Source organism: Labrus mixtus, chromosome 18 (assembly GCF_963584025.1).
Source record: "Labrus mixtus chromosome 18, fLabMix1.1, whole genome shotgun sequence".
In the NCBI taxonomy this organism is placed as follows: domain Eukaryota; kingdom Metazoa; phylum Chordata; class Actinopteri; order Labriformes; family Labridae; genus Labrus; species Labrus mixtus.
In genome coordinates, this window is record NC_083629.1 from 24,721,542 (window position 1) to 24,864,413 (window position 142,872).

The window sequence follows — 142,872 nt, forward strand, 5'->3', positions numbered from 1 at the left end:
TTATTATCGGGGTAACTAAAGGTCACAGCGCCCTGACGGAAACGAGATTTGTACTTAGTGATAAAGAATGACCTCATCACGTTAAATCAAATCAACCTGAACTCGCTCCGTCTTTGGGGAAGCTGCTTTCAGTGTGTTTAATGCATCATCTCGTCTGAGCTGCAGAGTCACCTTTAAGTAGAGCGTTTAGTCGGATTGGAAGATTTTAAACATAAAGGATCATTCAAGATTCAAGATTCTTATTTGTCACATGCTCATACAGATGTGCAGTGAAATGTAAAGACTGTTCCACAAGGCCATGCAATAACACTCAAATTACTAATACACATATATACAGTAAAATAGAAATATAATGTAAAAATAAAAAATTATTATTTGAATATACAAAATATAGAATAATGTAAAGAGTGTAAAGTGTCAGTGTGTAAATGTGCAGATTGGAATGTGTGGTGTGTGTGCATCATGTAGTCACAGTTCTGTTTTTTATTCATGCATGAGGTGCTGTGTCTTTAACTGAGGAGAGTGGAATGACGACTGTTTGAACGCGTTTCTCTGCTGAACGCTTTCTTTTGTTCTCTGTGTGAAACTTTGAGGCTGCCGTCTTGGCCAGGACTCCCCTGAAGAAGAACATTAAATGTGACAAGGACACTTGACAGAGTAGAAAATCAGAAGAGAGAGAGTGGGGGAGTGACATGTAGGAAAGGAGCCACAGGTCGGACTTGAACACAGACCGCCCGCTTTGAAGATAATAACCTGTGTGCATAGTGTGCGAACTAAACGCCATACCATCAGCGTAAAGAAACTCTGTGGTGTTCTGTTTTTATTGACCTGTTTATATTTAGATATATATATATATTGTTTTAATAAGAACTGTCCTCTTGTCTTTCCACAAGTCAAAGTGTTTATACTATACGCCTAGTATTATTTTATCTCTATTGTAATTTCTTGCTTTATTTAATCAATGTAAATATGTTTGTTTTTTAACTTTTTGCTTTTTTTTTTTAATAATTCTACTTCTGTTTTTGAGCTGTTGTAACAAAGAAATTTCCCCCAATGGGAGATCAGTAAAGTTTATCTTTATCTTTTACATCATGTCTTGCCTCCTGAGACCCCCCCCCCCCCCTCCCCTCAGACAGGGACAGTCTCCCGCTGTGAGGTACAAGTCAGGAAGATTTCAGGTTCAGTCTGTAGACATTTTTCAGGTGTGCATGTGTGAACAAAGCTTTAGAGACAGCACTGATCTGACACACCTGTAATGTAGCATGTTAGCATGCTAACTTTTGCCACTTACTCCCAAACAGGTATCTGGACAAACAAACAAAAAAGATTTAACACAAACTGATGATTTCAAAGTGCAGCGCCACTTTTCCTTGAGGCATGCTGAAAGTTAGGTAAATAAAAAAAGAGTTTTTAGTTTGTTTCTAAAGACTAAAGAGTGCTCATAAGCTCGGTCTCTGCTGCAGGTTTCCTCCTCGGCTCTGAGGTGCAGCGGCCTGTGTGGAGTGTCAGACAGGTCCAATACACACACCTCTGTTCCCAGGACGGGACCGTCATGTCAGTCAACAGATACCGTTCAGAGAGAAAGAAAGTTAATCCCTCATTAAGTCGATAATGACATGGACGCTCTTTTTTCTGAGAGTGGATGGAGGGACTTAGCGGTCTAAATGGCCGCTGTTAGCTCAGAGGAGAGCAGCTCGTACAGCAGCTCGTACAGTAGCACGTCGTGGTGTCGATGCTAATGGTGGGCTCAGAATGCAGCTGACGGGAGGTCCTCCCCTCGGCCACACGTGTAAATCAAAAACACACAGAATCTGCATAGTGACATGCAAAAGAGGCGGCATCAAGATCTGGAATTAGTCACTTCATTTCACTTTTAAGCATTTAGCTGATTGTGTGCTAATGCAGCTGCTCAGAGAGAGAGAGAGAGAGAGAGAGAGAGAGAGAGAGAGAGAGAGAGCAGGGGGGAAACTTTCAGCTTTGACATCATGTAAAGACAGAGACACTAATTCTCCTGTTCAGCACTCGATCTGATTCTCTGAATGTCACACACTTAAAGACAGGATTCATTAAGTTCACCTGCAGTCAGATTTGATTCTATCCGGTTTTATGAAGTTCTGTAAATCGTTGGTTTGTAGGCTGATTTTAAGAGAGCTGGGCATCAGACGCGTGCTGGTTAGTGTACGGAGGATGCACTTGTTGTAGTCAAGACCACACTAACAGAGACCAAGACAAACTCGAGACCAGAGAGCTCCAAGACTGAGAGATTCAGGGATCGAGACCGAGTCAAAATCAAGACCAAGACAAGACAATCTGATTCAGAGATGATTTCTTACAATTCAATTTGATCGGAACTGATACAAATTGATAATTGAATCCAAAGAGTTTTTCTTTCTGTGAATGAGAGAAATATTACAGCCAGTTTGTCATTTCAACATGTGGTTGTGTTTATAACTTTTTCAAGAGACAAGAGAATTCCCCGACTGTGCAAATATTCTGTCATAATGTGATGTGAAGTCACACACACATATCTGACCAGCTACATCAGTATCTTCTTTTAAATCACTTTTAAAAACACATTTTTATTGTAAGGCCTTCTTATAATCCTCGTTTCATCCAGGATTTGTTTTTCTGTTAACTTCAACCAATGTTTCTCTTTTCTCTGTTCGTTGGATGATTGCTGCACTGTTGTTTTATTTTACATGTTTTTTTAATAGGATTTTATTGTTGTGTATTTGACTGTTGGGATTTTTCTTTTTTTCTGTAAAGCACTTTGTGACGTTGGTTTTGCTTTGTCATTAAACGTTATTATTATTACATGAGCAGGTGTCCCACTATCAGGGCGCTCTCACACTGCTCTGTACCGGGCTAAAGCATGATAAGACCCCCCCCCCCCCCCCCCCCCCCCAGAGGACATGACGGCTACTTTACTGACTTTGTGTCTTATTTTGAGTCGTTTTAGTCGGACACAGTCGGGACACTGCAGGATTTATATCTATGTTGTTTACATGTTTACTCGTGCATGAACTGTGACCGTGACGAAACACATCTCTTCAATCTGTGCCGAGGAAGTAAGCACTAACACGAGTCACACAAACTGGACTTTGAGGGTCAAACATGCTTGGGCATGATGCTGGTTGCCGGCTTCGTGTGTGAAAAATATTATATTTCATCGGTTTCCCGTCACAGATCACATTTTAAAAATGAGCCCAAAAGGTCGACGCTTGCTTTGACGATGAGGCTCAGCTCGGCTTTGAATCGATTTATCCTCAACTGGAAAACATAGAACAATAGATAAAGATGTTAAGTTACACACTGTGACTTAACATCTTAATATTTAAATGAATAATTTAGCTGCTTTTAAAACAGTTTTCACCACAGCCAGCTTCAAACATGAAGCATGAAACCAAAGAAGAAGACAAGTACAGAGAAAAAGTTTGTTTTCTCATCGGCTTCAGAGCAGGTGTGTCACGCTGCTGAAACACACACACACACACACACACACACACACACACACACACACACACACACACACACACACACACACACACACACACACACACACACACACACACACACACACACACACACACACACACACACACACACACACACACACACACACACACACACACACACACACACACACACACACACACACACACACACACACACACACACACAGACACACACACACACACACACACACACACACACACACACACACACACACACACACACACACACACACACACACAGAGGGTCTGGATGTGTATTGGATCCAGACGCAGCGTACCTGGCCTCTTCAGTCAAGGTGAGGGCCAAGTCCCGGCACGTCCCAGTAATGACCCTCAGAGGTCGTTGGGGGTCGTTCTGTAAACGGCTTCATAATAAAGTCATTAGCGGGGTGGATGTGCGTGGACAGGAAAGACTCGGGCTCACAGAGCGTGTTAAATGTGTCGGGCAGGTGAGAAAACGCTCCCCCTTTCAGCTCAGGACTCATAATGATGACAGTGTTTCTTCATGCTTTTGTTTCGTTCAATCATGTGTGAACTGAGCCCAGAGGTGGCACAGCGGTTTCTCCTCGCCGTCGCTCTCATGTTCTGCACGTCATAAACCTCCATCGACCCACTTTGTTTCACTTCTGATCCGATCCCGACACACATGTACCGATACCGATGTTTTTATTATCATAACTAATAAAGTTGTTGTTGTTGTTGTTGTTGTTGTTGTTGTTATGTGTGAGGCTTCACAATGCTGAGCTGGCTTCAAATACAAACAGGAAGCAGTAAAAACTCTCAGGTTTTTCAAATGAAATCTTTTAAACTGAAGTGTAAGAATTTGATCACATAAGGATCTGTTTTTATCTCGTCTGAACGTTGTCATGGAGACGATTTGTGGACACTTCTTACAGTCTCATTCTGAACGTCTCAGAGTGAGACTGAGTGAGCTGAGAATGCTCAAAGAGCCCAACGATCTGTCTCGACCTGTGAGGTTGATCGGCGCCGTCTGAGTCCGATATCCGATGTGTAAATAACGTCAATATCCAACCCGATAACGATATCAGATCGATTACATCTCTCATTTTTTTCTCAAACTCGGTTTTAAAAAACAACTTTACTTTGGGCCCATTTAGAGAAAAATCTAAAATGCTTTCATTAATTTGGGAAGTTCTAGAAGTAGAAGTGATTTTAAAAACACAGTTTCTTGAACGTGTTTTGGCGTCCAGCCTTCTTCAGGAAGTGACTTCTGTATTATAACTTCCTGCAGAAGGCTGGACGCTGAAACGTGGAGAAGAAAAAAGACAAGTGCCTCGTTTTTTTTCTTAAAGATTTGCTCTTTACCTCCTCCAAAAGAGAGCTGTCTTTTTTGTCACAAGTTCTTGTCCCGAGGTTTTTAATTTGTGTCCTGAATATAAAACATATTTCAGTGTGTTATAAACAGTCAACAGTGAGTGATGTGATTTATCTCTGCAGTGTTTAAACTGTATTTGTTTTGTACTCTAACTCGCCTCAGGAAGAGTCACAGCGGGGTCGTCACAGGTGAAAAGAAGAAAATGAGTCCCCGCTTTGCATGTCAGCAGCCGCAGATACTGAAGTGCTGATGAGGAGTTTCAAGGTGTCTTTGGTGAGAGGCTCATTTAGAGCCATTAGAGAGAGAGAGAGAGAGAGAGAGAGAGAGAGAGAGAGAGAGAGCAGCTCTTTCTCCTCTCAGGACATGACTATGAAAGGAGCGCTCCTCTGGGACCAGAGAGCTCCGCGTATTCCTTGTCTGGCTCCAATACACAAGCGGGACATGTTGCCTTCAGCGCTGCAGCTCTGACATCAGAGGACGCAGAGGGTTCACTTCTCTAGAAGCACAAAATAAAAGAGACACACTTTCTGAGGACGTCAGGGTTAAAAATGGCAACAAGCTTTCCTCTCTTGTGTCCTCGCCTTGGGAGAAGGATTCAGAGAAACTAGACGAGAGGAGGAGGATTTGATTTCTATTTCTGAGAAGAAAGATGAATTCAAGTTTTAAGTTTAAGAAATAAAATAAATGAGGAGAAATATTTTTAATGCATTTTAAGAATTCTGCCCAGATCTCTGACTTCCTTCTTGACATTTTGAACGTCTCATTTCTGTTACTCTTCCCTGCGTCCAACATCTAACAGAAAGGGTTACAACACAAGCTTCATTATATTAGTAATTCATATTAAAGCCTTAAAAAATAAAACTTTGAACGTTCAAGGTGACGCCTTCAAACATCTTCAGTTAAAGCTGCTGCTCCAAACACCAAAAACATGAACCTTAAGTTACCAAAAAAGCAGAAAATATTCAGATTTCACAAACTGGAACTGATTTTTTAGATTTAATATGATTAATTTATATTAAAAAATATGTGTGGATTAATGTTTTGTAGAAAATTGTAACAGGTATCAAAAACTGGACCAATTAAGGTCTGCAAATTGAAACTACTGAGTGAGTAAATGTGTTCAAACTTGAGATAAATCCTGTTCTTTCATTTATTTTATGTTTAACTCGACTCTCGCTTATTTTTAATTAGAGATTATTAAAGTAGCTGGTTTGACTTTGAAACGTTTGTTATCTTGACACAGTGAGGATCAAATGAGCTGTCAGCAGAGAGGTTTTCATCATTGCACCGGCAGTAAACAGAGGGGGGGGGGGGGGGTGGGTGGTCCCCTCAGTACAGAGGCATCAGAAGAGACCGGGAGGAGAAAGTCTGTGTTTGCGCTCTTCATTAGACATTCTAGTGTCAGAGAAGGAGAATCAATAAAAGGCCTGTGAGGTCAAAGGGAAAGCAGCGCTTCACTCCTGAGCTTCAATGTGTTTTAACAGTTACTTAAAGCTCCGCACTAACTCCGCGCCACCTTCACATGATGGAAATGAGGCTGGCGGAGTTTGCAGAGCTGGCCCATAATCCAAGTTGAAAGAGAGAGGGAAGGTCTTTGTGGTCTCTGTAAGAAAAGCAAATCACTTCCTTTTAAAGACGCCGCAGAGCGCTTCATCTTCAGACCTCTTAATCGATCAAACAAAACCAGGTTAAGTTAAAGGCCCAAAATCCTGCGCTGCCTTTTTTAATTCAAGCACATCTGGAGTCATATAATAAACCCACTCTCACGTTTAAGGCTTTAGATCCACTTTGTATTGTTGCAGGAAGCGTTGCCTTTCCAAGTGTGGCGCTGCAACAATCAAAGTGAGGATCAACCTGTGGATTAACGCAGCGGCGCAGATTAGTGCAGTTGCAGTTTTTGGTTAAACCAGCAGCCACCCTCTCTTGTCACCACCAGAAACACCCGAGCCGCTGAATCTGACGCCTCGGTTACGCACAGCACTCATTCCATTTAAAGAGCGACACCGCTGCTGTTAAAAGAGACACGTTGGGGAATAGAGTGCATTCATTTCATACAGGAAAAAGATGATGGACTGTTTGCATAGAGGAGTGATCACAGTTTGCAACTGGTTGAGGAAAAATACAACCTTCTCTTTTGTGAATTTGGAGGGTTATAAAATGTGCGTTAGAAAGTTTATAGGATCAAAGATAAAACGCAAAGCAGATTGTGTTTGAATAAGTCAACATCCAATCATCATGAAGCGACTTGTTACGCAGCTTAAAGCATCTGTCGGACTTAAAAGGCTCCAAATAAGATGATTTGGTAACATCAAGGCTCTCCCAGCGGTAATGATTACATTCGGACTTAAGATCCATGCAAGAATTTGTAGGCCAGTAAATCTGTGGAGCTCCCTCCCCCCTCCCCGGCCTCTTCAAAAGCCTTGTCATTCAAAGGGTGAGGATGTTTGACAATCCCAGCTTGTACTACTCCACCAATTAATTGGATACGTTGTCGGGATGTTCGTTTCTCTCATCTGCTACTTAGAAAGACAAAGGATCGATGGGGGGCTGTTGACACCTCCGTGTCCGGGTGAGGTATAAATGAGGGCTCTCCTCGGAGCAGAGGCACTCACTCTCCTGCTGCACTTTGGAGCAACAACCACGAACAAGACCGACAAGATATCTTATTTTCGACTTTATTATCAAACAGGATGCAGGTGCCGAACAGACCAGTGGGAGCTTATGGATACTCCGTGCGTAATTACGCACCAGCGTCGCTCTATCCGCAGTATCAGGGCAGCCGGTGCGCGTCTTCACCGAAGCCTCAAAGTGGGAAATCTTTCACCATCGATGCTCTGCTCGCCAAGCCGGAGGAGACGCCGAGCTGCCGGACGAGTCCCACTCACCGCGGGGAGAAATATCATCAGCCAGCAGCAGCCCCGGTTCTGTCTCTCAATGGACACGTAGGCCTACCGATACCGACAGCACCTTACGTCTACTCCCCGAGCATGTTGCACTCAGCGATGCACACACAGCCTGGATACTCAGTCTACTGCTGTCCGCCCTTCACCTACCAGACATCGTGTCGTGGAGCATTTTACGCACAAGGTAAATAAAGAAGCTTTCAGTGGAACAGCAGAGTGAAATAAAAGTGTTTAAAGTTGATCAAAGCTCACGTGGCAATCTCGTTTAATTTCGTTTTTTTTTTTTTGCAGCTTCCATGTCCAAAGTGAACGCAGGACTTCATTCCTTCAAAACCAAAGGTGGAAAATCGAAACGCATGCGCACTAGCTTCACCAGCGAGCAGCTCTCCCGGCTGGAGAAGGAGTTCGCACGGCAGCAGTACATGGTCGGGTCAGAGAGGTTCCTCCTGGCCTCATCTCTGCAGCTCACAGAAGCTCAGGTAAGAAATCCTACTCTCCAAAAAAAAAACCTCTGAAATACTTTCTCAGAAACATCCAAATATTTGTTCTGCTTCCATATTTCTAAAATGTTCGTTTTGTCTCCAGGTCAAAGTGTGGTTCCAGAACAGACGCATCAAGTGGCGCAAACAGAGTCTGGAGCAGCAGCAGGCCAAGCTGGCCAAACTGGGCCTGGCTGCTCCACCAAAGAGTCCCGGATCTCAGGGCCACGGGGATGAAGGAGACGAGGATGAGGAGTTCTCTGACCTGGATGTGGACATCGATGTGTCCGATGACTGCATTGATCACTGCTGATCAAACTAACCTGGACTTCTTTACAAAAAAAAAAAAAAAAAATACTTTTTGTACATAGTGCTGAGAAAGGAGGCCACTGTCTCCGACTATGAATATTTAATAGATGTATACTTATATATTTAATTTTCTACATTTATTGCTCTTTGATGAGTCACTTCATGTTTTTTGTACATTTGAGTGAAATATTCAGAAATATATTTTATGACATTAATGCCGACTGTGTCCTGGTCATTCTTATCAAGAGGTTCAATCTGGCGATCTGTTTTGCGCTCTAACAAAGTTTAACTGACAGATTTTAAAGGTCCTAAACGCCTCATGCGTTCAGCTGAGATGAGAGATCCCGTTTAACAAACAGATGTGGTTGTTACAAAAAAGATGTTTCAGTTTCAACATTTTGTTATCAGTTTGAAGTGAGGCATGGCTAAGTTAGGACAAAAATGAAGCCTAAGCTTAAGTAAAAAAAATCCTGCAGTTCCTTGAGTGTCCACTAGAGGCTGGCTGCAGCCGCACAGGAAGTCACATACACACCCATTCTAAAAAGCCTGTTTTTACAGCAGAGATTAACATGTTTACAGCCTGGTTCAAAAAACCAAATAGGTGTGATTAGCTCATGTCTCGATCGGCACACGTCCGTTTTGATTTGATGAAGGATAAGAGTTCTTCAAAATAAGGCGTGTAGCTGACTAATTGACAGGCGGGCGCGGTGTAACGGTTTGTTAATAGGGTTAAAACCCGCCTCAGCTCTCAGCCTGTCGTTAGGTTGACTGAGAAGCTATAGGGTTGTAGCTGGAAAACAAAGCTACCTAAAGGGAAACCCAAAATTATTTATAGAAGATCGTACAAAAGCTTCTGTCAGCACTCGTTTTGTACTGATGTGAATAATGCAGTATTTATGGTACAAATATGATCAAAAAAAGATGATTTGGTAGCGTGCTGTCTGACAGCTACCTGCTGTTTGTGGTCATGAGGATTAAAAATGACTGTATATAAAATGTTCACTCTTGTCGCTGATGGTCTCATTTGCTCTTTTAGCTCCGTGAGAGTCGTCTGTTTTAATATCAGTCTGTTTCATAACCAGCTTAAAACTCCTCACAGGAGCTTTAAGTTGGACATATTTAAGAATAACTTTATTCTTGTTAAAGATTTTGATGATGATGATCAGAAATGGGCTGTAGATAAGAGGTGTGACCTCCACACAACTTCAATGCTTCCTGTACCTGGTGATGCTCTCTCTAGAAACTCTCCTGTGCTCTTCTCATATGTGCAAAAAACTCCTGATAACTTCCTGAAAATGTTCACGATGAGCTGCATGTGCAAACAAAAACAGCCAATATTTTCACTCTGATTTCACTGAGTAAATTTTCTGAACTGATGTGCGATAGAGAGAGTAGTAAATATTCAGGAAAATAGATGATTTTTACTTCAGTATGCACGGGCGAGCTCTGTGCACGTCATGAAACTTCTTCTTTATGTTTTCTCTCTGTCAGAATGTTCCTCTCCACCTTTTTGTTTGTATTATGAATATGTTAGACTACACCTAGCCCTGATATGAAAGCAAAAAAACATTCATTATAAGCGTTGGACTCTTTGCTTCGCTTGCCATCTCTGCGTCGATCTTTTTCTGCCCCCTCCTCCCGTTAGTCAGGAGTAGCCTCCCGCTGTGAGGTGCATGTGTGAACAACAAACGCTGGAGGATTTCAGCGGCAGCCTGCCTCAAATTTTCTAGACATTTTCAGGAATGCGTTTGTGAAAACAGCTGCAAAGTGTTTAGTCTGAGAGCTGATGGAGCTCGTTTAACGGCTAACGTTTTGCTATTTATTTATTTAAGTCATTTTGGGCCTTTTTGCCTTTAGTGGAATCGGACAGCTGAAGACAGACAGGAAATGTTGGGAGGAGAGAGAGAGGGGATGACAGTACTGCACGGGCGCTGTGAAGATAGCCTCTGTACATGGGGCGCGCAAAATAACTGCAAGGCTATCAGCGCTCCCCAGACCTTTCTGCAGAACAATTTGATTATCAAAGTTGACCAAAATCAAAGAAATAACTGAAGACATTCTGCTCACCAGACGACTAAATCAGACTTGATTTAAAAATGAACTTAATGTTTGACGGCTTGTGAAGGAGGATCAAACATGAAACCTTCCTCCTCTGTAATAAAATCATCCTTCTACCCTTTTGGTCTCTCGTCTCAGTTTGAGGATGATGGAGACATTTCTTCTCAGGTCTGAAGTCTGAGACGAGCTCGGGTTCCCCCTCCGATTTAAGCTAAGCAAATAAATAACCCGGCTCTGGGATTAGCTGGGATCTGTGTAACCCGGGGTGGTAGGGGTCAGTCTGTCTCGGGGAATAGAGAGCTTTGGGGGTCTCTGTCTTTAATCTGGTTAAACGGTCACTACGCCTGTTTCTCACTGCTTCTCAAAAGGGGACCGGGCTCACACATGCACCCTCCGCTGGCAGGTGTCCCGTCCCTGCTCCATTCAGACTCCACGGCTCTCCTCCCAGGTGGGGCGGGACTCATGCTGTCTGCTGAAGCCTGCATGGCAGACATGAGGGATGAGACAGGAGGGAGGACAGAGGACTGGGATGTAGCAAATGAGTCCATCAGAGCAGCTAATTAGAGGAGGGGGGAAGAAACACAGAACTCTGGATTCTTTCTTTTTGTTTAAAGAATGCTGAGTGTTCATTTTTGGCCGTCACCTTTTTCTAGCCTTCACAAACATCTTTACAGGAAGTCAGAATTAACTGAACGACTGACGATTATTCATGAGTGCATCGAGGCGTGACGCTGGCTTAATGTGTGATTTAAATGTCTGTGTTGAAAGAAACAGAACAGATCCTTCCACAAAGTGATATCTTAAATATGACGAGCTATATTCAGTCATACGACTGAAGGGGGATGGCATCAATTTTTTGAATTAAGCTAACTGCTAGCGCTGTAAGAAGCTACATCCAACATGGACAAGAAAACTTTAAGATTAGCTGCTCATAAAAATATTTGCCCCCCTCTAATAAAAGAAAAAAGCAGAGTTTGAATTTGTTGTTTCATTCTATATTAAGTCAACATCGGGCGCTGGTTTGGCTCAGTTGGTAGAACAGACACATGGGCTGATGCACTAAAATGATTGACGCACTGGTCGCAGGTTTGACTCCCAATCTGTCGCCCCAACCCCCCCCCCCCCCCCCCCCCCCCCGACTCTCTCTTTCTAAGTTTTCTATCACTCCACAGATCTTCTATCCTCATTAAGGCAAATCCCCAAAATAATCTTTGTAAAATGAAATTAACCAAAGAGGTATTTTCCCACTGAATGACTGCTCTCTGTTCACCTACTTCCTCTGCAAAATAAATATTTTAGAGTAAGGGTCTCCAGGCTCAAGTTCAAAGTGCAACTGACACTCAGCTCAACAAATCCAGCAACACAAAGGTTCAAATAGATTAAAAAAGATGCAATGCAAGCTCTTATCGAGTGAGACTTTCAAATGATTCGATCAGATCTTCCTTTAGAGTTTGGACATCTTCATCAAACTCTTCTATTCCTCAAACTGCATCAGCAGCAGAGGTGCTTTCAGACGGCCTGAGACAGTATCAAAGAGAGAGCTTAATAAACAGTAACAGAGTTGATCTCTCTCTCTCTCTCCTGGTGTCTCTGCTCGGCCTGATTAGAGCTGCAGCGACGCTGAAGGAGCAGAATATGTGTAAAAACCCCGGAGAGCCGTTTCTGATGTGATCAGAGCTCTCTCCACAGCCCCAACGTAATCCCATTGAGGGGAAGAAAGAAGCAGTCAGAGGCCTGGGAAAAACCTGGAGAGTCCTGGAGAGGAGGGGGGTGGGGGTGGGGGGGTTGAGGGCCAGCAGGATCGACGTCTCAATTAGCACAGGGCACCTTAACGGCTGGAAACATGCCAACAGAGGCCGGGTTTTCTTAAGACTCTCTACAGGGTCTGAAGTGAAGCTGCTTATCAAAGAACAACTGTTACGTCTTCATCAGTACAGAGAGACAATCTGTCTGTGTTCATCTGCAGCGTCCACTCAGACGTCACCGTGTCTGAGTCTCATACAGACGAGGTTCTACAGAAAGTGACCTCAGGAGAAGGAGACGTCGGCCTATACAGGAGTTTGTATTTTATGCTTTTAAAAGTCCAGTCAGTAAAATATGTAGTGACTGTAATGTAATGATCTTACTATCCTCAGACATTAAAGGAAGAATGTTCCACATGTTCCACATAAATAAATCATAAAGTCTGTCCTGTGTAAATGTGTCTCTGAGTCATGACTGTCTACAATGAGGGAGAAGCTCGAGTCCCGCTGGCTGTGTTGTTGTCAGAGCCGTGTTTACATGGACGGGACGGCCGGCTCCTCCCCTTGTGTATAAAAGCTGTTTTAGTCAAGAACTAGAGAGAAGAAGAAGAACATACTCACTGATTATTTGGATGTTAGTAAGAGTTTTTAGATCACGCTCATTCTGTGTCAGTTTACATGAAATGTGAAGCTACGAGCTAACTAAAGAGCGCTAACATTAGCATGCTAACACAACAATGTGAAGCTACGAGCTAACTAAAGAGCGCTAACATTAGCATGCTAACACAACAATGTGAAGCTACGAGCTAACTAAAGAGCGCTAACATTAGCATGCTAACACAACAATGTGAAGCTACGAGCTAACTAAAGAGTGCTAACATTAGCATGCTAACACAACAATGTGAAGCTACGAGCTAACTAAAGAGTGCTAACATTAGCATGCTAACGCAACAATGCAGGACACAGGCGATTGCAGCTCGAGCAAAGGACAATTTTTTCCGCCCCTTGCGCTTCATGGTGCTTCATTATGGTGCATTCCAACTGATAACTCCTGCATGTGAATGCGAATGGAGGGGGGATGGAGGTGTGTCTCTGGAGGAGAGCGGAGTTTGTTTTGGTTTCATGCTGGAGCTCAAGGGCGACATCTACTGGATCAAAATGCCGCACATTCTTCAAGTAAAATAAGTTTTTTAACTTTAACACCGCACTGTAACTTTAACTCTTATTTTGAAACTGTCTTATTACATTTTAGCTCCAGTTTTTGCTCTTTTTATTTAGTCATCTCTTTGATTTTTAAATACCGTCTTTCTAATGTTTCTTTCTCCCTTTGTCGTGATTCTCTGAGTCGCCTTGTTGCTGAAATGTTCTCTATAAATAAATAAATATGCATTACCTAAAGTGTTGCCTTATCCCCTAACTTTATCTGTCTTTTCTCTTCAAAGTCCTCACTCCTTAAAGTTCATTTACTGAAAGTGATTTTTGGATACTCGTGACACATCTTTATTTATTTATTCATCTTGTTCTCATTGTTGGACTTTTCTTCATTGTGTCTCCATGTTTCTATCCTTTAACATCTAGAAACACGTCTCGTGCTGCTCCTTATATTTTAATGAGTCTGCTCAGCTGTAGCGCAGCTCGGAGGTGTGAAAGTTCTCATGGAGAGCAATAACCTCCACCTACAATAAGAGAGTGCACTTCATTTGACCAACGCGCGTTTTAGGGTCGAAGATTGTAAAAAGAAAAAAAAAAAAAATCCTCCTTTGCATTTTATTTGCAAAGACGAGGGCCCTTCTACTCCATCTAATAGTCATTAGCTTTCATTACAAGCGTTTGAAGTCGGAGCTGCCCTTTGTCTCGCGCTGAAAGGGAGGCACAATGTCTTCTGACACGGGCACTGACGACAGGAGAGCTCTCCTGAGGAGAAGCGCTGTTTGGACGGCTCCCTCTCAGGAAACAGCAGTTCCTGTTCAGCCGAGCAGAGGACACCGTGAAGCCGGTGAGGAAATTAAAAAAAAACGCTCTTGGAGGGCGACACAGGAAAACAAACACCGGGTCCCAAATAACGCGTAATTATCCACCGCGCGTATTTTACGCACAGCGCAAAAAAATGGAAGAAAAACAAACATGGAAATGTTGAATCAATTCGATTAAATATTCAAGCCTGGACGTGTGAATGTCCACAGTAGCTACCCATATGCTAATTTCCCACAATTAAGATCCTCAAAAACTGCGGATTTTTTCCATTTAGAGTCATTTTCACAGGTTTCTTTAAGTAAGTTTGTGATTTTTAACGGGGCTTCCCCTCATATATGTTAAACTGTGTGTGTGAGACTGCTTACAGAGGCTTCAAAATTTACTTTTTACACATACAAGGTAATTTAAGACATTGATTTTGTAATAAAATATACTTTTTAACACGAAAAACTGCAGATAAAGCTGATTAGATGGAGATGAATAACGTGTTAATCGTGGTGTGTTTGTTTATGCAGAGGGGGGAGCCGGCGGGAGGAGCGGGGTCTCAGTAGTACAGGTGGCTAAAACGACAGCACTTCTCACGCAGGTGGCACAAACGCAGCGACGTGCTACTTTTCCCGTCTCGTTATAATGGGGTGAAATTTTCCAAGTATTTAAGTGGGACAGATTAGCTGAACACACAGAGCTAATGCGAAACAAAATGGCCAATTAGTTTATTAATGAAGGCGGGAGGTGAGGGAGAGAGAGAGAGAGTGAGAGAGAGAGAGAGAGAGGAACCCGGAGCTGCAGCTGGTCTGACTGGATCTGATGGTCCAATCAACAACTGGAGACCACAGCTGGATCACTGGCAGGACATCAATAAAGACACATCTGTGTCCAATCAAAGTCTATCAAATACCTCATTAAGAGTATAATTAGAAGACATGTTGGTGTGGACTGATTTACTCAACACTTTAGGAGGTTATATTTGAATAAAACAGAAAAGAGTGATTTTATTTTCATCAAATGTCTGTTTTTCATTTTTGGTAGACATGTGAGTTGATCTTTCCTCGAGTCAAAGGAAACCTGACTGACTATAAAAGCTGCTTTTTGTCTGCAGGAACACATCTTCTTGCCACCTTCTTTAGTGAACACATTATTCTGTGACATGAACTATGGACAGAGGCAAGGCAGGTACCATGCAGTTGCCTGCCTTGCCTCTGTCCATAGTTCATGTCACAGAATAATGTGTACAACATCCAGAAATCCAAAGCAGTGGCCCAAAAATTACATTTTGCCATTTTTATTTTTATTTAACCAGGAAAAAGTCTCATTGAGATTAAAAATCTATTTTACAAGAGCGTCCCGGTCAAGACAGGCAGCAGCACAGTTACAGGGTTTCAGACATAAAACACTTAACAACAATGAACATAAATACAGGAATCACAAAAAGAACCATTCATCAGAATCTGTCATAAGTCATCAGCAACAAAGCGATCAAAAAGGGCAATACGAGTTAGTTAAAACATCTACAGTCAGATGTTTCTGCCTCCAGATCATTAAGACAACCTTTACAAAACATTCAAGGAAACCAGCTCCCGAAGATTTAAAGTATCTTGCAACCGATTAAAAGAAGAGGGAGCAGCATACTTGAACGCCCTTTTTCCTAATTCAGTACGGGCTTTAGGGACGGCAATGACAGTAGGAAACCTCCATCTGACAGCATTGAGTCTTGTTGCCCCGCTAAGCGTTGCAAACATTAAAAAAGGAAGATGATGGCGATGAACTCTGGTTGGAGAGCCCCCAAGTCATTTTTGCCTCGAGCACCAACAGACTCAAGAATCACCACTGACTATGGAGCATCTTCATCGACAGGTACTTCTATCAGACTCTCAGTTTAATATTGTGAGAGAGTGACATCTCATCGACCTGTGAAAAACACGCTGAGGTCAAAGACACCAAAAACTCTGACATCAAATAAACATGCTCTTTGTACAGCATGTGCAGGGGTCTTCAATGTGACGGCAGTGCCCCCTTGAATGTCTTGATTATATATTTTATATTTGACTTAGTTGTTACTGTTGTCCTTAAACTGCACTTCTCATTCAAAAAAAATAAAAGATTCCCCTTGCGGGATCAATAAAGTATAAATTACTTATCTGGCCCTTCTGGGTGTCATTACTCAAAGAGATCACACGAGGCGGTATCAGCGTACCAGTGCTCATCTTTGTCAAGTCCTGATTTGTTTGTTGTCTCTGATAAACTCTTTCTGTTTGTTTGTTAATGTATGCATGGTCTGGGTGGATTGTGGCCTCTGAGATAAATACAGTTTTCTAAGTCTTCCTCAGCTCAGCCACTAGATGGCAGCATTGCTCTAAAAACTGTCTTCACATGCAAAGCATTATCATGTTTGTGAGACTTTTCTTCAGTTCTTTGAAGCTGTTTTTGTGTTTAGTTTTCTTTGTAAACACCAGGGGGCAAAAAACACCTTCATAATCAGAAGGGAAGCTTTTAAAGGTTAAAGGTGGCAGGTGTGTGACTGTGTGAGGGGATGGAGGAGGAAGGGGACGCAGGGTTTGTTTTTTTTAGATTTTTTTTAGCCTTTATTTAACAGGACAGTGGATAGAGTAGGAAATCTAGAGAGAGAGAGAGAGAGAGAGAGAGAGAGGGAGAGAGAGAGAGAGAGAGGGAGAGAGAGAGACAGAGAGAGAGAGAGAGAGAGGGAGAGAGAGAGAGGGAGAGAGAGAGAGAGAGAGAGAGGGAGAGAGAGAGAGAGAGAGAGAGAGAGAGAGAGAGAGACAGAGAGAGAGAGAGAGAGAGAGAGAGAGAGAGAGAGAGAGAGAGGGAGAGAGAGAGAGAGAGACAGAGAGAGAGGGAGAGAGAGGGAGAGAGAGAGAGAGAGACAGAGAGAGAGAGACAGAGGGAGAGAGAGAGAGAGAGAGAGAGACAGAGAGAGAGAGGGAGAGAGAGGGAGAGAGAGAGAGAGAGAGAGAGAGTGGGGAATACATGCAGGAAAGGAGTCAGAGGTCAGACCCGAAGCCGGGCCGCCCGCCTGGAGGGCCACAGCTTCTGCTCTGCGCCCCATAAAAAGTGATTCTGGACTGGATAGTGGACTCTCTTATTGCCTGAGTAAGAATCAGCTGGGTCGTGCTCCAGTGGCCTTTTTTTGTAGAACCCCTTTTTTTATTCCAGAGACAGGACAGCGGATAGAGTTGGAAATCGGGAAGCGACAGAAGAAGAGTGGGGAAAGGAGCCACAGGTCGGATTGGAACCTGGGCCCCCCTGCTTAGATGACAACACCCTCTGTACATTGGGCGCTTGATCTAACCACTAGGCTACAGCCACCCCAACAACCTCACTTATCTTTAAACTGTTCAAATGTCTTTTTAACCATCATATATTTTTACTTAAATTTGTATTTTAATGTTTCAACATGGCTTCACTTCCTGGTGCATCTCGTGACCCCCGCTCTTGATCGCTCAGGACCCCAAAGAGATGGGCACCACAGGGGTCAGTAATGATGTCACTGACTATGACGAGCCTGTTAGTTAAATTTTGATTTAAAGGCACTTAAACTATAATTATGTTTTTTTATTTTACTCTTCATTAAGTCAAACATCTCCCAGTAAAAACCGCATGTCAATCTTTTTATTTTCAATTAAGAGGTAATTAATTAAAGCATCTCATTCGGCCACTAGAGGGCAGCACGTGTATTACACTGAACATCAGTCTACATGTTCCTCTTTTCCTCCGTGCCTCATAAACCACAAACTGTGTTTTCAGTTCTATCAGACAGGAAGAAAAACAAACGCGAATTATTTTCATGACTTTGTGACAGAAGAGCAGGAATAATAAAGATCAGCCAATCAGGTTAAAGCCCTCACTGTCGGTGAGCTTGGGTCAAAACATCTTTTTAAACATTTTCAAAACTAGAGACAAATTTAGATTTTTTTTTGATGACGTCATTTAGGGTCTGTTTCACCTGTTTCGTTTTAATTAAACATGACTCACACTGAGGGCTGCAACAAAACATAACATGACATCATTTAATTTAAAGCTTTTTTTACACACACGCATTTCCTGTTTGAATGGTTTTTTTTTTAGTTCTTTATTTTTGATGCCTTGGTGTGCATGTGCCCTGTAACCTTTCGCTTCAGCTGCCACCATTGACCCCCCAAACCCCCCCCCCCCCCCCAAATCTAAGGATAGAATTCGGCCACCAGGCTCACCCTCCTTCAGCCTTAAAGCTTCACACGTCATATAGAAAGTGTGCATTGTTGCATTACAGAAAGGGGACTTTGTTTTTCAACGACATGGATGACATGTTTGTATTTTTTCTCAAACTAATTAAAACAGTGTACGTGAGAAAACGTGCAACAACAATTCGGGTTAATTCACTCTTTAACTTTTCGTTTTAAAAGGAAACTATGGAATTACACTATGTCCCTACATTGTGCTCTCTGTGTCTTCTTTTTTCGTTAACTATTCTCCCATCGGGTCAATGTGTAACACTTTGCAACAGGCCCATTATCCTCCTCCAGGTTATTAATTTATAATCTGGAAACATTATTATGACTTTGGAACAAATTGATTGTAACACCGGGAAAAAAAGAAGTCCCTTGAATATCTCAGGGAAAATCAAAGCCGTACAAAGGAATTTAAGAAGAAGGACATTTCCGCTGGAGACCGGGAGGCACCGCTCGGTTCTGGTCCCCGGAGCCTCAAGGAGGAGGAGGGGGGGGTCAACCTCAGGTATACGGAACAACGGTAGACTGCCCTGCTTTGTTTTTGTTAATGCAAAGCGATTTGGCCATCTATTAACCAGGAGCGATCAGGGTCAGTGCGTAAAGGCCTCGCAGGGTTTCATCATTAAACTAGAGCGAGAGAGAGAGAGAGAGAGAGAGAGAGAGCGTTATGACTGTGCGCAGGTTGAAACGTTATTAAAGATTCTGCTCTCTTTGTTGGATTAATAATCTCACCTTGTAAACAAACACAACACCTTTTAATAGAAAATGTAGTTTCAAACATTTAAACACAGCTACTTCCGGTTGTTATATTTTTGCAAAAATCTCAATTCGGCGTCACAAACAATATAACTTTTAGAAGACTTTCAATGATTCATAGGCCTGTTTCAGATTCAACAGAGGCCATGGTGAGTCATATACAACAGCGGAAATATAATTCCAGTTAAAAGAGCTCAGGGCTCACCCTCTGAATAAACGCAGATTTCTATCTGTTTCCACAACATTCACACAGACTTTTTTTTTTTTTACATTTTGAAAGCGCAGAGAGGATTCTGTGTTATTTCTCAGGGAGCTCACTTTAGGAGCCTTTAGCTCTAAACGACTAATCAACAACTTGTTTCAGCTCATAATTTCCATCGGTAATGATTTTCTAATGCAGCCTGCTCACAAACGAGCTTATTAAGAAGGTAATTATTCTCTTGGTTAGTGCACCGTGCAGGCGGAGCGCAGAGGAGAGACCGACCCGCAGTCTGCTCTGGTCCAGCTCCTGGAGGAATGTGTCCTTGTCCCCTCATGGTCGGAGGTTCAGGCTGCAGATACACATGTTCACATGTTCCTCCTGCAATTAATGCTCTTAATTTTCTTTAATCATTGACTGCACTTTATTTGTATTTATTTATACCAGTCCAGTGAAACTTTTAACGAACAGTCTTATTTTGTATATTTCTTGGTTGTATTCCATCAGGTTGTGTTGCTGTCCTGTCTGTTTATCTGATTCTCTCCTGCTCTCGTTTTTCTTGCTGTCCTGCATTGTTGTGAAATTATGTCTTATCATGTCTGCTTTACATCCATCTTTAATAATCACGTATCACCTGCTGCTTTTTATTGTTTTGTATTCAAGCTGACGTCATTTGAAAAGAAGCCTGAAGGAACGTTTTTTCTTTCGTCCTTCACACACACTCGATCCTACAGGTCGTCATTTCAATCCATCTTTTTTAATTAAGAGTATAAAATGAATAACAAATACAGATTATTATGGGATAGTGTTTGTTATGGATCAACCTGCTGATGACCTGTTTACATTTAAATCACATAAATGCTTCACCAGGCAACGAAAAAACGAATTAAACATGTAGTGCACACTGATAAATAAGATTACATATTAAGTGTGAGATAGTCAACACATTTGACTGAATATGGAGGTTTTTTTAGGGAACAAATTGTTTGTGTTTGTGGACAAAAGAAGATAAAAAAATAAGCACGTTAACCTGATTTGAGTCAATTGTTGTTTTTGAATATTATCAATATTAATAACAAGCAAATGATGATAATGTGGGCAGAAATAGTCACTAAAAACCGAGTGAATAACGCATAATGACCTATCAGTAAATTAATATATATACTTTAAAAGGCCGGGAAGAATACACATTTTATTTTAAATCAGTGTTGTCATGAGGGAGTAAAAACGTCATTTAAACACTAAAAATTGCACGACTGAAGTAGATGTTCTCGACCTAATTACTTCCACGTTTTAGATATCGTTGCTTCAGTTGACCTCCTGAAGGAGTGACCCGGCTCTGGAGCCAGTTTCTCCCCCTCCGGGAGATCGTTTCCCAACAGAAAAGCGAGATATCAGGGCCGAGCAGGACGCACAATGAGCCATTAATTGGCGCACACACATGTTTTCTCAGCGTGCCTCTGTGACTAAAGCTGCTGCGCTCCCGTGTGATCTATGAAGCAGGTACTTGAGGAGACCTATTGGCAGGTGCTCTGGTCCAATCAGCTCCCTCCCCCCTGCGCAGCGTCGCGCGCTCTGAAGGTTGGAGGCGCTTTTTCTTCGGTGCGCACTTGTGCACAGAATCCATCCGAGTGCGCACGGAGTCCATGGATCAGAGCAATTTGCAGCACTGTTGAGTTTTGTAGCAGCGAAACACCCCTCAAAGAAAACCCCTTCATCTTTAGTCATGACGCTTCTCTGAGAGGGAGGCTTTAACTTTTCCAACTTATTTTTAAGGTTTTTTGGTTTCTTCTTCTTCAGTCCAAAGATGATGTTCTCGTCTGCAGGAAAGCGCTGCTTCACTATCGAGTCTCTGGTCGCCAAAGAGAACCCTCTAACTCCGGAGGATCCCATCCGTCCCACCGCGCTGAGCTACTCCAACCCGGCGACAGATGTTTTAATGAACAGTTACCAGGCTCCACAGGCCCGCTCCCTGTACCAGACCCCGGACCTGGTGTTCCCAGAGAGCCACCCCTCCCTCACCGTGGCCCCTCACCAGCTCGGAGGATCACACCTCCAGCATCCGCACTTCTTCGGGACGCAACACCGAGACCCGCTCAACTTCTACCCCTGGGTGCTACGGAACAGGTTTTTTGGACACAGATTTCAAGGTAAGAGGAGAGGAGATGATAAACATGACATTTAAAAAACGACGAAAATTAGTTCTAACATCTTACAAAACTTTAATCATTGTGGATAATTGTGTCGGATTGATCTGCCTTAAGATTAATAATAGGTTACATTTTGCACATTAAATACAGAATAAATGTAATTTAAGTGCACGCGTTTGCTCTATCTTAAAGTATGTCTGGGGTTAAAAGCATGCGTCCACCATTGCTTTGGAGAGGTTTCCATATTTCACTGAGATGGTGACTTTAGAGCATGGTAAAAGTGTTGATATTGAACAATACATTGCAGCCACAGATAGAATAAACGACAAGTCCACCGGGTGTTCAGCAGGCTGCTCTCATATTCCCACTCTCATTCACCCCGCAGCTATACTCTCCCTCTCTCTCTCTCTCTCTCTCTCTCTCACGGCCGCAGCCAGGAGAAGATAAGCTCTGATGTTTTCCACACAAGAATACTCGGCCCTTGAGGCTACACAGCCTTTTTCATTTCATTCTTTATATAAAAAAACCCGAGCACATAGCGAGGCTGTAAGGACAGCACAGATAAAATCCAGGAGGATAATTTTGAGTATAATGGAAGAGGAAATCCTGCTCAGGTTTTACAGCAGGACGCGGAGGATTTAAACACAGCCTGCAGTGATTTATTTACCTCACACACCTCCGCGCGAAGTCAAACCATATTATAAGATATTCACAAAGCATTTAGAAAACTGCGACTTCATCTTCATTATGACTTTAATTTCGGAAAATTATTTTACAAAAGAGACAAAATGGTGCAAAAATAAGATGACCATCATACAGCTAATTCATTCATTAATACCTCATTATGTAGCTTACACCCTGTGGCTGGACTTCATAATACAAAAGGACCGACATTGATAAATAGTATAAATATTTATTATATATTACAAATTAAAAACGGTTCTGAATAAAAGTTTTTTTTATAACAAAGTAAATACAATTTATTTTACATTTTTGCACCTTCGTGAAAAAACAACAGGAAGTGTTTCTGGCTGAGTGTTTATCAAATTGTCAGTTAATTATTCATGGCATAGATATAAATATTAATCTGTATTTGTTGTATTTCTAAGTTAAAGGTTGTGCCATGGTGGTCCTATATGTTTTTGTATTTTCTTACCTTTGCTATCTCATCTCTCACGCTGTGTTTTTGCAGATCTTGTGCAGTATGTTTTGTGTTGTTTTGAATTGGTGTGTGCCTTTCTGTTTACATGTGTTTGTGCTTTTCTATTGTTTTCTTATTTATTGATTCTAAAGGAAGCAGCTGAATGCTTGGCAGCACTTTGAGTCCAAGACAAATATCTCCAAGAGGACAATAAAGAGTATCACATCATAAAATAAATATGATGGTTTATTAAATGTTATGCATTTTTAATTAAAGTTGCAATAATTATAACCACTGTTTGCTAGAATTGTAATATTCGGCAAAGAGTATATGTGCATGACTAAATCTTAAATTAGCCTGTAACGTTCAAATACACAAATAATGAAATTACAAAATAATAATAATAATAAAATGCACACACTGATGCTCTGAATTGATGCTGAATTGTCTTGTAGTTTGAGGACCCCTATTTTATTAAATATGAATTTTAATTTAAAACTAAATTAATTTCAAATACTTTGTTTTCCTTATTCAAACAAATCAGCTATTTTATTTAAAAAATGAAAAAATCTTTCAATAGAGAATTATTAAACCGGAAATATTGGTCTAATAAACGGTGTAATTGTGTCATCATTATGTCGCCTCACTAATGAAAAACACTCACTGGTATCATTAAACATGCAGCAAAAATCACCGGCAACACCACCCAGATCCACCTAGCAGAACTTTACATGCGAGCAGCAGAAAGGGAAGCAGTCTGCATCACTCAGGACCCTCAAACATCCCCCTTAACCGCTCATTTCAGCCTTATTTTTTCACATATTTATTTATTATTATTTATTAGGCTATTTAATTGTTGTTGTTATGTATGAAAAATTAAGTTTAACCATTTAGAAAATGAATACTACAGAATAATTCTGCTTTGTTGAGTTGTAATTTCGCTATTGTGTAAAAAGTAAAGTGTCGACCCCCCGCAGTGTTCAGTCTCAGGTGTTATAATAATCTTTACCTTCCTCCCGCTGTCAGGTAACGATGTGTCCCAGGACAGCCTGCTCCTCCACGGTCCGTTCGCCAGGAAACCCAAACGCATCCGGACGGCCTTCTCGCCCTCGCAGCTCCTCCGCCTGGAGAGAGCCTTCGAGAAGAACCACTACGTCGTCGGAGCCGAGCGGAAGCAGCTGGCGAACGGCTTGAGTTTGTCTGAAACACAGGTAGCCTTCGTTCATTTCATGGTAGCTAGCTACATAATGTATTGTTTTTTTATTGTTTTTTTTATTTTACCTTGTTTGTAATTTATCTACAATACACAACTTACCCCGAAGTACTTAAATAATTCCAAAAACTGTCATTTCTAATCGTTGACTTTTAATTTAAACTCGTTTAGAAGTTTAACTGAAACCACCGTTTCCATGGCGACAACATTTTTTACCGTTACATTCCAGAATTAAACTGTTGAAATTCTCTCTGCCGTCAAATATCGCGAGACTTTCATAAAATTATTCATTATTTGTTGACGAATTCAAGAACGGTGCAAGTATTTTCAGCATGTTAAATTTGCCATTACAGCGTAATTTAATTGGCTGAATGAAAATAACGCGCCAGTGTGTCGTCAATTAACCTACCGGTTTTAAACACAATAATTTTAGATAAAAAAAATAAATAATAATTAAACAAAAAGTAAGTAAGTAACAAAAACTGTTTAAAGTTTTTGATAAGTCTATTGGTAATTACCTATTTTTAAAATGATTTAGGTGTGAAAACAAACTGCAGTTAATTTGATTATCACTAATTCATCTACATTGTAGAGCATATCAGCAATAAAATATTGCAACAAAAAATATGAGTGTGTACCACAATTAGATAGGAAAATATAAATTTACAGGGTCCAATTCTTTTGCATTAGCTTTAGTGAAAAGAAAAAGGAGGTAGATATACACACATCATGTAGGTGCAGGGAAGAGCAGACTGTAGAAGAAGACCAGCCCGCACACTTACTCACAGGCCACAAAAATATTTTAATCCACAATCACAACATTTCAACTTGAGGAATTCAAACTTTTTGTGGCATTTGATCAAGTGTGCGGGCCTGCCTTCTTCCTCAGACATATTTTATATTAATGATCAGAATTATCAGATCCACTGATTGCAGCATAGTTGATGAGAGTTGCTGTTAAAGCATGTTTTATTATAAACACATAGTGCATTCTTATTTCAGTAATTCCCTTAGCCACAACACCTTGGGATGCAACTCAGTCAGTATCATTGTTTACTGGAAGATAATAAACTCCTGCTTCAGGATAAAGTAGTGTAAATATTATTGACGGTTAAATGTGATGAGTGCACAATATCTGGGAGTCAATTAGGCCTAAAAGGCAATATTAAAGATGTTTCCTAAGTCAGCGTAAATGTTAAATGTTGCGTCAATAAGGTGCTTACCATGAAGCATTGCATGATGTTAATAATGATGACATCGAGCTGGGTTTTAATTCAAAGTGAATCCTGTTTCAGTGCTAAGATAAGATAAGATAATCCTTTATTTATCCCACAATGGGGAAATTTACATTGTTACAGCAGCAAAGAGCAAAGATTGCTGCTTTGTATCATAAAAACAAAAAGGACTGATAGATACCAGGAGTCACATATCTCATGCTCCTGTAAAAATATTTGGAGGGAGTCATGGTTTATGTAAAGAGCATTATTCCTACACTCAGCAGGTAAAGAGGAGATGTCAAACTGTGAAGGAAGTAAATGCTGTGTAATTAATTCTACATCTTCTCTGTGGTTACTTTCACATTTCAGTTCTGTTGTTAAAAATCTTCCTTTAGTAGCACCGACCAAAATACTAAAAGAAGGTTTTGGAAATTCTGTGAAAAGAGTTTATTCTTTGTGAAAAAACCCCAAAGCTTCAAGACGCAACAGGAAGCTAAAACAAGTGTTGCTTTTTCAAAGAGGCAGCCTGACAGTATATATAAATATACAGTGTATATATACATGAGCCAGGCTGATACTCCAAGGTCAAACTGGAGACGCTAGTTAGTCAGGAAGCTCTTTCGCATGTTGTCCCTTCCTGTGCATACATGTTTTGCACCTTTAATGCTGAGAGAGGTTGTGTGTGACCTTTTATTGATTGAATACTTTATCGTTTACAAAGGAGATGCTTGGGTGATATAAAAAGCAGGGGGACAAACTTCAGTGTGAACCTGTGCGGTTTAAGAGACTGAAGAATGTTTTAGGGGTCAGTGCATTGGAGTTTTTAAAGACAGTAAAAAAAGAGGATTTAAGCGTGCACTTTTAGAGGGTATACTGTATATATTGAACTACAGGGAGTCATGAGGTGTGAAAGTCATTTTTCTTTGTACTGTGACGTCTGGTAAAGGCTCCTCATGAAGTGAGAAGACACTTTGACATTGTCAGAGAATTTATGCTGAAACCAACCGGCCAAAAGGTCCTGTAATCAGCTCGGGTCACAATCATTTTAATTTCTTTTTTTGTGGCAGCTTCTTGCATGCAAAGATGTGCTGCAGTTGTCTGTTTTGAAATATTTTTAACTCAATATATTTGGGTTTTGTTTAGTCAGAAATAAACCCAAAATCATTTAAAGATTCAACCTAAACATTTATGGAAATTTAGCTTTTTTATGCCATTTTGCAGTTTAAAAAAGAGGCTATTCATTGATTATTTGAGGAAATATTCAGAAGATAATAATCAGTAGTCGTGGTGTTGATAACAGATGTTTTAAAAGTACATTTTCCAACTGGAGAAATGTCTTCAGCGTGTTGACTTTGAACCTGAGAACACTTTGACCTCCAGGGGCCTCTCAACAGTCTGTGACAGAGATCATCATCCTTTACCTGTTTGTTTTTCCTCACCAGGTGAAGGTGTGGTTCCAGAACAGGCGGACCAAGTACAAGCGCCAGAAGCTGGAGGAGGAGGGACCGGAGAGCCAGCAGAAGAAGAAGGGAAACCACCACATCAACAGATGGCGGCTCGCCACCAAGCAGGCCAGCTCCGAGGACATCGACGTGACCTCAGAGGACTAAAAAAAAAACACCCCACAGACCCTTCAAAGGACCAACACTATTTATTATGTAATATTATTATTAAGTATAATTAGACGCATTAGAGGAAGAGACTACACATGATCACTGCACATCTTTTCATGGAGGTGCTGGACTCTAAAACTGAGAAACAAACATCTTATTTAAATATCCGTTGTCAGGATGAGGAGACATCCTTCCATTATTTAAGATCTTTGGTGTGTGTGACCAAGGACGAAGAGAAACCACATCACCCTCCATCGTTGTGCTTGTTAGTTGTTGTTTTTTTTATTGTACATAAGCCACTTTAAAAAGGTTGTTTTTGAAAGAGGCTATTTGTTTCATTAGAGCTGTTTTTTTTTTTTGGTTTTTTTTTACCACCTGCTTCGGTCATTAACACCTCATTGCTCACAACACCCTCCTCGCCACCTGTGTACCGTGTTAATTTAAATTTCTCCTCAATGACGGGAACATGTCGCACACTTTGAATCCGCCCAGCGAGCGTGGGGAACAGGGCCAGAAGAACAAAGCAGGAAGTGGACTGTCTGTGTTCTGTTACAGCTCCTAATGAAGAGGCGATTCACGAGCAGCTGTGCATGACTCCGGGACAGATGAGGAGCGGCAGAGACCCTCTGCTGTTCAGGGCGACTTCACAGCTTTGTGCTTCTTCTTCTGCCACATTCTTACAGAGTGGACGTGTGATGGATGACGTGGTCATTTTGTTGAATTTCTGCAGATTTCATCAAGCGCTGTGTGTGCAAACAAAACATGAGAACATACTTTTCAAGCAGAACGTGTAATTACAAGAAGATGCTTTAGAAATAAAAACAAAAAACTATTCCCCTCGTGAAAACGTTAGCATTATTGTGTGACTCGGGCGCTCACTTTGAACACCATGTCCTCCAGAGTCTGCAGGATTGTCATTGAGCCAGCTGTTACACCTGCACATTTTCTCCCATTAGTTCATTCATGCATGTGCAGATCAGTGTGAAACATGCTGCTGTGGTGTTTGATTGAAGGAAATTCTGCAGACTCTTGAAACCCCCACACAGCACATGAAGAAGAATTTCACCTTAAGCAGGTTTTGTTTGCTTTAAAATGAGTCAAAAACTGCTTAATTTCCCCAAAAAATGTGAGGAGAAAAACGACAGTTTGTATCAAGACACTACAAAAAATATTCTTACAACCTTTTAGACGGCTCTCTGAATGTTGCAGGACAGTTGCACAGGTGCCAGGTGTGTTACCCATCAGCCTGTGTGTCCTTTGAATTCCAGTAAAAGGGGGGGAGCACAGAACTAATTCCCATCAGAGGGTCGCAACCTGTGGAAAAAAAAGGGGAAAGTAGTGATTATTGTGTAGCAGTTCTCTCAACAAATGACTCAGTAATCACCTGTCAAAAGAAACGGAAAGAATCCCCCCTCTCCTGACCTCGAGGCTGATGTCTGACCCTCATGTTGTGTTTTGTTGTAAGCTCAGAAACGCACTGCAGGAGGCTCACCGTCTACAAAGAATACGTCAGACATTAGCAGTTGCAAAAAGGGGCCACATGCCTTGTTTTGAGTTTCCAGGATACCCTATACTCACTGCAGGTGCAAAATGCATGTTAAAGAGAGTTTGGACATTCCTTTTCCTCCAGATAAACACCCTCAAAAGGTGTGGAGAGCAGCTCTCTCTGACAGTCACAGCACTGGAAATGTGAAGCTCGGTGAGGTAAAAGGTCAGCCTGATTATCTAGAGCTGCACACTTCATTTGTCTTTCAGGAAAATAATGAAGAGTAAAAAATCACGGCCGTCTCCCTCCGCCTGAGTCAGCAGAGAGGAGACTTCAGGGTGAGAGCAGGAATTCAACACAAGTCCACCCAGAGGAGCACATTGTCCCCGGCCGCAGCGGCAGGGAATGTGGTCATTGTCGTTTGATTTCTGTATTTATGTAGAATGACTAAAGTCTACTTCTCTCAGCTCACACTCCAAACGACGCACGCTTTGTTGTTCGATTTGAGTGATAAATAATGCAGCGTGGTCACAGTTGTCACTTTGCATAAGTGATGGCGCACAGATTTAAAAAAATGACTGAAGAATAAAGAAGGTTGTTTTACCTCTTTTCAAGATGACTGACAATTAAGCTGTGTTATTTAAAAATGTGTTTTCCTTTAAAAGTTTTGACACAGGAAGCAAACATGAAATCCATGAATCTCAAAATGCAAAAAAAAACATCTTCACCAAATGTGTTGATGATTAAACCAAACTCAAATGGATATTTATCTGATGATAGACGCTGAATTGTTCGGGGATGAAACTAGTGAGTAATGCCGACACTTATTAATCTGCTGATGATTTCTCAAGTACACAATTTGATTAATTAAAAGCTGTAAAAAGTCACAGAGTTGTTTCCTCAGAGCCAGAGGTGAGAGCTTCAACGGAAGAAGTTTGTGTCCCAGGTAATCTTAAAAACACTGAACAAAAGGTGTAATCCTCAAACTGGAAAAGTTGGAATCATCTCATTTTGAACATTTCTTCTTCAGAGTTTACTCAAACAAAAAGTACTAAAACCGAGGACGTATTTCCAAAACACTTAAGCAGATTTAAAATATCCCAGGACATGGGAAACATGTGACATTGTCCAACACAAAACAGATGATGTAGATGTCCGATAACATGAGATAGAACTGCAGGAGAAAAAATAAAACAGAACCTGATGTTTTTCTTGGGATGACTTTAAGTTTAGTTTATTTGTCTCACCTCGTTCATGTGTCACAACTTCCACCAGCATCCTCCGTCGATCCTGCATGTGGCTTCTTGTCGGATTACCTGCCTGCAGTGTTGCGTTCCCCGGGCAACCGTGCAACAAACATACTAATGACAAAGATCATGACAAAAGATAACACTTGAAGACAGAAAGTTTAAATAAATCAAGTTCCAAAAAACAAACACAAAGACAAGGGGAGGTATTTTTACAGATTTATCCTGACAGTGATGAATTCAGCAGTTTATTTATTCATTTATCACAACTTCAGATACAGAAGAAGTTAATCCAGAAGATAAACATATTCTGCCTGATTAAAGGAGCAGTATGTAACTCTGACCCCTGTGTTTAAAATGGGTACTGCAGTCTAAATTCTAAACATCATAGAGAGCTGTCTCCCCCCCCCCCCCCCCCCCCCCCCCCCCCCCTCTCTAGAGTCCATGCTCACTCAGGTCACCATGTGGTGGACTCTGAAGCTTCAGTGTTTATCCAGCTCTGCATGGGTCTGTAAACCTTTCTGTGTTCTAACCTCTCTCCATTTTTCAAAAGCATCTCCAATATTGATCCTAGTTTGAGCACGTTTCTGCTCGTGGAGCTTATTAGAAACATGCAGAGGCTTTTTAGGTCGGGTACAATCACTTCTATCTGAACCACTTCTCTTGCCCGCTTCCATCGCTGCAACACCTGTTGACCTGATAACTGCTCTCATATCTGGCAAACCGAGGGGTGTCCAAAACGGCCGTGTGGGGGTTCGCCTTAAAACCACCTACCTTCTCTGGTCCAAACAAATCCAGAGCATTCAGGAGCAGAATCTAAAGTTAGAAGGAGGACATACTGACTGCTGCATTGTTGTCAGAGAAGCCAGCACTTCAACATGTTTCCTTAATGATCAGATAGTAAGATACCTTTATCATCTCACTCTCTACACAGCTCACTGATTGGACCTTAAAACTAAACATGTTTACATCATGTGAGTGTCTCAACCTTCAGTTTCCAGTTAGAGAGTTAGAGCCAAAGCAAATACAGGGACTAACATTTAAAACAGCTTTAGTGGTATTAAAAACAAAAAACCATGTTGATGAAAGAGGAGATACTCTTCAGTGAAAGACCACAGATGAGTTTCAATGGATTCTTTTTTTAGTAAAAGGAACGACGAGGTGGTTGACATAAGAGTAAGGTTTTGTTTACACACGCTCAGATTGTGAAACAGATTACAACAACAATCCAGATTAAGAAAAGTATGAGAATGTGCCTGACTCTTCTTTAGCCTCTTTCTAATAAAACCTAATAATAATAACTAATTCAATCTATGCATTATATCACATATAGAAAAAAAGTTCAGTTTAATTATTTAAACTGAATTCACATTATCAACACATTCAATCCTAATCACATTCATTCAGGTACTTCCTGCTTCGTCTTGGCCGAACTTCAGCCCGACGGTAACATCGTCAGCGGTGCAATGTACACTGAGGCATGACAGCCAAATTATGGTCCAATCAGCTGGTCCCGCCAGGTAGTATGATTTTCTGGCATGATTGATATTTTGGTTGTATTGGCACAAGCAGATTCACAGACTGCAGGACTTTTCTCCTGACTATCTGCACAAAAAGTCAGAAATCACCGTGACAACAGTCTGTGCATCAGTGCAAATTTAACGGTCCCTGATACACAATAAAATAAAACCTGTATCAGTATTCAGCTTAAAATAAAAAGCTGAAGATCATGGAGTATAATATGTGAACTACAATCATGAATTGATTTTATGCCATTGTCCAGAAGGGCTGTGAACACAAACAATCAACCTGCAGACTTGAACCTGTCATCCTCCTAAAAAAAAGTCAGTGAGGTCGAGATGAGCTGATGTGTGAACGCAGCAGGTTTTAAACTAGAAAGTAAACAGAGTCACACTTTCTTTTTAAAGCGGTCTCTGTACAGTTGTTTGGTCCACACCAGAGTTTGATTGACAGCTTTCACACCAGCGCAAACGAGCGGCACTAACTTGGCAAACGGACTCAAGTTCCCTTTAACCGAACCGAACAGGTCGGCCTTAGTCCTCCAGCTGTTAGCATCTTTAGCACACAAGCAAGATGGAACAAACAAAGTCATTTATAAATCTTTTTTTTGAGGGCCGCAGGTATTTGGTTTTCATTCTTTGTCAGGTGTCAGTTTTATATCTACAGCTCTATATACAGCATGTCATCCTGTGTGATGATTTCTAAGTAAACAAAATGTACTGTCATGATGAACCCTTTCCTGTAAACATATGCTAACTGCTCACAGACACATTTATCATCCTTCATCCTCTGGCAGCCGCAGCGGGGGTCTGCACAGCGACGAGCAGCGGGGTCCCGTCTTCATGTGTCGGCCGGGCAGAGATCACTCACAGACCTTTGTTGTATGTCACAATCTTACAGTCGGTTGCCATGGCGATCTCTGGCTCCAGATCGTTCACACTGATCTGTGGGGAATCGAAAAAAGGTCAATCGTTGCAAAATGGAGATATTTGGCGTGAAGATGGAACGTAAACATGGTCGTCATATAGAGGAGCGACTACTCAAAGATTTCATTTCTAACTAAGTATTTCTTAAAAGCTTCAAATGTTCCTATTTACTTCTAATGTGCAAAGAGCCAATTTGGCAGATTAAAGTCTAATTTGAGGTTTGCATCTCCTAATATTTGAACTAGAGACAGATGGCGTTCGGCGTCGGAGGCAGAATCTTAATCAGACATCTTGGTAGGTGTGAAACGGGGAAGTGGGACAAATTGAGTAGGCGGGGGGGTCCGGGGGAACAGGGCATTCATGTTGCTTTTTTGGGGAGATGTTGTTTTTTTTTCTGTCTGCTTTTCTTGCGAAAGTGCAAAAAAAGGACTTGTGAGAAGAAAACAGGCCCGCTTTTCACAGGACTGTTGGCGGCACATATGTCTGAAGTTTTCTGCCATATGGCTGTCTGAGATATTTCAGCGGTAATTAAATCCTAAACATTGTAAAGCCAGAGCTGGTTGGCTGGTGTCAGAGAGTCAGTTGGCAGAGAGGAGACAAAGAAAGAAATAGAGTGAAAATAAATTACTGGAGGTAATAAGTTATCCTCGGCCTGTTAGCATGGATGGCAGCGATGAATGGAGGCAATAGAAGCTGTGGGCAGATCACAACAGAGCAGGTTAAGTCTCAGAGGGCTACGCCTCATTAGGAGAGGGAGAGAGAGAGAGAGAGAGAGAGAGAGAGCGAGAGAGACTCTCACATAAAAGAGGTCAAACGACCCTGGTCATCAAAATCAGTCATTAGACATGAGCGAGGCAGAGTCCGACAGAAAGTTAATGTAAAGTCAAAGCTAATGCATCAATGACATTTAACCCTCATGCATCATTATGGACATTTTTGTCCATTTGGGCAAATGTTTCCTCTTTATCTGGCCATCATTTTGGCTGTGTTAGTGCATATGGCACACATTTTTGTGAGATGTGACACATTTATGATCAAATATTGAATAATTATCAGGAATTGAACCCTTTAAAAGCCAGAATCATGTAATCAAACTGGGATTTAAAGGGTTAAATTCCTGATAATTATTCAATATCTGATAGTTCTGAGCAGGGCTGAAGTTGTGTAAGAGATTAATGCAAAAAAAAAGAAGAAAAAAATATTTTTATAGCAGTTTTTGTAAAAAAAAAAAAAGGCTGGTAAATTAAACTGATGCCTGAGGGTTATAAAAAAGATTGGTCTATAGACAAATTCCTACGGCCAGTTTTTGGGCGCTGCCATATCGCGATAGCCGCCTTTATTGCGGTGGCACGAGCAAGTGTACCGTACCAAATCCCGCCTCTGCCATCTGTGCTAGAGCAAACAAGTGTACAGCACAGAGCACTCACACATAAGTCAAACAAACTGGACTGACTTTGGCGGTCAAAGGTGTTTGAGTAAGGTGCAGATTGCCCGGTGTGAATGCACCCTAACTTAACATCTCTTAACTGACGATGGATCTTTTTTACCTAAAATTGTTTAGTAAAATAGATAATGTCTCAGAAGTTAAAATTACCGCGATCATGATGCTAAATCAGTTAGCCGTTAATGGAAATATCTATTATACGAAAGCATCAAGCTATCAAACTAAGAGCTACATCCTGGTCCATCACTTCAGTTCATAATCTTCAGCCCACGTGTGTGTGTGTGTGTGTGTGTGTGTGTGTATGTGTGTGTGTGTGTGTGTGTGTGTGTGTGTGTGTGTGTACAGGCTCAGTGACTGCAAGTTGTTGATTGTTGAGGAACATATATACACAAATACAAAGACTTGTCCTATTGGTGTTTCCATAGTTACTACACACAACTTTTGGAGGGTAACACAAAAATAACACTTTTTATGTGTTACAGTCTGAACTGAACTGATTCTGCTGGAAAAGCGGCTGAAGAAGAAACACATATTCTGCAGTAGAGTAGAGAGTTATTGGGATGACTTACCTGGGACATCTGTGGGAAGAGACTGATGGCGAGGGGCAGAGCCAGGCCGAAGGCAGCGAGGACCACCAGGCTGTGGATGGGCAGGACGAGCCTCCGTTGTCTCTGCAGGAGAGGAAGCCTGGGGGGAGGAGCAATATGTAACTCTGTCGATGCTCACTCAGGTCACCATGTGGTGGACTCTGAAGCTTCAGTGTTTATCCAGCTCTGCATGGGTCTGTAAACCTTTCTGTGTTCTAACCTCTCTCCATTTTTCAAAAGCATCTCCAATATTGATCCTAGTTTGAGCACGTTTCTGCTCGTGGAGCTTATTAGAAACATGCAGAGGCTTTTTAGGTCGGGTACAATCACTTCTATCTGAACCACTTCTCTTGCCCGCTTCCATCACTGCAACACCTGTTGACCTGATAACTGCTCTCATATCTGGAAAACTGAGGGGCGTCCAAAACGGGGGCCGTGTGAAGGGGTGTCTTAAAAGCGCCTACCTTCTCTGGTCCAAACAAATCCAGAGCATTCAGGAGCAGAATCTAAAGTTAGAAGGAGGACATACTGGCTGCTGCATTGTTGTCAGAGAAGCCAGCACTTCAACATAGCATGTTTCCTTAATGTCTGATGGCATAGTAACTTACACTAGTCAAATTCACTGGACTTTGGGGGTCATAGATTGCCTAGTGTGAGTGTGCCCTTAAATGCAAAGTTATTTACAAATGTAGAGCAACACTTTCAAATATATTGCCATCAACTGCAGCTTCTCGATCTGACTATTGGAGGAAAATGTTGAGCCTCTTATCTCCAGAAATATATTTCCTGGTCTCAGCCCATGTCTCCCCTCCCTCCCGGCTGCCCTCTGTAGGATAATCCCCTCTTGAGTGTGCGGGACAGTGAACTCAGCGGGAGCTGGAGAAAGAGCCGTTCCATATCTCCTCCTCCAGCAACGCCTCTCCCCCTAACGAGGAGAGCTACTGCCTAATGAGGGAGCTCATTAACACATATGGCTGCCATGGTTTAATTAGGCTACACACACACACACACACACGCACACGCACATGCACACACATAAACGTGCAGATTTGAGATCTTAAAACTGGATTATAAAGAGTAAAGTCTATGAGAGAAAAGTTGTAAGAGAGTGAAAAAAGGAAGGTTTGTTCATACTTTAAAACCTTTAAATCAGATACAAATATTTGATATTACACAAACCTAATGACAAGTGCAGCATGTGTTAACATGCACTGAGCAAACTGGCGAGCGGCCACATCCTGGTCGAGGTCTTAGCCAGGTTTAGCTGTTTACATGAACCTCTGACACCCCGACTGAGCCTCCCTGAGCACAGAGAAAGACCAATTAATTTAATCTCCCCGCTGACTCGTGTTGTGTCTGACAGAAACGCTCAGCCAATGAACGACTCTGACACAACACTGCATTTGGTAATTTCCCAAAAGAAATAACAGCTGTAGTGTTTCCAGCTGCACAAATACATTTTTCTAGAGTCGCTAAATGTGAGTTTATCAAACATGAAGGCAGCAAGACAACTGTAGAACACAATCAACTAACTATGTTGCTTTAGGACATTTGTTTTTTACAATTTGCAGGTTTTTTTGTTGTCTTGCAGAGCCGGCTGCTGTGTGTTTGGAGCTATGTGAGCAGGGACAATTAAACTGTGAAGCAGGTTTCTAATTTCTACACTAATCAAACACCTCGTGAAGGAGGTGGGGGTGATTATGAGCATGAAAATGTGACAAAAAGTGGTTGTTTGTCGGCAGCAGATGAAGCCATGATTTAGATAGATACTGTGTTTAATGGTTTAAAATAGGCACACATATCAACAGACACATAAATATTCAGAAGCTATTGGAGGTTAACTTTGGTCTTTAGGCTGAATTGAAAACTCTCCAGAAGGAAGACAGAGCTTAAGTAACAAAACACATAAATGTTCCATACACACTTACTCTGTGTGTAGCCTCTCACACTTCCTGAAGCACGTGAAGGACAGAACTTGCTGTCACTGCCCCTAAATCTGCTCTCAGCAACACAATCCATCACTGAGGGGCCGCTCAGAGACCCGTCTATGTCCCCTTGTTCTCGCTCCATTGAGAGCCACTGAAGGCGAGCTGACAGAGGAAAGCTGAGCACTTCTCACCTGCAACCACAGTCCAGCTCACAGCCTCATATTCACACCAACCCGCCCCCGCCCCCTCCCCCCCGTTCAGTCATCCAGCTGCCAGGAATCCCAAAACACACCTGGGCAACAGGGCCTCGCTGCCTGAGCCCGCCTGCTCGGAGCAGTCGGGACAAGTGCTGTCAAGGATTTACAAAGATGGCTGCATTCCTCGACACACCGCAGGCACAGTGAGGCCATCGATCACGGGACGTAAGTATAAACACATCATTAAGACATCATTACGGTCTTATCACACAACGCTGGATCTCAGCGAGGACGCGGTTCACTAACAGCAGCAGAGGATTAAGCAATCTGATAGGGTGATATGTTCAAAGGTATTACACTTTTTTTTTCTTTTATTATTAGGTTTTTGAAATTAAATGATGGGACATTTTGGATTTTTTGGTTTGTCATGCTGAATGTGTGTGTGTGTGTGTGTGTGTGTGTGTGAAGGATGGTCTTTTACGGGTACTGAAATATAAAAACAAGGCGGCCTCTTACTTTTCCAGTGCAGTCATGATCACAGGAGGTAAGACCAGGATGGGCATGGGGAGGACCACTCTGGTCAGAGCGGTTTCTAAAAGAGCCTGTCATGACCAAAGAAAAGAGAAAATGTTTTTTAACACCTCATCAGTCAAAGTAGCTCTACGCTGCATCGGTCATTAAATAACAAACAAACACATGAAACATTCACATCTGATAGACAGAACTGGAGGTGAACAACATACATGCATGGCGGCCACTTTGGACGTTCCCACCACGTTCCCATTGTCGTCGAGCACACTGATGCCCTCCGACAGCTCCGAGTGTCTCATGAGCACCACGTTGCAGACGTTTGCACTCGCTGGAATGACGGGAGAATATTAGTTAAATATAAAGTGTCAGATGTGTCTTTCTCCATCGCCTCAGTAACATCTGGCTAACCCTCTGTTTTTGCACATTTACATCTACCTCCAGCAAAGTATGTTGTATTTAATCTTTCATATTTAAGACTAGAAGTAATGTTTAGTTAAATCCTGGTTGTATATATTCTCATTCTTAGTTTTGATATTTTTAGTGCTTATTTACTTTGTATTTAATATTATATTGTGTTTATTTGGTAATATTGTGTGTTTGGATAACCTGCTGCTGTAACGCCATAATTTCCCAGTTTGGGATCAATAAATTAATTCTATTCTATTCTATTTACAGCCGGTTATGATCAGTTTTATTGATAAGTCATGCATTTAGTTTTTGTGTATTCTTCTTCTGTGCTCTTTTGTTTTTTTTTACTCTCAGCACTTTCAATCAATCAATCGTTATTTGTAAAGCGCCAGTTCATAACAAGTGTCATCTCGAGACGCTTTACAAAAGAGCATATGGGATAAGATGCAGGAAGGATTCCTCGCCTTCCTGTTGTCCACACTTCCTCGCCGCTGAGGTGGAGGTCGGAGCAGGCCGTGCAGGAACGAGGATGGCGGTGACACTTTAACTGTTAGATTTCAATCTGAGATGTATAAAAATATCTATCAGCCAGTGTTTTGACACTTAACCTGTTTGTTAGATGTCATTAGTGTCATGTCAGACGAATGAACGCCACGTTTGGGGTGTGTGTGTGTGTGTGTGTGTGTGTGTGTGTGTGACTTTGACTCGAGCAGCCGTCGGATCAGCGGCGACGCGTTGGGGGTTTATTCATAAAGCCAAAATGAACACAAATGTATGTTAATATCCTCGGACCTTTCTCCTTGACTCTAATGGGAATAAGAAAAAGTCATTTTAGAGAGCTAAGTGACGATGCCGCGGGCCTTTTTAATTTAAGACAACAGCGTTCAGAGTTATCTGTGCGAAGGGCCGCGGGGGCTGACGGGTCGCTTTGGGAGGGGGATTTCAATTGACGGAGCAAATAGCTCTTTTTTACCTACAAGGGATTTAAAAAAAAAAACAACATCTCGACCAATTAAGAGAAGGACGGAGCGAGCGGCTTCTGCAGGGAACGAGGCAAACACAGAAAAACGAGCTGTTTGCAATCTATTTCATTTTCTAATTAGTCTGTTTCCTTTATTAATAAAGAACCAGCGAGGCTCAAATCACGGTGAAATATGAGGCTGTACATTTAATTATTTGAAATAATTACATTTCTAATTGTCTTCTAATAACGCGCTGCGCGCTCGTGGAAATGAATCCAAGACGTGTTCACGTAATTAACTTCCTTAAATATCACAAATAACAACAAATATTTTCAATAAATGAATTATCCGCAACACATTCCAGCCGCAGTGAAGGTCGACCGTGATGTAAATGAATGACAGGCAGACCCTTGATTGGGTTATTACAAAATGCATCATGGCCTTAAGAGAGCAAACAAAATCAAACGGCACTTTACTTTCGCTCGCTTCAATTAGCCGTTTTAATTACCTTTTTATATCGTCCGAGCATGACAACAACAACAGCAGCAGCAACAACAACAACAAATTCACAAAACAGAAATCAGGTAAATGAGGCCTCGACATAGACGCCACTTTGGGGGTAATTATCCAATTTGTTTGCGGCAGCAGAGCTCTAACAAGCAGCCAATTACCAGGCAAAGGCTGCGCTGTAGAAACCTGTTGATTTAATTGAAAGAACCACAGAGGCAAGAGGGGGGGGGGGGGGGGGAGTGGGGGCAGGCAAACAATTTAATTATGAGCCAGCAGCCAGGGGCATTCTGGGACACACGGGTCTATACCCCTGGGTGCTTCTGTGTGTTTGCGGGGAAGGTGGCATGAAATCAGCTTTGTGGCTCCACACATGTCGGATAAACGGAAGCTCTCAACACGTCTCTAAAGCCCGGCGAGGACGACGGCCGGACGGCGAGCAGCAGGATGAAACCTTTAACTCAGCTGAGCTCGGACCCGCGTTCAGCTCGCTGATGCAGTTAAATGCTTCAGCAGAGAAATTATCTGATTAAGAGGAGATCAGGTCGGCAGAATCAGTCATCTCCTTTAAGTCCCTTCTTAAGACACACTTTTTCCGGCGAGCCTTTTTCCTGATTTTTGTTGATTTTAAATGGTGACCATTTTCACTTTATAGAATCCTTTTAAAATAATTGTATGTATTTTACAGTTCTTTTAAAAATGATTTTATATTTTAAAGTGATTTTGATTCCTTAATCTTGCCTTGTTTATTATTCTATGACCCGCCTGTTTTTATATTTGCTGTCCTTGTAAAGCACTTTGTTTTTGAAAAGTGCTCTATAAATAAAGATTATTATTAGATTATATTATTAAGACGCTTCATGTTTTATTGTAGTTTAGGGTTAGGTTTCTTCATCTCTCGTCTTTCTCATGACGGGTTTCACTTACCCACTGCAGGGAAGGGGATGAACCTCTGCACCACCAGCCGGGTCGTCGGGCTGAAGCGGCTGGCTTTCTGGACTAACACGTTCAACCCGACCTGCAAAACCAGAAAACATGTGATTCAGGCACTCAGACACACACTCAGGTTAAAATAAAAACATTCATACACACATTGGAGGTGTTGATATTTATGAATATTTTCATTAAAGGGGTTTTGGTTGTTGCAAGCTTCATAAATCCAAAAACAGAAAATAAAAAGACGCTCTTTGATGTGACATGAGGAGTAAAGTGACTGTGGTCAAAAAGGCTATGAGCTCTCCCATAGCACACCATCACCACTTCAGCCTCCGGCTTCTCCCAGGCCCGGTGGGGGGGCGTCAACAGAGCAGACGTTTAATTGGAGAGCTCCTGGCATCCCCCCTCCCCGCCCCGTCATCCACCCTCCAGGCACCCCGTGATTCTCTTTCTGGGGCTTGTTGCCGTTGTCAAGCCTGAGGGGCAGCAGCCGGATGGGCGCCCAGCGGGACCAGTAATTGGCTCGGTTTGAGCCCAGTGTCCACACTAAGAGCCGTGTCAGGCAGGTGTGTGAACGCGTGTTTTACTCCTTTGACATTCAGGGTCTTTGATGTTGAGGTAAGAGAAGAGGTTAAACTGCGAGGGGCTGTCGGGATCAACGTGTGACAAATCAATCTTAACCTTTTATTTGAGATATCATGGTTACTAGGGGAACCAAATCTGCAAAGACTTCACAGAAACCTCCACAAAAAGTCTAATACTATGTTAAAATCTATAAATTAGTGTTGTAGTACTCAAAATCGGTCTCGTCTTAGAATTGAAAGCATTTTTACTCGGCCTTGTCTCGGTCTCGGAGGTCTCTGGTCTCGGGTAGGGCTGGGCGATATGGACCAAAACTCATATCTCGATATTGATTAGCTGAATGGCGATACTCGATATATATCGATATTTATTTTATTAACAGTGAAAACACTTGGAAAATAAACTACCTGTTTGTGAATTTAAAAAGTAATATTATAAAATAAAAATGTTCCTTAAATACAATAAAAGAGAGAGAGAGGAGCAGGGTTAAGAGGGACAGACAGTCAGTCATCATCAGTGAGATGAGAAAAAGGTGACCTGGCACCTCTGTAACGTTATTTGAATGCAACATAAACTATATCGATATTAACGATGTTGTCTTAACCTATATCGTGTTTGAAAATATATCGATATATCTTAAAAACTTGATATACTGCCCAGCCCTAGTCTCTGGTAGGTCTTGGTCCTGGTTAGTGTGGTCTAGACTACATCACTATTATAAATGACGGAGCTAAAGCTGTTAAGTGTTCATCGCCTGGTCAGTCAGAGCAGAAGCATCATGGGAACTCACAGCGATGGAGACAGCGCTGGTCACCGCTCCGAGGTATCCCTGGAAGAATTTGGAAACTGGAGCCGGCTAATGAGAAGTAAACAGGAATACAGTGTGTCAGAGTGTCATGCACCTTAAACTGTTCATCAAAATGAATATATGTAGAGTGATCGCTGCTGGAACTTTACCTTTGAGGCGTTGCGGTTGGAGTAGTTGACACAGGCGTTGTGACTCTGGTTTAACCACTAGAGTCAGAAGAAAATGAGCTGGTTAGTTACAGTCTGATAACACATCAAAGTTCCTGACCCGTGATATCAATAAGTGATCGTTTTCGGTCTCCCAGAGGAGCAAACGGTTTAAAATAATCTTCCTCATCCACAAAGATTGGGAGGAACTTTCAATCAGGTCATGTGCAGTGGGTGATAGTGGCTGCTGCATTCATACTGGTGTTTTGGTTTCACCGTTACAGAGGAGACTGCCCTCTTTTTTAGATAAATAGGATAGGTATTAAAAGTGCGTCTTAGGGGCGCAGATAGCCTAGCGGTTATGTGGCAGGCCCTATGCATGGAGGCTGAACTCCTCATCGCAGTGGCAGTGGGTTTTAATTCCGACCTCAACCCTTCCCTTTCTCTCTCCTCCCAACATTTCCGGTCTCTCTTCAGCTGTCCTGTCCAATAAAGAGTTTGTGTTTCTTCAGCTATATTTCACAACATTAAGACAGATTTAAAGTTGAAAATTAGACTTTTTTTTTTTTTAAATAGTTCCTGATGTCTTTAAAGGTCAATACATGAAATGCATGAAATCATTAAATACAAATAGTAAGACATCTTGATTTTTCTCATGCATGCAGGTCAGGAAGTTTTGTCCTTACCTGCCAAAAGACCGTTGACACCAACGTTTGATTGGGTAGAAGAAGACCGATAACCTGCACAAAGATCAAAACAAAAAGAGTTTGACAGGAGAACCAAAGAACAAAAAGAAAGCCTGAATCTAAGCCGACGTAAAAAACATTCATTTCAGTTTGTTGTTAACTTTATATGTGCATGAATGTCTTTGCCCACTTGGACTACATTTTTGGCCAAATATTAAAAAATGCCATTTTTTTATAGGTGAAATATATCTGAAGAAGTCTTACCACTGGTGTGCCAAAGGGAATAAAACCTGTTAAAAGACAGACTCACTGTTATCATCTTCAGCTCACAGTTATTTGAATTATTTGAAGAGGGTTTTTTTTTTTCTGCTTTGAGATTCCTTAAAAAAAGTTGAAGCACATGCACAGATTAATCATTTGTATGCATCCCTACTCCCTCATTTGTTCTCTCTGCGTCACTTCAAAAAAAAGGTGCTTTAAGACTTGACCAAAATACTTGTGTTTGCTCCTTCAGAGGCCAGAGAGAGAGAGAGAGAGAGAGAGAGAGAGAGAGAGAGAGAGAGAGAGAGAGAGAGAGAGAGAGAGATTTTAATCAGCGCCCAGCTGAGTGTGACCTTTCCCCAGACAACCTGAAGAGCCCCATCGAGCCGTGACAGTTCCCGGGGTGAACGACGCCTCCATGTTGGACCACATAACAACCCCCAGACCCCCCCCCCCCCCCAAAGGCTTCCACACCGAGCTACTGTACCTGACATCCGAAAGGGCATGAGGATCTTCTCCCCCGTGTCAGGGTGGATGATGGCCTGTAATGAGAGAACGAGGATCAGGAAGCCGTAATGAGTTCTGACAGGTCTGGGTTGATTTAGCTCAGAAGACTCGTCAGAGAGTTTTTAACGTGGGGATAAAGTTTTTATTATTACTGGAAACTTCTTTCATTTTGTTTTTGGACTTTTCTTTATGCATCGAAAAAGTAAAAACCTCTAACAAGTACAAACACGACTTTAAGAAATCATATCACCTTCAATTTTGAAACCTAATATTTTAAAAGACTTTAAAACCTGATCTCATATGTGGTCAAAAAAACATCCCAGATCCTCCATGGAAGTCATCTAAACATGAACAGAGTATGCTGGGTTTGTATAAAGAGTCGCCCCAAGGTTCACCCTCTTTTTGGAACGAGCTTTCCGCTTTGCGTTTCGCCTCACTCAGATTAGATTTTCTCTTCTTTGCTGCTACGTTCATGTCTTTCATATTCACTGTTCTGGTCTGTATGGCGTCCAGTCGCTAGTTTTTAATCCACTCACAAACTCACATGGGCGCTGCTGACATTGGCTGAGGGAAACATCCACTCCCAGGTCGCCCAGAAATCTCCCGAGTCAAAGAAAACATGAAAATCTAGTCAGAGGACACAGGTCACCATCACAAATGTATGGAGGACCAGAAGTGATGATTAAGCAGATTTACTTTTGTATAAATCTGACTCTACCTTTAAATAGTAAAGAATGAACCAAACACAAAGTTATCCTAAGAACTAACTATGGTTGATTTCCTCTGACTGAACATATACAGCAGGTTTAAATTCAGCTGCACCTGCAGTTCTCTGACTGTCAGACATCTTTAGAAGTCTGCTCTCACTGCAGATGAGCGTCAGATGAAATGTCTGCTTCACTGTCTCTGCGTCTTTAATGGTTTCTCATGTTGCATTCTCCCGCTTTGAGCCACTCAGCTGGATGTTTGCAGCGTCAACAGATCAGAACTGGGCTACATTGTAAAGAATCTCTAGGTGTTGGTGTGCCAGTCCACTGACCCAAACCACAACATGTTTATGATAAAAGATAACATTAGTGAATGATATGTGTGTGTGTGTGTGTGTGTGTGTGTGTGTGTGTGTGTGTGTGTGTGTGTGTGTGTGTGTGTGTGTGTGTGTGTGTGTGTGTGTGTGTGTGTGAGTGAAAGAGTCAACATCTTACCTGCTGGATTTTTTGAGCTTGCCAAAGCTGTCGAGAGAAAACACATCAACTTCAGTGATCTCATTGAGAAAGCACTTCACCTCCTGACAAGTGTTTCTACTAAGGTTGTCAACATGTCATACTTTTTTTAATCAACCTTTATTTATACTCCAGAGATCCCGGAGGGGGCAAACGTCGTTTACAAAGACATCAAGTCATTTACAGAATCAATTAGAAAGACAGACGACATCATTCAAAGAACCAGACGACAGATGAATACAAGGCCACTAACATCAACTAACTGAGGGATTGTCTTTTCAGAATGTTTATTTCACATTTTTAATGCCGCTGTTTCTACCTCTGAAGTGGCACAGAGAAGGAATCATTTTGTCCCGCCATAACGCCTCTGTGACATTCAGATTGAAGGCGAAACGTCAAAGGAGCGTAAATATGGCAGCTTGAAGTGGCAAGCTGAAGAGGGGCTTTAATTTAAAGAATAAGGAAATACAAGAGTGGAAGAAAAAGCCTAAAATGTACTAAAACAATGAATTTATACAATAAATAAATACATAATAATAAACATTTGGCAGGTTTAAAATCAGGTTTCTAAAATGTCCAAATGGTTAAAGGTCATTGCCCCTAAAGGAGATGTTGAATCCTGTTCCCTGAGTCAGGTGCAGAAGAAGAAAAAGCAGATTTTCATGTTCTGATCTGACTCAAGGAACATTCAACAGGAAGTGGTTTGAGGAAGGAAAAAATCAACACTCTTCCTAAACTCCTAGTCAATGAATCTTCAGAGGGAAACACTTCTCCAGACAGGCTCACTCACTTCATGTGAATAACCTGAACGAGTTTGCAAATCCAGTTTTTGTGCGGTTACCTGAGCATCTGTGACTCCTGGAGGCAGAGCTCCTTGTTTGAATTGGTCGAGCAGCTTCACACATTCTTGCAGTCGTTTCTGATTGGACAAAAATAGAACAATAGTCATCACAGTGTTGCATCGAAGGACGTGAAACTTTCATGTTCATAATCATTCTGACTTGTTGCTAACAATATCCCGATAATAAATGACTAACCCTAACCCTATGCTTTAACTTTAAAATGTGTGATATACCTCAAAGCTCCATGACACAAAGTGTGCAGGGAATGTAAGCTTTGAGACAAGGATCACCATCATCCAGCACAGACATAAAAGTTATGATAATTAAAATAAATAAAAGTAATTATTTATAGCATGAATATATATTAGAGTTTAGTAGAACATAAAGTAATGTGAGGACGGTCTTCTCTAGTGGGCTCTAAGATGTTTTTTCCTCCTCCACTCTGCACAGCTCGATGAGCGATAATTGTGTTCCATGAAAACTTTCATGCTGATTTTCAGTTGACAAATGAGTTTCCTAAAAGGTAATGAGCAGCTTTCTGTGGTGTGATCATTGTCTAATGCTGAGCAAAATACCGGGTCATGTGGCCCAATTTGTCCTAATGAGCTTGCCATCTGCGTGTAAATGTGTGTGTGTGTGTGGAAGTGTTAGGTGTGTGTGCGTGCATGCGATCGCATGCAAAATCTGTCCCTGTTCCACCCTCGTCATTAGGGGGCAAGTTGAGGCTATGCCCGGCCCAGCAGGATGCAAGGTGAGTGTGTGCATGAGTGTGTGTGTGTGTGTGTGAGAGCGCACACACTCTCCACCCCTCCCAGCTGCCCCACATGTCCACACCTCATCACATCCCAGGAGCTACTGCCGCTATTACTGTCACCAAAGAGCCCGCTAACAGCTTCATTACCCAGAGCACCCGAGCTCTGATGACTCCATAAACAAAAATTACCACAACACACAACTCAGAGCTGAGGAAACACGGGGACGTCGGAGCAGCTCAGACAACGGCCTGTAACCCCAAAAAACTTACTAAATGAGTGCCAAGAAACGGAGAATCCTTAAGTTTGTTCATGAATTAGTTGAAGAAGAAACATAGGAATATTTATTTATTTATTTTGGATTCAGGATTTCTGGTGAAGCTCTCAGCAAACAGAGGTCGTCCGCTGCCTGCCGGGCCCTTACTCTGACTATGCAATGTGTTTTTTGCTGTGATAACAATTAAACTGCGATTTATCATGCAGCCCTGACATCAGTGCAACTCTCATAAGGATCATCATCATCTCTCTGAGGCCGGTATTTGTCCCCTGACTCACTGTAACGCTGGTTTCACATGCGCACTCCTGAAAACATTTAGATAATTCACACTAAGGCTACTCCTGAAAATATCAGGAGTTACTTTGCATGACTATGTTGGGAATATATTATAAAATGATACGCCTAAAGATGTAGCATAGACTGGAGATCTCTACATTTTTTTAAATGCTGAAGAGAAGATCCCCATGAGTCCAAAGAGCAGAGATCTATCGAGTTCAAAGTGAGAGTCAGAGAGCAAATCTAACCCCTCCCCTTACAAAACAGAACCAGGTCGATGTAATAAAGATAATGTTTTTTTACCTCTGACACGAAGAGCGTGCTGGGGTCGATCACATCCAGGAAGTGCCTGAACCGTCCAGAAAATGTGCTCTAAGACGAGAAGAAAACACATCACACAAAAATCACTTTAAAAAGACAAAAATCAATTAAATGTTTGAATTCAGATTTAGAGCATCCATTATCAAATATTAAGACAACGTGTGCTCTTTTAAAAGTTTCATATTTTCAAACTAAATATCCAGAAGTGCTTAACGTCGCACCTTCCATGTGAAATAAGAGTTAAAAACATAACTTTGACTCAAATATAAGCAGTCAAATTGGACTCTGGGTTGTTTCTTTGAGCAGAAGGAATCCAGCTGTCAGTCTGTACACAGTGACATCACAGCGTGCCAGCTGCTGTAACACACCAGGCTGTGCCTCCTCATTAATAAGGCCGACAAACTGTTTCCTATCTGCATCTTACACCGCTTTGCAATTACTCTCCATTAATGACTGAGCCAAAAATACCTTTCAGTCATTTATTCATAGCTGAGCATAAGGGATGATTTGGTAAGCTACAGCAGCGCCCTGTGCAGCTCCGAGTGGCACCACGCCCTCCCCCAACTTCACTTTAATTACTCCAACTGCTAATTTGGATGAAAATCTGGAATCTGACTCACTGCTGCACCGGAGGCCTTTTGACTTCCTGAACATATGGACAAATTGTAAAACACGTCATGATGAAATTGTTTTCTTAATCTGTTCAATTCAGTCCACAGGTAATATGAGAAAATGATTTATCTGATATTTAAAGGCTAAAAAGAGCTTTTAACTACTCCTGCCACTTCAATGTCACTAACTGTTTCTGTGACATCTTAATAGTTTTTTGCTACTTCATCTGTTTTGGCCACTTTGTTTGCTGCCGGTTTAAATGTTTTAATCCACTCTAATCTCATAATTTTCTTGTCTTCTGCTTCTACCTCTAAATTCTCAAATGTCTTGTGTAAATGGTAAATGGACTTGTATATTTATTTTCTAGTCTTCTGACTACTTAAAGTGCGTTGACACTGCAGGTCTCACCTCCACATTCACACACTGATGGTAGAGGCTGCTGAGTACAGAGTCCATCAGAAGTAACTAATCCATTCATACACATTCGTCGCCGACAAAGCAGAGGGAGCAATTTGGGGTTAAGTGTCTTGCCAAAGGACACATCAGGCATGTGGCTGCAGGAGCTGGGGGTTGAACCCCTACCTTCTGGTTGAGAGATGACCAACTCTACCACTAAGCCACAGCCGTCACAAATATGTAGCATCATGGTCTAAGAAGAACAAAAAGTAATCTGTGTACTTGTATATGGTTGAATGACAATAGAGAGTACTTGATTTAACTGTTGTTAAACCAGATTCTCCTCTAAACTTTTTCATTAAGTGACTAGATTCTGAATTATCCTGGCATTGATACATTTCTTGTTATTGACTGGTCACACAATACTCATCCAAATATCGATACTGACACACAGTTTATTTACATACACAGTTTACATTAGGCCAGTGGTTCCCAACTTTTATACCTCAGAGCCCCCCCTGCTTACACCCCTCTGACGTTCCGCCTTCAAGGTATAATAGGGGGATAAATGTACCATCTTCAAGGGTAGTAACAGAGGCGTTACAGAGGCGGTCATGTCCGGACCCCAGGTTGGGAACCAATGGATTAGGCCAGGCCTTCCCAACCTTGGGGTCCCGACCTTATGAGGGACAAAAAATGACTAAAGTATAAATAAATGAATAAATAAATAAATGCATCAATAAATATAAATAAATGCAACAATTCATATAAAAATTAATACATAAATAAATATATTCATATATTTATTTATGTATTTCTGTGTCCATGTTGTACAAGGAAAAGTAAATATGTAAATTAAGTGGGCCGTCCTAACATTACTGAAGTAGGATTGGTCAATTTTGAAAAACAGACAGAAGCAAATTTTACATATATACTTTTCCTCTTACGACCTGGACACAGAAATAAATAGATGTGTAAATGTAAAAATACATATATAATAAATAAAATTAATAACTCAATTAATGTGGAAATGTATGCATTGATACATATATAACTGTAGAAATACGTTAATAAATGAATAAATACATGTAAAAATATATAAATAGCCTTTTTCATTAACAAAGTGTATTTATTATTTATTCATTGATGTATTGTTTTCAGCATTTATATATTTATTGATGCATTTATTTATACATTATTGTATGCATTTCTCCCAACATTTATTTATTTATTAATTTATACTTTAGTCTTTTTTTGTCCCTCATACGACCTCACATGGGATTGCATGTTATTTAAACATGTTCCCTTGAAATACGTATTTATCAATACAAAATATATTGTATATTAAAATACATTGAACACAGCTGTGGGTCTCTGTCTGTCCTCCAATGTGCAGAAATGTCACCCAGCCTTTCTTCCTCTGTCCTTTAATAATAAACAACAAACAGACTAAATGTGCTCTAACATGAATGTTTACTTCACAGAAAAACAGAAACATGGTTAAAAACAAATTAATCTTAGCAGAAAGCTGTAGTATGTGTTTTGGATTTCCGGGGTCACCAGAGTGTTGGAGGTCAAAGCGGGGTCATGAACTTAAAGGTGGGAACCACTGGATTAGGAAATCAGACAACTGTCTGAGACCAAGTATACAAACACCGGGGGAGAGTCGGTTTATTGACGGAATACTAATCGTTTAACCGACAACTTGCTACTTGGCTAACAAAAAATGATAATTTTAACTATTTTAAGTCGATAAAAATCAGTGGAAAAGTTCTTAGTTTCTAAAAGTGATTATAAAGGTGGATCTTGACCCTTCATAGTTAACTAACAGTTACGATCACAAGCTAGCTAACAAATAGATCGTCAGGGTAATCCGTCATTTAACTGTTTAGTTAACTTAATGTTTATGTTTAGAAAAGCTCACCTGTTAATGTCTTCAACAACTTCACCTTTTATTTATTATTTTATCGTTGAACCCACGAAATCAGGTCAATTTCCCTCCAGGGGAGAAATGTTTGACCGTTGGAGACTTAAATATTACGTACGTTTGCGTAAAGCCTGATTGAGTTACGTAAAACTACGCTGCCTTCATGTATCCGTTGGAGTTATCGGATTTACTGTAAATACGACTGATGAGCACATGATCAGCCATGAATAGCAGTAGAAAATTAAGATAATTACGATTATACCCAAGTTGTGACGTTTTCTTATCATTTCAGGGTATCAAAAATGGCAGAAAGATTGGAAACAGCATCAACGAATAACAGTAAAACGGTTTATACATCTTTTTTTTTGTTCATAGCAGCTATAATTTATTTTTAGTAGTTGCACATTTGAATAATTGCATCAATTAGCTGTAGTAACAAGCAAACCTGTAACTATAAAGCATAACAGTCCAGTATATTACCATTGATAACGACGCTCACATGTGGGAAGTCCAATATTTCCGAGGGCACCTGAAGGCAACATAAGCGTAGGTTCGAAAGTCCGAATAGGTGAGACTTTACAGTCTGAGGTTGACCCATAATTAAAGATGATTATAACTTTACTTTCAGCATTATTATTGCAACATGTTCTCAGATGCAACTATTATATTTACATTTTTAAATAATATTTAATATATATATGACGTTGTTTGTGACAGAACACCTGTAGTGATGTTGGGCATTTTAAATGTGAATTTGAACATGCCTACACTTTGAGTATGCCTGAGTATAGCGTTTTACAAGAAGGAGCAATGAAAGCTTCAGTGAGTTGAATAAACTCAACTCGGACTGTTAGAGAGGATATTAAAGCAGGCGGTCTCATATGGTTTATATTTTATTACAGATATGTCTATATGGGCCAAATGTCAACAGCTGCCTGGTGCTTGAAGTCACATGAAGTCACATGAACTGGAGTAGATTTCAGATTTCAGCAACGTGAAAAATAAACTCACCTGGTCGAAACGAGACTTGCCATGCTGGAATGTCGGATATTCAGACATGCTGCTGCAAACATAAACACAAGTACACCAACTCCTCTTCTCTCTCTACGAGGTAAAAACAACTTTTTATACAAACACTGTATGAAGTGAGGCTGCAGGGTTCTTCAGTTGCACGGTTGCGCATTACGTACTGGGTAATGTAGTTCTTCCGGGGTCAAGTTGTGAATGAGCCCAGAGGGGCACACTACACTTCCCAGAATAACTTGTTTTGTTTTCACTTTCAGGCAGGAAAGGAGAGAACATGTATTGCATGAGATTCCAGTGCAGCAACAGATGATTTAAAGAATTTTACTTTTTTTTGACTGTTTAAGTTTTTGGTGAATGAAGGAAAGAAGGAAGGAGTGGAGTTTAAAGAGTGTAACATAGCCCCCTAGTGGTGGATTTGGGTACTTTGTGGTAATACAAATGTGCAGGGGTTGGACTAAATCACATTCTCCTCTGACGAAAAGTTAAATCAACATGTGAAGAGCAGGTTATGGCATTTAAACAATCACAGACCCTTCCTTAGTTCATGTCTGAGGTTTGTTCTGATGATTTGAGGGCTACAGATTGACTTGACTTGGTGAGTAAACATGTTGAGAAGTTAAAGAAAGATTCATGTGAAGCATTTTTCCCGTTAATTACAAGTGTATCACACTTTAGCAAGTGTAAATATCACATATTGACAGATCCTCAGATATTCCACGAGGGACGTTCAATGTGTGATACGTTCACATACAGGCTCATGTAATTATATTATATAGGAACCATGATTTCACTCGGGACTCACATGCACACATGAGGTATGTTAGAGGATTCTGTGCTGCAGATGTTTTATTAGAAAATGTTTATTAGTAGCAGTGTGAAGAAAGTATTTAACTGATAAGATGAATCAGAAATATCAAAAATATGACCTCAGCTTAACAAAACTCCTGGATGCAGAGCTGCTTCTTATTCTGTTATAGAGAGATAAATACTTTATACATCCACTGGGGGAAATTCAGGAGTGTCCCATAGCTCACAAGTTAGAAAAAAACAAAAAACAAAACACAACAATAATATGTAATTATCCTTAAAAAAAAACAAAAAAACATTTTAGCTCTGCAGAGATGTTTCAAAAACTTGTTTTCTCCTGAGCTGTACATTTAAAGTTTTCTCTGCATTGTCTTTTCTCTTGCTTTGTTGCTATCGGGGCACGTATACATATTTCATTTAGTTAAATCTCATATTTTGGACGCCCCTCGGTTTGTCAGATATGAGAGCAGTTATCAGGTCAACAGGTGTTGCAGCGATGGAAGCGGGTCAAGAGAAGTGGTTCAGATAGAAGTGATTGTACCCGACCTAAAAAGCCTCTGCATGTTTCTAATAAGCTCCACGAGCAGAAACGTGCTCAAACTAGGATCAATATTGGAGATGCTTTTGAAAAATGGAGAGAGGTTAGAACACAGAAAGGTTTACAGACCCATGCAGAGCTGGATAAACACTGAAGCTTCAGAGTCCACCACATGGTGACCTGTGTGAGCATGGACTCTAGAGAGGAGGGGGGTATGGAAGCGATTAGTGATCAGAATTGAAATGATAAAGCTAATTTGAAAATTCAAATGCATTAACAGAAATTCTTTTTAACTTTCAGAATATGGGTGTATTATTTGACTAAAAAATAAAATGATGATTAATTTATCTAATTTTAATTTTAGTTTTCAACTTTAAAAATGCACATTCTTTGACTAAATTAAAATGAGGAAGAAAATGGCATTTGCTTTATCATTTTCAAAAAATACCCCGCTAAATCTGTATCATAATTCAAATGAAAAAGCTCATTTTAAAATGAAAATACTTTTCAAGTTGAAAACTAAAATTCAAATTAGATAAATTAATCATAATTTTATTTTTGAGTCAAATAATACACCCATATTCTGAAAGTTAAAAAGAATTTCTGTTAATGCATTTGAATTTTCAAATTAGCTTTATCATTTCAATTCTGATCACTAAACGCTTCCATAGGGGGGAGAGACAGCTCTCTATGATGTTTAGAATTTAGACAGTACCCATTTTAACCACTAGGTGTCAGAGTTACATACTGCTCCTTTAAAAACTATCGTTTTATTTATTGCGATTTATTGTGCAGCCTTTGGTGTGAAATCTTAAAATGATTCATCACGAGGTTGATTTATTCCTCAACACAAATCCACGGTTTGTAGAAACTTTTGAACATGATGTAAAATTGAGCCGAAGAAGAAAAACAACAACAACAACAACAAACACACACTGAAGAAAGATTTACAGCCAAACATACGGTGAGCAAGAAACACAAAATATTCTTTATTAAATATACAAAATTTGTGAAACAGAATTGCATCACGGATTGTAAACTTTCCAATCTTAACACACTACCTTAAGCACATTCCACCCGCTACACAATCGAGGACAAAATACAATCGGTTTATACTTAAATTAAAAAAAGAAAGACAGAAAGAAAAGGGTCGAAATGGAAGACATGGAAGAAGAGTGCGGCGTCACATGTAAAAATGTCTCTACAGTCGTCTATGATCTCGATTGTTTTGGGATGTTTTTTATTTTTTGTATGCTTCGAGCTCACTGTGGTGGAGTCAGAGACGGCCGAGTGCTTAAATCACAGAGCGGTTATAAAGTGCAGTACGGTGTAAAGTAGATCTAACTATACCGCTACGGACAGACGGGTACAGCAGGGCTACGTTCTGACGATCAGGAAGTGCAAGAACATCCAGGAATTAAAAAGTGGCTTCATGTCAGAATACTTCATGGTGTGTCGATCTGCTCCGTCGACTCAGAGTCTCAAGGCTGCTCGTTTTCCCGATCATCGATGTGCATACAGGTTTTATTCTTGTGCAGTGATTTAAATATGAAAAAGAAATGAACAGGTGAACAGATGGCTTTTTCTTTCTCTAAGCTCCGCCCCCCCGAGCCGCGACACGTTAAAGTAAGTGCTAGATTTATTTTAAAACAAAGCAAAAAAATAAGGCAGCGTTTGGCATTTCAATACGGCGTATATCCCTTTGTAACACCTGGAAGCAGAGGTGAGGCGGCGTGCTTGAGCGGGAGTGGACGTGACACACGGAGAGGGAGGGAGAAGGCGAGGGAGAGGGAGAGGGAGAGGGCGAGGGAGAGGGCGAGGGTAGGGGTGAGTGAGAAGGCAAGGGAGAGGGAGAGGGAGAAGGAGAGGGAGAAGGTGAGGTCGAGGGCGAGGGAGAAGGTGAGGTCGAGGGCGAGGGAGAAGGTGAGGGAGAAGGCGAGGGAGAAGGCGAGGGAGAAGGTGAGGGAGAAGGCGAGGGAGAAGGCGAGGGCGAGGGAGAAGGCAAGGTCGAGGGAGAAGGCGAGGGAGAAGGTGAGGGAGAGGGCGAGGGAGAAGGCAAGGTCGAGGGCGAGGGAGAAGGTGAGGGAGAAGGCGAGGGCGAGGGAGAAGGCGAGGGCGAGGGAGAAGGCGAGGTCGAGGGCAAGGGAGAAGGCGAGGGCGAGGGAGAAGGCGAGGGCGAGGGAGAAGGTGAGGGAGAAGGCGAGGGAGAAGGCGAGAGAGAGGGAGAAGGCGAGGGCGAGGGAGAAGGCGAGAGAGGGAGAAGGCGAGGGAGGGAGAAGGCGAGGGCGAGGGAATCAAGTCGAGTCGTGTTGACAACACGTGGAAGGCAGAAGCATGAGATCAGAGAAGTTGTGACGCGCTGCGTGATAACCGTCTTCGCTCGATAACCCGGCGACCCAGACAAATATCAGTTAGCTTATTACACTGAGCATCATGGGTAATTTCAAGACATGCCCATAGAACAGAAAAAACAGAGAAGAAGAAGAAGAGGAGGAGGAACAAGCAAAAAGATAAACAGCAGCAGTCGTCATCGCTCGTAGAAAATCAAACCATTCACTCGCTGGCTAAGAACACTTTTGAACATTCAGAAGCTACAGTCAGATCCCGGCGACGTGCACGCGGCGAGGCCGAGCTCGCACGCCATCGTTTGGTTGTGTTGTTTTCGATAACTAGTCAGAGCGCTCGATATTCACCCGGGAACGTTTGTAGAGAGTCACTCCAGAACAACGTAAACACAGACGGGACAAACTGGTGCCACATGGAGACGTTAAAGTCTGTACTGGTTTTCTTTTTTTGTTTACTGGAAATAAAACTCAGAATATTTTTTACTGGAGCCGTCGCTGGTTTCAGTCAACTCGAGATAATAAACAGGTTTTCATTTTTTACATTTACAGAATGTAGAAAAGAAGATCGATAACACTTTAAAATCTTTAAAGTAAAGGAGGTGATTTGTTTAGCTTAGACTGTATGAAGAATGGACAGAGAAACACCTCGCCTCAAGTGAAGCCAAAACATTTAGAGCTCCCCCTGCTGGCCGGCTGCAGTAAAGGTCATTAACCCCGCCTCCTCTGCGTTAACCAATAGGACATGGATGAAACTATAAAAATCTAAATACATGCTAAATAAATAAATAAGTTTCTCACACATTGTTTTTGTTGTTAAAGTTTCTCATTATCAGGCTGAAGTTTATTTTTGAGTTATTTGATGCTAAATAAGAAGAGAATATCGTTATGATTGACAGCTCTGTTGAGCAATGAGGCGACTACAACGCTGTGGGCACTGGTTTAGCATTCAACTTAACGAATGCTAACACAAGAGTCGTTGAAGTTTCCATAATCGACACGAGATCTGACCCCATCGGAGGGAGATTTAAAGTTTTATCTGTCAGTGAAACGATGTTTGTTTTCAGTTAGAGGAAGGCGCTCCAAATCACATCACCAGCAGAATATGTCAGCACCTGTCACAGGTTTTTTTTTTATTTGGCTTCACTTTTGTGCAACAGGAGGAGGTGGAGGCGCGACGTCCATCTTTATACAAAGTCAGTCGTGGTCATCATGACGTTGCCTTATCTGCACCTTCCCGCTGTTAAAAGCCAAACCAGGTCTCTGTAATCATTTTAAGTTTTAGGTCAAATTATTGGTGTTTTATCTTCAGAGCTTTGCATTTAGCACGGCTCCTCGTTTCCTCCGACTTCCTGTCTGAAGCTAAGCTAAATGCTTCCTGTCTGAAGCTAAGCTAAATGCTTCCTGTCTGAAGCTAAGCTAAATGCTTCCTGTCTGAAGCTAAGCTAAATGCTTCCTGTCTGAAGCTAAGCTAAATGCTTCCTGTCTGAAGCTAAGCTAAATGCTTCCTGGCTTCACCTCAGTGTTTATATTACTGACATGAGAACGTTATCTTTCATCTGATCGAATATCTGCACAGCGAAAACAAACAAAGGTGCTTCCAAAAAATGTCGACCCGCTCCCTGAACCGTGAAGAAACACTTGCAGAAACTTGAAGCGTGCTTTAGATCCGCTGCAGTGAACAGAATGTGTTTACTTTAAGACGCGGTCGGTGATGTGTTTACGTGTTGTGTAATACAGCTGGAGAAGGGACTGTCCTGATAACTTTGATGCTTCTCAAATCTGAAACTTGATCGTCTGCTTCAAAAACATCCAGCACAGTTCACTACTGTCTGACTGGTTTTGTACGATGGATTTGGAGTCTGTTTATGAACGAGTCGTCAGTTTTGTTTGTCTGCTTATTGTTAAAACTACAACTCAGACATCCAGAGTTTCAGGATTGGCCGCGTCTCCTTCTCTTGCTGTTATCGAGACTTTCTGAATTATTATTACATTTTTCAGATTTTTTGTGGGAGCTTTTTGTGCCTTTATTGCAGAGACCAGACACTGGACCGAGTCGGAAATCATCCCATCATCACCCTGACTTTCTGAATTTTAAGCCAAAAGAAAAGTCCATTAAATTAAAAAACATCTCTCAAATGAAATGAGAATTAATTAATTTAAAGGACCGTTATCGAGCTCATACATGAATTTCTTTCTCTAAACTGAATCTAAAGTCTTTGAGTAAAAAGGCGTTTTCTGCAGAGCACGGTCGCTGCACTCCTCCCTTCAGAACGCCGCTGTGAAAAACAAAGTCTTGAAAATGTTCACTGTGACAGAAGCTTGTTCGGAGCACGATTCAAGTATCTGCAAGTTGATTTTCAATTCTGCAGTGAAATGAACTGAAACCAAAGGCTGCCTGGAAGGAAGGTGTCTAATCAATCTAACGCTGCAGAAACTGCAAACATTGATTTAAAGAATATGGAATCTGTGGTTAATGAGATAAAACAGGCGACGCTGTGACTCCTCCCTCCCTGACGGACGGACGGATGGCAAAATGGAGCAGTGTAGACGGGTTTACGTTGTCCTGGATTGAGACTCGACCATTTCTCTCTTTTTTTGTGTGATAAGGTGATAGAAGTGACAGGTGAGGTGAAAACTCTTTTTTTTTTTTTTCTTTTTCTTTTTTTTTTTACAATCGGGAAACGTCTGGGTGTCACTCCTCTGTGAACTTAAAAACCAACCTTTCTGTGTGAACCTGAAAACAACCTGAGGACCCTCTACATTCAGAAACTCCCCGTACCGAACCCCCTCGACGAGGACGCGTCTCAGCACAGTAAAAGCATGCCGGCTGGAAAAAACAATCTCCTCGACATCTCTCAGTGCTCTAAGATATTTGTATCAAAAAGGACAGCATAGCAGTGAAAAGACTAAAGAGCTGTTGTGGAGGTTAGAGTGAACTGCAAACCCCTTTCCTCCTCACTTTAACTTGGAGCGCACTTGCAGGAGCGTGGGTTTCTGCTCCATGATCCGCACCAGCAACGTGTCTATGTAGTCCTCCAGATCTTTGACCTGCGGCTTCAGCTTCTTCAGCTCCACCTCCCGCTTGGCCAGCAGGAATTTCTGACGCTCAAACTCCGCCTTCTGCCTCTCCAGCTCCGTCTCCCGCTGCACCAGCAGGGCGACCAGTTCGCTGTGGGTCAGGTGGTAATACGAGCCGGCGCCTTCCGTCAGAGACTGGACACAGAGAGAAGACAAATTCAGGATTTAAACATTGTTCCTAAATCTTTATAGTTCTGGCAATGACAAAAACAGTTCAGGTTGAAATGCCGTCACAGGCGGCAGCGAGCTAGAGTTGCTCTGCATCCTTCTATTTATATTTTCATTTCATTGTACAGTGTTCCCCTTTGTTATTTTTTGTATTATATCTTTGTTTTAATACAGTGTATAACTTCTGTACAGTTTATTTTAATTTACTTAGCTGTAACTACAACTTATTTAATTTATTTTTTTATTTTATTTGTACTTTTCTTTTTTTCTTATAATGTTATTCTATTTTATATATAATTTTAACTTTTTTGTAGAAGCTGACTCAGGGAGAAACGCACAAGAATTCCAATGTACCTGAGCAAAGGCAATAAACATCTATTCTATTCTGCATCTTTTTTTTCTTTTTGTTTCCTAACGTTCTTTTATCCAGGAAGTAAGAATTGTTTTGAAACTTTTTGAAATCGCTTCATCAAGCAGCCTCAGAATAATCTGTTGTGACTACAAAGTAATCCTCGGTTAAAAAGGCGCTGACAGGCTTTGTAATGTAAGAGGATCCCTTCAGAAAAATAACTTTTTACGATACCAGAATATTCCTTTATTGAGCCACAAACAACCTTAAGATCTCTCTCTCTTCAAGCCTCCAAACTCCATTGACAAAAACAGCTTTTATTTCCTCACAGAGAACATGCATTGCTTGCCTTCCACGACCCCAATTGGTATTTTGTGTTGGATTATGTAAGTTAATTGTATAAATATTAACTCTACATGATTTCAAAGATGTAGCATTGAATAGTTTTCCGTTTGTCTTTCAAGGTGTTTGCTTATTTTTCTGACCTTTATTTTTCACTGAATGTTTCTAGTTTGCTGTTTTTTGCTTTACAGTCCTTGAAAAAAAAAAAGTGAAATTGTTTTTCCACTTGCATTAAACTCCAGACATCTTCCTGAAGTCTTGAATGTGTGAGCGCAAACAAACCATTTTACCTGGAACGTTTCCGTCCAGCTCCCTAGTTAATGTTCCCGCTGATATGAGAACGCAGCAGGAAATATTCAGGAGAATCCACCACGAGGGAGTAGGAGGGGATGATGACGTTTATATCCTGAGACCGCTCGACTGCAAGACTTTATGCACGAGATGAGTACGATCTCACTGCTCGTAATAAAACTGCTTTATTGTGTTTTCTGTTCCTCTCCGCTCTTTTATTGACACTATGATTAACAACATGTAGCCCTGATGTCATCACAGCATCAGACTGTTGCTTTGTTCATCACTTCCACATTTTTCTTTTTACATCAAGTCTCTCCCCTCGAGAACCCTCAAGAGTCCTATCTTCACTTTGTTTACATCGCCCGGACGGCCGGCTGACTCCTCCCCTCGAGTATAAAAGTTGTTTAATTGAGGGACTAGAGAAAAGAAGAATAACATACTGTACTCACTGCTTAACTGTGTTTCTAGATCACGCTCATTTCAGGTAAATTTACATGCAGTGTGAAGATACGAGCATAATAAAGATCGCTAGCATTAGCATGCTAACACAACAATGCAGCAAGAATTGTTTTGGTTTCATGCTGGTGCTCAAGGGCGACATCTGCTGGATCAAAACATCACATATAAAGCCTTTAAGGCGGATTTGTTTCTCTTTTTGCTCTTTGATGATGTAATATCATCAGTATGTTTGTGCTTTATTTAAGTAAAAATGAGACAAACATCTTAGACTTGTACTAGTTTAGGGTAAAACCAGCTTCTTTGAGAACTATAAGCGAGTATATAAATACAGAATAAATATTCAACCTGATAATCCGTGCACACAGTTTCTGTGTTTTGCCTCTGCAGGGCGGTGTTGTTGCTGAAAAACAAACTGTACCTTCTTCCTCTCCGGCTCCGGCTCACTGATCTGGCTGCTGCTCCTCCCCGGGTGGATGGTGGACTTGAGCTTCTCCAGGCCGGTGGCCAGCACTGACCGGCCCTCAGTCCGCTTCTCCTCAGCCAGCATGGCAGTGTTCAGGGGCTTCACGTGGTGGGGGCTGGACGAGACGACAACACACAACACACACACATATAAAGTCATGTATCTCTTTTACTAAAGGACAAAACCTCAGTGAGTTTAATTAAGAAGTCCATGAACTCCGCCCTGCTGGAGGTCTAAAGCAAAATAACTTCCTGAAGGATCTTCTCAAACATAAGCTGTTTGCAAACGAGCACAAAACTCCTGAAAATGTAATCATCCGAGGTGAGCAGCGTGTGTGAACGCAAACGGCTGAATGCTTCACTCTGACTTTTTGCTGCCAGCTCCCCAGCTCAGTTTAGGCGTGAAGTCGGGGCGAGCTGATGTGTGAATGCAGCCGGTGATTTAAGGTGAGAGGGATTCAGTGTGTGCAGACTGGTGAGGGCGGATGACCTTTATCAGACGGGAAGAATAGAATAAATAAAAAACAGTCATTACAGTGTCAGACTCTGTGGCTTCGTCTACCATCTTGGATTTCTGCAGCGTCTATTTTTTTTTCTTAACATCATGCCGTGCCTCATGAGACCCCGCCCCCCCCCTGAATCCCATCAAACAGGGACAAAAGTCACTCAGGGAGACTTCAGGGGCACGCTGCTGTGGAGAGTGCATGTGTGTGAAAACAGCTCGACAATAACACGATGAAGACAGTTTCCAGTGTCACTGACCTACATTCAAAGTCAGATCACTCACTTGCTTACTGCAGTGACTTACATTCAAAATAATAACTGTTACATTTGTGTTTTTTAGCTTTATTTAAGTGTAACAGATCACCTCTAGACCTCCAGAATGACAGCAGACATGGATGCTAAAGATCGACCTCTGAGAACCCAGAAAGCCTTCGTTTTAGTGATGAAGAGTAGAGAAGGTTAGACGTGTTAAAGAGTCCTCATTAAAGGAAATACTGGTGAAAATTAAAATTAAATTAGCTCAAAACTGAAAGACTTAATTGCATGCGTCAGTGCAATCAAACATGAAGGATTGTGTTAAATGTGTTATTACCTCGAGGTGAAAAGGAAATGACACAACAACACCTTTTCTGCCTCGAATACAGGCGGGTTAGTGGTTGAGATCTTGGCAAATGAGTGTGGCTGTGTGAGAACACTAGCTGGCCCTGTGGGGGCGGGGGGATGGTTTGTGTGTGTGTGTGTGTGTGTGTGTGTTGGGAGGGAGGGGGTGTGTGGTAGGAATCAGGGCAAAATAATAACTGCTAATTGGCCCGAGGCTTTGTTTCCCCTCCTCTTACCACCGAGCCAGGACACACACAAGACACCTGCAGAGGAGTCCTGTTAACACCAGTGTGTGTGTGTGTGTGTGTGTGTGTGTGTGTGTGTGTGTGTGTGTGTGTGTGTGTGTGTGTGTGTGTGTGTGTGTGTGTGTGTGTGTGTGTGTTGAACACGAGAAGGTCACACCACAAAAGAGGAACCCCTTGAGAGTTGGCGCCACAGAAGAAAAGCAGGCGGAAGCAGAGCGTCAAAGGGAGACTGAAGAGACGACAGGATAGAAATTTCTGGCAAGTGGGAAAAGCGCTTCCCCCCCTCCACCTTTTTTCACCACACACTGAGCATGTGCAAAACCTCACCTGTTCTCCTCCGGATAGCCCGCCTGCCGCTGCCAATCGGTCTCCAGAAGCACCGGCTTTGGCGCCGTAGCTTGTGTCGCGCCGGTTGGTAAACTCGCCGTAGCGTCGGCAAGAGAAGGGGGAGGAAAGAGCGCTACGGGGGAGCTGCTACGATCAGGAGTTAAAGAGGGAGGAAAGGAGGCGAGAGAGGGGAGGTCAGGGGGGCTGGGCTGAGCTGATGAAGAGGAACCCTGTATCGCACCGGGATCGCTCCCAAACGAGGGCAGGAGAAGCTCTTGGAAGGCAGAAGTCAAGTCGCCTTCAGAGTGGGAGCGTTGGAGTGTAGCACCCGGTGACTGAGGGCAGTTCAAGAATGTGCCGCCTAACACCGCTTGCTCACTTTCCCCGCCTCCTTCACTGAGGTGCCTTGAACTTGGCTCGAGAGTTTCTGTATTGTCCAAAGCTCTAGGGAAGGATTGATGACATTGGGCGGAGTCGGGTTTGGTTGCATCGTCTTGAGCGTCTTCAGCAGTCGCCTGACTTTCACTCAGATCCCCACAAAGCGTTAAGTTCACAGAGTCCAGAGTCTCATTTGTCTCAGACCCGCTGGAGAATTTGGAGGCCGGGTCAGACACACAGCTTTGGTAAGCCTGCGAGTCGGTGCTGACATAAAGACTGTTGCTCTTATCGGACATCGGTGTTTGCAACAGTGTTTCGTCGAAGCATCGGCTCGTATTTATCGCTATGTTACTCGTGTTGAGGAAACCGCCAAGGAGCCCAAAGGGTATCGGGGATTGTCGGCTGGTATCCCGCCTTTCTGAAGTGGTGATCTCAACAGGCGGCTCTGCAGAGTTCGGATCAGGCGAGGACGTTATGATGCGTAACAACGGTTGTGCAGAGCAGAGTTCTTGATCTGGTGAATCATTTAAAACTTCTGAAACTGATACAGATCCGCTGAATTCCCCCAAAATGTCTTCTCCGTTTTCTTCGATGGCTCGTAAAGAGACGTTTGGTTTCGGCTGTAGTTCTGAGAGATTCCGTAGCCAAAAGTCGTCAGCTTCAGTTCCCGTCTCTTTTGCAGGAATCTCAGTCTGCTGATGTGTGAACGCTGAAAACTGTGGGTCCAACGTCCCGTCCAAACTGTTTAAATCTCTTTCAGCCTGTAAAGAAACGTCAGATATTGACAGTTTTGGTGCTTCAGTTTGGCCCCCTTCTGTTCCAGTCTCTTCTGCAGTGATCACAGGATGAAGATGTATAAGAACTGGAGACCGCGGTTCCAATTCTCCGTCCAATTCAACCTTTTCACAACCATCTCCGTCCTGAATAACAGTGTGCTGGGTAACATCAACTAAAGACAGATCTACTGACTTGTCAGCGGTGCCGTCTTCAGACTCCGCTGGCTTTAAATCCTTCACCACAGCTGATTCGGGAGATTTCTCAAAGCGGAGGACGGCGCTCTCAAAGTTCTGCGCCTCAGTTTCCTCGGAGGAGGACGCAGAGAATTTGTCGGAGTAGGAAGAGAGGCAGGAGAGGAAATCCTCTTCTGCAGAGCTGCCGAGACCCGATGAGCTAGGATCCGGGGAGCTGCTGTCGAGCTTTACTGACGATGCATGACTCAGAGGTTGATGCAGGCTTGTTTCTTTTAGATCAGTTGTGTTAGTGGTGCTGTTAGCTTGATTAGTTTCGGTGCAAGCAGACAGAGTATTTAAAGTTAGAGTGTCACTCTCAAAGCTTGTGTGCTCCGGGATCGTCTCCAGGAATTGTGCAAACGTGTCAAAGTGATGTGTGTTAGTGTTAGTGACGGCTTTATGTGCCTCCAATACAAATTCTGTGCAAGGTTGATGACGCAGCGCTTCATTCACATTAGTGTTTTGATCAGCATCCGTTATGGGAAGCAATGCTCTTTTATTTCCGCAGCGTTCCAGTGGACGGTCACTGGGAGGGTTTTGCTGTGTGTTGCAATCTGTGGTCGGATCCTCGGGGGGCTGCAGCCTGCCAGCTGCAAACGCTTCAAAGGAGTCGTCCCACTCTGACTCCAGCTCTCCTGCAGTCGTAAAAGGGTTGGCTGACTTCTTGTTTAAAGCGTTCTCCCCTTCTGTAGGAACCGGAGGAAGAGGTCGTTTCTCAACTTTTGCCGTCACTTTGCTCTTTGGCTCTGTTCCGATGATGGAGTCGTGTGTGGTTAAGTCATTGTGAGGGTTATTCGCCTGTGGAAAAAGTTGACTTATGGGGGGCCGGGAACTGGAAAGATAGGGCAGAGGAGGCAGCGAAGGTTTTAGGGGCTTAGCGGTTAGAATGTCTTCATAGAAAGGGTTGTGCTGGACGAGAGAAAGGAAAGGGTTGCAGGGGGACATGGGAGGTGAGGTGGACTGTGAGGGAGAGAAGGGGTTAGTGTGATGCAGCGGAGAAACCAGAGAGGTGGGATCAAAGGGGGGACCCGGGGGGTGGGGTCTAGTCGGGAGGGGTGGTGGGTGGGGGTCAGTGCTGGGCTCTAGTGTAGGTGACACCACCAGGCTGTGAAAGGAAGGACACACAGTCCTCTTGATTAGTGAGGATTGTTCACACAGCTGCACTGCAGGCCTGCAGCAGGTTTTCTGCCCAAAATCACAATTAAATTAAACATTTTGAATCGATTCATTTTGAAGTCGCTGCTCTTTTCTTCTAATTATTTTTAATTTACTAGTGGACAGTATTTATGCTACATTATCTGAAAGCACCTTTAAATCTGCAGTCATTCATATTTTTTAGACCACTGGGGGGCAGTGCAGCAACTTAAAAAGATATTTTTTATAACCTTTGAAATAGAAAAGAAGTACCAGTTCTCACATCCAAAAAATAAGCATTCATTTAAGTCCCTTTCATAAGTTTTATTATTATTTCAGTTCTTAGTTTTACTTAAAGGTCACATATTCTCCTCCTCTTCTTCAGTGTAAATAAGTCTCAGAGCTCCTCAAAACATGTGTGTGAAGTTTCTTGTTCTAAATCCACTCTGATCCTGTATTTGATCATGTCTATAAACCCCTCTATTTCAGCCCTGCTCAGAACAGGCTGTTTCTGTGTCTGTACCTTTAAATATGTAAATGAGCTGTGTCTGACCACGCCCCCTCTCTGGAAGGACTTGGGTGTGTCTGTGCTTTCTCGCTCCATGTCCTATTGTTTACGGTGAGAAGGCAGACTCAGAGGGCAGAACAAACACGTAGCTGTGGGAGTGTCACCCACCTGGGGGAGGGGCTACTGCCCTTTGTGATGTCATGAAGGGAAAATCTCCAAACGGCCTGTTTGAGCACACATTTTCTGAAAAGTGGAGCAGGGAGAAGACGGAGAGGATGGACTTTTCTAATAATTGGGGGGTTTGTAGACGGACTAGAGACACATGTTAGAGTTAGAGGAACATGGAGAAGAGGATTTTAGAGAATATGTGACCTTAAAGTTTTTATTACGCCTATTTAGTACAAGTTTGAGTTTTGTACAGAGGTTTGAGTCCTCGAGAGCGGGCAGCCCGGGTTAGAATCCAACCTGTGGCTCTTTTCCTGCATGTCGTTCCCCCTCTCCTTCTCTACAGATTCTGACTCTCTCCACTGTCTTATATAAAAAATTAAGGTGTTAAATACTAATTTTCTCTGACTTTACCAGAACGTCCTTCTCTGTAACTCTTGTGTTGGGTTTCTTCAGCCCAGGATGTATTATGTGAGAAAGGTTGATGCAGCGAGCTGTAGTGATGACGTCGTGCTTCAGGAGCCAACTTGGCTCTTCTCCCCCGAGGATCCAAACACATGTGGACGTGTCGGTTGTGAAAATGTTTAGTTACAGAGCTGGCAGCGAGGCGTCCAGTGTACTACGAGCTCAGAATCGCTGAGCTCGCTGACTTGGATCAGCATGTGCTCATCAGGCCGATATTTTGTTTACGTTCATTGTAAGGAAATATAACAATACTGTCCGATCTTAGTTTGAGTCTAGGTCGATTAAGTTGATAAATAATCTAATTAAATTGCCTGTTTGTTGGTTCTTTAAGGGCTGGATTAAAGGTTATCACTCAGAAACAAAAAGAGGAATGCATCAGGGAGCGGTTGAAGAGAGCAGCATGTGACACCTCCAGATAAATAAATTACCCACTTAAGATCGTGCATGTGCTATAAGTGGAAATAAAAATGAAATGTGGTGTTCTTCCCGCCTTCTTCCCGCCCACACACAAACAAAAGACCCACACTCTGATGCACACACACATAAAACACAAAAAAACACGATTGTTCCTGCTCTCATTATCATCCTACCGATGAAATCGACGTGATTACTGAACCATGTTATGTGAGCGCACAAAGCTTCAGCTTCACAGAGCTCATTTTAAAAGAGCAGCTCCCTCCATCTGCATTGCAGCTCCGTGCTGTAACCAGAGACTGAGCTGTGGAGGCATGCTGGTACACAGGACGTGGAAAAGTAAACAATACTGTTCAACATAATGCTGCTCCTCTGAATACACATTTAGACCCTCTGCTGGTTCACTATATTTTAAGCTTCATATCGACGTGCACACTCTACTCTCACAACAGGTGAGGGGGTCGACATAAATCAGAAACTTCAGTTTGTTAACAGTTTGAATTAATATTCTAACAGTTCTTCTCTTTTTTAGGAGTTAGAAGATGGTTAGCACCTTTACGTCAGATAATTAGCTTAGCATAAAGTCTGGAAACAGGACAAACAGGTGTCACTTTAACAGATTATTTTTCTGTGCACAGACAGAGATGGGGGGGGGGGATTTGTGCTAATATTTTATACTTTTTTGACCTGTAGAACTTTATTTTTCTTACCTGTGCAGCACCTCTATTTCCCTGTACAATAAACATATTTCTACCTGTGAAATGTTAAGGTTTCTACCTGTGCACTACATTTATTTTGACCTGAACTTTACATATTTTTCTATCAGTGTCATGCATGTGTTTACCTGTACAATATACAATTCTCCAACTTGAAATTCCAAACATTTTAACCTGTATAATATATACTTTTCTATCTTTGCATTTCATGTGTTTTTAACCTGTACATTTCATATTTATCTACCTGTGTAACACATTATTTTTTACCTGTACAATATAATTTATTCGTTTTGTATAAGCAACACTGATTTTTTTTAGCCAGTAAATGTAATTTTCTCAACCTGTGTAATACTTGAATTAACCTCAGGATCATATTATTTTCTACCTGAGCAATAAAAACAAAGATCACATGCTAAATAAATGCTCATTTGTGAGATAACAAGATGTTGAAATGCATATTTTTACAACGCTAGGCTAGCTGTTTTCCCCTGCCTCTAGTATTTGTGATAAGCTAAGCTAACCTAAGCCTCTGCCGACTCTAGCTCTGTACTGAAAACACAGCCGTGATGAGGTTAATAAAACGAGCTCATTTAGTCAACTTTTTCTTCTAAATTTTATTAAGCAATGATTTGATTTAAAAACAATTCTACTCTGCTTGAAACTGCTTTCATTTTATCAGAATTAATTTGAATTTTAAGAGGAAAATCTGTGTAATATTTTGAGTTAAGAGAGTTTTTGGAGTATTTTTACCCGATACAATAATACACCTGAGTCTATGACTTAAGGTGAATGGATTCTGAACAGCACAGGTACAAACTCTCAGCAGGCTCCTGACCTTCATGATCTGATTCATATTCATAATAATTCACCACCTGCTGGATGTTGTAAGTCATGATCGTGTGGGTGTGTGTTAGTCCTCTCTGTGATATCTCTGTCTGTGTCTCACCTGGGTTTGCTGTTCGAGTCCTTTGATCCGAACCATCCCCCGTTTTTCTCCCTGGTGGCGGCGGGGGCTTGTTGAGACTCATCCTTGGACTGACTCTGCCCTTTCCCTGCAGACTCGCTCCTCCCGTGGGAGAACAAGTTCCTCCTCTGCTTTTTCCCCTGGCTCTCCAGCTCCGCCGTCGAGGAGGAGGAGGAGGACGCGGCTTCTCTGTGCGGCGCAGCCTGTCCCGAGCGCTCGTCATCGTCGGCCAGCATGGGGCCGCTTTTCTCCAGCGCCGCCGCTATGGCCGCCTTCTCCTCCTCGCCGGGCTTGTCGAAGGACCAGCGGCGCCCGTCCCCCACGGGGCTTTTGGGGTGGGTTGGGGAGGTTAACGTGTGTGGGCTGAGGTTCTGCAAAGACACGGACACGGGCAAAGACTTCTGCAACAGTCGTCCCAGGCCTAGAGAATCCACAGGTTTTCCTGAGCCTGGGTCCAGGGGCTGGACATCGTAAGCATGGCTTCCGTTAACGCACACAGTTTGTTGAGGCACTGCGATGGTGATCTCGCCGGCCTCATCACCAAACTCACTCACATGGAGAGAGGACGACCTGGGCGACGTGTTAGCTGTGTGCTCTGCAACAACAACAACAACAACAACAACAACAACAACGAGTTCAATGAAAAGAAGTCGAGAGGAAGAGACAAAAAGAACGATGAATGCAGATGATCAAAACATTAGCAGACAGTTTAATGGGGGATAAAACGTTTTAATCTTTACAACCACAACCTTACGTCGAAGAGAGTGACACGACCTCTGCACACAAGAAGATTTTTTTGTGATATTTATAGTCTCGTTCTCGTCCTGCCAGTGTTAATCTCGTCAACAAAATAAATGACGAAAATATTTGTTGACGAAGGTCTTTTTAAATTAGTCAACTATGACGATGACGAGACGAAACTCCGCTATTTGACGATTTGATAAATAATATTACTTCATCATCTAATTGACGATTATCACGTACCCCGCTCAGCTGTTCTAAAAATCATTGTAAACCATAGCAGACTTCATCAAATGTGTGTGTGTGTGTGTGTGTGTGTGTGTGTGTGTGTGTGTGTGTGTGTGTGTGTGTGGTGAGTGGAACAATGTGCAGCCTGGAGCCTGCAGGTCCATGAAGCCCCGCCCCCTGGAGCTTCTGATAATAAAAATAAAAGCTTGCGTCTGATTTTGTTGACTAAAATATCGTCTTTTGTCGTCAACTAAAATGATGTGCAATTTTAGTCAGTGACTATTTGACTAAATTAAATCAATAACAAATGAATAATATCTGACTAAGTATAAAGGATAAATGACTGTCATGGTGTGAAGATTAACATTGCGTCCTGCCTTGATCTCGATCCTTATACAGTATATGTCTTGTGTATGTCTTGGTCTCGGTCAGTGTGGTCTTGACTACAACACTAGTAGACTCTCAGAAGCCCGAAAGTGGCCTCTACATGTATCTACAGTATGTTAAAGTGTTTTCACTCTTCTTCTAACTCTGAGCCCCCGGGGGGGAAACATGTTTATCCCAAGTGTCAATATTATATCTGTTATCTAACCCTTTGACATGATGCTCCAGCAAACACAGAAATGAGTGAAACAAACTGTAGTGCCTCTTTACCTACATCTGATCTAATTAAAAGAACAATAAACATGTTTTTGTGGCAAGGTCCTGTTTCACACATACAAGCTCCATCATTGCAGTTTCAGTCAAACTTTCATTTGGGTTTATTTTAACTTTTGAATACGTCAGAAACGAGAGCAGAAATAAAAAACCTCTCTGACTTGCTCTCAAAGCGTGAGTACATGCGAGTCAGTGAATGAGCCAGCTGATGGCAGCAAAGAATTTAAAGGAAGTGGTTTTCTTTAGAGGAGCATTTGCATGTTTTATACATAAATGACTCTGGTACTGAAACCGTCCTGGTAGTTCTGCAAAAAGAAAATCATTGCAGACGTTGTAGATTAGCTCAGAGCGGAAAAGATTAGAAAAATAAATATTAGAAAAATAATCTGCATCTAGTTTGATATTAGATTCATAATTTGTTTTTGTGGTTTTTTTCAGGCAAAATATGCCAAACATGCTCTGGGTTCAGATTTTGATATTAGAGGACATGACGCATTTCTTTCTACATATCATCGTACACTGAAGATTTGTTGGTTTTAGACGACTGCTTAAAGGTCACATATATAAAATCCTCTTCTCCATGTTCCTCTAACTCTAACATGTGTCTCTAGTCCGTCTACAAACAATCATGAGAAAAGTCCATCCTCTCCGTCTTTTCCCTGCTCCACTTTTCAGAAAATGTGTGCTCAAACAGGCCGTTTGGAGATTTTCCCTTCATGACATCACAAAGGGCAGTAGCCCCTCCCCCAGGTGGGTGACACTCCCACAGCTAGGTGTTTGTTCTGCCCTCTGAGTCTGCCTTCTCACCGTAAACAATAGGACATGGAGCCAGAAAGCACCGAGTACACCCGAGCCCTTCCAGAGAGGGGGCGTGGTCAGACACAGCTCATTTACATATTTAAAGGTACAGACACAGAAACAGCCTGTTCTGAGCAGGGCTGAAATAGAGGGGTTTATAGACATGATCAAATACAGGATCAGAGTGGATTTAGAACAAGAAACTTCACACACATGTTTTGAGACTTATTTAAACTGAAGAAGAAGAGGAGGATATGTGACCTTTAAACAAAACAAGACATTTTAAGTATATTTTTTCACTATTATTTTGTCATTTGATATGTCTTGTCAAACAATTGGGAAATCTGAATCTGCAGTTGTCAACTATAAAGGAAGGATTGGATGAATTGGATTTTGAGATAATATTAACACGCTCTCTCTTCTGGTCCTGCTCACCTGGGCTGTTGTCGACCGTCAGGTTGCTGCTGTTACTTGGCGAGTTGGAGAGGTCGGAGACCACCACACTGATCCCGGCCGTTGGGCTGAGACTCCCCCCTCGTGACGACGACTCGCTGCTCTCTGAGCCCAGCGATGTGCTGGAACGAGTGTCTGATGATTTCCTCAGCTTCCCTCTCAAGAAGAAGGTCCTCATCTTGCTCCGCCGGGCCTCGCCGCCCTCGTCGTCCTCGTAGTCCTCCTCGCCGCCTCCGTCGCTCGGCAGCCGTTGTCTCATCTTCTGAAGGGACCCGTAACCACTGGGTAAGACGGCTGAGGAGGAGTCGTCGTCGCTGGATCTCCTCTTCCCCCTCATGCGCTCCTTTAGCTTGCCGAAGGTGGAGGCGCTCTTGTCCTTCATGACGAGGTCGTACATGCTGGCTGTCAGGTTGTTTCTGGTGAACTGGACGGTGACCTGAATTTCTCCTCGTTCCTTTTCCTTCTTCCCCGTCTTAGAGTTGAGCCTGTACCACCTGCAACACAATAATCCAACAGGTGAGATAAACAAGCACACTGTTAAATCCAACAATCAGTTATTTAACAAATGGCTGCATTTAGGTCTCATTTATATTACATTTCTATATCTTTGCTTTAATACAGTGTATAACTTCTGTACAGTTTATTTTAATTTACTTACCTGTTACTACAACTTATTTATTTTTCTATTTTATTTGTACTTTTCTACTCTTTTTTTTCTTATAATGCTATTCTATTTTATATATAATTTTAACTTTTTTGTAGAACCTGACTCAGGGAGAAATGCACAAGAATTCCAATGTACCTGTGCAAAGGCAATAAACATCTATTCTATTCATTTCTCACTTTGCTCGACATCTTCCCAGCAGCACAGGTTCAAGACATTAAGAATAATTCATCTTAATGTCTTTTTCATAACCTGCCAAATGATCTACGGTGCGCCTAAAGGGACAAAATAGCATGAAATTAATCAGACCTTAGTTCATCGCAATTAACTAGTTCATACTGACGCCCTAAAATTAAAACAATATAAAACTCAATGCAGGGGCGCCGGTAGCGTAGTGGTTAGTGTGTGTCCCATGTACGGAGGCTTTGTTCCTCCAGGCGGGCGGACCAGGTTTGAATCCAACCTGTGGCTCTGACTCTATTCACTGTCCTGTCTTTTAAAAAAATAAAGGCGTAAAAAGCCGCAAAATAAACCTAAAAATAAATCAAATAAAACTCAATACTGGCTGTGATTCATAGAAAAGTATTGACCTATTTATTCCCGATTACTCAAACACTCAAGAGGTGTTCTTGAAAGTGTTTCTGACTAACCTCCTCCACATAGCAACAAACTGAAACATGATGTACTTCAGCGTTTAAATGGGGTCATCAAATGAAGTAAATGACTGTTTTGTTGTTGTGAATCGCACGAATCTGCCGTCTGTGCGTGTCCCACTAACACCACAATGTATGTGTGTGGCCAGACGTCCCACAACACCTCAGGGGGGCTTCTAGTTTTCAACCCAGTGAGCATGAACAATGAAGTATAACACTGCTGACTTCTCCTTTAAGAGTAAGCGGCCTACATGTATATATATATATATATCTATATAACAGACTCTGACTGAAAACACACACGGACCTAACTGTAAATTCTTTCACTGTGCAGGAACAGAGCAGCAGTTCTTAGAAACGCTGTGCACCAGTGGGTGTAACAGCACCAACGAGGCCAACACACCATGACTCATGGGAAAGTCTCCCGTGGTGTTTTGTGTCCGGTTTAAAAAACACAATATGACTGTGAGAACCCCCCCCCCCCCCCCCCCCCGGTAAACATGTGTTTCTGACACTTGGTCCTGCCAAGGGGAAGTCATCAGCGCGGAGAGAAAGATCGAAACTGAGCCTGAAACTGAGACCTGCTTTAGCTTTTCATTTCCTGTGCTGCTGGGTTGTTTTTACCTCCACCACAGTCCTTCTCTCTGTAGTTCATACCAACAATATGAGAGACACAAAGCAAACTTCTGTAAGTTATTGCATAGTAAGAAAACAAAAACATATTTATAGGTGACTCCTTTTCTTTTCTCACAGATGGACCAGGATGCACATCTTAGTTTGTTAGCTTGATGCTAACACATGGCACAAACAGGCTAACAGATTTAGCATTTAGCGATCCCTTTTGTTTACTTAAAGGAAGAACGTGCAACTTTTTGACCCAGTAGGTGGCACCCTTGAGCTCCAGCATGAAACCAAAACAAACTTCTGTTTGGCCACGCCTCCTCCATCCTGAAGCATCCGCTCTCCTCCAGAGACACACCTCCAACCCCTCTCCTCTCGAGACCGCACGAAGGAGTTTAGCACAAGCAGCGTTCAAAACTGTCCTCGGCTCGAGCTGCAATCACCTGTGTCCTGCATTGTTGTGTTAGCATGCTAATGTTAGCGCTCTTTAGTTAGCTCGTAGCTTCACATTGTTGTGTTAGCATGCTAATGTTAGTGCTCTTTAGTTAGCACGACTCTGACAACAACACAGCCAGCGGGACTCGAGCTTCTCCCTCATTGTAGACAGTCATGACTCAGAGACACATTTACACAGGACAGACTTTATGATTTATTTATGTGGAACATGTCGATCATTCTGTCTTTAATAATATCAGTTGAAGAGCCGGTTTGTTAGTGTGATTAAAACATTTCAATTGGTTGAAAGAAAAACAACCAATGACAGTAAAACACTAAATATCTGATTGCACTTTAGTCTCAGAAAACAATCCATCCAGTGGTGAAGACAGAACAGGACTGACACTTAACAAAAGGTAAATAACCCAACAGGGAAGTAAACACAGTATCCTTTTCCCCAGTTCCTGCATGGGAAAGTTCCCTGCTCTAGCACAAACCACAGGCATAATAGTAGGCTGCAGGAAAGAAAACACAAGGTGGTTATGTAATAATCATCATCATCATCCTGCTGACCTCAAGTTCAGCTCTGAAATATGCAGCAACACCCAAGAAGAATGCAAGAGAAAACAATCAGCAGACAGACTCGTTCCAGAGAGAATCACAGATCACAGGCAGGTGGAACCCGGAGCGCTCAAAGACAGAGGAATGCTGCTGCTTTTTATAGCTCCACAGGAACAACAAACATTACGTCTCACACGTAAATAGACAACAGTGGAAATGTGCCACACAAGCCGACGTGGGCGAGTTGTTTTCATTAACTCAGCCAGATTTAATTCACAGACTAACAAAGATTGAGGAACGGGTGGGTGACACTCCCACTAGACGAGGTAAAAGGTTTCTGGATTTTGCACAAAGCATCGAGTCCTGTCAATAAACGATCCGCTCTGACTCTGCTCCTCTCCGGGTTTTTCTGATTTAAATCTGCAGAATTACAACCCGGGCTTTTCTCTTCATCTGCCGGTGCATCACATCGAATAACAACCGTCTTCGGTTTAAAAAATAAAACTGGTCAAAACACTGAGGTGGCAACTGAGACCGATAACTTCTCTGTGGCGTGCAGCATTAGGAAGATGTGTTGCCCGCCAGGTGGGCGGTTCCACAAGTGTGTGATGTCACATGAAAGCTATGAATTGATACCCATTTCGATACTCGGGAAGTACTTGAGTAAAACTTCTCCGACCCCGGCCTATCTTTAGGGGCCTGTGTGAAAACAGACGGTGCTTTTTGCGATGGCAGCGCCCACGACCTCCGTTTCAGAGCGCTTCTCACCAGCGCTCATTGTTGCTAGGTTACGAAATAGGGATGACCCGATACCGATACCAGTATTCAGCATCGGTCCGATGCTGCCTTTAAGTACTCATACTCGTACTCGTAAAACTACGCGGATACAACGGCACCGATACTACTTTACGGCGGGCGTTTTTTTCTTTTCCGTTGAGCGTGTAGGCGCAGAGAAGCGAGATGTCAGCGGTGTGGAGATATTTCAGCGTAAACGATGACGACAAAAGAAGAGCAGACTGCAAACTTTGCACGGAGTGTAGCTGACTCGGTGTCAGTCGGACGTCAAATTGTTGGACATTTTAAGCATTCGCCTACGCCCGCCTGGAAGACATTCAGCTGCAGCTCAGCCCGTAAGAAGACTCCAACAAGACGTGCAGACGCGCTGGAATAGCACGTACTACATGCCACAGTCTCTCACCGAGCAGAAGCTCTGGGAATATTTGGCTCCGAATATGAACTCCCCGACAATCTTACAGCGCACCAGTGGACACTTCTGGAAAAAACTTTGTCTGTTTCGGCTCCGTTTGAGGAGTGAGCCCGAAGAGTGAGCTCGTCCGATGCTTTAGCGTCAGATGTAATTCCTGCTGTGATCGTGCTTCAGAGACTCTGGACCAAAGAAACAGACGCGGATCAGGGCGGTAAGTACTCGTAACGGTACTCGGTATCGGTGAGGACCCAGATGTAAGTACTTGTACTTGCACTTGGTTTGCAAAAAAGTGGTATCGGTGCATCTCTATTACGAAAGATAGCTTCTGCTTCTTGTTAATGTATGTCAGGTGTGTTTTAGATCGCTCCGTGTGTTTAATATTTACTTTGATTCAAGGAAATATCACCAAGAAATCATGAAGACGATGTAAAGGAGTCGTGTCCTACACCTGGAAACTTTTCCTTTGAAAAGACGAGTCAGACGAGCGTCTCCTCCGCCATTGTTGTTGACAAAGCTGATATAAGAAGCCCCGCCCCTTCTTGATTATGATTTGTAGGGGATGGAGAAGTGACATTGACGAGCGAGGCGATGTTCTAAAAGTTGAAATTCTTGCAACTGAGAGCGACAAAAAGCAGCTGATGATGAGGGCACAAAAACACCATCTGTGGACACAGGCCGTTATTCAACTTAAACACAAGCAGGATTACAGCAACAAACCGCTTTCTGGCAGGTATGGTTACACTCAGGGACACATTACCCCGCAAGGCGAGAGCATATACAAAAAGAGAACAGACCGTTACACATGCACCACGTCAGCCGTGACCAGGAAAGGTGACGTCTGAGACATGAGTGTGTCAAACATTTTGACAACCCTAAAACTCTGTCTTTGGGTTTTTCAGATTTTTGAGGAGGCTCTATCTCAAGTGTCTAAAATAGTAAATCAGTGGCGTGGCCTTAAACGCCTGTTAGGTGTGGACTCGAGTTTCACGGCGATGCTCCAACAATAGTATCAGTCCTCCTCCTGATTCTGCAGCCAACTCCCTGCAGCCAAGGTGGGGCTCACATTCCAACGCAGGACCGGAGAGCTATGTAAGGGATTTCTTTTGCAGAACATACAGCGACTACTATCATCCTGTGGAACATGCAAAGATTGTAATTTAGGACGCTTTTTATGATAGATCTCTGCCTTCTAACATCCACTTTTTTTGGTTTCTGCAAAGATCACATAGCAGGAACTTAACACAGTTTGTGAAGTGTTTACATTTGTGTAACTAGATTCTTGATTTAAGTTAATATTTCTGAACAGTTTGAGGACAAACACGATCCTCTGCTGACTAAAAATGTTTTATTTTTGCGATGCTGAAACTCTCTTTTTTTTTCAAAGAAGGTGCATAAAAGTTCCAGGTGTGTTTACGTGGATGCACCTGCAGCTCATTGGTCAAGTTAAAAAGCCTGACATCAACACATTCAACATAACTAACTGACATGAGGCCTAAATAGAGAAACTGCAACACAGCAGCCTACATTTTAAAGCCCACGTCCTCAGGCAGAGCACAGACTGTTACTGAAGAGGACCCAGTTTCCCAAAAGCATCAACCCACACAGAGAGTTCAACACTGCAGATATTCTGAGGCCTTTTTTTTTGGTTATTAATAACTAAAAAGCTTTTTTTTCCAACAAAAATCTTCATACCCAAATGTTCTTGGACTGTGTTGCAGGTATTTTTTTGTAAACAGTCCCATTCCAGAGCATAACACCGAACATATCAGCTTCCTCATCTTGCAAAAACAGGAAATCACAACACTCCACACCCGCCCCAGCATGACACCATCTCCTCATCTAACCGGCCTCCCTGATCCACTGAGAAAAAGACAGATTTCCTTTCCAGCAGCAGTCGACTAACTCCAGGCTTCTCAGAACAAATCAATCCCTAGAAACCTCCCTTCAAGGCAGGACAGGCCTGAAATTACAAGACAAGTAGGCTATCAACTTTTTTTTATCCAGCATGTGTCCTCGGTCTCTGTGGAGCTCTGTGTGCTCGGGCGGTAACAAAACCAGACAGAAGGGAATCTCTGAGATAAAACTGGAGCCAAGGGCCAAAGATCTGTGTCGACGTCGGGAATGAGCAGTGCACTTAATTCAATAAACACATAGAATTTAAAGATCAATCGCTCTGAGATATTTCCTTTATTCTACCAGTTGAGAGGCTCAAAGTACTCTACGGGGGCAAAGAGAGCTTAAAGAGCTGCAGCACATCTGTATGAAGAACCGTGCACTGAGCCAAAGGCTAACACCGTCATGCTAACATTCTGAGTTCAGCAGGTTTAATCAGGGTTTTTCCTGCAAACAGATCTACGAGATTTCCACCTCCGCCTCATTTCGCAATGCCCCGGCCGCTCGTCAAAGTCTGATGTGTGTTTTTTATTCAGAACACTGTTTTTCTAAAGGACAGCACTTGGTGAATCCATCACTACTAACTGCAATTACCCCATTATGCTGATGTGGTGGTGGCACTTTGTCGTAATCAGTTCTGTTCACCTGTCCAAACTGACCAAGAGGAAGAAACGTGACAAGAGAAGAAGTAAAAAGTTTCAGTGGAAAGCGGAGTCCAGAGTGTAGACTTGAGTAGGACAATTACTGACATGTGTCTACCAATATCCAGCTTTAACTGAACTGTCCAGAATGTAAAATACACCAAACACACGTTGGGCCTGCAGAGGGGGGACCACTCATATGAGACACTCACTGTTTGTGTCTGCAAACAGAGACTGCAGACTGAAGTGGATTTCATACACATGACCTTGAACACACTCACACAAAACTCTTGAACTAACTGGAGGTGAGCTGCATGTGTGAACACAACAGACTGGACTGTTTTCCTGCCAGGCCCGTAGTAATATTTTCCCTGCAGAAAGTCAGAGTGAGCTGATGATACTGAATTAAACTGATGCATTGTTTTCTGTTTTCTTTTGTTGATATCGTTATCCAGTTGAACTACATGTAGCATTGAAATAAAGGAAAATATTCTCATTATAGCATCGGATAGCCGACTCGGTTGCTACATCCTGACACCCACCACTCCCGCATCGCTCGGTTTTACATCATGAATCTGACGGAGGATTTTCTAAGGAACCTTCTTAAGAACAAGTTTAAGACAAATCTTGATAGGATACATGTGAGGGAGGCCCATTGCCTTTTTTAACATTCCAGTTCAGCTAATATTTCTGAAGGAAACTATTGTTCTGCATAAATATTCTGCACAGATTACGCTCCAAAGGAAGCAGTGACCGCTGTGTGAATATCTGGTTCAGAGGTTAAACAGATATGTCTCTCAAAAAACAAAAACTGCCTCTGCTGCAAACAAAAGAACATGCTGATTCTGTCAACATCCATTTGAGCTCGGCCTCAGTCAGCTCTGGTTCAACAGCCACCAGAAATGTCCAATTAAGAGTCAACAGTGCTCGGTTAAGTACAAACAAACACAATCCACAGTCAGTTTACAGCCCTCAATGATGGCTCTTTAAGGCGATGCAGGCGTGCAGCTTCATTTAAATGATGGAGTAGACACTTCTCACTTCAGCTCTTTCATAGATACAGGATAACAAAGCTTGCAGGGGCTCTGTGGGTAATGCTGGTAATGTGGTCTGGTTTCCTGCCTCGTCAGCAAAAGTAGCAGACGGACTGCGAGTCTCAGACCACATTCCACATCTGGTCGAGATGAGCCCAGACCTCAACACCGACTTCCCTCCCAAAACTTTCACACAGCTGAGCACTGTATCTTAGAAACGTAGATTTTAAGCAAACAGACAGAAGGGATCGGTGATAGAAAACCAAGACAATGGGGTCACTTAATATGTTGCAGCTACATCAGCTCGATGTTCAGTGACTGTTAGCTGGAGAGAAAAAGACTCAAACATACAATAGTTTGATGAGATGGCTGTCCAGCTTTTAAACACCAACTTAAAAGTGTTTTGTGGCCGTAAAAGAAGAGATAAAATGTTGTGTTGTATGTTGGAGTAATCCCAGGATGAGTCTGAAGAGGGCGCTAAACGGCTTGTTCTGCAGATCACGCTATAGTTCCCCGATATGAAGCCAGGAATTTCACCAGACGGCCTCAAGCCTCAACGTAAGCATTACACTGACTCTCTTCTCCCCTGGCAGCCCTGCAGCGTTCTGTCCCCTTAAAAGCTTCCAGAGAGCTAGCCAATCAGAAAAAAGTGGGCACGTGGAGAGGGGGGCCTTAAAGAGACAGCAGCTGAAATAAACCGACAGACGCGCACAGAACGACAACCTGAAAGGTGAACATGAGGAGAAGATGGGATCTTTACAGAACAGCTAATGCAAAGGAAACACAAAGCTGAAATACAATAAATTAATTGTGGTCAAAAGATAACAAGACATACACAAAGAAATCAGGGAAGATCAAACTCTGTCCATGCTTTGGAAAATAGCATCAATTGTGTTGCAAAGTGGAAAAAAAGTATCGGAAATAAACGTAATCGTAAAAAAGGGCAAGTCTATAAAAATATTAATAAACAGATAACAATCCAGAACATCCCAAAAGCTAAAATATGAGATAAAATAAACATTTAAATCTTCTCAGAAGAACAGCTGACTGCCCAACTACAAAATAAAAAAACATCACACTTTATTTAAAAGCCACTGAAGCCGGCCCGGGTGTTTATAGATAACACGAGCGTGTTGTTTATGAAAGTTTTAAATGTTAAACACGAGTCAATAAGAAAAAACTAAATCACCACCAACAGAATGTGAAGCTGCAGCTCCAAACACATCCTGAGAACTAAATGAATGTGGTCTGTTTGCTTACAAAGCTGCAACAATTGAGTTCTATTGGACTGTGCTGTTACTGAAGCATGTGAAGGTCAAGGACTGTTTCTGCACTGACAAAGATCCCCGTTAACTTTGTATTCACATGTTTCCTTCAGCTCTGGTTTGCAGCAGTGAGCAGTTTGAAAAACAGCCTGCAGTCTTTAAAAAAACGATAAGTTGTTTACAAAGTACTTTACAAATAAAACAAACAATAAACACACAAATCAACAAGCGCCCACCCCAACCACGCCCACATGCCCCATCGACAAGACACACCCCCCTGTCGCCCTCAACAGACCTCGGCTCTGCTCAGCCAGGCAGCCAAGTATCCCACCACACAGCCCCCACGAGCCCACCTCACCAAACTATGTAAGCAGATGGTCAGCAATGACACCACCAGGCCACCACTAAGCACCGACTTTAAGAAAAAGCTAAAGACCCAGCTCTTTCATGAATACCTACTAACTTAATGATGATGGTCTCCATATTATTGATGATGATGATGGTAATGACGATGGTTTTTGTTTGATAACGACGACTTATAAGATGGTTTCTATACTGATTAGAGCTCTCAAGAACTGCCCTCAATGTTGTGCTTTGCCTCTGGTCACTTCCTGTCAGCACCTGTGTGTCCAGTCAGACTCAAAGCTGATCGTTTGCTCTTACTGACATTGTTCCCTTTTTTCTAGATCCTTGCTTGTGTTGTTCTTACTCTCTGATGTACGTCGCTTTGGATAAAAGCGTCTGATAAGTGAATTGTAGAATTGTAGAAGCAGCAGGAGGAACTTGGGGTCAAGTGTCTTGCCCACATCGGACAGGAAGCTGCAGGAGCTGGGGATCAAACCCCCAACCTTCTGGTTAGGAGATGACAGACTCTAGCCACATGCAGCTCCGTTCATTCCCACTACACACTAGGAAGACCGGACAGTGATCCCGAGCATCCCAGAGTCACCCCCCCCCCCACACGACACCACCCAACACAAAGGAGAGCCTGCAGAGAGATGTTTTAAGTGCAAGAATCAAAGAATGGTACTGAAGTACAGTTATTCAACAAATGTCCTCCATCAGTGGCTGCAGGCATCCTTTAGCTTTGTGTGCTCTGTTTACATTAGCATGCTTGCTATTTACCTAGCTCGGAGTGCTCTGACCTGAACTGAACTGAACCGAGTACCAGCAGGAACAAAAGACGATTCAGGTTGTTGTGTCACAGTGACCTAGATTTTGGAAACGTCTCTTCCTCTTCCTTTTCCTTTCCTCTGCTCATAAGATGTACTAAATGTCCTTTACCTTCAACATTAAAAGCATTTCTTATTGTCCTCTTGTTCTTGCTTCACTTTTCCCTCCACGATGATGTAAGACAGGAGGAGGGGAGATTTATGATGCAACCACGAAACCTCAGAGCCCGAGGTAATATATGTGAGTAAAACAAAAGGCCTCTGCTTTGTTTAGAATGATTGTTTCACTCAAATTAATCTGATAAATCTCCACAGAAAATAAATGTTTCCAACCAGCCGACGTACATTTAGAATATCCAGGATGACTTATCGGGTCAGGTCACAGAGTTATGTAACATCAAATGTCCATTAGACTATATGCTCTCTCTGCAGCAGGAGCTTCTGGAAGTCTGTCAGCTCTTAGCACACACACACACACACACACACACACACACACACACACACACAGTTCTTTCTGCTTCACTCAGCAGATGGAGGTTCAGTTCTCAGGCCCGCTTCAGTAACACTCGAGTTTGAAACAGCGTCAGAGTTTCTCCTCCCACAAATGCACAACATGAGGGAGTAAAAACTGACACAGCAGTGGAACAGAGTGGAGAGGTTGGAAAATACCTAAATGTAACATCTGAATCATAAAATCAGCTCTGCGTAAAAAAAAAAAAAAATAACAACCAACACTGTGAAGAATTCCTGATTTGCAGAAAAAAAAGAGCTGAGATTTTTAAATCAACCTCTTGGGAAGGAAATTGATTATGAAGAAAAAATGTGTACGACAAGCTCAACATCCAGCAAAACGAATCGCAAATATTTTCCTTTCTTGTTAAAAATGTGGGTGGCTTGCTTTTTTTTTTTTTTCCACAGAGTGACAAATTTAGCAGCGTTTTTGTATCCGCCTGAAAGACCCTGCAGGGGAATTCACCCGACGCCCACCTTTCCAGGAATCTGCTCAACTGAAATACACATAGATCTGATTTTACCTCTGTCCTGGGGAGTTTTTCAACAAAACTTTACTGACAAAATGTGAATGTTAAATCCTGATTTAACTCGTACAGTGTGTGCTCTCAGGTCGTGCCTGACAATCAGGTCGTACAAACATCATGAGCTTTGGTCATGCACCACTACTTCCACATTCCACCATTTTTATAAGTTACTTATGTAGTGAACTAGTTAGCCTTGCATGTTACAGTTTGCAGTCTCTGTGTCTCTAGTCCGTCTACAAACCCCCCAATGATGAGAAAAGTCCATCCTCTCCGTCTTCTCCCTGCTCCACTTTTCAGAAAATGTGTGCTCAAACAGGCCGTTTGGAGATTTTCCCTTCATGACATCACAAAGGGCAGTAGCCCCTCCCCCAGGTGGGTGACACTCCCACAGCTAGGTGTTTGTTCTGTCCTCTGAGTCTGCCTTCTCACCGTAAAGAATAGGACATGGAGCCAGAAAGCACCGAGTACACCCGAGCCCTTCCAGAGAGGGGGCGTGGTCAGACACAGCTCATTTACATATTTAAAGGTACAGACACAGAAACAGTCTGTTCTGAGCAGGGCTGAAATAGAGGGGTTTATAGGCATGATCAAATACAGGATCAGAGTGGATTTAGAACAAGAAACTTCACACACATGTTTTGAGGAGCTCTGAGACTTATTTAAACTGAAGAAGAGGAGGAGGATATGTGACCTTGAAGTCTAAAGTCACAACCCCTGAGTTGTGCTGTGACTTCACCTCTGTCTACCTCACTAGTTTAATCGTCACCGTTCTTCATGCGCAGATAAAACTCATCTTCTCTAACATAACACATCTTAGATTGAACCTCATCCTTTACTTCCACTGACTGTGACTAGAACACGCTGATTCAGAGGAACTCTTTATGAAGACCTACGAGAGAAAAAAACAAGTCAAATGTTCAGAAGAAAAGAGTTGACCTGCCTTATCTCCACTTGCTGTAATATATACTGTATCACCCAGCCCACTATATCACTGTAAAGCCCCGAGCTCCTCTTCACAGCTTAATAAATATTAGAAACTGAAGTGAAGGAGCTCTGGCGCACGCCCCAGTCCTCAACCTCAGCTAAAATAAAAATAACACCATTAAAAATAAACTCAGAGTGGATTTCTTTACCGTTGCTCTCTCTGTGTTTAGTTGAACTCATTTAAAAAAAAAACTTGTTTTTCTTCACCTCATCTCACCGGAGCAGCTGATTGATTGTGCTCACTCCTTTGTGTGCATCCTTATTATCAGATTTTACTGCCAACATTCATCACTGCTTTGCGGTCCTATAATAATGCGAATAGAGCTCATCTTAAACAAAATCACAACCTTGGTTGAAGAGCTTTATGTTAAAGGGGGAGTACCTGGAAGAGATCAAAACCATACATCATCCGGATGTGAAAACATAAAGCCTTTTCACATGAACTCTGAACTTATCCGGATATCAGCAGTTGAGATGTTTATAAGAATGCACGTTTCTCAATCAGCTAAACTGTAAATTAATCTGACTTTCAGCGGATGTTGTGGATCATGTGTGGCCTTCAAATGTGCACAGGAAAGGCTTAGCGTTCAAGTGGTAACTGTAGGGGAATCATGTGTTCTCCTCCTGGCTTCATATGTAAAAATGCCAACACTACATTATTTATTTTTCACACTACGGAACAAGAGAGAAGACGACAAAGGTGGCGATCTAGATCAACACATCGCCATAGCTCCATCTGGTCTCATACTCCTGAATTCAAAGCTTTCAGAAAAATTTGACTTACAATTCCGTGAATATATACCATAAGAGGTGGTCACAAGGTAAACACAAACCCCATTTGAAGGCCCCAGTAGCCCAGAGAATCCACCAGGAACTGGGGTGTGTGTTGATGATATTCATGATATAAAGTATTGTTATTAATGTAAAAGCTGTCATGATATTTCAGGAAGCTCCTTCTTCACCTCCAAGCTCCACCAAGGTGCCATCCCAAACCTGAAACCATAGACTGTAAATATGAAAGTGTGAAGCCTGAAGGATGTCCTCCATCTGTTACTGCAGGGGGCTTTAGAGTCTCATCCAAACACTTCCCATTCGGCTTCATTTTTCAACACTAGAGGTTTCCACTTGCCTTAAACAAACAATGCATCTTCTATAAAAAAAGGTAGACATAGACAATGTAGAATTGCCCTAAACCTGATTTTTTTTTCTCATGTCCAGCACATAGGGCTCCCCTCTGAGAAGTCGCCTGTTCATCTTCTGAAAGTACATTTAAACAGCCTGTTCTTCACCTGCCTTAATTAGCATCAAAGTAAATATCCTATAACCATCTATTACAGATTAATTTAGCTCACCAAGCTAGCATTAGCATTAGCTAATTAGTGTTTCCTAACCTCTCACTGATCTCCAGGTCCACACTCCTAAACAAATATTGTCTTTTCTGGCTGCAAAAACAAGAAGGCGACAGCAAACATGCCAAACTCGAAGCGTTAAAACACTAGTCCAAAAACAAGCTGCATTGTGGATGACGTAGGCGGAAGATATTTTATGCCCTGCTGCATCGATCTTGATTTTTCTCTTTTTATCCGTCAGAGTCTCAAAGTGAAGGAGAAACTCTGATGTAAGATATCAGAATCATTTTTTTCAAACAAGTTCTTTGATTTTGTTAAAAGATAGAAACACTGTATTGTCATATTTTGCTCTTATAGCCAGTGACACTGACATTATGAAGCCAAGTTTCAAAGATTTGTCATGATTTAAATTGTTGATTGAACTGTAACAAAGAGCTTTTCCTGCAACACCTTTAATATAAACTGCAGCACCAGCATCAAACAGTAAAACACAAACAGTTTCTCCTTCAATGTGGCTCATCTTTTGCTCTCTGCCAAGCCCCAGCTGTTCTGAATTCTTTATTTATAAGGTCGACATGTGTGTGTGTTGGCCGTGGGACGTGTTGCTGCTGACCAGCCCAGATTCACCAAATACCACACAGAGACACTGAATGTACCAAGATACCAAACTGCTGACGCGTCAACATCGCAGGCCGACTCTAACCTTCAAGTGACCAGCTCCAACAGGAGGAGACTGGTTCCCCTTTCATCTCACATTCACAGGCAGGTCGGCGGGGTGACTTTTTCTATTTCTATTTCTATTTTCTATACAAAAAAGGAAACATGAGAAGAGAAACGTTTGTGTTGATGATCGAGCCAACAGATTCAACCTGTGCTCAGTCAACAGGGGGTCAGAATGAAGAGCTGTGCCTTACATTGTGAACAGTACTGGACTGGACAATCCTCCCAGAATTCTTCAGACATCTTCAGGAGAGCGTTTGTGAAAACAGCTCTGGTGGTGCTTTTTTTTTTTAATTGCTCAGTCAAGTTTGATAATTGCTTCTGTGATTAAATCTGGGAAAGGCAATTTATTTGAAAAGATTGTTTTCAATATTATTGTTGAAATTTTCATCACATCTCAACAGCGATCAGTAAAGCCAAGTCTCTCACAATAAAGAAAGAGAAATACCATATTCTTCATGACAAGCATGAACTCTGCCTGCACTCTGCCTGTGCACTAATTGTTCATGTGTGGAGTCTTTTACAAGCTAAACCTATTTGCATAGCGGGGGAGTAGGACAGGAACCTTTTTCAAGTTGCTAACCTCATTGAACTCTTCCTGCATGAATCATCTGATCAAAACTATGTCCTGCTTTTACTCATGAGATATGAAAGAGTGAATGACCACATGCTAAGGTCGTAGAGTTTTATTTATGATGTCACCTGGGTGGGACTTGCTTTGGAATAACCAGCTGTCTTGCTTTATGATGAAGGATTGTCACAATAACATGACATTGAAAGATTATAGGGTCGCCTGTGGCCTAGTGGTTAGTGCATGTGCATTAGTCCCCTTGTGTGGAGGCCATGGTCCTCCAAGCAGGCGACCCAGGTTCGGATCTGACCTGTGGCTCCGTTCCTCATTCTCTCTCTCCATGATTTCCGACTCTATCCACTTTCCTATCTCTACCATGATGGCACAAAAAGCCCCCCCCCACAAAATATGAAACTGAATGACACTGATAACTTTCTGATACCATGGCAACAAAAATAGAAGTCCTAAGCAACGAATGTTTCCTGTTTTTAAATGACCAAAAACTGCAGGCAAACTCCTGCAAACTGCTTAAATTGAACAAATATTTCAGCAATGTTTCAGTGCCTAAACTTTGCCAACATATTTGTGCATTTAGGACCATGCTCTGCCTCTTTCACACGTGGCAGCTTTGTGTTAAAAATGTGTCTAAAGACCCTTAAAGCTTCGGTTCCTTTTGAAACTATCGGGGACAAAAATAACTGCGGTAACTACATATTTTGGTATCGACAAGTATTTAAGTATAGGCGGTTTTGACAACCTTATGAGGAAGTAGACAAAGGGCCAGCTCATGTCATCATGGTTCTATGGATGAGGTTGTTAATGTTTGTATTTTGGTGCCAAAGAATCCAAAACTATTTTTTTGCATGCACTAAATATTGCAGATACTTTAAGTTTGGTTTTATGGTTTTATGGTTTTATGGCCTTTATTGGATCGGACAGCTGAAGAGAGACAGGAAACGTTGGGAGGAGAGATTGGGGGATGACATGCAGCAAAGGGATAACTTTGGATCTATCTTTTTGGGGGTATATCTGACACCCCAAAAACTGCAGATTCTAAAAACAAAACCATGGGAATAATAGTGGGAGCAGGCATCGAGGCATTAAGTCCAAGCTGCATCAACTGACCATAATGCATTGCTGTCAGGAGAAATGTTTGAGGTGAAGCTACTATTCTCATTTATAACCTTGCTTTATTTTTCAAGCTATAACTACAAGAGGTTCAGAAGTGTTGTCTGAGAGGTGTTGAAAGTTATTATAGGGGGGTGGGACATCAGGAAGAGAAGTATGAACTTTTAAAGAAGGTCGATGCATCAAAACATTTCTCTCATAACTCCATCAAAATGACATATTGATCATAAGTGAGCTCTAACTGAGGGCGGGACTTTACTTTGGGCTAAGTGGTTTAATATCTGCAGCATCAAACTTCCAGTCACTTCTTTACATCCAAGTTTGTTGTCCTATGGTGGCTTTTTTTGTAAAACAACATGTTATGCTAAAAATATCTTGGAGCTCTGGGATCATGAATCTGTTAGATAATCCCTGGAATTGGGACAGGCATTAATCCCCCGCTTGCCCATACGCCATGCCTCAGAGTGGACCACAACACTACGAGTACCTACAACAAAACAAACACAACATGCACCTAGCGTGGAGGAGGTGGGGGGAAGAAGTTTCTAGAAGGGTCTGGTTTTTGGGGGAAGCCTTCAGCCTCAGTGAGGTGTGTGGTGGTCAGATGGGCTCAGAGTTAGTTTGGTGTGTGTGGGAGGGAGGGAGGGAGGGAGGGTGTGTCTGCAGGGCCCTGATGCAGCACCACAGATCTGACAGCTGTGTTTATATCTGAGGTACAAACTAAGACCTGATAAAAGCAGGCTGCAAAATAGGAGACACCCTGATGAGTTCAATGAGCATGGGAAATCAGAGAAAGTCATGGAATATGAGGCATGATTTTTGGTGATCCGCATGCTGAGCTAACCACACAAACACACACACACACACACACACACACACACCACTACTACATGTGAAGAGAGATGAACTTACTCGTTTCTAACGTATCTGGTCTCATGAAACACTTTATCCAGCTGGATCACCGCCTGTCCGAGGAACATGTCCAGCCCGATGAGCGCCCGGTGCATGACGGTGAGGACCAGCTCGTTGCTCCCGGCCGGATAGCCGCTCCGCCCGCCGTTCTCCAGCACACCGGGCTGCAGCTCAAACGAGCACTCCTCCCTCCAGTCCGGCTCGGTTGTCTTCTCCACCACGCCGGTCGAGTATTTCTCTTTGCCCAGCTGGATGATGGTGTACACGTCGCTGGTGCCGTGTTTGCCCTTGCCCCGTAAGCCCCTGCCTCTTAGCACCGTCACCTGGACGTGTGTCGGTACCCATTTCTGGTCCTCCTCCACGGTTAGCGAGGACATGTCCACCCCCCCTCCCTCCAGACCAGACAGACCCACCACCGACCGTCCGACCTGCCGCGACGAGGCGAGGCAACCGGGGAGAGGTGGTGCTGTTGTCCGCCGCTTCCTCCTTGCTCTGGTGTGTGTGCACAGTCACATCAGCTCCGGGGTCGGCGGGCGGTGCCGCATTATGGCTACCGTCTCTGCAAAGTTTTCCCTGGGTTGCCGGTTGCTTGTTGTCCTGGCGTGCTCCTCTGTGTGTTCGCAGCCTAGCGGTGTGCTCTGCGGCTGCAGCAGCGTCCGTCCCTGCCTCTCTCCTCCCGCCGTGCTACGGGCCTCTCTGCGGGCAGCGACGTCACGCCTCCATCCTCCTTCTTCTTCTTCTGCAGGACGAGGAAGTTCAGATCCGACACAACACATGGGCTGTCTGTGCAACCACCACAATATAAGTGTGTGCAGGAATGTAGGGTGTGATATTCCTCCTGCTGTTCTTATTCAACCAAACGAACTTCAGACTGAAAGAATGTGAAACTCCTCTTCACCGGCTGTCATGACTCTCCTCACATCCTGCTGCAGGCCTCTGTTATACTACAAGCTGCAAAAAAACAGCATTTTTAAAGCCACACTCAAAAACAACGAGGTTATTTAAAGTTTCCCCCATGTGTTTACAGCAACATAAATATCATTAAATATCTCCCACAGTGATGATATCTAACTTAGTGCCACAAAAACAGAATATTTCATCATCAACTATTCTTTGAATTAATTTGTCACAAAATAAAGCACTGAAACATTAAAACACAGCCCGAGGTTATATCAAGTTTCTAATGTTGTCTATCCAAAAGTCTAAATTCAGTTTTTACTCTTAGACAATAAAAGCAGTCACATATTGTCTTGGAGAAGCTGAAGTCATTTTTAGCTTGAAGCAGACTTAATTGATTATTTTATACTCAATAAGTTCAAGTTCAAGTTATCTTTATTAGTCAAATGCACAACATAACAGGCAAAGCAGTCATAGCTGGCAATGAAATGTTTGTGTTCCAAGCTCTCCTTAACAATGCAAAAATAAAATTAAAAAAATTAAAAAATTAAAAATTAAATTAAATTAAATTAAATACATTTAAAAAAATAAAAATAATAAAAAATAAATAAAAATTAAATTAAATTAAATAAAACATGTAGATGTTTCTGTCCACAGACTATGGATTACTTAGTTGCAACTTTAATCTCATAAATTTGTGTTTTTATAGTGAAGTGCTCATTACTCACCAGCATGTATACATTTCTATGAAACTGAACTGGACTTTATGTAGATTCTGAAAGGAAAAATCTTGATTACTTTTGGTGTTTGCAGTTTTACTCAACAAAACAATCCAACTAAAGGTCAATGTTCTTGTTTTCCCAGAGCTTTCAGTCAAGTTTCATTATTTTACTCATTTGCTGGAGATGTTATGAAAACGATTTTATGTGTAAGGCGACTTCATTCAACCAAATAACCCTGAGTGATTGCCTCCATGTGGAGTTGTTGTAGTTTGGCTGAGTTAAGTCCCCTGTGAATAAACATGATTAAGAGATTATAAATCATAATCCGTGTTTAGCTCAAAGGTTCTTTGTCAAAGAAAACATTTCACAATGAACGAGACAAATCCTGATTACTCCGACTGTAGAAAACATGGACATAGTCCCAGTGAGGTCACCCTTTAGTTTCTGAAGTGGTGAAGCACATCGATGGCAGCCGCCATATTGGAAATGCTGTCTCCACCTGACTATCAATCAGTCTAAAAAAAGGAAGAGCTGGCGCTAAGGCGGGGCTTAAGCTAAACTGCGCCCACATGTCAATCAGATCAGCCACGCCCCTTATCATGCATAACTCTAGACTCCAAAATAGATCAGTATTTAAACAATTCAACTCCACCCATAGACTTTAAATATGAAGAGCCTGAGTGACGTCACCCGTCTGTTCCTGCAGGGGGCGCTGGAGTCCCATCGATGGCGGTCTCCATGCTGGAAATGCTGTCTCAGTCTAACTTTCAGTCAACCTAACGACAGGCTGAGAGCTGGAGCTGAGGCGGGTTTTAAACCTCCTGACAAACCGTTACACCGCGCCCACCTGTCAATCATGTCAGCTACACGCCTTATTGTGAATAACTCTAACTATTATACCTGCTGGATATGAGCAACTTGTAAGCTTTGGCATCAGGTACATGCTATTAGCATTTAGCTTAAGACTCTGCTTAGCCTACATACACATCTTATCTGTTGTGAAGCCCTGTATTAAGCACAATGATAGTTTTTAATATTATTATTATGGTGTAAAATGGTTTAGGAGAATCTGTTAAGTTTACTCTAACTGGCATCATATTCTTCTTGGTCATGACATTCTGGACTTTCTGGACCGAATCACCAAAAGGTCATGACATTTTATCCCCCATATCTGAGAGATAACCTTCTGATACTGAGTGGCACATCCTGTTTGGATGCCAACATAACAGCTTCAGAGATGTCTCTAGATCACAGCAGCAAAGATAATAACAGCAGATTATCCCATATTGTAGGATTTTTCTGTAAAAGTCCCGTGGGTGCAGAGTAAGCAGAGCACAGATGCTACTGTTCTCTGAAAATGAAATTCTCCACCAGTGCGTCCTTATGTGTCCATGGATATTTTATTACTGGTAGAATATAGTAGTGGTTTCTAATGTCATTTGTCACGCTGTTTACTGTGCTTTTGGTCCCCCCCTCGTTCACCACTGAGACCCACTTTCCCTCTTTTGAGCTGTCATTGTGTGGAAGAATCGCTCCCAGTTGATTTGCCTGTTTCTTTCTGTCTGGTGTTTGTTGACGTGCTGCTGTGAAAGGCCTCGCTTCAACCCAGGGCATGTGAGGTTACGTCTGTTTGAGGGTGACTGATGGGAGGACTGGGGCCGGTCAGTGTTGCCGCTGGTGTTGGTGATGAAGTGCTGAGGTCGTGCACAGCTTACATGTGAGAAAATCAATATAAACCAGGAAGACGCTGCCGCCGTTGCTTCACCTGAGGAAGGTCTTCGCTATTCGTCATATCTAAGTCTGTTTATTGACTGAATGGTTGAAGAGATCATGTCTCCTAGTAGATGGGTTAGTTTGCAAACACCAAAGGTGATAATATTCTCCATGCAGTAAATTTAAATGTTGATTAACTCACAGGCAGACCGGAGCGACCTCAGAGAAGGTTTGGAGGAAAAAGCAGCAATTCAGTTTGAGATTTACTCTTTTTTTTTATCTTGTGCTCATAAAATAATTATCTGCATTTTCTTTTCTTGTGCATACAAGTTATGATCTAATTTGTGTGCACAAGATATATATATTTTTTTGGGTGTGGGGGGGGGGGGGGGTACTTCGAGGGCTTCGTAAATAACCAAAATTACGGTGGCTGGGAAGTGCAAAGCAATTAAGTGTTAAACACTTTACATTTTGAAAAACATTTTGACATTTTATGAAACAAAGTTATAAAACCAAAAACACTTACCGAGGACAAAACTAATTTACAAGACGTGAAACACTTTTACAATCGCTGAGACAAATTTACAAGAGGCAGACCAGTCCCCAAACAAATTTACAAACGACAGAATCTTGACGGAAAGGGAATGTACCGCGACAAAACAAACAAAATGACCCCTCACTCGATCACTTCCGGGTCACTTCCGACATTTGGTACATTCCCATTTTGTCAAAATTCTGTCGTTTGTAAATTTGTCTCGTCGATTGTAAAAGTGTTTCACATCTTGTAAATTTGTTTTATAAAATGTAAATGTGTTTTTTTCCTTGGTATAAGTGTTTTGATTTTATAATTTTGTTTTCTAAAAATGTAAAAAGGTTTTTCAAAATGTAAATTTGTCTCACATTTGTCATTTTGCTTTGCACTTATCAGCCACCGTACAAATAGCACAATGTGCATTAAATTTAAAGTGATTTTAATGATAATCTGATAAACCAAGAATCTGCAGTTTGGTGGGAAATCAAATGTGTCCCTCTAACTTTTATCTCCTCTAAAACTATCAACAGTTAATCACTTATTTAACATTTTAACTATAAGGATAGCTTATTTATTAAGAACAAACATTGGACTTTACAAACCTGGTGAAGGATTTAAATGACCATCAGTGAGTCCAGAAGAAGAAGAAGAAGAAGAAGAAGAAGAAGAAGAAGAAGAAGAAGAAGAAGAGGGGTTCTGGTTCTGGTTCTGGTTCTGACAGCTACAGCCCGGTTACCTGTAAGTTTAGGGAGATAAATAATGTGTAAACACGGTGACAATCATTTTTAACATGAAAACAGCCCGAGTCTAACTTACTCAATATACTTACAACATTTGAGCTTAAAAATCCACTTTATATATTTTTTATTCCACCGTAGGCTACAAAAAACCGAAGCATAAAAAAGATATTACGTTGTTTTTAGTGGTAATGTTATGTGGCGGACTACTTCCTGGTTGGGAGCCGTTGCTAGGTAACAAGCTGAGATTCGAAAAAGTAACGGCAGAAGTTAGTCTTTAATTTTCAATTTATTTTTTAATAAATGGACAAATATGACATTGCTATTGATAGTTTGTGTAATAATTCGACAGAAATAAAAAATATATATATAATTCGAGTTTTTTTGTCGCTGTTTTAAAGTTTATCAGAGCTCTTGTCCTGAATGTGTCATGAAGACTGCCTTGTGTAACTTCATTTACATGTGATGTTTTATCTTTGTATTTTATTTATCCTTTCCTATCCTATCCTATTTTTTTGAGTTCTCTCCTGCAAAAATAGGCACCCTGCAGAGATAGAACTTCACAGTAACACAATTAAACTAAAAGCTTCCTGTGTAGCTCTCTAGGCAGCTCCTTGGCTGAAAGCACATCAACAGCTATTGAAATCCAGGAGAGTATCACTTGTTCCCTCATTTCAAAGCGCCTGCCTTCAAGTGGGAAGCAAGCTTTTATCCAACCTTCGGTCTGCTGCCACCCACATTTAAAATAACACTTTATGAGCCAATTTTATGCTGACAGGAGGAAGATATCCTCTCTTTGAAAGGTATTTTGACAGAAGCACTTGAGATTTTCCACTCAGGTAAAGACCGGGTAAACAGACTGGCTCTGAAGTGGCAACCGGTGCTACTTAACAAATCTTTGTACCCATGAAATGTGAAGTGTTGTGTCATCTAGGAGGCTGAAAATGTGGGTGATGCAGCAGTCGTTACTGACCGCAAGATATCCTTCTCCACTTCTTTCTGTGTCAATTCTGTTCATCCACAAAACAAACCTTCAAATTTATGAATGAAGTTCACTCATACCCTTGTTACCACCTCCAAAAATAAACATCTGCAGCACAAAGGCAGACATTTCAACTTTTCTCTCAACATTTTGACTTTATTCTTGAAGTACAAAATGAAATAAATATTCCTCCTCTCATTATTTATTTCTCATGCCTGGTTCCAAATCCTCTTCCATATAGTTTCCTTTATCAAATGTTTTTTAATGTAATAATAATCATAATGTTCTGACTCACACAGGTCCAGTGTATTATTTAATTTATCCATAGTGGTCACGCCATTTCAGATACCAGGAATATGTTTCATGGGAAGTTAATTTTAGTGGAGGCAGTAATGAGGTTTGAGAGTAAATTAGTTTTTGTGGGGATGCAGGTGCAAAAGTAAAGGTTGTGATTTCCATGTACAGACCGTTTTCATTCCCAGTAAACTATCTGTGGAGGAGAAACGGCTCCACTATTTCAGTTTTGTGATATTTCTGTGCCGAAATATTTCAGCAATGCCAAGTTGAAGTCTTGGCCGTAGAAAGATGTTTTTGGCAGAGTGATGAAACAGGTTCGGTTGGTTGATGTCCAGATATATTAGAACAGTGAGGGCAGCAGGCAGGCGACGTGGTTACATCCAGACTCGTATCAAACAGCATCAGGGAGTACATCTTTAACGTGTTGATTTAACATCATTCAGACTGCCACTTTAGGGAGAGTTGTCTGTTAAATACAGTGATATATGTTTCAACAAGTTGAGGCTCCTTTTAAAGCAGTTTAGTGAAGATGTTCTCATTGTTGTCAAATTGTTTTGATACCAGTACATTTTTCAAAACCAAGAATTCAATCACCGTTGTTTTAATGATTGGTATCTAAAAAAAATTACCAAACTTAAAAAAAAACTTGAGATCTTCAGTCTTATTTTTAACACAAAGCTGCAGATATAGAAAGACAGAGTGAGACAGAACAGGTATTCAGTTTCTCAGTATTGACGGCGGGTGTCTTAGTATGTTGTTCTTACTACTAATGATCATTTAAAGTGCAAAACCAACAAAGATTCTTATAACTGTAGGCGGCTGCAGCTCAGTTGGTAGAGTCAGTCGCCTCTCAACCAACAGGAAGGTCGGAGGTTTGATCCCCAGCTCCTGCAGCTACATGTCCTGCAGCTTGGGCAAAGCACTTAACCCCATGTTGCTCCTGCTGCTTCATCAGTGGTGTATGAATGGGTAAGTTAATTCTGATGGACTCTTTACTCAGCAGCCTCTACCATCAGTGTGTGAATGTGTGTGACCTGCGGTGTAAAAGAGCTTTGAGTAGAAAGAAGACTAGAAAATAAATATACAAGCTCAAGTCCATTCACCATAATTGTGATTGTATTATTGGTAAAGATAGTGATGGTAATTGTTGTTCTGTGTCATGATGTTAGTATAAGTGTTATGTTGATTTTAAGATGTCACGACACAGTCACTGTATATGTTGTCGTGGACCCCAGGAAGAATAGCAATGCTGCAGCTAATGGCTAATGGTTAGAGCTGTCGCCTCACAACGAGGAGGTTCCTGGTTTGAATCCCCGTCTGACAGGAGTCTCTCTGTGAGGAGGTTCCTGGTTTGAATCCCCGTCTGACAGGAGTCTCTCTGTGAGGAGGTTCCTGGTTTGAATCCCCATCTGTCAGGAGTCTCTCTGTGAGGAGGTTCCTGGTTTGAATCCCCATCTGTCAGGAGTCTCTCTGTGAGGAGGTTCCTGGTTTGAATCCCCATCCTTCAGGAGTCTCTCTGTGAGGAGGTTCCTGGTTTGAATCCCCGTCTGACAGGAGTCTCTCTGTGAGGAGGTTCCTGGTTTGAATCCCCATCTGTCAGGAGTCTCTCTGTGAGGAGGTTCCTGGTTTGAATCCCCATCTGTCGGGAGTCTCTTTGTGAGGAGGTTCCTGGTTTGAATCCCCGTCTGTCGGGAGTCTCTCTGCGAGGAGGTTCCTGGTTTGAATCCCCGTCTGTCAGGAGTCTCTCTGTGAGGAGGTTCCTGGTTTGAATCCCCATCTGTCGGGAGTCTCTCTATGAGGAGGTTCCTGGTTTGAATCCCCATCCTTCAGGAGTCTCTCTGTGAGGAGGTTCCTGGTTTGAATCCCCGTCTGTCAGGAGTCTCTCTGTGAGGAGGTTCCTGGTTTGAATCCCCGTCTGACGGGAATCTCTCTGTGAGGAGGTTCCTGGTTTGAATCCCCGTCTGACGGGAGTCTCTCTGTGAGGAGGTTCCTGGTTTGAATCCCCGTCTGACGGGAGTCTCTCTGCGAGGAGGTTCCTGGTTTGAATCCCCGTCTGACGGGAGTCTCTCTGCGAGGAGGTTCCTGGTTTGAATCCCCGTCTGACAGGAGTCTCTCTGCGAGGAGGTTCCTGGTTTGAATCCCCGTCTGACAGGAATCTCTCTGCGAGGAGGTTCCTGGTTTGAATCCCCGTCTGACAGGAATCTCTCTGCGAGGAGGTTCCTGGTTTGAATCCCCGTCTGACTGGAGTCTCTCTGTGTGGAGTCTGCATGTTCTCCTCGTTCATGTGTGGGTTCTCTCCTGGTTCTCCGTCTTCCTCCCACAGTCCAAAGAAATGCTCGTTAGGTTAACTGCTGACTCTAAATTTACCTGTAGGTGTGAGTGTGACTGGTTGTCTGTCTCTATATGTCCGCCCTGATTGACTGCCAAACAGTCCAGTGTGTACCCTGCCTCTCTTGTCCAATGGCAGCTGGGATAGGCTCCAGCGACCCAGAATGGGATAAAGCAGTATAGATAATGGATGGATATCTAAGTTTAAAATTCTTCTGTTGTGACGTCCATAGTCCAACAGCAATAATCTGAAAACAATCCAGCATGCAAACGTTTTTGGCCTTTCTTACTTTACATAAATCTCTCTATTCTGCATCCATGCAAATCAGAAACCTGTGAATGTGGAGGACAGGCTGACATTATTTGCATGACGTATGAAGTGAAGCTCTGTTTTTACCCACACAGCTGAAGGTAATGACGGAGAATCACATCTATGATTGGTTAAATGATTGATCAAAATGATTAACTTCCTTCTGTCGCTGCATCATTCACACATCTCAAACACTAAGTTGTCCAGTTTGCAGCTGACAGGGGCTGCAAGGACTCCAGCTGAGGCAAACAGCGCCCTCTGGTGGGAACAGCATGCAGTTACAGTCAGACATTTGACTTGATTATGAAAGCATATCCTCAAGTCTGCTGAAATAACCTTTATTTACTCTTTGTTTATAAATTAGTTCTCAGTCTTTATTGGTTTAAAACCTTTTTTTTTTTTTAGAAATTGTAATTAAATAAAAGCATACTTTTAATGTGTTCAACATGTTTTTAGAGCAAATCGAGTTAACAAATGACTTAAAATTACATTTACACGTTTTCCAATATTGATAAACTGAGATAACTGTTTTAATTTGAAACTATTTTCTAACGGCCACAATATTTCCTTCTCTATTTGGGGCCCACGCACCCACCACCAACCACCGTGCCAATGTCTAATGTCTTTTTTAGACGTTATTGATCACTCCTTACCAAAATGTATGTTGTTTTTCTTTGAAAATCTTTCAGTATTTTAAAACAACACACAACTGAACAACATGTTACATGTAATGAAAGATTAATGAGGGAGAAGAAAATGTGTTCCTGTTACTTTGATTGTTGATTGTTGTTGGGACAAAAACATACATCGAATGAAATGGATGAAAAACAAGATTGTTTAAGATTTATTTTTGGGCTTTATTAAAAAGACAGGACAGTGGATAGAGTGAGAAACAGGGGCGAGAGAGAGAGGGGAACGACACGCGGGAATGGAGCCACAGGTTGGATTTGAACCTGGGCCACCTGCTCATGGATCACATGAACTAACTGCTTGGCCACCTGTGCCCAAAAATTTTTTTTAATAAATATAATAACATAATGAAACATATTAAGAAGCTGTTTATTTCATTTTTGATATTTGCAATCGTAATGTAAAAGTTATATATGAAAATTTGCCAAAGGGGGGCCCCCATCTGAGGGTCCTTGGCATGGCAAAGTTTGGGACCCCTTGTCCTAAAGTACAGGTTTAATACCCTGCAACAATCAGCCTAAACCACAACCACCAGAAAGAGATAGACAGATAAAAACATAAAATGATGATTACTTATCAAGGTCCTGGCATAATAACAGAAAACTTTCCATCACGTCCTCGTTACATTTAGTTTAATTTCCAAAGTAAACACAGACAAACATGATGCTTTAAAGCTGCCAAACATCCCTGGACGTCCTCTAATCACACCACAGACTAAACCTGTTTGAGAGCCATAAAGGCATCTGACAGGCTCTAAACGAGGGCCTGAAATGTTTAGCAATATTTTTCTTACAATCTAATCTGCGTGATTAAGATGTTATCCGCGCCGATCACACAGACGACAGAGAGATTTCTATAGAAAGCCCCGTGAAGAGATCAGCTCGGAGCTAACAGCGCCCTCATCAAAGACGGATTCCTCGTCTATTCTGGGAGCCGAGCTGCCAATCATACGCTCATCAGGCTCACTGATTCATATCTGACACCAACAGCTGTTACATAACCACAGCTAATCCTCACACACACACACACACTCTGGTACAGACAATAAGGGGTGAGCAGCTGCCCCCCCCCCCCCCCACACACACACACACACACACACACACACACACACACACACACACACACACACACACACACACACACACACACACACACACTTTCCATGGAGCCAAGAGAAACAGAAAGACGCAGGCCTGAGATGGATCCAGTTCAAGCAGCGGAGTGCAAATGGCCTACTTAGAGTTTAAACTGGGTAATTAAGAAACCTAATCAGGGCTCACTTTCTCACCACTATGACCGTAATGAAAAGCTGCTCTCCTCGTATACATGACACACCGACACAGGGCCAAAGAAACAGCTGTGACTGCCTGTAAATACACCTCACAGCATAATATGATGTCGACAGGTACGACTATACAGCAACTACTCGTGCACTGATTGACAGACCTTAAATCTTGTGAACATCTTTATGGATTTGATACATTCAACAAGTTGTGTATAAAACATAGAGCATCGTCTGCTGTTACACAGATAACAAAAATATTTTTTCTGACTTTAGTAATTAAAAATAATACACACAAAAACACAAAATATATATAACTTGAAAAAGGAAGACTCAAAATCCAGCGCCTGACTACCCAGGGCCCCTATGGAGGAAGGGGCTCTTTGTATGAATACCTAGATCCTAGAAATATCAAACCATATAGAGACCCTGTTTTGATACCATGGAAACAAAAATAAAAGTACTCCTAGGCAGCCAATAATGAGTAACGTCTTGTTTTTCATTCAAAACAATTGAAGAAATATTGGTAGCATTGGGATTAATGTGTCAGACATGGACAACAATGACATTTATGCATAAGACATTGGCAATATTGGGATTAATTGTGTAGTTAAGAAACATAGGGATCAATGAGTTGGACATACTTAATGTTGCATTAATGTGTTGGACATTTGCAACATTGGGATTTATAGTGGACATAATTAACATTCAGATTAATGCGCTGCACATTGCCAACGTTGGTATTTATTTGGACCATGGCAACGTTGGGATTTATGCGTTGGATATTGGCAACGTTGGGATTAATTGTGGAGTTAAGCAACGTAGGGATTAAATTGTTGGACTATTTGCAACTTTGTCATCAATTTGTTGGACATTGGCAATACTGAGATTTATACAGTGGATGTAGTTAACATTTAGATTCATGTGCTGCACATTGCCAACATATTGATTTTGGACCATGGCAACACTGGAATTTATGCGTTGGACATTGTCAATGTGGCAATGTTGACATTTATTGTGGACATTGGCAACATTGAATTTGTGTGCTTGATATTGGCAACGTTGGGATTACATGTGAAGATAAGCAACTTCGGGATTTATGTGCTGGACAGGCAATGTTGCATTATTGCTTTGGACTGCAAGAAAGCAGTTCCTTACACTCAGATCTTCATTAAGTACATACTGTATGTACCTTGAGGAAATTCAGTCTTATACAACAACGATCAAACCTCCCATGATGAATGTAATAACGTTCGGTTTGTCCCTTATTGGTTGAACTAATCTATCCACCTGTCAGCATAACACAATGTGACTGCATCCCCTCCTGTCTGTCATGTTTCTCAGCTGGTGAGCAGCAGCTGTTACTGGGCAGTGATCACTGGTGATACTGGTGTTACTGGGCTTTATGTGATTCCAAATATTTAGACTGTGTGCAAAGAGATCCGGTGTCTGCAGGACCTGAGGATCCATAATGAGTTTTTTATCTGGACTGAGACGGAGAGAGGACACAAGAAGTGGACCACAATCATCAGATGCTTAGTACACAATTCAGCCAATATTTAACGTCAAGAGACCTTTTGAACTGCTTATTCAGCTGATGTTGAGTTTGTTTTCAACTTCTGCACACCAGCCTTTTTGTGTCTGTATGTACAGTCTGAATATCTCTTATACAAATAACCCAAACGTGAAGATTTTAACAACACAAAGCCTCATTTCCACCTCTGAGTTGATGCTTTTTACCTATCAGTAAGTTTTAAAGCAATTTATGAATCAGCATATATAGTGTTTGGCCTTTTCTTTTTAATTTGTTTGTATAAAATGTTCATTAAAAAAAGGAAACGTGTCGGCCAGAACATCCTCGTATAAAACATCAGTTTTCCTTTAGTTGAATTAGAATGAAATCCAATTTATTGACGAGTCATTTAATATATAAATTATTTCAAATCGGCCATAAGGCCCGCCTCAGCTCTTGCTCTGGCCTGTAGTACAGTTGCGAAAGTTTGATACTGAGAATTTCCAATATGGCTACCGCTGTGGATAGGCTTCCAAAACAGTCCCCTGATGGATGACGTCACTCAGGCTTGGTCCACTAATAATTACTATTCTATGATTGTAACTGAAATATCCCTGAACAAATCAATATTGAATTGAATTGAATCGGTTATCTAACTGAATCGGGACCTTGAGAATCAGGATTAAATCTATTCAGACAATCAGAGGCCATACACAGCTCTCAAATGTAACATACATTAGCCTTTAAAGTTGGGACAAGAAAAAGTAACAATAACCTGACTAAAAAAAGTGTTAAACTTAAGTATGTTGTAGTTTTCACGAGTATTTTCATGTAGGGGAGATATTTTCTTGCTAAGTCAACCACATGTTCGGTATAACTACTTTAACAGCTACGCTAGGCTAACCGTCTTTTTAGCTTTTTTTTAAAATGTTTTTGGCTGTAAATGTTATGACAATAAAGAATTTGGTCAAATAATAAGATATTGTTAATAAGAAGAACGACTGCAAACAAAAAATCACGTCATGCTACCTGATTTATTCCCCCAAATTAAACTAAATGTAGAGTAAGTATTATTCATATCTAACTGATGGTGTAGGTAAATTAAGGGTGCTGAGATTTCCGAGCGGTCCCTGAAGGCAGCGTGTTTCCCGCGGTCTGCAGCTCGTTTCGGCGGCTCGAACAGCTGGCGGAGAGAGAGAGGGAGCGTGTTTTTCTTTGCGGGTCAATAATGCGGTGTTGGTTTACCAGCTCTGGGGATGTGGGCTCTGCCTTTGTAACCAGACTTAGTGGTCTTTGTCTGAGTTATATTTTAATTATCTGCTAAACTGCGGCTGGGGGGGGGGGGGGGGGGCTGACCAGCAGCTGTCAATCACACAGCAAGTAGTAGGATGGAGAGATAATCAGATATATGTTGAAAAACTTGTTTTTTATTGAGACACTAACAATAATAAAACACCCCAAACAAAGAATATAGGCCTTTACATGGAGATCAGCATACCTGAATGCAGAAGTACGGAGGCCCTGAAGTCCCAAAAAGTGAAAAAATAAATCTTGTGCCAACAACATAATCCTCCTGTAAACATTTTATACATTTTTGTTCATGTACAGTATAGAGATCGACTGAAGGAGGATATAGGAAACAGGCTAAACAATGAGAGGATGATTATTTTTCATTTTGCACTTTGAGAAAAAAGTTGAAATGTCGAGTAAAAAGTCAAATGGATCAAGTCAAAAGTCAGTGGATACAGTCAGAGAGAGCGGGGAATGACATGCGGGAAAGAAGCCAAAGGTCGGATTCAAACCTGGGCCATCGTCCTCCGTACATGGTGCGTGCACTCTAACCACTAAGCTACCTGCATCCCCAATCAATCCAACTTTTCTCAACATTTCAACCCTTTTGTCGAAGTGCATAGTGGGAAAAGATGTTCCTCCTCTCATTATTTATGTCTCATATCTGACTCTAATCCTCTTCTGAAAAGATCGAGGTAGATCTTCAACGTTGAGTGTTTTTACATCGACCTGAGTGTCCCGGTGTTTCCCCCAAATCCCCCTCCCACAGTGGCCTCAGAGACTCCCACAATCAGAGAATCAGAGGAGTGAAACATCAAACTTAGAGATCATACTTTTTAAGTAATTTGGCAGTTGTACAGTTTTGAAAGCAGCCTCTCGTTCCTCTTCTCAAACAGGTAACCTCCGGGTCATACAGTCTGTCTTTAATACAGTCAGCTCATCCTGGATAACTGTGTATCTGACGCCATCTGTTGGTCAACAAGGTCATCTGTGCACAATACAAACACTCCAGATGTTTTCTGCCCACCAAAAGGAACGTAAAGGTTTGTTTTATGCATCAGGTATTAACAGATTTAATTTTTTAAACTTGTATTCTTTATATTTTTACTGCAATGAAGCAACAATGCCCCCCTGGAAATCTTATCTTCATTGTTGAATATTTTATTTTGCTTCTTTGAAATTTGAATACAACAGACAGAAAAATGTTTTACTCGGTTTCGTCACGATCTCAGACTGGACGGTCTCCGGATTTTAAATCAAGACCGGTCAAGTCCACCACAGACAGGCTGTCAATCACTGTGATCAGAAGGCAAACACTTTTTTTAAAAGAACAAAAAACTTCAATTCACACAATTTCACAATTTATGGTCTTGGTCTTGACTCGGTCTGGATCCCTAAATATCTTGGTCTTGACTCGGTCTAGATCTCTAAATGTCTTGGTCTTGGTCTTGACTCGGTCTAGGTCCCATATGGCTTGGTCTTGGTCTTGACTCGGTCTAGATCTCTAAATATCTTGGTCTTGACTCAGTCTAGATCCCTAAATGTCTTGGTCTTGGTCTTGACTCAGTCTGGATCCCTAGATATCTTGGTCTTGACTCGGTCTAGATCTCTAAATGTCTTGGTCTTGACTCGGTCTAGATCTCTAAATATCTTGGTCTTGACTCGGTCTAGATCTCTAAATGCCTTGGTCTTGGTCTTGACTCGGTCTAGATCCCTAAATGCCTTGGTCTTGGTCTTGACTCGGTCTAGATCCCTAAATATCTTGGTCTTGGTCTTGACTCGGTCTAGATCCCTAAATGCCTTGGTCTTGGTCTTGACTCAGTCTAGATCCCTAAATGCCTTGGTCTTGGTCTTGACTCGGTCTAGATCCCTAAATGCCTTGGTCTTGGTATTGACTCAGTCTAGATCCCTAAATATCTTGGTCTTGGTCTTGACTCGGTCTAGATCCCTAAATGCCTTGGTCTTGGTCTTGACTCAGTCTAGATCCCTAAATGCCTTGGTCTTGGTCTTGACTCAGTCTAGATCCCTACATGCCTTGGTCTTGACTCAGTCTAGATCCCTAAATGCCTTTGTCTTGGTCTTGACTCGGTCTAGATCCCTAAATGTCTTGGTCTTGGTCTTGACTCGGTCTAGATCCCTAAATGCCTTGGTCTTGGTCTTGGTCTTGACTCGGTCTAGATCCCTAAATTCCTTGGTCTTGGTCTTGACTCAGTCTAGATCCCTAAATATCTTGGTCTTGGTCTTGACTCGGTCTAGATCCCTAAATGCCTTGGTCTTGGTCTTGACTCAGTCTAGATCCCTAAATGCCTTGGTCTTGGTCTTGACTCAGTCTAGATCCCTACATGCCTTGGTCTTGACTCAGTCTAGATCCCTAAATGTCTTGGTCTTGGTCTTGACTCGGTCTAGATCCCTAAATGTCTTGGTCTTGGTCTTGACTCGGTCTAGATCCCTAAATGCCTTGGTCTTGGTCTTGGTCTTGACTCGGTCTAGATCCCTAAATGCCTTGGTCTTGGTCTTGACTCTGGTCTGGACAGAGAGTGAGTGCTGTAGGATGGGGCCTCCATTAGGGAGGTTTCCTACTGTCATTGCAAAATGTGCACATTTTGAGTCCCTGCTGTGGTTTGAAGCTCGTCAGCCCTCAGGGGCCCCCTGCTGGTCTGGGTGACAAGCAGCACCTCTGCTCATTAGGCACAGCTGCGACTCATCAGGTGCAATCAACGGCTGCTGATACACTCCCTCTCAAGAGTCCTCTGGTTGCCGGTTTGTGCTTCCTACTTCGGCGGTTTCTCTGCTCTCTAATGAATGCGAGTATCTGTCGTTTTATCTCAGATCTAACCCTGTGGTTCCCCGTTTCACCAGTGCCTCCGTCCAGCAAGCCTCAGTCCACCTGCAGGGGCGTGTCCAGACTTTTTTAGACTGGGGTGACCCAACTGAGGAAATAAAACACTGAATTATGTCTTTCAGTTTTCAGTATTTTATCTTCTGCAATGATCTTATGGGGAAAACAGAAAAAAATAAGACATTCCATGATGCTGTCTCTCTTAATTTGACATATTTATAAATTTTTCACGCCCTCTCTGTTTCTCCTTGTTACTTAATAAAAGTCTGCCTCGTCCGCCGACTGCAGCAATCGTCTCAGTGGCGGCTAACAGAGATCAAAATGGAGGAAGACAAAGACGAGAAGAAAAAGGAAACCTGTGTGTTTGTCTCAGAGGAAGCCCTCTCCTGCTGTCTGACTGTCTGTGCTGAATATTAAGTGTCGGCCCGGTGATTTGTCCTTGTGTTTGTCCTCCTCTGATACTTCCTCTCTGGGTGTCACATCCCCCATGAAGAGGCTAATCTGCTCCCGGCGGGGGGGCTCCTCCCCGATGAAGAGCTAAGGGGAGGGGGGGGGGTGGGGGGGGGGGGGGGTGGAGGAACACACTCAGACATAAAACCTGCTATTGTCCCCGAGTCAATACAGACCAGTCGGCCTTTACGTCAGCACGCAGGAAGCCCTTCTCACCGTGTTAGTTCGCATGTTGTGCTGATGAGAAAATCACAGTCCTACACTTTAATTTGTTTGGATTAAAGAACGTTTGATTGTACTGAAGCACGCAGGAAGAACTCTTTGAAAGACGTCTAAATGAAGGAAAATGTTTGATTTCTTAACTGACCTAAAAATGCCTTTTCCAGTAATATCAGTCGCTTATTGAGATCTTGAGAGATTTTTTTTCACTATTCACCACTGCACTGTTTCATATTTATGTAAATATTAGTCTTTTCTTATTCTGTTTATTGTTGATATTTAATGTTGTACCTGTACATAAGAGAGCACAGTCCACCGAAGTTAAATTCCTTGTGTGTGTAAGCATATCTGGACAATAAATCTGATTCTGATTCTGATTCTGATATTCATTTTATCAGTGGATAGCAGAAGTTTGTCGACTGGAAAAGGTGTCAGTACATCTCCAGTCTCTCCTGCATGCACCTGGTGTCAGAACAATCAGAAAAAACTTGTTACAAACGGGATGAAAATGTTCCCTCAAATCTAAACGACGACTTGGAAAGGCTGCAAAATCTTTAGTGCACAACTTGCACATGTGACATTTTATGCACAGACATGGCGGACAAAGCTAAATGTTCAGGGAATTATATGAAACATTTTTAAAATTGAATTTTTTGCATATCATTTTATTTTGTACACATGATAAAAATAGTGGTTCAAGGCTGTAACCAAGACTTACTTTACCTTGATGTAGAGTGACCTAGCTTAGCTAAAATCCTGAGAAATGTAAAGTAATATCTGAGTGGTTTTAGGGTAAACACCTGTGCAGGAACAAGTGTGAGGCCAGATCAAAAATACTGCGAAAGAGCCGGAAAAACTGGTAAGAAGATAAAATACTTACATGTCTTCTTTGTAGCAGCCTTGAGTCCACACTCAGGAGAGAAGACCATCCAATAAGCATGCAAATGCAGCGTTTTTGCACTAAGTTTATGTTTGTTCTGACAGCAAAATGCAACCTGGGAAATGTAGTTAATTCAAAATAGTGCGACTTAAACTAAAAGAGGCATGAAGAGAAGCTTGAATGCATCTCTTAAACATAAAGTAACATAAAGTCTAATACTCTTTTAAGCATCAACAAAATTAGCAGAAAAGGGTGCTGAAGAGGCAGATATTCAAGATTCATTCTGGATATTTTTTTCTGACCCACATGATGCCACTGTCTCCCAGTTAACCCTCTCTAAACTTCATTCATAAAGCTTCAATCTATCAGTTTGTGGTCAACAACAATCCTAAGAAGATGTCATTTTAAAGCAGCATGCAGAGAGCGAGCAGCCTCCCTGCAGTCTTTAAGGGATTGAGCTAACACAGTGGAACAAAAGAGAGGAGCAGATCTGAAGTGGAGCGAGCGGGGCTGCGTTAAACGGAGCCCGTCTGACTGTTTGATGTCCCCGGGGAACGCAAGAATCATGTAAGCCCCCTGTAATTTACTGTTTGGGGTTGCCTGGGTAGACCTAATTCCCATGAGGAGCCTCTCTCTCTCCGGGGTTTTTCTATAAAGTCAGGATTTGTAAAGCTGCTCTCGTTGACCCCCTGCAGGTCGGGAGGGCAGAGGAGCTCCTCACGACTCACTACGAGTGTGTGCAAGTGTGTGTGTGTGTGTGTGTGTGTGTGTGTGTGTGTGTGTGTGTGTGTGTGTGTGTGTGTGTGTGTGTGTGAGATAAAAGGTTGGAAACTCTGCACATGCAAGTTAAAAAAGACCTTTAGGTGTTAAAGCTGCACAAGGGGGAAACGTAACATTTCAATCTAAGTAAATGTCTCTTGATTTGCCGAAAGCTATTTTTTGTGGTTGATTGTTTTACCACAAAAACTGATCGTTTGCTTTGTAAAGACATAAAAATGTGAATCATCCATAAACCGATGCAGAGTACTAAAAACTCTCCATAAATGTTGCTTCCCCCCCTTGATAAATCATACCTCTCTACCCATGATCCTTCACTGCAGGCCCGTCCGTCTGAGTCTGACCTGTCTCTGTCCCGTTCCCCTGACTTTGGGGAGAGGGAGGGAGGGGGGAGGGGAGGTGTCCAGACGTGCCAGAGGATCCTCTAGGGTTCTTAACTGTCACGGTCAACTTCTCCCTGCAGTAGAAAGGACGAGGTCAGGATTACAGCGGACTGTTTGCTCTCCGAGGCCTCCCTGTAACCTTCAACCTGCCCTCCAAAGCGACACACTGACCGCTGCTGTCGATGCAGTCGTGAGACAACAACGACCCAGAACAACGTCAAAGCCCCCTTTCTTATTCATCCTGAGAGTGTGAGGATCTCGTCGTCTTTGTTGCCCTCAGATTAGAGGAGTCTATTTACGGCATTAGCATGAGTCAACAGCAGCATTTGGTCGGATTAATCCTCATCTGTTGCATTTCTTTACAACCAGAACGTGCAGGTTCATGTGTGTTTGCAGACACACATGATGAAGTATTCATGGCTCAGTGGCTGCAGCTGATGTCGACATGGACTTGAATATATAAAGCAACATTTATCAACACTTTACAAGTCTTTATAAACTAAACATTTTTGGGAAAACTCCTGCAAGGTTTTGCAGACTGCCGGGTGCAGACTGAACGATTTCAAATCAAAAGATGATCAATCGTGGTGATATCTGTTGTCTCATGTCATGTGTTGTTTGTGCACCACTTGGATCCAGTTCTGAAATATCTCAGCTGCTTTTTGAGAAATTGCCACACAATGCTGCAAAGATATGAATCGTCATCAGAGGCTGGATCCTATGGTGGCCGACAAGCGGAACGACTTACTTTAAGAAAAATGTTCAGCAAATTCATAAACTATGTACATTCAAAAGAAAAAGTGAGAAACTAAATGCAAGGACTGAAACGTGCTTTAGATGATACATAAAGAATGCTAACAACAGCAAACAGAAAATGCTGCAAATGCACGACAGTTTTTAAAGTTTTTGAGATCTGTGAAAACACAAATTGATTTGTTTTGCAAATGCTCTCCTGAGAAATTCCCAAGACATGATGAAAAAAAAAAACGCAGTGGAAGTAAGCAACAGAGTCCGCTATACGACACTCTAATGAGAATATCTGCCTATAATAATATTCTGAATGTTTGGTGCAGACAGTCTATGGTCGTGCTCGTGCAGCGATCACAGGTTATAGACTTCACCAACCACTCCAGGTGAATTCTCCTGATTACATCCTGCTGCGTTCTCACATCAGCTGAATTAGACTTTCTGCAGAAAATACACGAGGAGGCTGGAGGAGAAACTCCGGATAAAGTCAGAGTGACAAATTTGGCGTTCACAAATGAAGCTCAGCATGAAAACTTCAGGAAGTTTTTCAGGAGTTTTGTGCTAATTTAGTAATTTTAGTAATTTATTTTAAAGGATAGCCCCTTGAGATGCATCATCTCATTTTCGAGGGGGTCCTTACAAAACATAAATATAATCATCAGTAATACAAAATCAAAATGAAAGGTAAATCCAAAACATAATAAAAGTAATGTGCTAATGTGAACACGGCTATAGCGCATCCGCATGGATTTTTTACATGTTGACTCACAGTAAAAAATAAGAATCCATCAACATGTGTTTAGTATAATACAAAGAGCAAACCTGCAAATGCATCGAGTCGTTTAGTTTGTAAATATGTCATTAAAATGTGATTTGATGACGGAGTGAAAGAAACCTGCAAGGACATAAGAGGAGTCAGTCAGCAGCTGAATGAGAGTGTGATGACGGAGCAGACATAAACAGCTCTAATCTGATGATCAGGTGGACAATAATCTGAATTTCAGCCGTGGCCAGTGTCAAAGCCAAAGGCGTTTGTCCGTGTGCATTCATTGTCAGGATCTCCGAGGGTTATTTGTCAACACGGCCATCGCAACAGCGTCGGTAATCTCCGCGTTCCTCGCCTGTATGGACTGATTGATAATTGATCCCTGTTCAAACACGCTCTCTCCCGGTGCCACAGTTGCCTTTTGAATGCCAAACGAGTCATTCTGCCTCTCGGCCGTCTAATCCCGTAAACGAATGGGAATGAGTGTCGTCCTCTGCTGATGTCAACCTTTCACTTCTCCATTTATCTCCCATTGTTTACTGATGAGGCGCCACCTCGGAGCGGGCGGGGTCACCGACCCGAGGCCTGCTGCTCCGACTTAAAATCACAACTGCTGCATGGGAACGACGAATAATGAAGTCGTTTCACTTTTTCACAATCGACCAATCAATCAATCGTTATTTATAAAGCGTCAATTCATAACAAGTGTCATCTGGAGACGCTTTACAAAAAGAGCAAACGGGATAACATGCAGGAAGGATTTCTTCTTTGTGTTCCTCACGTTCCTGTTGTCCACACTTCATCGCCGCTGAGGTGGAGGTCGGAGCAGGTCGTGCATGAATGAGGACGGCGGTGGATGTGGGGACGACACAGTCCGATGCCGTTGGTGTCAGAGCCTTTATTTATAACTCTGAAGAATAAATCATCGAAGCTTTTTGTAAATGTACCGCAGAGACGGCTCCAAAGATAAAAAACAGTCATAGATGTTCACGCTTAAAGTCTTTATATGTGATGTTTTGATCCAGCAGATGTCGCCCTTGAGCACCAGCATGAAACCAAAACAACTTGCGCTGCATTGTTGTGTTAGCATGCTAATGCTAGCGATCTTTATTATGCTCGTATCTTCACACTGCATGTAAATTTACCTGAAATGAGCGTGATCTAGAAACACAGTTAAGCAGTGAGTACAGTATGTTATTCTTCTTTTCTCTAGTCCCTCAATTAAACAACTTTTATACACGAGGGGAGGAGTCAGCCGGCCGTCCCGGCGATGTAAACAAAGTGAAGATAGGACTCTGAAAACTCTGAAAACATCACAGACAGTGGGACTCGGGTGTTACACCCATTGTAGACAGTCATGACTCACAGAGTTATTTTCAGAGGAGATACTTGATTTATATTTAAGTGTGAAACATCACATATGAAGCCTTGAACTAGAACAGAAGCACCTTAAAAAACGACATTACGACTCATATTACACGTATGTTCAGGTGTTTCGTTTCCTTCGTAGCGCCGGCTTTTGGTTTCTCCTCCACCTTCCCGGTGAAGAGGACGGGTCAGCCGGTGATCAGGCCCTGAGCAACACACTATTATTTGTAAAGGGACGACACGGGGGGGGGGGGGGGTTGACATTTAACTTGTTATTATTTCCCGGAGAAGATTAATGATAAATTGTTCCATTATTTTTCCTTAAAAGTGAAAGATAAGGCCGCGGTCATTCGCCCTAAAGCCAGAGTGCCACCACTATGCAAAACTGACAGCCAATTATCGGGGCCTAGTTTGGGATAATGACTTTACAATGAATCTTTTGATTGAAATGTAACTCGGCCGGCCTCGGGGCAAAGTGCGGAAGAAAAAAAATAAAACACAGAGAGGGAAGGACAGAAAAGTTACAGAAACAATAAGCGCCATATGACAGCGTTCACATCTTCCTCTAGGTCTCTCTCGCCCCTCCCTCGCTCGCTCTCCTCTCTAGAAATAGCTATAGGAGGAAAAGCAGAGATATGCATATAGTGATGGAAAAAATTATTAAGTCGCAGAGGGCTCGCAGCAAACATAAATTAGCATATTCAGGGTAAATATGCAGACTATTTACGATAATAAGAGCGGATTATTCAATTCAATGAATGTTAAATAGATGAGGAAATGGTATGTGTCTTATCTAGTCAAAGCTTCCATTCATTTTAAATCGCTTCCCAATTGAACTCTTCATTTTATTCTCTCTCCGAGTTATTGTTCCCCATTCCGGCGGGCGGCGGCACCTATGGGTTCCTGGGAGATTTTTTTTCCCGGCGGTCACGTGGTTTAAGTGGCGTTCACCTTATTCAGCAGCGGGGGGAAATGGAGAGAAAGTCGACGTCACCCCGAGGCCAGCATCGTGATAAGCTGCTTTTCATTATGCACAGGGGCCCGATGGAGAACAAGATAAGCGGGGGGCCCCGCGTGCCGCATAAAGGAGGAAACATACAAGTCATCGAGATTAAACAAAAAGGCCGTTTTCTTTCCCGTAAACAAAACACATTTGGTTTCTTATTGTGCGCATTAAAACTTTCCCTTCCATCCCTTTGTGTGTGTGTATGTGTGTGTCATAGTGTTTCTAAAATGCACACACACACACACACACACACACACACACACACACACACACACTGCTCCTGCTGCAGGCTGCTCTTTATTTTAACTTAACTCATAAAACACCTTAAAAAAAAAACACAATTATTTTTAACTAAGATTTTTTTGCCGTCATCAGATCGGACAGCTGAAGAGAGACAGGAAACGCCGAGAGGACAACATGCAGCAGATCGAGGGCCGAGGCTGGAATCGAACCCACGACCCCTGCCTCTGCACATGGAGTGCGCCACACAACCGCGTGGCCATCGGCGCCACTAAACATTATTAAATGTGTCTTCATGTGAAGCATATTGGATTTAATATCAGTGTTCATTTTAGACTTTATTCCAAATTCATCGCTGTGTTTTTTAAAATCAGAATCAGCAATACTGGGAGGGAGGTGCCAGTGGCGTAGTGGTCAGTGCGCACGCCCCATGTACTTCCTGCAGCCGAGCGGGCGGCCCAGGATCGAACCCGGCATGTGGCTCCTTCCCCACTTGTCATTCCCTAATCTCTCTCTATCCTATCTCTCTGTCCTACTTCCAAAATTAAGGCACAAAAATACTCCTCCCCCCAAAAAAAGGGAAATACCTGAAGCGTCCAAAGCCTAGCGGTTATGATGCACATCCCATGCACAGAGGATGTCGTCCTGATTGCAGCGCCTGTGGGTTCGAATCCCTCCTCAGGCCTTTACTGCATGTCATCCCCCCACTCTCTCTCCTCTCTCATAAAGACAAAAAATCCCAAATACAATAAAATAGGGTAGCGGCCCCACTCAGGCGCCCACTCCTGTTTGTGCATGTGTGTGTATGTGAGGACTAACACAAACACATGTGTGAGTAGCAGGTCTCTCAATAACAGTGTAGACCTGACCCCCCCCCCCCTCAGGGATTAATAAAGTATGTAAAATTAAAAAAAATGATAAATAAAGACACCCTTCACCTTTGCTGGTCCTACTGGTTTCCTGTTAATGTCCTCATATTTATAAGTTTCATTCCTGCTGGTTTCAGTTTCTGTCCCTCCCTCACATTTATCTCTCTGAGTGTATAACGAAATTATATTCAATCAGAAGGATAAACTCCAAAAAAACAAGCTGAGGAAATATTTCTTCAGCTTGTTCTCACGCCATTCATCACAGTTTGAAACGCTTCATGTGGCTCTGGCTCCACCTAGCGGCTGAGAGGCGGAATTACAACACGGTTACAAACTGCCCTCTGCTGCCACCTAGTGTTGGTAAACGAGAACTGACGTTTCAATTATTTGAAACAGAAATATAAAAGAAGCTGGAAGAAAGATATATTTATAAATATATAAAAAAAGGAATAAAATGCGAGCAATAAGTACAGAAGTGCAGGGTTTTCTGTGCATCACTCTCCATTATCTCTGCTGTTAAACACATATTTTATCTTTTAATTCTCTGCAGAATGAGATTAGGGATTTGATTAGAAACATTGTGTTTGTTATGTTAGTCATTTACTCGCCTCCAAACACAAACGGCTGCTTTAAATCTGAGTTTGACAGGTTGGTGTTTCTGGCTTTCTTTGTAGTGAGAAGAGTCGGGGGTCACTCATCATGTTGCCTCTATGTTCCTCTAGACCGGGCACGTAACTCTGCACTTTCCCACCCCAAAATAATAATCAGTAATATCCATGTTGTGTATATATGCATCATTTATGTACTTGTTGATTAATGTAGTTATTTATTTTGTTTAGGTGAGGTTTAACAAAAGAAGATAACATGAAACAAACAGAAATATATTTCTGTACAAACAAAGAAGTGCTTTCTCTCCTCTGACACACGATGGCGCTCTTCTGTCACTTTTTATCTGCAGGTCACACATGAAGTGACATGAAGTGCACAGCTTCCTGATCATAGACCGTCTGATGTCACAACTTTGAAAACTCTCTGACACTGATCATTTTTCAGACGCAGTTCGAGCAATCACAACGAATGTCAATTCAATATTAGATCACTAAGAAAAGTTCCAGATCCAGACTTAGACGACTTTATTTATCCCAGAAGGGAAATTCAGTTTCAGCGCCTACATAAGTACTTAAAGTTATCTTAATACCCTTTTTACAAGTATCAGGTCAAACCCCCAAAGTCCAGTGAATCTGACTATAGTGTAAGTTACTATGTCATCAGACATTAAGGAAACATGCTATGCTACAAGTTTAGATTCTGCTCCTGAATGCTCTGGATTTGTTTGGACCAGAGAAGGTAGGCACTTTTAAGGCGACCCCCCACACACACACACACGGCCGTTTTGGACGCCCCTCGGTTTGCCAGATATGAGAGCAGTTATCAGGTCAATAGGTGTTGCAGCGATGGAAGCGGGCAAGAGAAGTGGTTCAGATAGAAGTGATTGTACCCGACCTAAAAAGCCTCTGCATGTTTCTAATAAGCTCCACGAGCAGAAACGTGCTCAAACTAGGATCAATATTGGAGATGCTTTTGAAAAATGGAGAGAGGTTAGAACACAGAAAGGTTTACAGACCCATGCAGAGCTGGATAAACACTGAAGCTTCAGAGTCCACCACATGGTGACCTGAGTGAGCATCCACTCTAGAGAGGAGGGGGGGGGAGACAGCTCTCTATGATGTTTAGAATTTAGACCGCAGTACCCATTTTAACCACTAGGTGTCAGAGTGACATACTGCTCCTTTAAAAAGCAGCTGAACAGCCTGAATGTGACTCACAACGAGCTCTCGCTGTCCGTGCCAGCAGACGGCAGGGAGGCCCAGCGGGCAGCAGCAGCACAGCGGAGACTCTCATCTGCATAAAAAGAATTAAAAACAATGAATCATTAAAAAGCAGATGATGAGAGTAATATCCACTAAGCTTATAATCGATACGCTCTCTGCTCCGTTTCCAGAGCACCTGCTTTCTATGTATTTATAATTAAAGATGAGGGGGGAAAAAAGAAAAGCTTACCATCCGCTCCCCCTCCCAGACGCACTATAAAAAAAAGGTGGACATTAATTATTTGCTGTTTTGCAGGCGGGAGTCTGCCCTTTTGCTAAAGGGAGTCATCTATTGAAAGCATGAAGCCTGAAAACAAACGAACGATGAAGAAGAGGTTTCCTGCAGCTGAAGCGGGGTTAAAAATGTTAAATATGTGGAGGTTATCTTTAATGCACCGCCAGCCTTCAGTCCTCACTTAGTACTTGAAATCGGTCTCAAGGCAACTTTTTGAAGGTCTAGGTCTCTGAATCAAAAGCAGTCTTGTCTCGCTCTCAGACTGGGCGGACTCCAGATTTTAAATCAAGAACAAATAACCGTCTGGGTCTCGCCCAGCCTTGACCTTGACCTTCGTCTTGTCTCGGTCTCAGAGCACTCTGGTCTCGGTTAGTGTGCGCTTCTTGACCACCTCACTGCAGGTGAAAGCCTCGTTGAGAACAGTTGTAAATGCTTTTAAATGCAGCGCCGCACTCGTCAATGTCACTTCTCTGTCATCGACCAATCACAGCCAACGGCTTGGTCAACAACAATGGCGGAGGAGGCGCTAGCCTGACCGATCTTTTCGAGGGAACAATTTCCAGGTCGAGAGCCGCTGCTGATGTCAGGACACGATTCATTTCCACCGTCTTCTTGGTGATATCTTCTTGAAAAAAGAAAAGTATCGAGCGCACAGAGATAATTAAACCGACCTGTCACTACCGAGGGAAGCAGAAGTTAAACTTCGTAACCTAGCAACAATGAGCGACAGAAAGAAGAGCTCTGAAACGTTGTGGGCGATGCCAGCACAAAAAGCGTTTTCAAGGGACACGGACTCTTAATAGAATATAATACAATTACTTTATTGATCCCAAACTGGGAAATTGTGGTGTTACAGCAGCAGAGCAAATAAAACAATATAAGAATAGATACAAAGTAAATAAGCACTTTAAAAAATAAGAATAAGAAGAGATTTATACATCAAGGATTTAACTTAACATTCTTACTGGTTAAAAAAATGAAAATCAAATACAACATTTATTCAGGCTTGTCAACTGAATGTAAAAATACTTGCTGGAGGTAAGCACTTGTAATTCAGATTTGGTGATTGTTAAATGTCTGCACCTGGATGAAGTCGATCCTGTTCAGTTTGAAAATGAATAGACGTGATTTAGCTGCCTCATCTGAATAAAATAAACTGGATGGATGGACGTCTACCTACAGTAGGGTTTGGTACTTATAGGCTACCACATACCTTCTCTTCATTCTATGTTTTATTCTCTCATCGTTTTGTTTTTAAATCAGTGGAGCTTATCGTCCGTCTGAAGCGTTTGAACTGTCAGCAGCAGCTTTGCGACTCGAGTGTTTTCCATCCACAGGTTGTTGTGTTAGCTGTCACTGCTGTCACCTATAGGAGCACGTCGATGTCAGCAGCCTTCACTCTGTCTGCTATCTGCGGCTCCGTTTGAAGGCGGCGCCGCTTGAAAGCAGTTCATGTAAAACAGGGTCGCAAAACATCAACAACAAACTGCTAATCGCTCCTCCACTTCTGAGCGATCACATCAATAAGGAGAAGGCTCTGATATGTGTGCGGTTACCTGTGGGGTAACCTTTGATCTCGCTGAATGACGCTAATGATAAACAAAAAAAAAAAAAAGGATTTGTTTTGTTTGATTCGATGAAAGCTTTTTCTGCTTCAGAGGATTCCGGACAGAAATGCATCATGGCAAGGTTTTGCTTTTTAAGAGTCCCTGTGGTCGAAAAAGTACTTTATGCTTGTTTCAACTCTGGAGGGAACATTATGGAGTTCTTACTGAGCTTTGGGTTTTGTTCATGCCCGCCCCCCCCCCCCCTCTCTCATTTCCATTATGTCCTTTTCACTGTTTTTCGTCTGTTTCTGTGAAAGCCTCGGGGGGGGGGGGGGGGGGGGGGGGGGATCCAACTCTCCCACAATACTGACTCAGAGTGGTGTATGCAGAGAGAGGGAAAAAGCAGGAAATGAAAAGTACTTTTTTCTTGTCCATCTCAGTCGGTCAGGGTTATTTCCCCACGAATAGGAGTGAACAATTACAGCCAGAGTGCCAGACGCTGAACGCAGGAGAAACGTACAAATCCAAAAAACGAACTCTATCAACCCTGAAAGATCCAGCCGAGAAACATTATTCTCTAAGATGACAAACGGTCCAATCTCACAGCACTATTCATGCACCTCTTAGAGGATAATAGCCTTCAAGAGTGACGGGATGATAACGCCTCATGAGGAGAAGATCGTCTTCAAGAGCTGTTTCCATCTCAAATGCATGAGGAGGTTTCGAATTTATGGTAATTTATTTTATTCATAGACTAGAACCGGTCTGACAGTCTGCAGTGAGGCCTCACGCCAGCAGCATTTTTTGCACTGTTGCTGCAGCTCTGGTCTTCTCGGCTTCTCGCATGTTTGCGCTCATCTCTTTCCTCTGTAGTTATTAAAGACAGAATGATCGACATGTTCCACATCAATAAATCATAAAGTCTGTCCTGTGTAAATGTGTCTCTGAGTCATGACTGTCTACAATGAGGGAGAAGCTCGAGTCCCGCTGGCTGTGTTGTTGTCAGAGCCGTGTTTACATGGACGGGACGGCCGGCTCCTCCCCTTGTGTATAAAAGCTGTTTTAGTCAAGAACTAGAGAGAAGAAGAAGAACATACTCACTGATTATTTGGATGTTAGTAAGAGTTTTTAGATCACGCTCATTCTGTGTCAGTTTACATGAAATGTGAAGCTACGAGCTAACTAAAGAGCGCTAACATTAGCATGCTAACACAACAATGCAGGACACAGGTGATCGCAGCTCAGGCAAAGGACAATTCTGCCTACTGCCTGAGCTTAATGGTGTTTAATTATGGTATGTTCTAATTCATAACTCCTCTGTGTGAACGCGAGTGGAGAGGGGTTGGAGGTTTGCCGCTGTAAGAGAGAGGAGGCTTCAGAATAGCGGAGGTGTCGTCAAACAGCAGTTTGTTTTGGTTTCATGCTGGTCCTCAACGGCGAATTGTGAATTTAAATTTAGGTTTGAAAGGAAAATGAGTTGCCAGGAAGGAACATCCCTGTTGAGTATTCCACTGGACACAGTTGTTTAGGTCATTTTAATCTTCAGAGTGTAGAACTGGTCTTGTTTCATATCTGACATTTATCATGGAGTTCCTCAGGGCAACAAACTGGGCCCCATTCTTTTTTCTTCAAACACCTTACATCTGGGTTTCTCGTTATCTTTTGAGCATCAAATATCTTTTAAAACAGATCACACAGGTCTGCATATCCTGCAGTTCATTCATTCATTCTCCCCGTTGAAAGTTATCGAACTACGAGATCGACTTTGAAACTATTATTTTAAAGTAAAAAAAAAAAGACATTTCGTTTCTTTAAGTACAGCCTTCACAGAGCTGTTATCATAGGTGTAGATTATTCTTTTAAATCCTTTTAACAGATTTATTTTCTTTCTGATTTATTATTTAGTTTGAACCCAACTTGTCTCGTTTTAAACATTTGTATAAAAATGTTTTTTGTTTTACTGCTGGTAGATGTTTTATAATTGAACACTGTGCTGCCTCTTATTTTCATTTTGCTTTTGGCTTAAATTTCACTTTTCTACAGAAAGGTCACCACCTCAAGTCAAGAAGTCAAATCCGGGGAAATTGGTCTGGTATCTAGAGAGGTGCCAGTTCACTTCCCGAGCACTGCCGAGGTGCCCTTGAGCAAGGCACCAGACCCCCTGACTTATCATTAAACAATATTATATTATTTTCAATTGACAAACCATGTTGACTGTGATGTTGTCCAGGACTCCAGGCGCTCTTCTGGTTTCTTTTCTGTGCTTGAATGTTGTCTTGTTTGACATCATGTTTTTGTTGTTTTGTTCTAGTGAAGCCAAAGACAATTTTTCTACATTGTGGAAAAATAAAGTTCTATTCTTCTAAACTTGTGAAAATATGTCGCAGGTCTTGTCATGTGGACACCCTGCAGAGCTTCACAGTAGAAGTGAGAGCACATTTAGCCTGTGTTTTTCTAGAGGCGGATCAGTGGTTGCTAATGACCCTGATTCTTATTCTTAGCTTTGAACTGTCCATAACAAATCAATTATCCCTGATTGCTGCACACGGCACATGCAGCACCCTGCTTTGTGCTCTTCTACTATCACTCTAAATACCCCCAGAGCCTTTTCTTCCTGTCCGTAATCACTGCATTGTAACGATTCATTCATTAGATCTGAAGCTCCAGAGTGGCTTTCAAGCACCTCGATCTCACAGAGCTTCATGACGCCTCACATCTTCCTAACCCCATACTGTGATGGTGGCTCCGGTCTCCTAGCAACCGGCCCTCTTAGAGGAGGTGACAGCATTTGAGTGGGCACCCTCACCTCTAGATATACAACCCTCCCTACCATCACCAGTCGCCCCCCCTCACCCTCCCCCTCCCCCTTCATCATCCGGATGCTGTGCGAGTGGAGTAAACACACCTCGCTGTGTGCTGGAGTCTGCTTCGAGCACTTCAGCTTCAGGGTCACTGTATCAGGCAGCTGATGAGCTTGAAATGTCACTTTTTCACTTAATTTATTCATACTCCAATCAATGAAATACTCTGTGAAAACTTGGAGTTAAACAGGGCATGATATGGATCATTTAAAGTTGTTTGTGAACATGACGCTGAGCATATCAAACAGAGCCTGAACGAAGCGACAAGTGAACATTCAAAATGTGCCAAGGTGAAATACATCCAGAAGGTCAACACTTTTTTTTTTTTTTTTTTTATATTCAGGTCTAATTACAGATTTTTTCCTCAACTGTTTATAGGTTCTTGTTTAAATGTCACATATATTTTTATCCCTGCATGGGTTATGTACATTTCTTGTATAAATCTATTTTTAATTGCTCAGTTTAAGTTTGATTCATCTAGGGGGATTCTTTAAATCTTTTTTTCAGGTTAATATATATGTATGGGAGGGGGGGGGTCAGTTTTGTGGTTCATTTGTAACAAATGTTTCATGTCATGTCTTTGTAACCTGCTACTGGATGATTTGAATTTCCCTCGGGATCAATAAAGTATCTATCTATCTATCTATCCTTTTCAGAGGTGGGACTAATGTTTAAAATCAACCTTTCGGGCTGTGTTGCTACAGGCTGCTAGTAGTTTTCTTTACATGTCAATTCAGCATGTTTTCCAATCTTGTATTTTAAATAGTAAATATAAACTTTGCATATCTATTTTATAAGAGAGGAGCAAAGGAAAGGAAACAAGTCCACAAACATTTGAAGACTCCGTCACAGTTTGCAGGAGTTTGCATGAACATTTTGAGTTAAGGATAAAGGTTAAGTTTTTTGTCTCTGATTAATGGACTTGAGCTTGTACATTTATTTTCTAGTCTTCTGACTACTCAAAGCTCTTTTACACCGCAGGTCACACCTACACATCCACACACTGATGGTAGAGGCTGCTGTGTGAAGAGTCCATCAGAATTAACTCATCCATTCATACACATCCACACACTGATGGTAGAGGCTGCTGAGTGAAGAGTCCATCAGAATTAACTCATCCATTCATACACATCCACACACTGATGGTAGAGGCTGCTGTGTGAAGAGTCCATCAGAATTAACTCATCCATTCATACATATTCACACACCGCCATCGAAGCAGTGGGAGCAACTTGAGGTTAAGTGTCACATTGTACATGTGGCTGCAGGAGCTGGGGATCAAACCCCCGACCTTCCCGATAGGAGACGACCGACTCGACCAACTGAGTCACAAGCTGAAACACTTCAGTCTAATTCTTCTTAATAAAGTTGATCTTCATACTACAAAGTGCTGCTGGAGCTTTTTGACCTCTGCGAGTCTTTCACTCTTCGTGCACGTTGGTAGTTTGTGAAGTTGAGCCAGAAAATCCCACTCTGCTTCTTCAAGATTTATGTATTCACCATGTTTTTTTTTTGCATGTGTGCACATATATGCCACCGCTGCATAAGTCAGAACCCCAGCTAGGCCCCCCCCCCCCCCCAGTCCAAAGTCTGCACACACCCCTGCTCCAAACACCAGAGTTTAGCATTAGTTGTGTATTTTTCAAACGTTCGGGGGCTTTTCATGTTCATAACAGAAGATTCAAGACATTACTTAAATAATCCATGTGGACCTTTTCCTCATATATTTGCTGCTGCACATGTGTTGATTTCATAACCTGACATTTTAAATGTATTTAAGGGATGTTTACCCTCTTTTGCATGCTTTTCTATCTGCTTTATTTCATGTTTTCACAGCACTATATGATTATTTAAACATGGCCACACTGCATGTTATCCATTTGTAAGAGACTCCTGTTGTTTTTTTTATTCACTTATACATTTTTATTTTAAATCTAAAAGAGATAATGTGTCACTTTGATTCCAGCCGGGATCCCTCATGAGGTTTCAAATGTAAATCACATCACGCTGCGCTCACATTTGGGCTGGCTGCAGCCTGGAGGAGCCACACTGATGAAGTGACGTGAGTGGTTGATGACGACGCTAAATGGCAGCCCTTGAAATAGCCCTACCTGGCAGCCCGCTCTCCCACTTGCTGATGCGATCACGACCCCATTAGCAGCGTTTCAGCACCGCGGCGCCCTGGACAGCTCCTCCGCTCCAGGACCAGAAAGTTGCAGGAGAGAAAGTGGAAAACAAGACAAAACACTGAATTTTGCTTTGCTGATTAGTTTTGTCGCTGGAACTTTTAAGTCACAGTTGAAGACATGGATGTTAATCGACCGGCAAATGTCTCCTTTTTCGATTTCGTCGGAGGAGTTCAACTTCTCCAGGGGGAGGACACCAGAACAGCCATCCCCGTGATCCTGATCGGGATCTGCATCTCCGGAGCGGTTGGGAATCTGCTCGTTTTGCTGATTTTCATCCGTGACTTCAGAAACGGAAAGGGCTCCGAGGTGAAAGCCCTCCTCGCCTCTCTTGCCACCACGGACTTGGTGATCCTGTTGCTGTGCGCCCCCGTGCGCGCCGTCACCTACTACAAGCAGACCTGGACCCTGGGGAGCTTCGCGTGCAGCACCACGGACTGGTTCCAGCACTCCTGTGTGGTTGCAAAGACTTTAATCCTCGCGTCTACCACGCGAGCCAAACACACCGTGCTGGTCCCGAGCTCCTTCTCCAGCCCGACGTGGATCCACGGAGCCCTGGTGTTCATCTGGATCGTGTCCATGATGCTTCCGCTTCCTCAGATGCTTTTCGCCTCTTTGGTGACACACGGACGCGACACAATCTGCGTCTCTGAGATGCCGGTGTGCGCGTCTGACTTCATGAGTTTGTTCTACAAGATTTATCCAACTGCGACCTTCGTGGCGCCGGTCATCTTCACGATCGCGTACTACACAAAAACGCTCCACGCCGCGGTGAACCACGCACCGTGCCCGCAGCACCAGAGCAAAGTCACCCTGGTTCTGCTGTGTTTGAGCGGCGTCCTGGGGCTCACGCTGCTGCCGGAGTGGGGGACTTTCACCTGGATCAGACTCGGCTACAACAAACCTCCCGTGGGACTGATCATCTTCGCGCAGGTCCTCCTTTACGCGTGCAGCTCGCTCTTCCCGGTGATCCTCATGACCATGTTCGACGACGTGCGCCAGGGACTCGTAACCATCTGGTTCATCGCGACCTGCAGAGGCTCCAAGCATCTCCCGAAGAACAACAACAACAAGAAGAAGTGTCCCCAAACGGAGGGAAACGGAGCGGAAGTCGGAGCCAACGACGTCGCCAACGCGGGGAACACGGAGAAGACCATCCCGGACGTGGAGCACTTCTGGACAGGGCGCAGGAATACGCACGTCGAGGTGGAGCAGGATCCGGTTCCGTGGGAGAGAGAAGAGAAGATGTTGTAGTGGACCAGATGTGATCTTTTATAGTGCAGTAGCTTGTGGCCCCGCAGTGCAGACCCTTGTTGACCGGCAGTAGTGGCCTGTGTGCTGTCGTGAGCTTCATTAGATTTATAAACTTTGATGTTACACACGTTTCTTTTTGTTCCTTCTTGCCTGCACAGTCCAGTGAAACACCTTTCTTATTGTACAAACATGATGCCAATGTAAATATCCAAGCTTTCTGACTGTGTGTGTGTGTGTGTGTGTGTGTGTGTGTGTGTGTGTGATGCATAAAGTGGAAAATTAAAACCTTCTCATGTACTGCTCTGTTTTTTTTGTTTTGTTTTTCTCGACAGAGGCTCTAAAAACATTTCATTACATCACAGATGACATTCAATCCCAGCATCAGAACCTCAGGAATCAATTTAATTCAGGAGCTGACCCAAACACAGATCATTCCTCCATATTAAACCTCGACTAATCCAGCTGCAGAGTAGGTCAAATTCAATCATCATATCATATCCTCATGAGCAGCATTTCTGCAGATTGTGTGATAATGAAAACACGTGATGATTGGTGTGTTTACTTTTCCTCGACATGAGTCTCAATAACACATAAAGCTTAGATTCAGTATGTGGACATAAAGAAAGAAACGATATACAGGACTTTACAGAATCATAAGAATACAGAACACCTGATAGAAAACGGCCTAGAGGACTCAAATGGACTTAAGAGTCTTCCCCTGATGCTGTTCCACCGTTTAGAGGCTTCGACTGCAAAGGCTCGATCCCGGGTCCAGACTTTTTTAAAGTGGGGTGGCCCACATAGGGCACTGACCTAAAGGCTTACTATGTGATTTTTTGATCCAGCAGATGTCGCCCTTGAGCACCAGCATGAAACCAAAACAACTCGCGCTGCATTGTTGTGTTAGCATGCTAATGCTAGTGATCTTTATTATGCTCGTATCTTCACACTGCATGTAAATTTACCTGAAATGAGCGTGATCTAGAAACACAGTTAAGCAGTGAGTACAGTATGTTATTCTTCTTTTCTCTAGTCCCTCAATTAAACAACTTTTATACACGAGGGGAGGAGTCAGCCGGCCGTCCTGACGATGTAAACAAACTGAAGATAGGACCCTGAAAACTCTGAAAGCATCACAGACAGTGGGACTCGGGTGTTACACCCATTGTAGACAGTCATGACTCACAGAGTTATTTTCAGAGGAGATACTTGATTTATATATTTAAGTGTGAACAATCACATATTAAGACTTTAAGCAGGAGTGGCATGGCGTTTGTGGGCACACGCATGAAAATAAGTTCAATTGTTTTAACCTTTTTTATCTCAGCTAATGATATGTACTTGTAAGAAACACAATTTGGCTACAAAATGAATCTTCTTATCTTGACTCTTTAGGGACTCAAGAACAAAGAAGTCGGTCAAAAGTCAAAATGTGAAGATAGAAAGTTGCACACAAACTCTTGAACGCTATGAAACTTACAAAAAAACAACAACATTTATTATCAATTCAGTCCATTTGTTGGTTTTGGTTTCATGCTGGTGCTCAAGGGCGACATCTACTGGATCAAAAAGTCACACATTCTTCCTTTAAGGAAACATGCTATGTTGAAGTGCTGGCTTCTCTGACAACAATGCAGCAGCCAGTATGTCCTCCTTCTAACTTTAGATTCTGCTCCTGAATGCTCTGGATTTGTTTGGACCAGAGAAGGTAGACGGTTTTAAAGGCGACCCACCCTTAATTTAGATTTCCTGTGTGGATTCACCTGTAACTCATTAAAAACCAGAATCCCGGCCGTGTGAGGAGCTCAAAGATGTTATTCCTCTCCTGGTCTGGATGTTGCCGGTAATGAACAAGTCAGTCGCTCCACACCACCACACAGGAGCCGCGTTAACGGTGCGACCTTTCAGCGGGGGTCGAGGAAATAAAACCCGCTTTTAGTCAGTCTGTGTGTTTACCAGTAAAGCAGCGGCCGCCTGTGGCTGCGCCGCCCCGGCAGATTTGACATTTTAGTCAGCCTGAGTGAAAAGAAAAGGTTACAGGTTGAATGTGGACCTGAGCATCATTAATTCATTGACAAAAAGAGAGAGCAGCGTGTCTTCTACCGTCTGCCCCTCGGGTCACCCAGATTTTCATCATTCCATCTGTATTTTTATCTCCACCGTGGGAGGATTTCACAACGGATGACGGGCAGAACTCTCCTCAACCATCCGGGGAATATATTACATCCAACAACACTTTTCTTTTTATAACAGGCAAAGACACTCTGCTTATGAAAACAGTCTGCTCCTAACCTGTCAGAGAGAGAACGCTATCCAAATCCATCCATTATCTTTTACCGCGTTTTCTCCGCTCGGGGTCGCGGGGGGGCTGGGCGAGATGCAGAGTACACCCTGGACTGTCGGCCACATATAGAGAGAGACAACCAGCCACACTCACATTCACACCTACGGGCAATTTAGAGTCACCTAACGAGCATGTGTTTGGACTGTGGGAGGAACACAGAGAGGCTCCTGTCAGACGGGGATTCAAACCAGGAACCTCCTCGCTCTGAGGCGACAGCACTAACGACTACACCACCGTGCAGCCCGAGCTACAAATGTTAAAATCTTAATGCACGATAAACGTTTCTATGCAGATGACTCACACTTTAAGAGCGGTGACCTGTTACTAAACGTTTGACAAGATAAAAGTCTTTACAGCGTGCAGGGAAATGAAAGTCTCACAGCAGCAGAGACGGACAAAAAGAATAGAGATTTGTGTTTTTAAAAAGAGGAAATAAAAACAGATGAGTTACATGGATTAAATCGTGATGTAAAAGTTGTCAGAATTTCCTTCAAAGATGGAATTATCTGGACAGTCTAACATTTAATACCATGATGAAGTTAAGTTTATCAATGTGCCTTTTAAACCAAATATTGTAATATGGTGATGAGTTACTGCTGAAACAAGTAGCAAAATCTAGTGTTGATAAATGAAGTGTAAAATCCTGCAGTTCCTGGAGTGTCCACTAGAGGCTGGCTGCAGAAACACAGGAAGTCACATACACACCCATTCTAAAAAGCCTGTTTTTACAGCAGAGATTAACATGTTTACAGCCTGGTTCAAAAAACCAAATAGGTGTGATTAGCTCATGTCTCGATGGACACACACTGTACGGGAGGGGGTGAATGTTTTGATGACTCATCAGTTTTGATTTGATGAAGGATAAGAGTTATTCACTATAAGGCGTGTAGCTGACCTGATTGACAGGTGGGCGCGGTGTAACGGTTTGTCAGGAGGTTTAAAACCCGCCTCAGCTCCAGCTCTCAGCCTGTCGTTAAGTTGACTGAAAGTTAGACTGAGACAGCATTTCCAGCATGGAGACCGCCATCGATGGGACTCCAGCGCCCCCTGCAGGAACAGACGGGTCACTCAGGCTTCGTTCTTTAATATTTACAGTCTTTGGCCTAAAATCGTCTGGTATGTAGCCAGCTTTATAGGAATTAAGTGCTTCATACTTAAGTAGTGTGGTCGCCCCCTGCTGGCCACCAGATTGAATGCAGGTTCAAGAAGCTTCAGTACTTTATGGGTTTCACTGTTCAGACCCGGGTATCAGTTTAATTTACTTCCCTCTGAAGTCACTAAGGACAAAAATGTCCACTTCCAAAAAACTGTTTTAAAAATAGAACAGATTGATATTTTTTTCTACTTTTTTCTGCATAAATCTCTTAAACAACTTCCGCCCTGCTCAAAACTACCAAACATCCAATCATTTTTAGGAATTTAACCCTTTAAATGCCAGTTTGATTACTTGATGTCACTGTTGTTATTTATGGAAAAAAAAAACACAAAAAATAGTTATTTTCCATTTAACAAATATTTGCTGGCTGGGTTTTTTTTTAAATCAGTCTTGGATATGTCAAAGATTATCCAAAATATTGACTTTGATGTATTGTTAGTTTTTCTGGAGCATCAGATTTAAAATGTAGTTCCCTGTTTGGACATTGGAGGGCGAAAATGTCCAATTTACAAAAACTGCTATAAAAATAGAACAGATTCATATTTCTTTCTACTTTTTTTTTGCATAAATCTCTTAAACAACTTCAGCCCTGCTCAAAACTACCAAACATTCAATAATTATCAGGAATTTAACCCTTTAAATGCCAGTTCGATTACATGATTCTGGCATTTAAAAGGGTTAAATCACACCTTGTCTTTTCCATTCTCCTTCCGCTTATCGAACCCCGACTGCTCTTTTCATGTCACTCAGATGCTCGGTTTGAACCGTCAGAGTTCGGAGCTCGGTTAGAAGTTCATCAGTTCAGTTCTTCAGATGAGACGGCTGACCTTTAACCGGCGATGTGAAGAAACTCACCGACTGCATGAAAGATGAATGAGATGGTTTCCATTAACTAAAGGCAGCTGAGGGGCAGAGCCGGCATATATTACCACATTAAACCCCCCACCAGCTTTGAAATGGGACCTTATGGACTTTATCCCCCAAAGGCAGTTTCATTTGCTCTATGTTTGCTTTGCTTTATGTTTAAATTGCCAAATGAACCAAACACTGGCTGCATGGCACAACATTACATAACAGGCTTTATTATAGTTTGTGGATTTTTCCTTTTTTACCTCTGACAACATTCATATCTCACATATCGATGTGTGTTTAAAGTGATGACGAGGGATGTTTGGTTTCTTTACATCTGCATCTCTGAGCGACACTCCATCGCTCTGCGTAATGAGGAAAGTGTCTCGACCTCGAGCTGATTCTCTGCTGAGTGCTGAAAGGTTGCGTCTGTCTGAAACCTTTAAGTGCTCATATGATCAGGGTCCTGGATGGCTCATACATGTAGTAACACCATGCAGGTTAAAGGTCGGTTCTGTTTAAAAGGGGCCAGAACATAAACAGCTACTGAGCGATGTCAAGAAAAATACATTCCAGTCAGAGGAAATGTCTGAAAACTACAGGAGTAAGGATTCTATTTTAGCATGGAAAGGAAGTAGTGTCCGGATATTAATTTCTTGCTAAACCCATTAATTGTAAATAATAATAGACAAAAACCTGAGTGACGTCACCCGTCTGTTCCTGCAGGGGGCGCTGGAGTCCCATCGATGGCGGTCTCCATGCTGGAAATGCTGTCTCAGTCTAACTTTCAGTCAACCTAACGACAGGCTGAGAGCTGGAGCTGAGGCGGGTTTTAAACCTCCTGACAAACCGTTACACCGCGCCCACCTGTCAATCAGGTCAGCTACACGCCTTATTGTGAATAACTCTTATCCTTCATCAAATCAAAACTGATGAGTCATCAAAACATTCACCCCCCGTACAGTGTGTGTCCATCGAGACATGAGCTAATCACACCTATTTGTTTTTATGAACCAGGCGGTAAACATGTTAATCTCTGCTGTAAAAACAGGCTTTTTAGAATGGGTGTGTATGTGACTTCCTGTGCTTCTGCAGCCAGCCTCTAGTGGACACTCCAGGAACTGCAGGATTTTTCATTTTTCAACACCTGAGGTTGCCACTTAGCTACACCGGGATCCACAGATAGTTCGCTCCCAGAGACGGTATCATCGGCTCGTCTTAAATAAACCGTCTGAAGAGCTGGCTGTTCAGTTTTTTAGGCAGGCGACTTTGTCAGACGCCTGTTTTCACTATGAAAATAAAAAAATGTCTAAATAAAATCAAAGTAACTGTGAAACAGGAATGTGTCCTGCTAACAAAACCATAACTAGCATTAGCTGATGAGAGTTTGCTGAACCTTCACTCGTTTCATGTTCCTCTGCAGACTTTGAATACTTCCTTCATCTCTGCAAACATTTATCACTTCTGAATTCTGAGTGGAAACATTTAAAAAGGAGGATCTTGCATGTGAGTTTTCTCTTACCAGCGTTCTGTGGTTTTAAAGCTAAAGGCCTCTGAATGGGAAACCGTCCTGCTCTTTTATTAAGATGTTTGTCCTCCTCACTCGACCGTGACAGATTGCCGCTGCTGCCTCAGGACGTCTCTGTGACTTTATTTGTCCCCTCCTCTTCTCTTTGCCCTGCACCATTTGAAAGGTTTGAAGCAGACTGGAGTCAAAAAGGACTCACTAATAGTTTTTGTCGTTTGTTCTTAGCTACGTGGAGAGTTACAAGGCTCTGATTTAACCACACAAAGATGATTATTTTTCTGTTTTAACTCATTCTTGAATTCTAACATGTTATCCCTAAAGTGTGATGCTTTCTGTGTTGCTGTCTGTAGTAAACATTCACACATCTGTTATTTCATGAAGTAGAGCCATGTAAGGGTTAAAAGCTGTTTGTTGCAATCAAACATGTTTAACCCCGTGTTGATCAGAACAATCATCCTCCGTGACGCCGTTTGTCCTGTCCCATAATCCTCCAGTTATTCTCATCACTTAGATCACTGTCCATGTTAACAAAGGAATGCATTATATAAGATGAATGTCACGCTGCTGTTATTAAATTACTTTAAATGCATCCCATACATTATACTGCAACATTCACATGAAACACTCTGCTCCTGTGAGTGGGAAGGTGGCGCCCCCTTCTGTTCAGAAAGGATAACAGGTCATGATTTTTTGACTCCTGCTCTGATGTGAGAAAACTGTCTTTTAAAAATCAAGTAACCTGAGAGTTTGAGGGTTGCTGCACACTTTTAAACATCAAACCTTAAAGGTCACATATCCTCCTCCTCTTCTTCAGTTTAAATAAGTCTCAGAGCTCCTCTTCAACATGTGTGTGAAGTTTCTTGTTCTAAATCCACTCTGATCCTGTATTTGATCATGTCTATAAACCCCTCTATTTCAGCGCTGCTCAGAACAGGCTGTTTCTGTGTCTGTACCTTTAAATATGTAAATGAGCTGTGTCTGACCACGCCCCCTCTGGAAGGGCTCGGGTGTATTCGGTGCTTTCTCGCTCCATGTCCTATTGTTTACGGTGAGAAGGCAGACTCAGAGGGCAGAACAAACACCTAGCTGTGGGAGTGTCACCCACCTGGGGGAGGGGCTACTGCCCTTTGTGATGTCATGAAGGGAAAATCTCCAAACAGCCTGTTTGAGCACACATTTTCTGAAAAGTGGAGCAGGCAGAAGACAGAGAGGATGGACTTTTCTCATCATTGGGGGGTTTGTAGACGGACTAGAGACACATGTTAGAGTCAGAGGAACATGGTGAAGAGGATTTAAAGAATATGTGACCTTTAAATCTTTTAAAAAACCCAAACAGAAAAATGTAAACTATCTTTGGTTTACAATTTATGGATTTCATATGACACTGAATGGCTTTGATTCCCATTATCCTAACTTTAAAAACATCTTTGCATATCCTGCAACCATTCCCAGTGTTCTTTATCTTGAAGGCAGATTTCTTTGAGTTTCCATTTCCTTCTCTCTTCAATAACAACATGCTGTTTTTGTCGCCTGAACAAGCAAATCCAGAATAACAACAATAGGAATACATCTAAAAATCGCAAAACACCAACTAGACAGTGTAGATAATCAAAAAGGAATCAGACATGTCTCAGTCTATGTACCATCTAAAAATGAGGACCTCTTACAAGTTAAAACCAGACCTGTTAAGACACTTTAGGATCCTGAAAACACACCGAAGCAGGTCAACGCTCTGAGGCAGCATGTGGTTTAAGTTTATTTAATATAATAAACTGCTCGTTTACTTAAACATCACTAACATTGAATATTAACTGAATAATTTATGACCTTACAGCAGGCCCTTCATTTCTAGTCAAATTGATTAATTTTTCACTTTTTATGACCCTTTACATTTTACAGTAGAGAGGCCTTAATATTAAATCAACTAACTCATCATGAAGCCAGCCTTAGTGGGAAAGTCTTTATTAATGAGAGTACAGACTGTTAACTAGTGATTTGTGCACAAAAAGAGAGGAACAGGTGTTTTTGGTGTCAGCAGCTCACCTGTCTGATTTCTCAGGTAGGTGTGACCAGGTGGGACTCTCTCATCTTAAACGTTTTTCAGATTTAGATGAATTTATCGGTCAAAACGCCAAAACGGATTATAATCATCACGGGTATGATTTCGTTCTCTTATAACGACCTGACAATAAGAACCAGTGTTGTTTTGTTACCTTTGAATGAGTTCTATATCGCAGATTTCTCCCGAAAAGCACCGTGTTTCTACAGAAGCCTGGAAAGGACAAATCAAGCTCCGCAGAAGAGACTGAGACCTTTAAAAGGAAGTTATGATTTAAATGATCAACTTTCGAGACATATCACACCCATGCAAAGATTTATACTTCACATAAAGTCGACACTTTGAAAAGCTGGGTCATAGGGAGCAGTTTCCGTTTAGCTGCAGTTTGCGATCTCACCGCTAGATGTCAGTGATCCCTCACAGTGAACTCAGTAATGTGCTGAAGGAGAATCTGATTGTAGAACACAAAGAGGGAAGTGTTACATGTCATGTGAGGATAAATAAAGATACAAAATGAATACATGTTGCTGCAGCAGTTGTTGCACACGGGTTAGTAATGATTTAATGATTTCAAATATGATGACAGGAGGAAACTGAGTACATTCACTCGAGGACTCTTTAAGGTGCATGTTGGATTTACTCGAGTATCAGTGGCGATTCTAGAGTCTGTTGGGGCCCAAGGCAAAAATTAATTGGCCACCAGGGTTCATCACCATCGTGTCCTGACGATTACTCCTCATCCACTTTTTTCCTTTTTCTGTTTTCTCTCCTAAAGTCAGATCATTCTTCTTCATTTTTCTTTGTTGACCTCCATCGGCAAACTTTGGTTTTCACAGCAACAACGCTGCAACGTTCAGCAGGGCAACAAGAGTGAGTGCTGTCAGATGAGTCCGCCTTAGGGAGGTTTTTTTTTTTTTTTTTTTACTGTCATTGCAAGATTTGCACATTTTTTGGGCCACTGCTTTTGGATTTAAAGTTTGTCAGCCACTTGGGGGCCCCTCTACTGGCCCGGGGCACCAAGCAGGTGCCTTGCCTGTTAGCGCCTCTGTTGAGTATTTCACTGTCATCCCACTTTGAAGTTTTACTCCAATGTTCTAATTTATGTGGAGAAAAATATATTTATTTATTTTAAGTGTTTGAAACATGCTGTGAGGTTTCTGCTGGTGTCCCTTGTATTGCAGCCAATTGGACATTCAATCCTTGAATTAAATAATGTGTTAAATGGTAAACGGACTGTGATACTATACAGATACTGACATTATAATGCGATACATCTGCAATTTGTCTGGCATCACAGCGGCTCCATTTAAAACATGACAATTGAAGACAAACATTTGACTCCAACATTCAAACACCAAATTAAGATTCAGAGGCCTTCGCTGCGATTCAGCTCCATGTTCAATTTTAGGATTGACTGGTGAACTAAAAAGTTTTTCTGTCTGACCTTTTTAAAACGTCTGATCCGGTGTTTCAGGTTTGATGGTAAGATTTAAAAATTCACAGTTCAGGGCGTAGTTATAGGTTAAGAGGCGATGTTGTTGTTAGCCAGCCCTAACATGTTGCTCTCTCTGGAGTCGTTTACCAACAAGCTTTGAGTAGGTTTTTATTTTGTGGAGCAGTTTAGACTTTAAAGTAGAGGACGACACGTTTACCATGAGGTGTTTCAGGACTGTGGGAAACTAAGAATCACAGAAGTTAAAAAAAAAAAGCGGTTTAAATCCCGCCTCAGCTCCAGCTCTCAGCAGGTCGTTAGGTCGACTGAAAGTTAGACTGAGACAGCATTTCCAGCATGGAGACCGCCATCGATGGGACTGCAGCGCCCCCTGCAGGAACAGACGGGTGACGTCACTCAGGCTTCATCCATTATCTTCAGATTTAAGGCTCTGGTGTGAAGGTTGGATCAGACACATTTCATGGGCAGAGCGTGTAGTGTAGATATCTCATGAGGAGTTGGTGATGGGTGCTGAGGCTCGACCATCTGAGAGAACCACTGAAGATCTAAATGTTCCCGCTTTGTTGTGGAGACGGAAAGGGTTAATAAATGCTTTTCACTGTTGTGAATGTGTGTGTGTGTGTGTGTGTGTGTGTGTGTGCACTTCCAGGCCACCCCTGCAGAAGTCTGTGACCCGGGTTCAGCCACCCCAGTCAGAAAAAGTCTAGCTCCGCCCCTGAGGTCCAAGTAACTATTTTTTAGAATATAGCCTCGGTGCTCCAGGATTATCTAATGTGGAGTACAATCTTTATTTCCATCAGAACATAATGTTACAAGAGTCATAGGATCTGTTCTATTTTCTCTGTTTTTATTAATAACACAGATAGTATCTCTCTCTCTCTCTCTCTCTCTCTCTCTCTCTCTCTGTGTCCATGTGAACGGATTAGGATCAGGGATTAGACACAGATGTCAACCAGCAATCGCACAGCAGAGGAAAAGTCACGTTTGAGGGGTTGGAGGTCAAGAATAATCCCAACCCCGCCTTCTCTGTCGAATCGTCTCATTCTCATTGGTGCAATAAGTGACTGGCGGCGCCGTCGTCCAATGGGAATGCAGAATGCGGACCTGCCTCGGGAACCGCTGCGCAGATGTGTCCTGAAAGTCGACACAGCGCAGGCTGCTTTTTAGAGAGAGAGCAGAGAGAGGAGCCTTAGAGGAGTCACGAACCTTTGGGACACCGAAACACGAAAGGTGAGGACTAAATACCTGATATCACGATTTAAAAGAAAGCTTAATAAATCTAGAAATGTGTAAAATTTAGTGTTTTAATCGACGTTTAGAAAGAAAACAGCGATGACTTTAGTTAGGTTGTTCCCTATTTATTCATTTTAAAGTACCCTGTTTAAACGTTTTAACTGTTATCTTAGTTAAACGACTATTTACTCCTGCTGTTTGTTATTTTCTTTAACATATTGTGATTATTAGTAGTCTCCTTTATCCGTGTGTGCAGCCTTCATTAAGTCCTCACAACCTTCTAAAAAACGCCTAAAAAGTCGTTGTCATATCATATTTTGATCATTCAGATGCCAGTGTTATTTTAATCATCGTGTTTGTTCGTGTGCAGCTTCTTTAAAGTCACACAAACCTCCTTTCAGAGAGCCGTTTTCCTGCTTAAGAACTTATTTCCTCATACCACCATGACAGTCTTTGCTTTCACTTCTTGCCCACTATTGCAATCATGCAGCTTTTTTATGATCTGATATGAATGACATTTGATCCAGAGCCTTTGGGAAGTCAAGGAGACTTGAGAGTAAAAGGACTGCTGGTTTAGAGGTCATTCATTGGGCTCGTGTGAAGGCCCCCCCCCCCCCCCCCCCCTCCTCCTCCTGCTCACTCCACTTTACTTTCCTTGTCTTGTTAGTCTGCAATCTCTCAACACTTGATACTAACAAGCATACTCCTGATATTACTCACAGGCATAAACATTCCTCTTAAACAGTCCTGTAACTACTGAAACTCCTCGCACATTCTTGAAATATAATCCCATAAATAAATCTGAAGAGATGCACTGATCTGCTTCCCCCCCCCAGTTCTGATCTGATAGACAAATACTGATATCTACAATAGAGGAAAAAATTAATAAATTAGGATTTTCTTCTCAGCCCACAAACGCTTCATGCATGACTGATTGTTTTTCAAAGCGAGACTGTGCGGGCTGAGAATGTTTAAAGCGGCCAACCGTCTTTCTCGATCGGTGACATGGTTCGGGCGCTGCCAGTCCAATATGTAAATCGGACCTGATACCGATATTAGATCAGATCAGTCCCGTCTGTACTCATGATAAACAGAATCTTTAATGCAGTCAGATGAAACTCAAGTCAGCTGTTAGCTACCCTTAGAGTGATTGTTGCAAATTTAGTCGTTAAAAATGCTTTATCCTCTTTAATCAGTTTAAATAAGTCTCAGAGCTCCTCAAAACATGTGTGTGAAGTTTCTTGTTCTAAATCCTCTCTGATCCTGTATTTGATCATGTCTATAAACCCCTCTATTTCAGCCCTGCTCAGAACAGGCTGTTTCTGTGTCTGTACCTTTAAATATGTAAATGAGCTGTGTCTGACCACGCCCCCTCTCTGGAAGTGCTTGGGTGTACTCGATCTTTCTTGCTCCATCTCCTATTGTTTACGGTGAGAAGGCAGACTCAGAGGGCAGAACAAACACCTAGCTGTGGGAGTGTCACCCACCTGGGGGAGGGGCTACTGCCCTTTGTGATGTCATGAAGGGAAAATCTCCAAACGGCCTGTTTGAGCACACATTTTCTGAAAAGTGGAGCAGGGAGAAGACAGAGAGGATGGACTTTTCTCATCATTGGGGGGTTTGTAGACGGACTAGAGACACATATTAGAGTTAGAGAAACATGAGGAAGTGTGTTTTTGAGCTTTTTATGCCTTTATTGTAGCGACAGGACAGCGGATGGAGTCAGAAACTGGGGAGAGAGAGGGGGGGGGGGGGGGGGGGGGGGTCAACATATGTGACCCGGGTCGAGGAATTAAGTCTCTGTACAAGGGGCCAACCAACTAAAGCTCTAGCTAGACTCTTCTCATCTGTCGCCCCCCGGTGGTGGAACAAACTACAAAACTTAATTCTGTCCGCAGACTCCCTCTGCACCTTTAAGAAAAAGCTAAAGACCCAGCTCTTTATAAACACCTACACACACACAGATTTAGTATCTCCCTGACGGGCTGCGTTTGTGCGTGTGCGTGTGTGCGTGTGTGCGTGTGTGCGTGTGTGCGTGTGTGCGTGTGTGCGTGTGTGCGTGTGTGTGTGTGTGACGTTATGATGTTATGATACAGCGAGGAAGACTTTGCTCTTTGGCCGCTGCCTCTGACATTTATTCTGCTTTGAGACGCTGATCCTGTCCTGTCCCACGTTTACACTAAACTTGAACGCATCGCTCCATTGGACATGGCCGAGATATGACGACAGATTATCCCATGAAAACGTTCCCCCTGACTTCACCTGACAACAGATTACAGCACCCGAGTGTTTATGTACAAACAAAGTGAAGGATCTTTATTCCACACACACACACACACACACACACACACACACACACACACACACACACACACACACACACACACACACACACACACACACAGAGATCGCTCTCTATTTGACCCTGACAGGCCAGAGGAATGTGTGGGTGTGTTTTGGGGGTGTATGGCTGTGATGCTGAATATTAAAAGTTCAGATATTAAACTGGAGTCTGCAGGTGATTAATCAGTAACTAACTAGTCGTCACAGCCTGCTCGCTCTCCTCTTTCTCCAGACAGCTGCAACCTTGAAACACAACCCGAGCCTTGTCCTCCCCTTGAATTAAAAAAAAAAAAAACAACACAAAAGGGTTGAGGCTGTGTGAGTCACATAATTCTTCCTCTAAAAATAAAGTGAAGTTGATTCTATTCGACTTTGTAATCGCCTCCGCTGCAGCTCGATGTGTTTCCTGAGCATGTCATTTATGCATATTTCTCTTAAATATGTTCCTTCATGTGTTGTTTTTCTAAGAACTCATATCGTTGCTTTCATTACTTCATTAAAAAAGAAGATATCGTCGGGGCAACGGGAGCCTAGTTGTTGGTTTTCCCCTCGCCTCGGCTTTAGTCCTCCAAGCAAGGCCCGGTTTCAAATCCGACCTGTTGTTCCTTTCCTGCATGGCTATCCTCTCTCTCTCTCTCCCCCTCGCTCTCCCCCTCTCTCTCTCTCTCTCTCTGTCTGTCTCCTATCTCTGAAATAAAGTCATAAAAAGCCACAAGAAAAACCTTCTGAAATTGGTGCATGATGACCAAATTATAAAAACTGAAAAGAAAAAGAAAAAGAAAGGGAAATCATTTCCTTTTTTTTTTACTCCTCCAGCCACATGGCTCTCCTTCACTTTCACTTTTGGTTTCATCGTCTAAAATCCCCTCAGTGTGTTTCTAAAGTTTTTTAGGTACTTTTACATCTCTTGGTAGTTAAAGTGACGCAAAGTTATGAACCAAAGTGTAGGCGTGTGTATGAACTGATAAATGTTCCCATGTGCAGAATGAAATGTGGCCTGTCTGTGACTTCTTTCTTTAAAAACTTCACTCATGTTGTACTTTTTCTGCTTCTCTTTCTCCAGATGTCGTTTGCCAGAGACAAACTGTACAGCGGGTACTTACGGCGAAAAATGCCGATCATCGTGTCCACGGTGAAAGTGAGAGAAATAATACCTCATCTGCCTTGTTTGACGGATCACGACAGAGTAAGTTTATTTTTGAACTCTGGATTATTTGTATATATTTGGAATAATCTTTTGTATTCGGCTGCACACATTTTACCTTTATGAAAAAATGGCAGATTCTGGGGTGCCGTGTGGCCTGGTGGTTTTGTTGCACGCCCCATGTACAGAGGCTAAAGTCCTCGACGCAGCTGCCATGGGTTTGAGTCCGGCCTCGGCCCTTTGCTGCATGTCACCCCCCTCTCTCTCCTCCTCAGTCATTTTGCAAAATGTAAAGCAGAGTGATTCCAGTATATTTTCTGATAATAATGAGGAAATAATAATAATTCAAAATCTAGTCGACCTGGATAGTCTTGAAGTACAGTTTCTGCATGCCTAAAAATCACAGGTATAAACCAGAGACTGTATAAAACATGGACGTAGTCTCGGTGACGTCAGTGGTTTCTGAAGCGTTGATTTGAAGCACATCGATGGAGGTCGCCATATTTGACTCAAACTAACTTTAGATCAAACTAGGAACAACAAAAATCTGGAGGTGAGGCGGGACTTATACCTGCAGATGAACAGCTACGACGCGGCCGCCTGTCACTCAGATAAGCCACGCCCCCATTTATGAATAACTCTCACACTTCGTACAGTGGTGCAGATAAAGACTGTCGCTTTGAGGGCCAAGTAAGTTTTCTGAACCAGACTATAAACATGTTTATTTCTGCTTTAAAAACTGAGATATTATTATGGGGTGTGTATGTGACTTCTGGGGCTTTTGCAGCCAGCCTCTGGTGGCCACTCGAGGAACTGCAGCTTTTTTGCACTTCTGCATTGGCTGGGTTGCCGCTCGTTGTAAACGGACGTAGCAGAGCTCCACCAAATGAAGAATCAAGAGAGATTTAGTTTGGAATTTAGACAGAATAAATCAAATCAGGTTAATTTTCACAGAGCACAGTGACCGCACTTTTTTAAAGAATAAACTTCAAAGTTATCGAACAGGAAGTCTACTCTGATACTCCGCTTCATTGATGTTATGTTACAATGTTACAATTCACTTAGCAGACGCTTTTATCCAAAGCGACGTACATCAGAGAGTAAGTTATGATTTTTCTTTAGGAAAATATTGAGGCCAAAAGAGAGACTTATGGAAACCATGACGGCATGGTGCTTCTCCTGGACTGCCTGAAGAGAAGGGAGAACTGGCCAGAGGAATTCATCGCAGCGATCGAGGCGTGTCAGCATACGACGATCGCAGCCGAGATCAGAGCCGAGTACGACTCTCTGAGAGGAGCCAGCAGTGAGTCAGCAAGTCAGTTACTCATCACGTTGACTCACAGTGCAGTAATGAGTGATTTTTATTTCCCTTTTTTGAATTAATTTCATGCAAAGACTGGACAGTATTCATCTTTATACGTTCTCTATGATCTAAGTAGGATATGAGGCAGGGCTTTGTACTGTTTCTCTAAATTAACAATATTTAAATCTCTCTGGTGAACATCAGAATACATCACGTTCTACTCAGGGTTAGACATTTGAATCATTTAATTACATAATTTCCAACAATACTGATCGTACAAAGGTTATAGTTATGGTCTTTTATTGCCTCAATTGCCATTTAAAGGAAGAATGTGCGACCTTTTGATCCAGTAGATGTCGCCTTTGAACTCCAGCATGAAACCAAAACAAACTGCTGTTAGGCCACGCCTCCTCCATACTGAAGCCTCCGCTCTCCCCCCACTTACAAAAAGGAGTTATCAATTAGAACGCATCATAATGAAGCACCATGAAACGCAAGAAACGGACAAAATTGTCCTCTGCTTGAGCTGCAATCACCTGTGTCCTGCATTGTTGTGTTAGCATGCTAATGTTAGCGCTCTTTAGTTAGCTCGTAGCTTCACATTGTTGTGTTAGCATGCTAATGTTAGCGCTATTTAGTTAGCTCGTAGCTTCACATTGTTGTGTTAGCATGCTAATGTTAGCGCTCTTTAGTTAGCTCGTAGCTTCACATTGTTGTGTTAGCATGCTAATGTTAGCGCTCTTTAGTTAGCTCGTAGCTTCACATTGTTGTGTTAGCATGCTAATGTTAGCGCTCTTTAGTTAGCTCGTAGCTTCACATTGTTGTGTTAGCATGCTAATGTTAGCGCGCTTTAGTTAGCTCGTAGCTTCACATTTCATGTAAACTGACACAGAATGAGCGTGATCTAAAAACTCTTACTAACATCCAAATAATCAGTGAGTATGTTCTTCTTCTTCTCTCTAGTTCTTGACTAAAACAGCTTTTATACACAAGGGGAGGAGCCGGCCGTCCCGTCCATGTAAACACGGCTCTGACAACAACACAGCCAGCGGGACTCGAGCTTCTCCCTCATTGTAGACAGTCAGGACTCAGAGACACATTTACACAGGACAGACTGGATGATTTATTTATGTGGAACATGTTGCACATTCTTCTTTTAAATGTCCACACAGTCATCTCTGTTAACACGCTCACACAGAAAGTTTAGAGGGAAACAAGTCCAATAGAATTTGGTGAGATTTTGAAAGAGTTGAAGCAAGACAGTGCGTCCTTCCAGAAGTTCGAATTGCAGGAAACCCCCCCCCCCCCCCCCCCAGCTCTGAGTGGACATGTTGTGGGAGCGATCTGTGGGAGGGTTGAGAACGGAGCTTTGAATTCCAAAACAATTGGTCCACCTGGCCTAGCGAGCGTGATAAACATCGTCAGAGCAAAAATAAAAACAGACAAATCAAACAGTCACACATAACAACGACATGAACACGATGTTTACAGGACTAGATTATTGAAGTGCTGATTGGTCTAACATCAGAGTCTGACATATAAATTAAATCTGACTTCATGAATGGTTTCAGGGTTAGTTGTAGTTTTGTTAAGTGTTCACAACAGTTTAAAATAACATCGTCTGCTTTGCCCCAGATTCAAACCCCAGCTCCCCTCCAACGACTGTCGTCCGGGCACATGTCCATCCAGCACCATCTGCCATTCAGCCGCCCGTGCCAGAGAGCGGTGCAGACAGTCCCGCTGCTGTTTCTCCGCCAGCTGAAGCGGCAGCTGCTCCTCCTCCAGAGCCGGCCGCCCAGCCTTCGCCCCCTCTACAAATCCCCGCGCGGCCACAAGCCCCGCAGAGCTCGGCGGCCGAAGTTCCAGAGGATGTCCCCCCGCCCGAGCCCGTCACCGAGCCTCCAAAGGCGGCTCAGATTGAAGTGGCACCTCCTCCATCGACACCTCCCCCTTCTCCTACAACCGTGCGCTCTCAGGCGGCCGGAGACCTTTCGCCTCGGAGGGAGATTAATTTTCAGCAGGAGCCCGAGGAGAACTCTGAATCGGACATCCAGGGGATCTCCGGCGATAACGAAGTGACTCCTGATGAGGCCGGCGCAGGAAAGGCAGGCGAGGTGTTGATCGACTCTGTGGAGGCTCCTCAACCGCCCGGTCCTGTGGAGCAGAGTGAAACTGAAAGTCCATCCTGCTCGGACCTCCTCCAAACAACAACAACAACAACCACCACAGAGGTCGGGCCACCGCGGAGTCCCTCTCCAACTGAGAACGACTCAGACGTGACTGAAGGTGCTCCCGTCACTACCATGACCCCAGAGAAGCCCCCGGTCCAGGACACCACCCCTCCTGCTGCAGCCCTGGAGCCTGAAGAGACATCTAAACCTCCTACTAAACAAGTGAGTCCTGATGTTCGTTTAACATTTTGTCGTTTAAAAATAAAAAATACAAATATGGTTATTAACACAGTAATCAAGAAAAGTACTCTGGTACTCACTTCACCCCTTTAACCGAGTTCCTGCATAAGACAAGTCTTTTAGATGCATTCATGAGTTATTTTAGCTTTTTATTTGACTTTTCTACTTCGCATAAATGATCTCTCTGTTGACATCATTTTGTTTATACCAGAAAGGTCAGAGATGATTCAGCAGTTAAAGAAACTTTTCAAGGTACATCAGACATCAGTCTTGGTTAATTGGTTAATTATTCTCTTTGCAATATAAAGCATCCACTCTCCACCCAGAAGGCAAGGCAAGTTTATTTATTCAATTCAAAGTGCTTCACACAAGACATCAAAAGCATCATGACAGAGGAAAGAAAATTAAAAAATCACTGAAATTATTAAATCTGAAAATATGTTCAAATAAAAATAATTCAAATTAAATTAATTGAAGTAAAAAATCTAAAAAGAGTTAAAAGTTACAGTGCAGAGTTAGAGTTTAAAATCATATTAAAATTGTTTAATGAAAGGCAGCTGTAAACAGGTGTGTCTTCAACCTCGATTAAAAGGTCCCATATTCTTCTTTTTCTGGTTTTATATGCTCTTTAGTGTGTTTTCCAAGTGTCCTGTGCATGTTTAGGCACATCTATGTGCAAAAATTCAAAGTCCGCGGAAACGCGGCTTCTCCTACGTCCTCCTGTTAGCTGTAGCATTAGCCGCATGTAACCTCGGTTCTAGTCCCCCTCGATAAAAATGTGTCAGTGCGACGTCATTGTCAGTGTGAGATCACTGATCTAAGCCCATTGGCTCGTTGTGGCCCTGCAGCTCATGTTGCAATTCCCGAGAAGCGTGCTGAGCAACTGACCAATAACGACAGAGTGGATCGGCAGACCAATCAGAGCAGACTTGGCCCACGTGGGGTCTAACAGTGTGGGCTCAACAGAGTGTAGCTGACGGACTCAGAGTGGAGAGGGAGCAAGGAGGAGCAGTACATGAAAACAGACACTTTTTTCAGACTATTGTGAACGTACAAAAGTAGGAACATAGATTAAATATATGAACCCCAAAAAGGACAGAATATGAACTCTTTAAAAGAGCTGAGAGTTTGTCCCGGTTCAACCAAAATCTCAAAATCCAGTCAGAGGACACAGAGTCTCTGCAGACACGGTCACCACAACACGAGTGGAGGCCCTGAAGTGATGATCGAGCTGCTTTACTTCTGTATAAGTCTGTATTTTATTTTGCTTCTGACTGTTCCTTTAATCACCTTTACGTGTTCATTTCACCTGCAGACGGTTGAAACCAGCCCTCAGAGAGAAACAGCAGCTTCAGTCTCCCCCCTGCACGCTGCTGCTGCTGCTGCTGAGATGGACGCCCCCCTCGGTGACGACGGCAACGAGTGTCTGAGCAAACCCTGCGACCTCATCAGCGTCTGTCCAGAAAGTGATGCCCCCCCTACCATGCGTGCACCCAGCCCGCCTGTGGAGCCGTACTCGGGTGACAGCGAGCGTCTGGAGTTCAGTGAAGCCGCCCCCGACACTATGACCTCACCGGACCTTCCTGCCTGCGCTGCTCTCAGCTCCACCACTGCTAACTCAGTCTCTGCACCGCCGTGCATGGAGAACGGCTTTGCTGATAACCACAATGAACCGGAAGAGAACCAATACGATTCTCCTTCTCCGAGTTTGGGAATGCAGGAGGTGCTTGTGAACGTGGGGCATGTGTCCGGGGAGCCGTCTATCCTCAACCTAGCCGGCCAGAACTCCCCGCCACCACAAGCTCAAATCGTCAACGGTGAAGCAGCCAAAGACATGAAATCCCCGCTGGCATCCACAGACCCTTCTGATACCACATCGGATGTAAAGACCCCTTCAAATGAGACTTACAACCCCCCCTCTGAGTCTGCACCGGCTGATATTTCCACAGAGCTGAAGACGCCACAGGATTCAGAGGAGCAAACGTCCTCTTGCACGCTGCCCGCTAATACAAAGTACATTGTGGCTGCAGGAGTGGGGGTCATCGCGCTGCTCATGGCGTGGAAGTTTAAGAATTAAGGGGATTTAATGGCTTTTTAAAGGAAGAGAGGATTAGGCTTTAAGGGCTTTGGAAGAAGAAGGATCTTAGAGGGTTCTGTGCCTTATTGTAGTCACAGGCTGGGACGGCGTTGGGCAGCTGTTTAATAATTACCCATAGTGGTTATAATAATAATAGCTGACTGGCCAGACCTTTGATCGTGTCATAAATAACACCTCAGTTGTTAAAGGCTTTATATGTGATGTTTTGATCCAGCAGATGTCGCCCTTGAGCACCAGCATGAAACCAAAACAACTCACGGTGCATTGTTGTGTTAGCATGCTAATGCTAGCGATCTTTATTATGCTCGTATCTTCACACTGCATGTCAATTTACCTGAAATGAGCGTGATCTAGAAACACAGTTAAGCAGTGAGTACAGTATGTTATTCTTCTTTTCTCTAGTCCCTCAATTAAACAACTTTTATACACGAGGGGAGGAGTCAGCCGGCCGTCCGGGCGATGTAAGCAAAGTGAAGATAGGACTCTGAAAACTCTGAAAACATCACAGACAGTGGGACTCGGGTGTTACACCCATTGTAGACAGTCATGACTCACAGAGTTATTTTCAGAGGAGATACTTGATTTATATATTTAAGTGTGAAAAATATGCATATATATCCTCTGAAAATAACTATGCAGTGTTTGTTTTGGTTTCATGCTGGTGCTCAATAGTGACATCTACTGGATCAAAACATCACATATAAAACCTTTAAGTTGGACTGTGTTTGATGATTTTACTGTTGGAAACCAAATTCATCCTTTTTATTTTTTTAGTTAGGGGACTTGATTTGGTCCGGGGTTGGGATCTCAGGTTATTTATTGATGGCGCACTTGCAACAATTATATGTGGTTTGTGACGGCAAGAACAAAAGCTCCGTGCTCATGATGGAAATGTTTGCACTCGTCTGATCAGCACTTTGAAGATAAGACTGTTGGCGTCCATCCAGGGAGGATAAGTCTGCCAAGTACCTGATTACTTTAACTGGATATAAGCTGTGGAGGATCCTCTTGATAGTGGGACAATTGGCTTTTAATGATGTGAGTGCATCGTCTGTATTTATTTGTACATACATATAGAAACCTACATATAGATATCTAAATATGTATTTTAATAAGGAGCGATGTGTCATTAGCATTCCAAAGCTTCCACAATGTCTGAATTGTCTTAGAAATTATGCACTCAAAGAATCAGTGAGCCAAAAAAACTGCACTTTTTTTTAGTCACCTTTATTCCCAAAGGAATCTGTGTCATAGGGATGCACCAATCAGACTCTTTCAGGCTTCAGGGGGTTTTCTGAGCTGCATGTGTGAATGCAAACAAGACGCATCTTTCACTCAGACTTCACCCGGAGTTTCTCCTTCCAGCCTCCTTAGTGTTTTTTTCCCCTGCAGAACGTGGGAGTGAACACAGCAGGATATAATCAGGAGAATTCACCTGGAGCCAGTGGGAGGGGGAGGTGACGTTTGGATTCTGTGATCGGTGCACGATTCATAGACTGTCTGCACGTCACCTATACCATCTCCGTGCTCTAATCAACCTGCTGCTGCATGTTTCCTGTTCTCCAGAATGTTCTTCTCCACTCTTTAGTTCACATTGTGATTCCGTCAAACTAAACGCAGCATTGATAGAAAGGCAACTATTCTCAGTATCACTCTGTTGTGCCTTCCATTGATACCCCCCCACCCGCCCCCACAGTTCTCCTGTCTGATAAGGATGTTCTCCCGCTGTGAGGTGTATGTGTGAACAACCAGATCAGGAGGATTTTAAGTGGCAGTCTGCCTGCTGTGTGCCTCACTGTGAGAAGAAGAAAACATCAGTGTTCTCTCTGAGGCTTTAAAAAAAATGGTATCTGTCTGATTTGTGCACTGACTGGCGTTCTCTCTCTCCCTGAGCTGATATCACATTTAAGCCTGTAGTAGATCCATCGGACATGTTGGCATAGGAAGTGTGAAATAACACCGAGCAGCAGACACTTAAGCTCCCTCGCTGCTGCAGCAGCAGGGGGAAGCTCTGTGCCTCCGTCTCTGAGCAAAATGGCATCCTGACATGATGCTAACCCCCTGATGTATTCTGCACATGTGGATTAAAACGTGGATTATTATTTTTTTTTTCAAATATATCCCCAGGATTTGCCCCATCGTAATCGATTCCCGACCCGGGACTAAAATCAGCATCTGATTGGTGCATCTCTCATTTGTAGTCCAGACTACTGGCTCACAATCCCTTTAAAACACATCATCGACGCCGTTAAAGAGACAGTCCTGTTTCTCTCTCAGCTGGAAGGCCTCTTGTGTTCAAATCACAAGTGGACAACACAAACTGCATAATTCACTGAGCTTTTTGTGCTTCTGTTTTGATGTTTGAAAAGAAAATATGAAGATGTAGTATGTGTAAACATAACTTAGATTTATATACAAGGAGATAAACATTGTGACTAAAACCTTTGCTGCACTTATAGGTCCTTAAAGAACCCACTTTGAAACAGCGGCCTAGTTAAGCGACTGCTTTCAGACTTTTATCCCGTGTAAATATTGAGATTACATTTTATTTTTCCATTGTTTTTGTTTCTCTTCCTTAAAAAAAAGTGTAATGTTCTGTAAGATGAGATAATAATGTTTATGAAAAGGGTTCATTCATAATAATGTTTTGCACATGTTCAGAAGATATTTGATCTACTAAAATGCTCTGCAGATCAAACGTCGGCGTACATGTGTAAATTATAATCTTAGTTCAAGTTTTAGTTCAAGTTTGATGCACTTGTCTCTCGCTATGCTCTGGACAATCACATTAATAAACCTGAAGCTAAAGAATTTATTTTGAACGTGCATGCTGAATTACTTTCATGGAAACGAAAAGCTTGTATATATTTTTTAAAGGTTTATTTTTGTGCTTTTTATGCCCTCATTAGAGTCAGGATAGTGGATAGAGTTAGAAATGAAAGAGGGAGGGAGTGAGAGGAGTGTGGCTCGGGCTCGGACTCGAACCCAGGCAGCACGCCTGGAGGACCTCAGCC

At 42.4% G+C, this 142,872-nt stretch overlaps 7 protein-coding genes and 3 long non-coding RNA genes across 12 annotated transcripts; 5 read left to right on the forward strand and 5 right to left on the reverse strand.

The window, feature by feature from the left end:
• Positions 1-7,487: 7,487 nt before the first annotated feature.
• noto (notochord homeobox) lies at positions 7,488-8,730 on the forward strand. The gene is made up of 3 exons (XM_061063671.1): positions 7,488-7,938; positions 8,046-8,233; positions 8,340-8,730. The coding sequence occupies exons 1-3, from the start codon at positions 7,542-7,544 to the stop codon at positions 8,544-8,546; spliced, it is 792 nt and encodes a 263-aa protein (XP_060919654.1). The 5' UTR covers positions 7,488-7,541; the 3' UTR covers positions 8,547-8,730.
• Positions 8,731-21,114: 12,384 nt separating this feature from the next.
• On the forward strand, positions 21,115-26,833 carry emx1 (empty spiracles homeobox 1). The gene is made up of 3 exons (XM_061062787.1): positions 21,115-21,647; positions 23,815-23,999; positions 26,661-26,833. Exons 1-3 carry the CDS (start codon positions 21,305-21,307, stop codon positions 26,826-26,828), a joined length of 696 nt encoding a protein of 231 aa, XP_060918770.1. The 5' UTR covers positions 21,115-21,304; the 3' UTR covers positions 26,829-26,833.
• Positions 26,834-26,850: 17 nt separating this feature from the next.
• Positions 26,851-30,456, reverse strand: LOC132993115 (uncharacterized). Its single transcript, XR_009676429.1, has 2 exons — positions 29,565-30,456; positions 26,851-28,512 (listed from the first exon to the last, which is right to left on the reverse strand). It is a non-coding gene; the product is annotated as an uncharacterized LOC132993115 (long non-coding RNA).
• Positions 30,457-30,683: 227 nt separating this feature from the next.
• sfxn5a (sideroflexin 5a) lies at positions 30,684-50,297 on the reverse strand. The gene is made up of 14 exons (XM_061062785.1): positions 50,136-50,297; positions 46,172-46,240; positions 44,563-44,640; positions 43,704-43,730; positions 42,482-42,536; positions 41,998-42,023; positions 41,734-41,787; positions 41,051-41,107; positions 40,884-40,949; positions 39,503-39,593; positions 36,911-37,026; positions 36,684-36,769; positions 34,025-34,142; positions 30,684-32,029 (listed from the first exon to the last, which is right to left on the reverse strand). The coding sequence occupies exons 1-14, from the start codon at positions 50,181-50,183 to the stop codon at positions 31,952-31,954; spliced, it is 969 nt and encodes a 322-aa protein (XP_060918768.1). The 5' UTR covers positions 50,184-50,297; the 3' UTR covers positions 30,684-31,951.
• LOC132993116 (uncharacterized) lies at positions 34,183-35,003 on the forward strand. Its single transcript, XR_009676430.1, has 2 exons — positions 34,183-34,677; positions 34,818-35,003. It is a non-coding gene; the product is annotated as an uncharacterized LOC132993116 (long non-coding RNA).
• Positions 50,298-52,455: 2,158 nt separating the features above from the next.
• On the reverse strand, positions 52,456-53,902 carry LOC132993113 (uncharacterized; the record flags this gene model as incomplete). The annotated part of the gene is made up of 1 exon (XM_061062788.1): positions 52,456-53,902. A coding segment is annotated over one exon (768 nt), but the record flags the coding sequence as incomplete, so codon positions are not given.
• A 436-nt stretch (positions 53,903-54,338) lies between these two features.
• Positions 54,339-87,023, reverse strand: rab11fip5a (RAB11 family interacting protein 5a (class I)). Of its 2 annotated transcripts, XM_061062759.1 has the most exons (7): positions 86,147-87,023; positions 69,282-69,793; positions 66,405-67,017; positions 60,669-63,161; positions 58,949-59,108; positions 55,356-57,053; positions 54,339-55,225 (listed from the first exon to the last, which is right to left on the reverse strand). In XM_061062759.1, the coding sequence occupies exons 1-6, from the start codon at positions 86,521-86,523 to the stop codon at positions 56,796-56,798; spliced, it is 4,413 nt and encodes a 1,470-aa protein (XP_060918742.1). In that variant the 5' UTR covers positions 86,524-87,023; the 3' UTR covers positions 54,339-55,225; positions 55,356-56,795. The 2 variants fall into 2 exon arrangements, with proteins under 2 accessions (XP_060918742.1, XP_060918743.1); XM_061062760.1 differs by lacking the exon at positions 60,669-63,161 and having other exon boundaries at positions 86,147-87,005.
• A 31,572-nt stretch (positions 87,024-118,595) lies between these two features.
• On the forward strand, positions 118,596-120,187 carry LOC132993019 (G-protein coupled receptor 151). Its single transcript, XM_061062654.1, has one exon. The coding sequence runs from the start codon at positions 118,804-118,806 to the stop codon at positions 119,935-119,937; it is 1,134 nt and encodes a 377-aa protein (XP_060918637.1). The 5' UTR covers positions 118,596-118,803; the 3' UTR covers positions 119,938-120,187.
• Positions 120,188-130,414: 10,227 nt separating this feature from the next.
• On the forward strand, positions 130,415-141,989 carry mavs (mitochondrial antiviral signaling protein). 2 transcript variants are annotated; one of them, XM_061062777.1, is made up of 5 exons: positions 130,415-130,556; positions 133,966-134,088; positions 135,169-135,361; positions 136,985-137,742; positions 139,076-141,989. In XM_061062777.1, the coding sequence occupies exons 2-5, from the start codon at positions 133,966-133,968 to the stop codon at positions 139,835-139,837; spliced, it is 1,836 nt and encodes a 611-aa protein (XP_060918760.1). In that variant the 5' UTR covers positions 130,415-130,556; the 3' UTR covers positions 139,838-141,989. The 2 variants fall into 2 exon arrangements, with proteins under 2 accessions (XP_060918760.1, XP_060918761.1); XM_061062778.1 differs by having other exon boundaries at positions 135,169-135,349.
• On the reverse strand, positions 141,924-142,312 carry LOC132993114 (uncharacterized). The gene is made up of 2 exons (XR_009676428.1): positions 142,176-142,312; positions 141,924-142,144 (listed from the first exon to the last, which is right to left on the reverse strand). It is a non-coding gene; the product is annotated as an uncharacterized LOC132993114 (long non-coding RNA).
• Between the last annotated feature and the right edge of the window lie 560 nt (positions 142,313-142,872).

Excerpts from the sequence above, each read along its gene's own strand:
- noto (XM_061063671.1), top strand. The coding sequence starts at position 7,542 with ATGCAGGTGCCGAACAGACCAGTGGGAGCTTATGGATACTCCGTGCGT. Across the intron at positions 7,939-8,045 it reads TGGAGCATTTTACGCACAAG|CTTCCATGTCCAAAGTGAAC; the intron begins GTAAATAAAGAA and ends TTTTTTTTGCAG. Across the intron at positions 8,234-8,339 it reads TGCAGCTCACAGAAGCTCAG|GTCAAAGTGTGGTTCCAGAA; the intron begins GTAAGAAATCCT and ends TTTTGTCTCCAG.
- emx1 (XM_061062787.1), top strand. The coding sequence starts at position 21,305 with ATGATGTTCTCGTCTGCAGGAAAGCGCTGCTTCACTATCGAGTCTCTG. Across the intron at positions 21,648-23,814 it reads TTTTGGACACAGATTTCAAG|GTAACGATGTGTCCCAGGAC; the intron begins GTAAGAGGAGAG and ends TCCCGCTGTCAG. Across the intron at positions 24,000-26,660 it reads TGAGTTTGTCTGAAACACAG|GTGAAGGTGTGGTTCCAGAA; the intron begins GTAGCCTTCGTT and ends TTTCCTCACCAG.
- sfxn5a (XM_061062785.1), bottom strand. The coding sequence starts at position 50,183 with ATGTCTGAATATCCGACATTCCAGCATGGCAAGTCTCGTTTCGACCAG. Across the intron at positions 43,731-44,562 it reads CAGGAGTCACAGATGCTCAG|CTTTGGCAAGCTCAAAAAAT; the intron begins GTAACCGCACAA and ends TTCTCTCGACAG. Across the intron at positions 39,594-40,883 it reads CCAGCGCTGTCTCCATCGCT|GTCGGGTTGAACGTGTTAGT; the intron begins GTGAGTTCCCAT and ends CTGGTTTTGCAG.
- rab11fip5a (XM_061062759.1), bottom strand. The coding sequence starts at position 86,523 with ATGTCCTCGCTAACCGTGGAGGAGGACCAGAAATGGGTACCGACACAC. Across the intron at positions 63,162-66,404 it reads GACTCGAACAGCAAACCCAG|CCTGGTGGTGTCACCTACAC; the intron begins GTGAGACACAGA and ends TTCCTTTCACAG. Across the intron at positions 57,054-58,948 it reads CGGAGCCGGAGAGGAAGAAG|TCTCTGACGGAAGGCGCCGG; the intron begins GTACAGTTTGTT and ends CTCTGTGTCCAG.
- LOC132993019 (XM_061062654.1), top strand. The coding sequence starts at position 118,804 with ATGGATGTTAATCGACCGGCAAATGTCTCCTTTTTCGATTTCGTCGGA.
- mavs (XM_061062777.1), top strand. The coding sequence starts at position 133,966 with ATGTCGTTTGCCAGAGACAAACTGTACAGCGGGTACTTACGGCGAAAA. Across the intron at positions 134,089-135,168 it reads GTTTGACGGATCACGACAGA|GAAAATATTGAGGCCAAAAG; the intron begins GTAAGTTTATTT and ends ATTTTTCTTTAG. Across the intron at positions 135,362-136,984 it reads AGCCAGCAGTGAGTCAGCAA|ATTCAAACCCCAGCTCCCCT; the intron begins GTCAGTTACTCA and ends GCTTTGCCCCAG.